The following is a 144,179-nucleotide window of genomic DNA, read 5'->3' as shown; positions in this document are numbered from 1 at the left end:
TATTTCCCTAGTGCATGCCAAAATCCAATTCTCATATGATAAGGCAACAAAATGCATCTTATTCTTACCATCATGCATTGCATAAAGGTAGAGAGCTTTGTATTGAGGTTATTCCTTCCATTACGTTAAAGATCATACATCCCTGTCACTGTCACTGTTTCCTCAATCCATAGCTGTCCAACCTCTGATAAAAAATGTTGTGGGCTTTTTGCTGGATGAACCTTGTATTACTGACATATTCCCACGTTTTGATCCATCACTAGGGGGGCTGCTAAAGCAGTTCCTTGCTAAAGAACATGAGTAATCTTCAGTCTATCTGATCTCCACTTCACTTGCTTGTTGAAAATCATCATACCTAGCAAGTGCGTGATCAGAACTGAATAGACAAGCATGACAAACATTGTCTGAGATGCTACCCCAAAATAAGTAACAAACTGAAAGAAATACATTTAGGTAATTGTGGATTATAATTAGCTTTTTCATGTAAAGTGTGGGCTGCATCAAAATAAAGAAATTGTGTTTTTAGCTAGACAGAGTTTAAAGGGTAGGTATTCTTAGAGCAGCTGACTGGGAACATTTCAGCCGAGATGTACTGTGAACACAGAGACAGGTCTATCATTTACAGTAATGAAAAGTCATAAAAGTCTCTATTAAAGAGTTATTTCCTGCATAATGAGGAATAAGGGACTGAGGAGTCTCATAGGTGAATGCAGAAGGAGTAGATAAGCTATTTTTTCATAAAATTGTTCCAGATCAAACACTGAAGAAGTCAGGTCTGAAATCCCTAACTGACATTGATGCGGATGCTAGCTTGAGGCCATGCTTTGGATAAGTGTAGTATTGCTCTCTGTATGGAGCACAACAGATTCAACTACTGCAGCAACAGCAACAAAATTGAATTAAAAAAATTAAAGGCTGCCTATTGAGATCTTCTGAGGCTGTAAAATCATTTAACTTTGTGCCAAAACCCCCCATTAAAAAAAAAAAACCCAAAACAAAAAAACAGAACTATTTTGTCTTTAAGATTATTTCCTCTGATAAGACTCCAACACATTTAAGAATAGTATCCTAAGGGAAGACAATATTTTATAGATCTAAAAAAATCAATATTCTACAGCAGCACTTGCCACAAGCACCAAGGCTGGTGGCTGATGGACCTGAGGGACGTTTTAGAGTATGACCCGTACCAGGTAACTTCTGCCTCTACATGTAAGACTTCCAGTAAATATATTCACTGCTGAGAGGGCCAACATGAGAGATAAAGATCTCCCTTAAGTTTTAAGGAAATGGAGTCCACAACATTTTTGAATCATGCCCATACTTTTCAGAGATAGATTTAAGTCATCAGCTCACTATTGCCACCTGCCAGGAGATATCTGTGGATCTCTGGGGTCTTCTGAAGGAGAAAATCAGAACTTTTACCTCATAGCAATACTGGTAATCTGCCTTCCCGGCCCTTGAAAATACCTGAAAGAAGTTTTATACAAACTGCAACTGTCAGTGGGTGCTCTTTGCTCTGGGCCATAGTTTACAGCTTTAAGTCATTTAGCTGTGTGCCAAGATGTTATTCCATTTCTTGACATGGCAGTCATACTCACTGCAGAGAAGCTCATCACAGCTGCTTCCTTGTTAGTACATAACTGCCTGCTATTTGCAAGTTCTATACAACAAAGGAGAAAAGTAAAGAATTGATATTTCCATTTCTGTCATTACGTTCAGCTATGTTCCTTTAGTTGCATTAAAACCCCATAGATTTTAAACCTTTTCTGACAATGTTATGTTACAGATTTTTGCTCTTGATCGTTTACAAAAGAAACACACATGGCTTTTCCCCTTGCAGTTAAGGGAGGGAATAATTTATTTACCTAAATAAAAAAGCATGTTTCCTCCCAAGTTTCCAGTGAAACTGGGTAGGTAATTCTATGTTGGATTTTTAAAGGAAACAGATTTTTTTAAAAGAAAGCCAGCAGAGATTCACTTCTAGGTAAGAGAAAGACTTTGATAGTCTAGAAATAACTTTATAAATTAGGAGGATTTATGAGGCTCAACATCAGGGACCCCCAGCAAGGGGCATCCTTAGACCTCAGGCCCAAGGCGGCACTTGTGAGGACCTGAAGTGGGCTCCTTGCCCACCGTGCCTGGGCCAAGTCACCACAGGGCCAGGGCCAGGCAGGCTGGGGGCCAAGTCCCCTCACTGAGGAGGCTGGGGGCAGGCAGGGACCAGTGCTGTGGGGGTGGCAGTGCTGGAAGACCCTGGGCCACAGCAGTTGCTGCTGTTCCATCTGTAGCCATCATTTGCCCAATACAGTCTCTGCACAACCCATTTTCTGCTACCACAGGTCCAAGGACACAGAATGGAAGCTCATCTACAACAGATGTATTTTTGCCCAACACATTTTTAATATCAGACAAGTGTTGGCCTCAGAAAATTCAGTAAAGATTTAATCTGGTAACACATCCATTTCTCATGTCTTTTCTGCATGTTTTTTTAATAGATTAATTTTGATTATGAACCTATAAACAAACTCTGTGTTGACTATGCTATATTCTGATGAAGGTGCTCTTTCCAACCTGGACAATCACAAGTTATTTTTCTCCTTCAAAAAACAGCACAGTCTTGCACACTATGCATACCCAAAAGGATCACACATGCACATTTTTATATGCAGGGATGGACACAGCCCCAAAGTGAAGGAGAAACTGCTGGGAACTCGAAGTTTGTCCCAGGTAATTGGAAATACGGGATCCCTTTTTAGACCCCTGAAGCAAAGCCATGGGACAAAGCAGGGAATATGCAATTTACAGCCCCACCACTGGGAAGGAGACTGAAGGGTTTGCAAAATAACTTGACACCTGCTATGTACGTGTACTTACAAACATACATTGTTGCGTGTCTTTACTAATGAGGGTAGAACCTTTTGGAAGGAGGGTGTGGGGCATGGAGGGAAAGGATATGCAAATATTTATGGCCCTGCTCACATGAAAATGAGTGATTTAAACAAAAAAAAAAAAAAAGCAACTTAGATTAGAACTAGATCTGATGCATTTTAAATAGTTATTCCTACTAGAAATTTCTGAGAAAATAAACTGACATACAGATACTTCTGCAAAAATTCTAAATAGGACATTTTAGGTTTTTCCTGTTAGTAAGCACACTGTACCTTATGTCCATTTATTTTAGAACATATTTAACATAACACAGATCAGGTCTATCACTGACTGCAAACCATGGGTTTCTTCCACTGGATCCAAAAGCTCTTATAGTAATTTGACCATCTTTAGCACTACAGAGCTCCAGCCAGCAGGAGGCTCTGAAACAAATAATTTTAATTAAATCCCTTTCTAAACCACCTTTTATAGTTCATCCATGCCAGGAAAATACTTCACAGTAGGGTAGCCATCAAACTGTTGTGTAAGTAAGGTGAACACACCTCAATATTGGGGACAGGGGGTGTGTGGAGTATTTTTGATTTCCAAAAGTAGGCCTTGATTCTTGCAATAACAACTTTAAGATGTAACCGAGGAAGTAGTAAGGGGAGTTTAGCACTGGGGTTGAGATTCTGACTCTAGGTGACACGATCCCAGATGGAGCTTTGCGCAGGTGACTCACTTGGCCCCATGCTCTTGATCATTCTGAAAAGCACCACACTACAATGACAGTTAAGAGCTGAATGCTCTTTCATTTTAAAGTGTTTGTTAATCTGGATGCCAGAGTAACATTAAAAAAATGTACAACATACATGCTAGCACTGTCAGAGTCAGGCAGCTTCAAGAGTTCTCAGCAAACAAAACCTACCTGCAACTTCCATCCTACTCCCTCTACTGCCTAATTGGTTGGGTAGGCCAGCTTGCTATACCTGAGACTCGTTCAGCTCTCAGACTCTCATTAGCTTAAAAAAAAAAAAAAAATCGTATTATTCACTGTACTATTCTGTTTTGAAGAGATATGCAGCTGTTTTCAGTCTGGCTATTCATAAGGAACTTACTCTTGGCTATAGCAGATGCTGTTTCTGATTCTGTAAATTTACACACCCAAAAAGACTATGTAAACTTCAGTTAGGTCAAGAATTCAGAATAGGGTCACAGAAGAAATATCTAAATATCTAGAAGTACCAAGTTAATTTATGACCAAGCACTGAGATCAGGTAATGGCTACTGGAGCATGAGCAACTGAAACATGAAATCTATCCATTTCAACATTTCCTCTGGAAATGTTCCATAAAGCTAGCGGAGACTGGAACTCAGCCTGACAGGATTTGGATCTCTGTAAAACCAACCTAAATAGCAAAATAAATACTGTGTATGAGGGCATTCTGAGGAGGAGGCCAGTTATCTAAAGATAAAGCTTTGAATTTGAATTGCCATTTAATAGAATAGAATTCTGCACTTATAAAGGCAAGCCTCAGTTGGAGAGAGCACAAGAAAAAGGGACCTTTGTTTGTTAAAATATCTTTGTTTTCTTCACGTCCAATCTTGCAATCTTGAATTCATACTTCAGTCATTTAATACAAGCAAGATTGTTCTATTTCTATGAAAGGTAAACACACGTATAGCTGAACTGCTAAAAATTCCAGGTCTTAAACACTACCAGTAATTCGGGAGTGTAGAACAAGGCTGGAAGCATGATATTGACAGATTTGTTTAATAAACACTTCTGTGCAATGTCAAGACAGCATTGCTTATTCTCTATTCTGCTTCAAGTTTTGTGCTATTTGGGTTCAGCTTCTGACATGAGGCATTGAGAACCTTAGCTTCCACTAAAAACAAAAACCACTGTAATATTCATGACAAAGAAAAAGTGAAGTTTAAAGACAAAAATCTAGAGGTGAACATAAGAAGAAAAACACTTTATTTTCTTTTCTTTTTTTTTTTAATCTCCTAGTTGCTTACACAATCTTGTATACTTAGGCTGGGTTTTTTAATCCTTAAAGTAGATAGTACTGAAATTTGTACTTGGCAATTTTATTGCAGATCCTTTCCAACAGAACTAGTATAAATACGATTCAATTCACTTGTTAGTGTGGATGACTATGTCTCAAAAACTGGAGACATCCCTTCCGCTTCAAGAGTTTCGTTATTTTGCACTGCTCTTCACGTTACAAACCCAGCAAATTCCAGCAGTTACCCAAAGGAAGGTTCATAGAGTAGTTTAACTTGCCAAAAACAACAGCTTGTCACTAAAACCAAACAAAACAAGACTCTACACACAGCCACATATTGGTTATTTTTATCTTGTTGGTCATGAGAATGTTAGCAAACAAACCTTGCTTTCTTTCAACAAATAGCTTGATATGTACAGAGAAATCTGCGTCCTTAAACCTCCCAAAAAGATGGAACGTAACTATATTAATTTTATAATGCCAAAATTCTGGATTATAAGCAAATCAGTAATTAGCAGTAAGCAAATAATTCCTAATAAGCATCTATTTAATTTATTCTAAGGTCTTATTTGTAGTACTGTACCACACAATGTTCTCAATCAGTGCGCAGACCTATGCAGCAAAATGCAAAGTTGTAGAGATTCCCATCAGTAGAGACAATTTCAACAGGAAAAACCAGGGCAGCCTGGGAATAGGTGAAACGGGTTATTCATGCAGTTGAAAAACTTTGGGAAAGCCCGTGAGCTAGATCATAACAGAGGGATATAAATTAAATATTCAGAGCAAGCAACGTTGCTTACAGGTAACATTGTGGGTTACCTGTTATGTGTCTAGCACTATAATGTATAACTGTTATAATGGAAGTATCAGGCAATTTTAGAACTTTATCATATTTCAAGAAATGGAGCTGAAGGTTTCCCGCATTATCTGTCCCTTGCTGACAATTTTTACTGGGGCTTTTTTGGGGACATCATATCAGAATTACTTCAGTCATTTGTAAAAATTAGCATTAGTAGAAATTTCTCTTTTGCCACTATTAACAAAATTCACTACACAGCTTTTTTCTTAAGCAGCTTGTTATATATGAATGTTTCTTGTCGTCATGAACTTATTTTTCACCATTTCTATGAAAAATACGACTTAGCTGTTCCCATGCAGTTCACAAATGCTTAGTCTCCTGGTACCAAGCAGCTCCAGCCTAGGCTGTTGAGGCAATAGGCAGAGAAACACAAGCAGAAACTCTCTCAGTCCTCAGTTTCAATGCTTCTGCTCCTCTCACCCAGGCAATATGGTGAGGAAAGCAGACTGGCAGGTGGGACAAGAGCCAGGATGAGAGGGTGGAAGGAAGCACAGACTGAAACAAGGAAGCTGCAGGTGGAAGACTAAAAGCACAAAGTAACTTTAATTTTTTTGTTTCTACTGTCTTTGCTAAGTTCATAATCTTACTGTCCTCCTACATAGCTTTTGTGTTTTAAAGTCAAGTGTTTTACTAGATTTCTTTTCTTGGTCTATATTTATCTGTTCATTGTCTGACTTAAAGGACAAGATGACCATTTATATAATCATGTGTTCATTTGCCACTGTGAACATGCACAAAACTCCACATATGTAGGAATCTGCATCTGCGGTGTTATTGGTTAAAAAAATCATGTTTGTGTCTATCCTCAATACAACTTTTCAATATAAAGTAACAACATACAAACAATGTTAGTTCAAGAGGAGAACTAGATATCCCTGATAGTATTCCTTTTTAGGTGTAAACATCTTCTATGAGATAGCTGTGATGTTAACAGATGTGCAATGTCTTCCTATTATTTGGGACAACAGATCCTATGAGCATATGAGGAATGAAGAATGAAATGGTACTTCTGCACTGAAATCCTTTTTAGACCTTGGCATCACTAATCCATTGGAAATGCATGTACACCCAAGAAATCTATTTGACTAACATGACTGACAATCATGATGTTGAAGCAGCAGATTGTTAACCTCAGCTATAACTAGATTTAGCCTGCAATATAAACCCATTTTTCCTTCTGCTTACAGGACTTGCTTAAAAGCAGCCTGTGCCAACACAAGTAACTATGATGTAAATATCATGTAAATTTGGTTTTGACACAGCTCTTTATTGCTCCCAAGACCTCTACAGAGCCACTCTTCACTACATCTCACTCACTGTAACTTCTTTTTGGGTGCCACATCATATACCTTCATCTGCTCCATCTTCACGCATTTGGAAGGAAAACTCAGTACATCAAAAACAGTGAGTCAATGCAATTATATAAATGACTAACAGCACTATATATACACTTGATACATCATCCCATCCCCTCACCCCCTAAAAAATAAGAAACCAAAAAAAACCCACAAATATACTTCGTTCTTGACCAGGATTTGCTATCTTTTGCCTCATTCATCCTTCCCTTTGGGTTTGGTATTGGCCTAAATAAAAGGATAATGACTCTGGATATGAAAATCCAGTACCTCCTTGCTGTTACATAAACAAAAATCCAACAAACCCTCTGTATACTCAATTTTTTTTTTCTGACATCTCGATTTACACTAGCAGCAGTAGCTCTTTCTCTGATGGACATCATCATCACAGGCACCAGGCCATCTTTAAGCACCTGGGAACTGCTGCTAAGGACTTGCCCGGTACCCTTGCACATCACCTACTGCTTCTAGGAAGCAGCACTTTTACATTAACCCTTAGCGCTTCCATTTTCAAAATCACAGGATCATGGTTCTTTTACAAGTTATATATTTGCATTTCTGCAGCTTGTATAGTGACTGTGATGTAATAAACGACTCTTCAAATTCATAGTCAGTAGCCTGGGAAGCCAGTGGAGTAAAATTAGGAGAGAGTTATTTAATTGTTATTTAATCACTTGGGTCCCAGCTCTGCACAAACACATGCATTTCAAATGGTTGTTCTGACTTCAATGAAGTTGGGTTTGACAAAGCTAATTAGCACTAAAATGTACCAAATCAGGGCCTCTGCTACATCACCAGTGAAGGTCTGATCGACAGAGCAATTAAAATGCTTGTAGCCGTCTTATGCTAAAACTAGTCATGTGAACACAATAGCTGCTGCATGCTTTGTGCTGCAATTGTGTTACAATTAGGGCAGCAGCTACACATCTGTCAAGTATTAGGTATTTTTCACATAGACTCTCTGCAGCAAAATCACTGGATAAAATCCTTTGGGAGATGCCTGTTCGGTCTGACCACAAGATAAAGCAAGATATGTGACTGTAACTGAACTGTGAAGTCACTGTGCTCATCTCTCATGCCCATCGCCAAAAGATGCAAACAGGCAGTTTGCCTGCCCGAAGCAACGCCACGCTCCTGCAAGAACAGTCTCCGCAGCTTTGGTCCCTTCAGTTCTATGGACACTGCAGGCAGCTGACCATTCTAGGTCATCTCTCCTGAATGAAATGTTAATACATTTAAAAAGCTGATTAGTTGAACTGACCCATCTTTTTATCAGCTCTTCAGTCTGGCTTCAGAAATCCTATAATAGGATTTACTCTTCTGCAGCAGTTTGCATAGGAGCCCTGTAAATTCAGTCCAGAGGGCTTTTACTACAGGAAAATAACCTGGTATATCATTTCACTGCAGCACATTTAAAATACAGCAAAACCACAAAGAGTATCCAGGTTCAGCATTGATTTGCATGAGGTCATATGAACATGATTATTATTCCTATAAAAAGCACATGTGTTGTAGCAAATTCAAACTGCATTGCAGGAACATGATGAAAGAGGGAGAGCACAGGAACTGTCTCACTAGCTTCCTCACCCACTGAACAGAAAAGACAGCAGCCAAGAAGTTAGACAAAGTAAGCAGGAGGCCTATATTTGGCAGCTCATCTCTATATGCAGCTCCATTTCAGAGCAGCAAACGAAGCGCCTCTGGTAGCGCATTTCAATCCACAGCCTCCATTTAGGTACACAGAAATTCAGTGGACTGCACACGGCTGAAACTTTCCATTTTCTATTTCAACCATTCCTGAGGTTTTTGCTAAGATGAAATATGTGTAATAGCTATTAAAAAACAAAACAAAAGTACACACACCCCCAAGACAATCCTGGTGACCCTTCCTTTGCCAGTCTTCAGTGCTCCCAGGCTTTATAACAGCAATCTGAAATTTAGAAGAGTAGCACATTTGTGCATATGGTCTATGCTGTTCCAAATTTGCACAAATACTAAACCTTTTAAAAATGTCATATAAATCAACCCTGAAACCTGTTGGACAGGGTAAAGGGGCGAGGGGGACAGTGGGAAGTATTGTGGGCAGTTCTGGTCTCCTCTCCTCTCAAAAAGCAGGGTTACGCAGAATTCACAGAGGGGAAACAAGGTTGTTTAAAACATAGGGAAATGCCTGTCATAAATGTCAAAGACTTAGAAATCTGGAAAAGGAAACAACAGACATATGAGATAGATCTTCAAAATTATGAATGGCATATTGTATGGTGAGATGGCCCAATCACCATCTCTTTCAGTGCAAGAACCATGTGGTCTCAAATGAAGCTAGCGAGAACCAAACTCAAAACAAATAAAAAGGGTTGTTTTATCATAAAAAAGTAGTAGAGCTCTGGATCTCTTTGCCATATGACAGTGAAATTTAAAAAGATTAAAGAGGAACTAGACAAATTCATGGAAGAGATATCCACCAGCAGTTACTGACTACATAGACACCATATTACCTCAGGCTGTTTCTGTATTAAAAATATTTGGAGCTGGGGAAAGGACTAGAAGATGCTGCTCAACTATGTGCGGTCCTCATGCTCTATCGTAGACATTTGCTTTTGAATTCTGTTGGAGGCAGGACCTTGGGCTGGTTTTGTTATTAAAAAAACTAAAAACTTCAAAAAGTATCTTTATACAGTTATTTCCATGCTGTTATCTCTCAGGTGATTGTAAGTTGTAAAGAACAAGTAATATGTCTATTTGTGAAGTCCCAGAGATTTAAAGAAGGCCCAAAGTAGACAGGTCCCAGAGGACATCTAATGGAGTCCTGGTTTGTATCATCTTATATTATTTTATTCTTCCCAAAGGCTGGTCTGTCCTGGCTTTGTTCCTTGCATACATATCCTAGTCCCAAGAACAATAAGGAGGAAAGGAGAAGCATGACATGGAGTTTGTCAGCTTACATCCAGAGGGATCACATTATATCAAGGGGGAAAGTCACTCTGCCTTTCAGGTGTTATGTAAAGGAGTCAACTTGCCCAACAAAACAACGAAAAAGAGGCTTCAGTAAGCTCTCCCAGACAGTGATTCAGAGTTCAACACCTACTCAAAAATCCTCTGAAGGTGTTTCCATCTCTCCTAGGCAGACTAGGAGACAATCTGGCAAGCACAGAAAACCAAGCAAAATGGTTAATTTTAAGCAGATAAATACCCCTTCTTGTGCAGATTGGAAATGAAGACAGACCCTAAAGAGGGAACTATCAAATAAATTGCTGGTGATTGCTTTTAGACTGCCCAGGAATGATGGTATTTTATCATGTCATCACATCTAATAAACAGAAAATGCAATTGAGTCACTCAGTGGGCTATTTGATTTGATTTGATTTTTCATTTCTTTTTGATGCTTATAATTCTGTCTTATGTTAGCAGCAGAGCAGGTTGGGCTGTGGCAGTGATAATAGATAATCTAGTAGTGGGTATTTTTGCCTACAACATCATGAAAGTAGCAAGTCGTGATAACCCCTAGCAGCAACAAGGACTAAAGACGAAACTTTCACATAGAGGCTTTTGCAGCATTACTGATATCATTACGCTGCCACTCTGTAGAAATCAGATGGCATTTTTCAGCACAATAGAGTAACCTTCCTTCAGCAAAACGCTGGTGTTAGCTGAACTACTCTGCAGCTCTAGAAAGCCTGGAGGGGCTCATTTACACAGGGGTTAATGGACTGAATTCTGCACTTGTATTCCCAAAATGCAAGCCTCCATGCAGATATTCTCCCAGTTTTACTATCATTCAGCAACCTTTGCCTTCTGTCTTTCTGAACAAATACAAATTGCATGGATTAGCTGTTTTCACAGCTGTACAAACTACTTCAGCTAATGGTTACCTAACTTTTGCAAGCTTAACAGCACTCGCATCACAATCCAGGCAAATACTTCACACACTTCCACTTGATTCCTCCTCTAAAAGTCCTTGAATTAATGTAGTTTTATAATTATCCAAGTATACACTTAATTGTTTTCAGATCAGTCCTTTTATCATTTTTTTTTTTCAGTCTCTCTCAATTAGGCTCTATTTAAATGTTTCCAGCTGAAACATCCTAAAATAAATACTCTTGTGACTATTATGACAATAGACAATTCAAAGCACAGCATAAATGTAGCAGAATTTACCTGTTTGGGAACACAAAAGTAAGATAGTATCTTAAACTTGATAGTTAGATAAATGAAGTTATGCCTACTTGTCTCCTGCTGGTTTAATTCAGCAAGTACTCTGTGCTTCTGAATTGTGGTACAAAGGCACCTTAAACTGCTTTAATGCTGAATGTGCCTATCCAATGCTCTAAAGCACAGGAATAGATACCTGCAGCAACTATAGAAGAGTCTAGCACTGAGAATTTTTACCAATACATTGGACAAACTGCTTCTGACAGTTACTTAAATATAGTTGACATTACTTTCAGAAAATGGGTTTATCTTTCATGGGTTTTCCCATTTTTGTAGAATTGCATGGCACAGCCACATTTAAACCACAGTACAAACATATAAAACAGCAGCAGTTTGGATACTTTGGGATTTGGTGTGACTATATGGCCTTCTGACATTCCTTCCAGCCTGAATTATCCTCTGATTCCCTGTATAGCTATATGGATTGCTATATATCAAACTGTTCCCCTCTTTACACCACTGTGATTTTAGAGGTCAAAGTGTCAAATATGAAGAACTATAGAGGAGACTGGTAAAATACATGCCTACACATAAACATGGTTCTTCTACTGTACATTTCATACCTTTAATCTTGGTGTGATATACATCCCCCGTCTGTTTCTCTCTATATTGTGGTCTGTTTATACTCCCCCGCCATTCCTCTGTTCTCTTTTCCTCTGAAAAGCACCACATTCTAAGAATTTCAATGGACACTTCTACGTGTTTAGAGTTTGTCCAAAATGTTTTATCATTCTAAAAGATCTTCACATCTAACTGAACTGTGTTTACAGATGAACACTCAGAACAATGGAAAAAATATTTGTTTGAATTTTAATTTGCAGTAAAAGTAACCTGGCTGCTGCAGTAATAAACTTTTATGTAACTAACTTTGTGAGGCAGTAAACACTTTTCCCTATATATAGTGGGTTACGAGTATCTAATACATTGAGTTGACTCTAAAATCTCAGCAGAAAAATAAAGAAAAAAACCACCAAAGAAATTATCACCTTAGAAAAAATGCAACATTGAGTTCAATCTTCAGTGTAACTATCTTAATAATCTGACTAGTATAAATGAGCTTCTGATAAATGGTGTAATTTACATGTACTTATATGTTATAAACCCACACAATAATTTTATTTCTTTCTCCAGAATTTGCTTCTTAACAAGTGTTTTCTGACAAGAAAAACAGCTTCATGACTCCGAAGAACAAGAACATTTGGAGATTGCTTCTGGTGACAGTCAAAATTTAGCTATGCCCAAAGCACCATCATAACTGTAAAGCTACTCTATTTTTTTCCTAAAACTTAAGGACTACGTAGCTGATATCCCAAAGAGAAAATAAATTTAATTTTATTATTTCCTCATTATTATTATTTCTGGTGGTTTACTCCTTAGGTTAAGAAGGATTTGGAGATGCTGAGAACTGAATTGAGATGTAATAGCCATGCAAAACACCATACTTCATACAGAACTCAGTCAAGTTTAAGATGTTCATGTGACCTGCCCTTATTCTTACAAGCCAAGGCGGAGAGGAGGAGTTCCCTCTAAATACATGACATCAGTAGCCTTTGTATTCCAATCACAAATCAACCAAGTCTGAACAGTATAAACCTTAGTTCAGTCTAACATTATTTCCTGCTGTTTTCCTTTAAATCAACCAGAAATTAAGAGTGAAAGCAGAGCTTGCCTTTGAATTTGTTAAATAAAAAATAAAATTAAAAAAAAATACAACAAAAAAAATCACAAGAAAAAAAACGCAACCATTACACACCACAAACACACAATCAAAACTTACAAGCCAAAATTCCAGTATTGCACACATAGCTGAGCCCTCAGCTGAGCTCTCTCCTGATCCCACTGGCATGGATGACATGTACGTCAACACTAATTTTTTTGTTCACTGAAAGGAGGATCTAGGCAACTATGTAATTACATGCATTTAAATTATTCAAAACTGAAACCAAATTTACTGAATGAAAGTATTTTTAATGCTATTGCTGCTTTCCCGTATATTATGATTTTAAAGAAATATGCCAAAACAATTATTTTGTGAGTCCATCTACAAGAATGAATAAAAATCACTTGATAAAGACTTTAAAGTCTTTTAATGTGGGTGTCTTGACAAGCTTTAAATGACTTTAGTAAGGCAGAACAGCACAGTTTTTCAGGGTTATTTCATAAAAGGAAAATAATTCTCAGTTTAAACTCATGGCCACATTTGAAAGGAAAAAGAGCTGAATTTTTCGGTGAAAACAGCAAAAAGAATTTTTAAGAACCAACTGAATTAGAAACACAAATAGTGAAACTGCTGGTTCCGCTGCTTTTATAAGTGACTTAGAGGTTTCATCCATTTCTAGATAATTCCACGTGTAGAGATATACTAATTCTTCAGAAAACCTTTCCTGACACCAGGATAACCACACTGACCAGACTTGCAGACATCCTTCCCAAATGCTAGTCACTGGGAAAGTCAATCTAACCTGACAGGACTAAGAAGTATGATGTTATCACTTGAGTCTTTAAAAGCATTTATACAACATGTTGAAAGAATAAAAATTAAGGTTGTTCCTAGAAAAAACATAAGTATAAATGTTCATATTCCACCATGAGGAACATGGTTTAAAAACTGTGTTATGACAGCACAGTTCCTGATGAAACACTGATTAAAGCCATCGAGTTACACCTAGAATATAAGGGGAACTTTTTTTTCCCCTGTGGTTTTCCTTTTGACAAAAATAACCAAACATGTTCTGGCCAATATCTCATCTTTTAACATGATATCAAAGGCAAAGATCAAGCCCTTGTGTGCATAAATACATAGCGAGAGCCCTTCATCACAAGGATTTCCAAACTTTTGATACCTAACATCTCACAGAGAAGAGTTTAGGCAACACACAAAACATTTTTTTGTTCCACTAAGAAACAAGACCAATAAACTACAACCAAACTGAAAATATTTGCTCCAACAAGCATGATAAAGTCATTGCATAAATGTTATATTTGAAGATAATTATACAAGATATCAGATAGTATATATGCAGGTATACTTTCAAATACTTATACTTTATGCAGGAACTTACATATATAGTAATGTATGACCTTCAAATTTAGGCACCACATATTAATGTGCATTTTTAATGGTGTTTGAAGGAACTGGAATGACCCTTATTTCCCATCTTTCCCTCCCCTGCTCGGCCTTTAAGGTGTTTAAATGCAACCTCTAAAGTATAAACAGTATGGCTGACCCAAAGATTTCATAAAGCAGTCTCATACAGACTCAGATTGTGCTAGGAAAATTCAAGACAGTTCTGCCAGTGATGTTGGAGACAGCAAGACTGGTATTAAAGTAGATTCAACAACAGAAAAATAATACTAATAAGCACAGGGTCTGATAACATTACCTAGTGTTCAGCTTTATATAACGAGTAGGGGAATGGTTGCATGGATTTTGGCTTGGAAGACTGACATTAAAGAAATCTGAGTATGTACCATGGAGCAGTGTGTAAATGCATACTCCTGAGGTCTACACCAAATATTTTATAGTTTGTATACATAAAACTCAACCAAAAAGATATATATTCAGTGTGATGTAAAATAAGAAAGTAAGTCATTCAGAGAAGCAAGATATGCTATAATTACCATTAGCTTAGCCTTTCCCTAAGGTTTAAGAACCTGTAATTGAGAGCCATGGGAAAAAACCATCAAAGTAGGTCTAATTTTATCAAGCTTTAATTAATTTACTGAACTACCAACTCAGTATAACAAAGCTGGTTTTGTATGCTTCTACTGTTATTCCATTTTGACTTTTTTTGTAATTAAAGTAAAATGCAAGGCCTACATTCAGAAAATTATTTAAACATACCTTAGTTGTAACAATGGACTGCCCTTAATAAGACCTATACATGCTTTATGGTATCTTATTGAAGGCTGATTGAATAGATGTTTAAAAAAATTAAAAATTTTTAAAAAGAAAAAGAAAAAAGCACTAAATCTTGAAGCCCAAATACCAATCTGAGCCTACTCCCACCTGGACAATCACACAAATTGCTCCACTGCTGCTGGGCTAGAGGTTTTTGCTGCTGGCTCAATATTCAGGTTGTCTGAATTACATCCAGAAATATGCCGCACTATTAACATGGCAGATGTCAGAGAGTTGCATGAGTGGAATCTCTGGTGTGTTTGGCAGGAAATGTTAAGTTTAAAATTGGCTATAAGTTTTAGGAATCTGAAAGCAGGTGGTACACTCTGATTTCAACAGAAACTGAAGAAACTGCCATTGACTTCACTGAGATGAAGAACTTCAATCTGAGAAACAGGGCATCAGAACAGGCTCAGCCTTCCAGCTTGCATTCAGATCACTAGTCACGCTGTATTTATTACAATCCTATGTAGGCTTCTTGCATTTCCCTCTCTAACCAGTAATCAATATTGAATTGAAGTTTGGGTCCCTGGAAAGGTGCAGTGAAACAATCTGCTCATTTCTAAAGAGTAAGTGTTTTGGCAAGCCAAAAAGCTGCAAAAGTCAAGTAGAAGCTCTGTCCTATTGTATATTCCAGCTCTCTGGCAGGAGTTATGAATGGTACTGAAAATTAGAAGAAAGGAACAGGCATTGTATTAGTGCTCCGTCCCTACTCAGCCACCCCCAGAAACAGATGCATTTGGAAAGACTGTACAGATGTCTCTGAGAGCTGAAAGTTGAGATGTTAGTGCAAAATTTTCAGACAACACCATTGCAATTTAAAACTCAAAAATTACATATGATAATTAATGTCGGGACCTATACAAGGAACTTTGACCAAAACATCCCTAGCAGGTGGCATAGTCACCAAGCACAAAAAGTCCAAAATCAGTGTTAGCAAGTCTATGTACACACACCCAAACCCACAACATAGCTGCTGTATGGATGGGTTTAAAGTACAATGAGAAGTCAATGCAAAAGGAGTCTGATTGCTATCTGTTCTCTTTTCAGAGGACATCTCAAGAGCACTCGGGGAGAAAGATGTAGACTGGATTAATTACATTGGTAACATCTGTCTACTCCAAAAAGAAACCCCTCTTTCCTAGGGCAAATGCAGAGTGCAAAAGGATTTGCTGGCACGCAAGTGTAGCAGAGCACATAAGGAATAAATTCAAGATCTGGAAAGAGCTACATTTCTCATGCATGCACTGTACTCTTGTACAGATACAGAGCATGTACACATACACAGAGCAGTTTTATGGTGCAGGAGGTGCAATTAGAAGAGAGAAGAGGTGCAATTTATGAAGAAGAAGAAGAAAAATGTTAATCCTGCACAGAACCGAAATCAGTCTGCTGTGCATTATGAAATGGCTTGCATAAAATGAAGCATTTTTCATATTCCAAACAAATTGGCAGTTCCAATTCCCGAGGTTATAATTAAAGTCCAGCTTTGCTCTGCAAAAAGTAGTGGAGCTGGCATAGTATTTTTCATGTTTTTAGATGATCAGGAGAACAAATATGACAGAATGGCAAAGAAATCTATGGGGAAAGAGAAAGATGAGACAGGTTTTAAGATTACTGAAGTATCAATTACTGACTGGCAGCTGAACTAAAAATCCCACTGGGGCAGTATGACAGTCACTATGGAGAGTTTGGATAATGCTGACTGCTTTTGAAAAATCTTGCCCAGTGAAAATGTAATACAGGAAATGTAGGAAAAGTCATCAGGCATGTCTGTAAAAGCCAAAGCTACACATGGTAAATACTCAGTGCAAAATGTGAGTGTGATAGAATTCTGTGGGTTTGTATAGGATCTTTACACAACTCTTGTGAGCCATTAAATAATCTGGACTTTTGCAGTGATTTTTAAATTTTGAATTGTCATCATTTTCGAATAAATTATGCAGTAACTCATTCCAAACTTCAGTAAGTAGCAACACTGCAACATTTTACTTTTAAACTAATTCTTAAAGAATAACAAAACCCTCTTCCTGATCTTAAAGACTTAACATGAGATGTGCATGACAGATATTTTTACAAATTTATTCTATTATCATTTTTGGTCTTAATTTCTGTTAATTCTGCAAAATACATTTTTCTAAATACAGTATTTTCATTTACAAAACACATACCTACTAATCAATTTCTTTTTTTTTTTTTTTAAGCAATCTAACTCTAATCCTTCCTATTCCAAAATAAAACAACTAACTAGCCATTGCTCATCCACTTGAAAACAAATACTTCTCAGCTTTGGAAAATGTAAAGGTTAGTGACAGACACCATGAAATCTAATCCTTATAAGTCTTTGTCTGTGTAATAAAACTTTTCCATTTTTATGAGGCCTTTTGCCATATTGTTATGTACTTTCACCATCAGAACATCAACACGCAAGAATAAACTTAATAATGATCTTCATATTATCTGTAGCTCCTTAAACAAAGCCTGTCTCCATTTTTCCAGATTGAACCTTAACACACCTCTTTATTGTCACTGAGTTACAGCAGCCTGACTAAAGTTTAATGACATGGCCACTCTGCTGATGAGTCTCTAGAGACTATCACTTACTGACAGACCCATCTAAGTTTCAAACAGAGCAGAAGTGCTAAAAGTGTATAAAAGCAATAGCTGTACAGTGGTAATTTAGAAGTACTGCCTTCTCTAAAGACATGCAGTGCAGCAAGAGTAGTCTGAGCCTGTGATGATATTCACACTGCTCAGGAGGCTGCCAGCCCCAGAGAGAATAAAAAAAAAAAAACAACAAACCAAAACCACCACCACAAAAAAACCCCACCACCTACTGAAGTTAGATTAAAAATTACGCAGATCTTGATTATCAATAGCTAGAATGTCTTGAGAGGATTTCTAAGAGTTTAGTCTTTCAGAGCTCCATTTCATCAATTTGAATTGCTGTTTTCTCACATAACCAATTTCAATTGTACTACAGAAATCTTCTAAGTGCAATAAAACCCCCCAACATTTACCATGGCTTCCTCCAATTGGCCTTAATCGTGTTTGTTCATACTAGAGCAAACTAGTGACAAACCAGCTTCTCCAAAACTATGACAGATCCCCTTCTACAGCAACTGAAAACACTAACCAGGATGTGCTAAAGCAGACTCACCAAATTTTTACACGTGCATCAGAGAGAATAGCAATTGTATTAGCATTACCATATTCTTAAAACTCTAGAAAAGAAAGTGGATTCTTGAATATACATGTAAATTAGAGTAATCTAAATTAATAGTTTATAAATATGAGTTAAACCTCAGAAATAAATTTTCTATTGGAGGTCTTGGATATTAAACATTATGTTCATTTTCAAAAGATTCTGTACTAAAGATGAAAATTCATTCTGGACAGCAACCAAAAAGCATTAGCTCTTAAAAAAAAAATTAAAAATCACACAAAGCATATTTTCTCACCATTAAGCAACAGTCATTTTGCCAATTCTGTGTTTCCTCATGGCTAGGGTCAAAGATGCTATTACCTGGTCATAGCACTAGAAATGCATTGGTGCAACGGTGAGCAGAATCTAATCCAGTGTATTAAGATAGTTTTAGAGAAGCTTCCAAGATGCAATAATTCCTTTGCATGGACAACCAATAAACAGCTAATAGTAGGCAGTACATAACTGGTATCAGTATCTTCAGCAATTATAAAGGCTTTACCCATAAGCCAAAAGATGTATTCTGTTTTGTTGGTGTTTTTCTTTAACATTAACACTTCACTTCAAATACAAAAATAAGGCTAAATATTAGCCATAAATCCTACAAGTGTCTTTCCTGAAGTAGGAGGGCCTACGTTAATATGTTCTCTCTTGGTAACCTGTGGGAACTGAGGGCTAGATGGGGCTTGTCATGCTTCCAACTGGTATTTCTTTTTGCATGCAGTAGAACTGCAACCCTTCCAGAGAGAACCAGATATATTGTGCATGTGCCACATGTATAGTCTGGGCATACACTGTAAATCTGACATTGTCACATATTGAACATACTCTGCATGTAGTGAGCAACTGTGTAGTAGATTTTTGATAAAGTAAATGTTTCTGCACACTGTGTGGTTTCTCAGCATGTGCACTGTAGGAATACCTGGGGCTTCCAGCAAGCAGCAGCCCAGGGGAAGCTCAGTACAGCAGTTTGTTGGACTGACCAACATACAGAAATATTAGACAAATGGTGAATCCTCCCAGGCAAAAATCATCAGCCTGGGGAGAGTCCAAGGCAAAAATCAATGTGCATACATCTAGAAGCAAGACTGAAAGCCCTCACAATTCTCTGAAGGAATCACTCATTAGACTAGCTTCAATGTTCACCTCCTGCCCTAATCTATTTATGCACTTTCCATGCTTCTTTGACAAAGGATTCAGAAGAAGCTGTTCACTCAGCTACATACCTAGTGGATGAAGCTCATCAAATGAGTGTGTTCCTTAAATATATTATAGCCTGCTAATTAGAACAGTAATCCAAAAATAAAAGACCTCAGTCTAATATCCTTCAGAAGGTTCACAGTCATATCAGCAATCTGTCAGGGGGATACTCTAGTCATCCCAGACGGCCAGAGATGGCAAAAACCATCTTCCCTGCTGAAGCTTTCCATTTTTCCATTGTATGGAAAAGATTTTGAGATTCAATGGGGTACAAAAATAGCAGAAAAGGAGCAAAACTCACCTGGGAAGGTACAGCATTGACTCTATTCTTTATTCCAAGATAATTATGCGTTTTATTCAGAGAATGTCTGTCTTTATAGGTTGTCTTGTTGAGCCTACAGTCATGAGTCCGTGAGGCCAAGTAATGAATTTTCAATTCAATTTCATTTCATTTCAATTTTCAAGATATAATTGAGTGCTACAAAAATATACACACCCCAAAGCCAAAACAACCTGTAAATGCTTTCGATCTTTGCAGAGTAGTTTTCTGTATCAAATCATATACCTTGCCGATGACATTCTACAATACCACAAAAAGGTGAACTATAGTTTACAACAGAAAATGTTACATTTACCTCCATCATTTGATTTTTGCATCAGAATATCATAATATTACATTTTAAAATAGTCTCAGTATTATATTTGTAGACTTTTATAGTTTAGTTACAGAGATCTTTTTACCAGAATGAAAACTTAATGACATTATATATGTATATGTACCAATTTTTAATATAACACCTACACAGTAATGGCCTGATCATTCTTTCATATTAGTTTACCATATATTAACTCAATGTCAGAGCCATACTCATCATTTATAGCAGCATGAGAGGAAAATCTCATAGGAGAGGTCATTAAAGGGTGACTCCTTCTCTTATTATGCTAATATAGGTGGGGGTTTTTTTTCAAAAAACAAAATCCATTACCAGTTTTCTCACTTTTCATATAGAAAATGGGACTGAAGAAAAACTAAGTCATCCAGTCCATATTGTAACATCAGTGTAATGACAACCCCATTCCTTACTGATGGCTTCCCAGTCACTCCCAAGAACATCCTGTGATAGAAAAATTGCAGATCCCACGATAATTTATTCCAGTGACTGACTGTCCTTATACTTCCAGTCCTTCACCTAAATCAAATTTCTTAAGACTCTGAGAATCCCTAAGTACTGTCATCTGCCAGGACAACAGAACTTGATAATGTCTTAAACGTAACCACAAATAAAGAGAAAAATCAGGGAAAAACAAAAGAAAAAAAAAAATCTGAAAAAAAATGAAACTATCACCAAACTAGGACTCATTAAATATTGACTGCAGATTTGCTAATTTCTGCGAATGCCTAGCCATGCCAGAAATCTTCTGATTTTGTTCTGTTGTACCTCTTATTCCTTTGTTCCCCACAAATTCACAACATACAACATGATCAAGACTTCTGTCGGACAATTACAACTAGCATTCTAAAAGCACTCTGAATTTACGGCAGTCCAAAACTTTATGCAGACAAAAAATATGATTTACCATTTCCCTTTGTATCCCTCTCTTCCTCTACCAAAAAGCAGGGGAAAAAATGATACGGTTTTTCAAAATTTTTCATGAAAAAACAAACTTTTTTATTTCACCCATTCCTCCTTCCAATCATAAACAGTTCATCCAATTCAAGCAAAGTTGTGTTGAGCATCCACATGAATCACTCACTTATTTCTCAAATATACCATTCCCTAGATGAGTCTTCAATTATATTTTTCAATGAATCAACTCTCTGGGTCCAGCTAATTGTGCGTTTAGCAATAAGAAGTCAGGCACATAGCAGAAGTGCATGAGCCTTACTTCATTTTTATTACCGTTTCCTATATCAAAATGTAACTAACTTAAACACTGAAGTGCAAATTCACTGACAGAAGTCAAAAAACATATATTCAAAAGCAGAGATTTGTGAAATGAAGTGCTTGCCTTCACATGCAGTTATGAGATCCTAATTTTGATTTTTCCTCATAAAACAGAAAATTATTTCAGGACCTCATCAAGCTCTAAACAATTGCCCCCTCTCCCCAAATATAGATAAACTCTTTCTGTGCTCCTTCAGAGCTATAAATTAAATTGCTTTTGCTGTCTTGAAACGTTCCCAAAGTGTGTCTTATTGTTGTTATACATCTGTCTTATTCCTAGATTGCCCTACAAGCAAATGTTCATTCAAAAGTGTTTAAGCTCTTGCAAGTTTAGGCTCTGATGCAATCCTGGTTCTCATGGATACCTCAAAAAGTTATCCTGTAACTAGAAATTTTACAGGCTTCCTGAGAAAATACAGAGGATTACTGATGCAGGAACTGTTATTTAAGTTTCCTCAGAAAATAGAATGGGTCTGAACTACATTAAAGGGGCTGTGCAGAGAGATTTTCATGCCTGTGTCTCAACTGTACCTGTTACAGTGGAAATACACATTTCAGTTTAACAACTGGTATTTATGATTCTGGAAATACCATTAGCTACTATGGTGATGCAAATTGATTTAATAGTAATTTTGAAACAAACTTTTAACTCCATAGGATTTTGTACATTACTGTAGGCATCTATTTACAATCTCCCCTCCTGCAGCTATTTAAACAACTGTACGCTGTAATTTACCAGCAGAAAGTATCAAAACCAAGAAAGGTCATTGTTTTCATGTTTATTTAAGTCCTTCTGGCTTGCACAAAGGTTGCTAGCTTTTTGTTATTCTCTTGAGAGTTCATCCAGAGATGTCCAAAATGAGACTGAAGGACAGTGTACAGTCAAGAAGAATTTACTTTTTTTTATACTGGTAGTAGCTGCCCTGCTCTTTTCATACACCTGCATTTCATTGTCAGTATATCCTGTCATTTATTCAAATATATTGCATGAGCAATTTCTCACATTGCATCTCATGAATATATAATCTACTCAGAAAATTAACACACAGCAGAAAAATCTACCAAAAAAGTGAACCATTTTCCTTCACACTGTATGTTCTCACCACCCGTGCAATTTTAATGCTTCAGCAGCCATCTTAGAAAGCACAGAACACTATAGCTACAAAGAATCTTATCAAATCAGATTTTCTGCATTATCATTTGCATTGGTCTTTGAATTTCTTTTTTCAGCCTCTTTTTCTGACCTCTTCCAATTTTTCTTGTTTTCTGCTTACCCGTCCACGTGAGGAAAAATGGATAGTTCTTATTCATAGCTGCTATGAGACCTTCTGATGTATCTTTTGACCTGACCTCTTCTTCTAGGGATAAACAAAATATAATTCTTGTTTAAAAACTAACTGCTCCCAGCACTTGAAAATTTCACCCAGAAGAACAGCTAAAAATATGAAGCCTGAAGGAAATACTACATTGGAGGATTGCAGCTAGAATTAAGATAAAACTTCTAAAAATAGTTTAGTAACGAAAGACTCCAGTGATTTTCAGGAAAACTCAGAATTTCAGATCCCATTTTCATTAATTATTCAGAAGAATTTAAAAATTCTATATGTATTCTCAAAACAAAGCTGACCCATATATTAACAGTCTTTTGAGTAAGTACCAGCACTCTGAACGACCTCTGGAGTTGTAGGAAGGGGCAAGAGTGAGCACACAGCAGTTGTACAATATATTCTCACAGTTCATGCGACATTAAGGTTGGATGCTCAGAGAACAGGGGGATGCTAAAAGCACTTTTTTCATCTTTATCTGAAAACCCAGGACATCACAGATGAACTCAAAGAGTGTATTTGTGAATGTGTCTCCTTCCGTCTACCCTATATGCAACATCACCTTTAGATGCCTAAAAGATTTCAGTTACTGCTACAGATGATGGCTCATTGCCTAACAGCTGGTTATTACTATCAGCTTCTAGTCCAATTTGGAAGAAAAGTGAGTGTATTAGTTTTGACCTAAGAGGAACTAAATGGCTCAGTTTGAGTTTATTGCAAACACCAGCTCCTTCCCCTGTGGAATAATACGGTTGCAATCAGCTGAAACACTCCATTATAAGAGCTGTCTAGTCTCCTGGAATGAGACTGACAACAAACTATTAAGAATTTCAAAAATCTGGGAACAACTTAACATTCTTGATTTATTTTCCAGAATTTAAGTGCAATCTCCTATTCCTTTCTCTTCCCCAACTTTTCTCGGGATGCAGGTAGGCTGAAAATAGAGTGTAGGTTTGGGAGTTAAGAGAGACAGGCAGACTGAATAAGTAAGTTTAATATTTAAACTTGTAAATTACAAGTTTTGCGGTTATGTTAGAAAAAATTCTCTTTGTAGTTATAGATATGCATATAGATGAAAAATAAATAGATCTACCACACATGTTCTATGTTAATGATCTGCATTTATTAAACGGGGACACATGTCATGCAGTCTGGAGCTATGTGACAAATGACACTGATCATTCTTTTTCGACAGACCATCTTCCTCTCAAGCTTCTGGGCATTGCCAGTGGGAACCTTGTGAGCTAGATCTGTTCTAATACAAATTAAAATAAGTCATGCTACTTATTTGTTGCAACACGTTATGACACCTCTTCGACACTGGTTTCTTAACTGGGGGGGCTTTAGTCACAGCCCAAATGCTCATCTCAAAGGGAAAAGGACTTTGACTGACAGAACAAGATTGTGTAATTAGATCACCAAAACTGTTAAAAAAAAGAGGTATCAGACAAGTAGCTCTTTGTCCAAAACATATTAACATATTAAAGCTAGCTACATAATCTTCAACGCAAACAGTGTAACCAGTGTAACTCTACAAGCAAAATCCACCTGATATTTTGGGTAAAAGATACATGTCTGTCTACCGTGTCAGAACTCAGCCAGTGTATTGAACAACTACATAAAGAGAATTATGCAACCTCACCAATAACCTGATAATACATGAGGTAATAAATTATGTATGATAATCAACTGGACAGTAATACAGTAAACTATAATGTCCATTTCAGTAAACAAACATCTAGTAGACAAACATAACCATGCTGTATGATCTCTATTTTAAAAAACTTGTCAAAATAACTCACAAAACCATGTAGCACCCCTTTTACATTCATCGGGAAAAGGAGATACATTAGTTCTAAGGGAATAACTACACATCTATCAAGACAGTAATCTGTGTGCACACACCAACTGCACAGCAAACATGGACAAGGAGGATAAATAGAGGTGTACCAAAAATGTTGTTTGATTAACACTAGTACCCAAAGGCCTCCATTAGGATTAGACCTGATCATCCTAACTGGATGAAATTTTTTATTATGTAAGAGATTGGTGACCTGACAATATCATACTTATTCTGGAAATATTATGCCTCTGCCCAGAAAATGCTAAGATGCTGAGAGCTTGTTTGATCCTGCTTTTGTAAACAAGCACCACATGCTAAGCTTTCCACCTCTGTATTTCTAATTAGGAGAGTTTTGTAAAAAGCAGCTCATAGGACAAGCAAAGGCCAGTGAAAAGCAGAACACTGTTTTTTTCCCAGTCCCCTACAACATTGATCTACTCCTGAAAATACCATCCACTTATAGAATCAGTATAGACTGGATAGATTTCCTGGGACAAACCAAGTCATGTATAAGCAGTGTTTGAGGACAGGTTTTTTTACTGCAAGTAAACAAAACTTCAAAGCCACAGAAGCACAGAATCACTTAGGTTGAAAGAGATCTCTTGAGATCACTTACAACCCACCTGCTCAGCAGGGCCAGCTAGAGCAAGTTGTCCAGGACCATGTCCAGAGGGATTTTCAGTATCTCCAAGAATGGCTGGAGCCAAATCAAAGTCTCAGTGTAAGTTTGGCTCCCTTTGACTTTTAAGGAATGATTGACATATTTTCTCATGTGACAGTCAGCTCTGTTTGGTGCTATTGTTTCAGTTTCTGTCAGCTCAAACTAACAACTCTGCAGCAATTTACTCTATTCTGCCTATCTTCCCAACAGAACGGCTGATTAATTATTTTTAAGTAGCCCCTTGGATTTTTGTAAAAGTCTAAACCAGCAAAATCTTAAGGCAAACAACTGGAATAGTCTGTATCATTAAAATATAAGAATATTATACTATCTGGCTGTGACTTTCTGTTATCCAGTATGGGAACAGTGTCCTAGGCTGACATGTAAAAGACAGACAGCTAACTAAAATGCCACAGTAATCTCTTCCTGTTGCCAATTCGTATCTAAAAGCTGAGAGAAAAATACACTCCCAGTGACAGCTCTGAAATAAGTCAACGTGTGACAGTAATCAGTTCTCTTCCATCAAGTCGGGTTCCAAGAAAAAGAATATTTTTTTAGGCTTTGTACCAACATTGTCAAGAAATAACAATGACACAAAGTAGTAGGCTATTTCCCTCAGAAATAAAGACTATGGGCTTTCAGCAAAGAGGAGAGCCAGCTACCTGAAACAAGGAAGTTTCTGGTAGATTGTGAAGAGATCAAGTCATAATGGCTGGCTCAAAGAGGGGCTCTGAAACGGTGAGAAGATGTAATAGAAGAGCCTATATCTGTACAAGACAGGTTTGTGGAGTTTTTGCAGGATGATGGAGCCAGACAGTAAAGAGTTATTAATGCAAAAAAGAGAAGATCAAATTAGAAGATGAGAAACAGAGGGCTTCACGACAACTATAAGGGTATGATAAAAATCAAAGCAAGAATCAGTACATGTGTAAACTCAGAGCTACCTGCTGGAGTAAGGGACAGATGAGTAGCAGTGTCTGTGGTGGAAAAACGATGGTTCAGAGTCATATCACATCAGGGAACAAAGACCAAATGTAAGACAAGACTGAGCAATAAATATCCCCACCTCTAATGAGGGAAAAACTTCTCCTTCTTTCTTTTTCTGTCACAGAAATCTTCCCCATGACAACACACAAGAGCAGACAATCTGAAATTAGAGTGGAAAACCTGTTATGAACTTCTGGAGTGCAATCATCACCAACAGAAAATGGTGATTCCCTTTCTCTGAACTGTCCCTAACTGAAGGTCTCTCTGTCCTTTTCCTTCACGACAGAAGCAAAGCATCTCAACAATACTGAAGAAGCTGTTCTGATACCCAAAAACAGGAATATGAAACCATATCTATAAAGGACTTGGGGCAGAATAGCTGAGAGGGCACAAGTAAAGGGAGTAAAAGTTAAAAAAAAATAATAGTAAAGGGACTACAAGTAAAAGAAGTAAGGGAGAAAACAGAAAAGATACAGAGAGAAAATAACTGCATGCTGATAGGGAAAGGGAAACTAACAGAGAGTTAAGATGGGAGATGGTGTGAGACAGTCAAATAGAACATCCATAGGCAAGTAACGTCTCAGCCTCTTCTCCAAAATCTATGTAGATGATAAGTAAAATATATCACAGGGATAAGTTGACATTAATTGCCTTACCCTTGGTGGTGACAAGGTTTAAGTAACTACAATACATAACACCATGAAACTAAACAAAGGATAGACAGAATGGAAAGAGGCTGCAATGCTCAGGGTGTGCCCAAGGGGAGGCATCAGAGAAGTCAGATAAGAAATCTGAGCATATTAATGTCTGAAACAGCCACGTTACATGACTGGTACTGTCTGTGTGTGCTATGTCTATGTGTGTGTCAACAGAGTCAGGCACAGCCCCGTGATCGGTTGTACTTTTTAATTGTTAGTGGTTTCTGTTCAGAAAAAACCCCAACAGTCTGGATGATGTCACACTGCTTTAAAAACTAAGGGAGCATAGACATGAGCCTTGCCCTGCTCTGTGTCCACGGCGATGGCGAACAGGCCTTAACCAGCTTTAATTAGTAGCCTAAATTCAATTTAAGAGACATCTAGGTAGAGTCATGCGTGGGCTCAATCTGAGGTAACAGTAAATATCTGGGGCAGAAGAAATGCTTGAACATTGACAGTGACAGAAAAAGAATAAGATAATGACAGCAAAGGAGAAGCAAACAAGCTACTAAACAAGGAAGAGGTTGTGAAAGGTTAGAAGGTCAGTGGCAACAGGATTGAATTTATTAGAAAGAGAATGCCATGACAAGGAAGAGAAAATAGGGCACTTAAAATACAAAACTGGAGATCTGATGCAAAGTCATGTAAAAATGGCTTAAAGAAGATAAATTAAAGTAGCTGGTCAAGTGGAATCTGATAGAAAATATTAAGCACTACATGGGTAAGGCAGTGGTGTCTACTAGAGAAGAGCTGATAATAACCAGAGTCAACAGAGTTGAGGAACACAATAGACTGGGAGTCTGAGTGACCCCAAAAAATGGAACGTGCGTGGTGAGATCTGAGGAGGAAGAAAGGATATTACAGCCTGTTTCCAGGAATGAAGAGGTGCAAAGAGCATTGAAAGAGCAAGCTACAGCACAGTGCTGAGGGAGTCACGTCAGAGGGGCTGACACTCAAGTATTAAACAGAGTGGGTAACAGTTCACGCGGACAACTGGTTTCAAAACTAACCTGGGCTTGCATTTAAGCAGGTAAAGTCTCTGGTCTGTCTGGCTCTGGATTTCAGGACTTTGCACTCACTCAGAGCCTGGATAGATTCCTCAGGTCTCTATGCTGTTAGATGGGCTGGCTTTAGGCCAGCATATTTCAAGTGCTCCCCTAAGAGATTGCTGTGTCTCTTAGTTCTCTCAACTTCTCCACTTTCCATTTAAAACCCAACACTTCCCATTGCTTTGATTCCCATTTACCCTTAACCACCACGATGTAGCTATCAGCCTTGCTACCTTTCATTTGTCACTTCACAAGTTGACAGATGACTGCTACAACAGCAGGCATAATCTATATCGTTAGCACAAAGTCTTAAGAGGTATTTAAAAATTAACATGGAACTTTCTCCTCTTGGTTATGCAAAAGTCACAAAGAACAAAACCTTCAGGTACTCTTTCCTAACAATGAGAAATGTTGGTTCAGTAGTTAAATGATACCATGCCTCTGGCTGCAAAGTTGGTTTAAGAAATTTCTGCACTTTAAATCAGAACAGAGAACAAATTTAATATATAATTCCCTCCACATGCCCCAGGCCCTTTCAAAACTCACTAAACTTCATGATTTCATAATGTTGTGCCAACTAAAGGGAATAACAAAGGGTAGAAAAGACAGAGGAATGACGCATTTAAATGAGAGAAACACTGAATCTTTATTGCAGAAGAGAAAGATGGTTGTCAAAGCATGGATTTAGTTGCCCTTGCCACCTGTCCTTTCTGTCTGTCTTTGAATTCACTCAGCAAATCTCTGGACACAGCAATGACTAGAGAACAGGGCTCACTGTGTATCAGCCAACCTTCCAGCAGCATTTGTGGATACACGTAAGTTCTTGCCATGGTTTTACTGCTGAATTCCTCTGTTGAGTGCAGTCTTTGCTACGTAACTAACAGAAGTAAAATACTTATCACCTAACTGGGCAGAGCAGACCTTGGGCTCTGACCTAGATCATAAACATCTTGAAAACAAATCTCAGCAAAAGGGGGATCTTGCCAGCAACGACAAGGTGATGACAGTTGTCTTCCAGCCCTGTAAATTTCACACCTGAGCCAAAGGACTCCTACTGAACCCAGGAGGCTCTGCGTACACTCTAGCTCAGGCTTCACAAATAACTTATGTTTGCACCGTGCATCACCCATGACTCAGATACTTTTAATCTCACCTCTCCATGATTAGAGACCATTTCTAATAACTTGTACTGCACAGATTTTCAGACGTGGGTGCGCAAACATGACAAAGCCAAGCCACAAGACATTTAGTATTTTCTTGAAAAGAAAGAAAAAAAGAAAATGCTGCATGTAATCAAAGGAGCTCAAGGAACTAGAAGAGCTCAAAACAAGATGTAAGTTGCAGTTGTCGAAGTAGGCTGCTTTTCTAAATTCCCGAGTCTTGCACTGAAGACAGAAAAAAAGAACCCCCTGTCATTTAAATCACATGGTTAACGGGGCTGGGGCTCTAAGAACATCACGACATTCATAACGAGGAGTCAGCAACGATTGCCTCGTTCTTGCTGGAGTCACCCAGCACCCCGCTGTCACGTCCCAGTTCCCACACCACAAACTGAGCACAACACCAGCAACTTCTTCAGGCGTCCTGGACTCGGTGCAGCCTCAGCGCAGCCTCTACAGCGCTTCAGCGAGACAGAATTAACCCCGACCAGCCGCCTCCCGGCCCCTGCCTGCCGTCGCCTTCCGCTGCCAGACGGCGGTTCGCAGGTGTGAAGATTCCCCGGGACGGCCCCGCCGCGGGTGACCGCCGCTCGCCCGGCCAACCCGGGACCGAGGTGCCGCTTTCGGACCCGTCGCAGCCCCGCACCGCCCCGGGCGGGGGCGGGGAGCCACGCTGACCGCTGCCCCGGGGAGCGGCAGCCCCCAGCCCGCCGCCGCCACCGCGGGGCCCGGCCGCCAGGGAGGGACGGGGGAGGTGGCCGGGGCGGGTAGGGGAGGAGTGAGGCAGAGGGCAGGGCCGGGAGGCGCCGCGCCGCAGCCGCGCTCCTGCTGCCCCGACGCCGCCGGAGCGGAGGGGCCCGCCGCCACCCGCCCGCCATGGCCGGCCGCCCCGCGCCCGCCGCCGCCGCCGCGCCCGGCCGCCCCCCGCCCGCCGCTCCCAGGTAGGGCCCGCGCCCCCGCCCCTCCCCGCCCGCCGCCGCCTGCGCGCGTGGGGCTGCGCCGCGCCGCGTCGCGAGGGGCCGCCGCCGCCTGTGGTGAGCACGGCTGCGGGTGCCGCCTGTCCCTGCCCGCTGAGGAGCGGCTCTGGGCGCCCGCGGGTCCCCGCTGCCTGCCCGGTGAGTAACGCCTCCGGACGCCCACCGGCGCCCCCCTCGCCCGGTGAGGAGCCGCGCTGGGTGCCGAGGACCCCCCGCCCGGGTTTACCGCGGCACTGGAGCCCGCAAGGAAGGGATGGCCCCCCCCACTCCCCGCCTGAGGGCGGTCACGGAGGAGCGGGGACACGGCGGCGGCGGAGACGCCGCGCTTCGCGTCCGCGGCACCCGAGGGGGAGCGCGGCCGGGTGGCCGCGGGGGAGACGGGTGGCGGCCGGTCGTGCGGGGCTGCGGCCGGAGGGAGCGGCCGGGCCGGGCTCGGGAGCGGAGGGAGCCGCCGGAGCGGGCACCGGCAAGTCGTGCTCAGCTGCAGAGGGGCTGGGGGGGTGCTGCTACCTGCCCGAAGGTGGTCAACCGCCGTGGCTATACTCCTACTTGAAATGCAGCAGTTGAAGGGCTTTTCTTAAAATAGGAGGAAAAAAAAAAAAACCCAGTAATCTAATTTTGCTATGACAGCTGGTTTTCATACCGTAGCATCTTAAGAAAGTCGGTAAGTTAATTAGTGCCTAATAAAATACCTTTAGGATATTGTGCTTAAATCACTTCAACACATGTATGCTACCTAGTAAATCAGATTCTTTCACAATGAAAGGAAAACCTAAAAATCACTGTGCTTTTATTATCCTAGCTCCACCAAACATGTATTTATAGCACTTATGAACAAGAGATTCGAGCAAAACTTCCTTCAAGACGGAAATTGATACACAGATAGGAGTAGCTTACCGGAGATGCAAGATGTGGTTAAGCATAATTTTCAACAATCACAAGTAAATTGCATTTTGATGATAGCAGCAAACAAAAGTATTATAGAAATTGTACCATTTAAGTATGATACAGGCTATCAGAGATAAAAAGCATATGCTGCAAATTATTACAATTTGTTTTGTTTTAGTTGCTTCCAGTGCAGTGTCCTGATGAGAGACGAGTGGTAAAAATGCTAGAAATCATGTCCAGAGAAAGCACAGCCTTTTTTAAAAGGAAGGTAGCAAAACTATATACCTGAATACTCAAGAGGAACTGACTGGACTGAGGAAGGGAGGGACAACAACGCTTAAGTGGGTGATAATTACTTGCAGGAAAAATTGCTTTTATTTACTTGAAGGAAATATAAAGCTTTAAAGCAACCCCTCAAAGAGAGTGACTGAATAGCTTTCACATCAATAAACATTTACTGACCAAAGCTTGACAAAGTTTTTGCACTTTGATCTGAATTGCCCGATCTAGAAATAGCCCTTCCTGGTTTTTCCCTTTGCATTTCAGGGTGAAATGAGAATGATTTCACTTGTTTGTTTGTTTTGTTAATTATGACAACTCTTACATGCTGAATACCAAGGTGATTATACAAACTTTAGTATTTTATGGGAAGTCACAATCTGAAAGCAAGAGGGACTCGGAGATTAAGGCCAGAGAGACTTTTAGGTTATCTGATCTGACATCCTGTATTTCACACTCTACAAGAAAAATGGGGTAGAATGAAATCTTGACCTCAGTAACCTGGATCAGGATAAAACAGATATTCCAAAGAGACAGTCTTAAAGATTAGACAAGCTGCTGCTTTCCTTGTTTATGAGCTTGCTTTCATTGTTACACATTTATCTCCTCATAGGCATACAACCGCCTCCCAACTCCACACAACTGTTGCTAGGCTTTTCATCACCGTTTAGAACTGAGCAAACCAGTCCTACTCCACTCCAGAGCTCTGCCATCTGGTCATCTCTTCACCCCAGCTAGGCCCATTACCCAGAAAACACCGGCTATTTCTGTAGCAAGGCCAAGGCCTATCTTGCTCCTGTGAGCCACACACCTCTTTCTTCTTCCTGAAGAATGAGAGATTTTTCTTCCTGTAGCTTAAGCAAGTCAGACTTCCTTGCACTAACTACAGTTCTCCTTTTCATCTCCTGCAGCTGGTATGTTAACAGCTGGTATGCTGTTATTTGTTAATCAAGGTAACCCTTTCTTTGCTGAACAGCTCTGTAAGCTTCATAATTTCTGTCTGTGAATGAGGGTCAGAGGACTCCAGGAAAGAAGGTGACCAGAACAGCGAGTAATTTCTTCAGCCATTCCTGTCCTCACTGGGAAACCTTGGGGAAAAAAGCACACCTGGGAAGCCATGGGACAGATAACTTGTCCTTGTACACCTTCAGCTCATCATGCCCACCATACAATATGGGCAACTTTAATTGGGAACTAGTTACAGCAGCTGTTGAGAAATACAAACAATGAATGTTAGCATTCAAGAGTTTACAGAACTTACCAAAGAAAGTTTTCACTGCTGAACTGTTATAAATCAAATAGTATTTTGCATTTTCCCTACAAAATCACTTCAGGCATTGGCCTGTTTCTGTGGTATTCACACCTGATCTTACTCACCTACACCCAACTTACTAAACCAAGGCTACAGCTCTGCCCACCTTCCTGACTCCTATCACACACTACGATCACTACCTGAGTTCAGCGTAAACTCAGGGTGCACGTTAATTCCTGCTCAATACCTTCCCTTGCTTTGGCTTCCAGATCTGAAGGCAAAAACATAAGCCCTGGGTCTGGATGCCCGCAGCCACTGCGGAGCACAGCAGAGCAGGCTAGTGGCCTTTGGGCATCCACAGATAAATTAACATTTCTGGCAGTAGCTTCTTGCAGTGAACGCTTACCCTGGGGATCAGATGAGCAGCTGCAGTGAACTGCACAGAACTGGTAGCTGTCATATTTTCTTCAAGCAGCTAAAAGACATTTTTGGTGCACATCACAGTTAGGAAGCTGGAACTGTGGTCTATAACAATTTATTGGTATTTTATGGTGGAGAAACAAAACCACATTAAGACCTTAAACATCCCAACTTGTCCTTTGCCTCTTCAGGGGAGAGGCAGGAAGAAAAATATTTGAATTTTTTACATATGATCCAGAAACTTCTGTGCTTCTGTTCCCTGTGTAAGCCACTGACTATTTGGGATGCTGTTGCACAGCTGCTTAAGGAGATAAACCCCCCCCTTTCAGTAAAACTGCAGTTCCTCTGCTCAAGCTTATGAAACTAAACCTATACACATGCGCAATTTTTGGCCAGGCCTGTATATCTGAACGCAGTCTTAGCTGACAAGCAAGAGTCTTCAAACACATCTTTTGGACTAGCACATGCTTTTAATACACCTTTTCTGTGAATACTAGAAAGAAAAGGGGGGATAATAAGTGTTCATCAATTCAGAATTAGAAGTAGCACTGGGGCTTAGAAGCAACATTAGACTGAACAGTAATTCAAAACAATTAAAATGCATGTCCACCCAACAGAGATGAGATGTAGCAGGTTTTATATTTTGAACAGTGAAAAGACAATCTCAAAGAATGTCTGTTTCTGAGACACTTACTCTCCATGTTGTATCACCAAGATGAAATGAAATATCTTTGCTACATCTCAGTAATACCTGGCATGGCAGAAAACTTGGGCACATATTGCACAGAGAATGGCCTTTCTGGTTTTATATGGTCCTGCTGGAAATCAAGCATTTTTTACATGTGATGAATACACTAGAGCTGACCACAGGTGCAAAGAGGTAAGTTAAGATATTCAAAGCTAAGGAGATCCAAAAGCTGCGGCTGTATCAGACCTTTCTTACAGACAGTAGGCATGTGGCATGCACTCATTGCCGTTGGTAACTTACACAGTAACACTAATGTCACAGACTTCAGCTGACAGCTGCTCGTGTGGTCCAGCAAAGCAGCCCAGATCTTGTATAACACAGAAAGCAGATTTGGTGGCTTTGTACTAAGATGCTTTTAGGAATGAGTGAAATAAAACTTTGATCCTTGAAGGAGACAAAATTGCAGGCAAAGACTCAAATTATGAAGTTCAACAGTCATGGGACTAAGCTGGAGATAACAGTTTCTTTGAAGAAATCATTAAAAAAAATAGAACTCCAACAAAAAAACCCCAACCAACCCAAAAACCAGCAGCACATAAACCAACAGGAATCAGCACTAAGAATTTATTTTGAACAGTTGTCAGTGGTGAGCGGAATGAAATTAAGACAACTACTCAGGGGGTGGTGGGTGGTATTTGGTGAGACTGACCACATAGCTTGCAGGTCTGTTTTCCATATTTTTCCACCTCTGTGAGTAAAAGAGAAACAAATGCATTACAAAACTTATTTAAATAAAAGAGGGCAAATGAAACCCCCTGAACAAGAGTGTAATGTCAGAACTTTCATTATCAAGACAACTGCATGCATTAGAACAGTAGCTGGTGTCACATATATGGATGAAATTTGCTTTTTTGCACTTGTGCAGAACCAGTACTGCAGCCCAACCAGAGGAATCAGTTTAATACTTGCTGGGTATGCTTTTCATTTGCAAATGAGCAGATGAATTTACCAGATGTTTTGAGTGGAGTGGCCAGAAATTTTATCTAATGCAATGTTATCATTTTGGATATTCACTACCTTCTTACAATGTCAGTTTGATTGTCAGTGGTGGGAATTCTTGCAATGACATGCTGCATCCTGTTTTCATGGGAAATTGCATTAAACAGTTCATTATCCTGGCTAACCTATGTTGTCAAACATAGGCAGCAATTATCAGATATGTTTTCCTTCAGTGAGGTCAGGGGAGAAAAAATTCAGCTAAAATCAGAAGGAACTTAAATTGTCAAAGGCTGTAAGTCTGTGGATGAGGAATCTGATCCCTTGGGGAGTGTGACTGTGGGTGACAGGAGGAGGGAGACTTGCAGAAGCAGTAAAGAAATGAACTATACTAATTTCCATGCTTTGTTTTACCAGTATGCACTATAGTGACAAAAAACAATTGCTTATTTCCAGACTTGCATCTCCACTTCTTCATTTATTTAACCAATCTCATTTGTTTTGATTTCTTTAATCTGGGCTACCCTAGTCTCCCGCATGAACTCCATACTTCTTTTCCTGCAAACATCCATTAATCTCCTCTTTTGGTTCCTGCTTTACTCCTCTACATCACTTCTCCCCGTTCTGACTGCAGCACCTGTAACAGTGTCAGTCACTGTTCACAGTTCTGCCTGTATGTACCAACCCTTCTTCTTCATAATTCAATCCTTTCCTTCAAATGTCCTTCCCCCAGGATTGACCTGAAAAACCCTAGCAGGTATCAGTGACAGTTAATATGTCCATAAGTTGGTGCCATGCTGTTCATTTTATATATAATTTAGGTGATGACCTCCTTCCAGTCATCATTGTGAGCACACTTACTAGGTGAGCAGGGTTTTGCCATCTCCTTCCTCAGCCCTATGTTAATTACTTTACTCTTTCTTGTTACATGTTGTTTGTTAAACCATACCCCAAGTAGGAGGGAGGGAGGCATGGTTAGGTGGGAGCCTTTATCTGCACTGTGGATGATGAAACCTAGCACTAAAACCTGCTTCAGGTTACTTGCTCATGCAGCTGTTGTTCCCTTAGGACTTGGGTCTACAAAATTGTAAATTAGAGCACCCTCTAAAGAACAGTATATTAAGCCATGGTTGGTGCCTGAAAAGCCAGAAGTGAGAACACTAAGTCCCATACTCAGGCAGCAGAGTTTCTTGTGTGCCAGAGGGGCTGAGGAGCAGGAACAGGCTGATAGGAGAAGCTGAGCGAGCTCACTCCAGTGAGGATACCAACCTGGGATTGCAGGGATGCCGGCAGCGGTCCCTCCAGGTACACTGCTCTAAATTACTTTCATTCAAACTCAGCTGGAATGCTCCAGCTGCCACTCAGAGACAGTATTTGGTTAGTTAACAATGGGGAGACAGCTTCAACGTGAAGGACCAGGAACCCAAGCACTAATAGCCAAGTAGTTTTGAGCATTCACCCAGAAGTGGAAAAGGCACTTTTAGATTTTTCTCAGAAGAAAAAATTAAACTTCTACATCAGAACAATAGCTTTAATTACCAACACACTGGACAAAATGCAGCAGCAGCATCTCGCCCTCTCCCTGCCTGTTATGCAGGCTTCTGGCCAGTGCTGGCCGTGCTCTCTGGGGAGGAGCAGGGAGGGAAAGCCTGCCCAGCACCCATAGGGACTGCGCTTTGAAACACATTACATACATCAGGAGCTCAGTATCAGAAACTTGTGGGGGTTTTTTCCCAATTTTTTAACCACCTCTTTGCTTATCAGTGGATTAGATAGTACTTCAGTAGACCTTCCATTCCTCCTGCTTCAGTTAAAGGGAAAAAATTATACTGGATATTTCTGTTTTTCTTTTAATTACAAGTACAAATTTAGTACATGCAGATTAATACTATGACTGCTAGGATTTACTTCGTGCCCAGTATGAATTTTAAACCTTCTTTTTTAGTCTAGTCAACCTTGGATTATTTTCATTAATCTCTTTATTTTCCCTCATTAATTTTCTTCACTTCAAGACTTGCCTGAATATTATTAAATATCTGGCTGCTGCCAATGCCGTGACACATATAGGTAGTCAGTGGTTTTTTATCAAAGCTATGTTTTCTCTTGGCTGTGGCATCACAGTTTATTATATATCTATATTATTCTTGACTGCTACATAAGAAAGTTTCCTTTCTAAATCTTGTTTAAATTTAATTTATAGCTGAAAGAAAAAGGACTTTTAAAAAACTTCTAACACAGAACCTGATGCTGCAGTGCACATTTCCCACCTAGTGAAATTCAAAACTGGTCAACAAGTCCTGTATAACCCTAAGTGATCATTTTAAGACTGGAACCTAGCCTCTACACTCTATACTGAGTTGGCTCCATGCACTTGCAATAAGCAGCTTCCAAGTATTACAGGAGTTTTTTGTTTTCTGGAAAAGTTTTGATTTATTATGTGAATCGCTGAAAAAAACGTAATTCATTGAACTAAGACATCTTTGTGTTACAGTTCAAACTTTTTAAACAGAAAGATGCACAGAGTTTAAAAGGGTGCCTAGACTTGGATAATAGTTCAACTTGAATGATTGGCTTTCCCAAACATACACCAGAGACACATGTGGTGGGATATTGTATACAATTAGTTACTTAGTGGCAACTATGTAACTGGTTAGATTTGTAGGTTTTTTTTCTTGCATGAACGTGAATTTTCTTGTTGGAGTGACAGCACAGCGTGTATAGGCTAGGTAAGTCCAAAAAGCCTGAGTGTAACCGTTCAGCCCACTGAGAGAGCTGTTGTAAAAGTAAGAGCATTCAGCAGGCCAAGGGCAACTGCAGTTCTTGTCTGTGCAGTAATCTTAAGTTACTTGAGTACTGTAGTTTCACTTCAGTGAAGGCTCAGTTTACTTAGAACGTCCCATAGGACTGGACTTTTATTTTCTTTCAGCAATGAAAAACTTAGGTGGTCTTCATGTAGTCCTTGTGAGATTGCATTATCAGAATTTCATAATACCAGGCAGTGCACCCCCACCAGCAGTGGAGCTGTTCATTACATGCAGTGGCTCTACAGAATATTGAAAGGAGAAAGAAAAGGTATTTCTTAGTTTTCAGAACTGTGTTTAAATTAGGTCCAAATCCTTTTCCCCCAAGGTTAATTTGTAACTATCTATGCTATTTCGGTTTGAAAAGGAAAGAGATCAAATCAGCAGGGTAATAGTTCAACAATGTACTTATAGATTGTTCCCCTTCCATGTTGTCAAGGCAATGTCTTCCTTCTCAGTGAAAAATGTGTATTACCATTGTAGGCATCCAATAAAATGAACAGTTCATTTATTTTTAAAAGGAAAAGATTTGCACACTGTGATATTGAAAGGAAAACCTGTCATCCTCACACAAACTCTGGAACAAGACCCTCCCCTTAACTCAAAAAATCCCAATTGTTTCTTGAATATGTAAAAATACAGAAGTAATAGCATGGCTATTAAGGAGCTTAGCTAAATGCACCTGCCAATAAATTCAATCCTAAATGTAATATATGCTATAAATTTAGTGAAATCCAATGGTGACATTATTAATAATCTTAAAAGTAGCATATATGAACTGTATCAGTGGTTTGCATGATGTGATTTAAATGTTAGCATAGTTACCAAATACTAAGTTTTGATACTTTTAAAAGTACAGCCATATTCATAAGATTATGGAAATTATGTACATTATGGAAAAACACATCTGAGTATAAGAAAGAGGTGTCTTTGGGTACTACCATCACTAGCATTTTTTTACTTCATACAAGTAAAATTTATTCATAGGTAAGGCTTTTGAGGTATCATGTATTAGAAAAATGAGTAACTACCGAAAAAAGACAAAACATAAACAAACAATGCAAATACAAATAATAAACCAAATCCAGTAATTAAAACCAACAACAACAGAAGAGTCCATAGGACTAGTTTACTTTGACATGGATTGCTTTTGGATACATACAACTAGACCTCTCTATTATACTGCCTCTTTCTCCAGCTGAACATGTTACAGTGATCCCCTGGTAATAAAACAATAGTAGTTTTGCAAAACCTGGATTTAAGTGCATACCTCTCTTTTTTTTTTTCCTTTGAATCAAAAGAATTTAGACTTTGCTGTGCTGATCAGAGTAAAACTCAAACACACCCAACGACATGAAACAAGAGGCAACTTCTGCTTTTGAGTTAATAGAAAGAGCATAGCTGCTGCTGGGCTCTGCTGAAGCAGGGTAACATCCCTGCCCCAGAGACAGTGAGCACCTTCAGCTTCCTTTGTACTGTGAGTTACGGTCATTTGGCACTTTTGGATGCATTACAAAACACAACAATTTCATGCTGCCATATTATTTTTATTTTTAAAAAAGACGCCTGGACAAGCTAATGGTTGTGATACAGATGGTCGATATATATAACCTTTTTGTTCATCATGTATAATCCAACTACATGGTCAGCTTCACTGAAGTTATTGTAGGATCATTCCTAGACTGTGGTGCAAGTGAACTTGTCTGTATCTAAACTAACACCTAATAGAAACACTTCCATCTGCAAGGACCAAGCATGAAAAAGAGCAAGTGGCATCAAAGAGCAATTTAGTATCTCTCAGATTCTCTGCAACCAAATCTCTCTCCTCTTGATTTCTGAGTGAATACCTGAAAATCCACGTCTACGCATAGTCTGGTCTATATTTTTGTATTAGGTGTAAATGCAAGAATACTAAGTTAAGGTACTCATGTAATCACACTGCAGGTAATGATAAGGTTATCTGAGAGCTTAACCCAAGCTCAATCAATGGTGCAGATGGTCTTGCTGGACCTTGTGCATCCCAGCAAGAACAAGTCAAACATTTCAAGCCTAGTTATAACAACAGTTTCATAGTTACTCTGGACTTCATTGCAAAGCAGGGGCTGAAAAAGCTCTGCAGTTTATCTACATCATGCCACCAAGGAAAAAAGTTAGATTAATGAAATCAATAATTAATTGATCTGATTCACCTTTAGACTCTCAGAGATAATGCCCTATGTTCTTTATATAGAGTTAGAAATGCAGTAGATTTTAGGGGGTAGGAAGAAGAAGGATTAATCTTGCCAAAAAAACCTCAATCATAATTTCTTGGACTGAAATCTCATGCTTTCCTTATGCTGGTATAAGATAAGAAAAAATTGAGAATGTTGCCTTTATACCTACCACTCAATCCTGTTAATCACATTACAGTCCATGGAAAAAAGTTTCACGACTTCAAGGAAGCTAAACCAAAGACAATATTTTCAGTATCTTGATAGAATTATACAAAAGTATGTTTTATCATATTAGAAGCCAAGATAATTAGAGGCAGCTTCATTTTGTTCACGTCTGACAATGTTATTATGTTTTTTAAAAAAATCCCATACTTTTAACGAAGTGGGTTTTGAGGCCTTGTTTTCTGTAAGTTATTATAGATTGCTATTTATTGACACATTAATTTAGCATCAAAATTGATAAGATCTGTGTTCCTTTGGATATTAGCAAATCAGAATTGTTCAGGAATATTTCAGGCATGTAAATTATGTTAAAATAAGATTTGTTGTGAATAAGCAATGACAGAATGTATTCTTTGGCATCAAAATAACTTCAGAATATACCCTGACATTTTAACTAGATAGTTCACAAATATAACTGCAGGTGTCATAGAAACAATACTGGATTAAAGAGAATAGGAAATTTCTGTGAATATTTTAGATTAACACACTTATTTTTAGACTATTATTTTTCTGGTAAAAACATATTTGTTTCTGAACACTATTAAAATCCTAAACAACATTTTGAAAGATTTAGCAGGAATCTACATCAATTTGGCTTTCTTTCAAATAAAAAGAGCTGGAAACCAGAATAGCATTGAAGAAATAATATATTTACTAGATAAGTACTTTTGAATGTACTTTAGATATTGTTAAAGTAAAATATTTACCATAATCGAATTGAGTTTAGTAGGGACCAACATCACAACTACACAGAGTGGTTTTAACCAATTGGTTTTTGAGTATATAGATGTGTCAGTGAAGCTGCCTGTCTAAGGAAAGGAATGACAATGGACTATGAATTGCCTTCATTTTCACAGCTGTAGAAATGATTTTACAATTGGGTAATGTTATTTCTGAGAACTGAGGAAGAAGGGTAGACTTTGCCACAGAAGAATATCTACCAAAGTTTCCGGCTATGCTCACAGCAGCAAAGTCTTGGTTCTCTTGGGGATGGGTGGAAGGGAAGAATTCAAGCAGGTGAGTTCAAAATACCTGCTTAGATCTTCTGTTCTGCCAAATAGAAAATCAAGAGGTCTTTGGTGGCTTGCCAAAATATCTGCAAGCCACCATTATGTTGAGGATGAGGGTAATCTGACCATTCCACTTAACACGCTAACTCCTTCGTGAATTTCAACAACCACACAGGCTAGCATGGTTATTTGGTGGTAGGAGGGATGATTCTGCAGTAGCAGAGTCCCTGTGGTATAGAAGGCATGGCATAACACCAGTTCAGCTAATCGTATGCCACATAGACTCCTGATAATACTTCAGATAATTCCTGACCCTATTCTTTCTCCCTCTACTCTGATTGATTTGTATCTCAGAAATGCCCCCTCAAAATAAAAAAAAAAAAAAAAAAAAAAAAGACAAGAGAAGTTGTCATGCTTTACTGATTAGTTCTGTGACTTACTGGTGGCTAGGGAGTCTTCAGGCATTTGGAATAAATATTTTATTATAATTTCCTTTAGTATTCAGAAACATTAACTTCTGTGACATGGAAAACTGCATCTTCAACTACACTATGCTGAAGTCAATTCTAGGATTTGTAATAAGGAACGGTGTACAGCATGATATTATGGCCTCTCAGCTGGTCATACACCAGCCTCAAGATGTTCCATAATTCAGATTCTGTGTTTAAAAATTTGGTTTTCTAGTATCACCAGTCCCTTTTCACTAGCAGCTTTGCCCTTTACCTTCTATTAAAGTAGCTGAAAGTGATTCTACAACAGTAGAAAATTTCCAAGTTTTCCCTTAAATATCTGGGGACAAGTAAGCCCTTTGTTAATGTCAGATTTCCAAAGCTAGATTTATTATTTCTGAGGAGAGCTGGTACAAAGAATTTCAGAAAGTCTGACAAACAGAAACACGCCATTCAAAACATGAAAGCGATGTTCACCTTCCTATCGTGCACATAATCCTGAGTACCTACGACATTTCAATTACACTTTTACAATCTATTTGATTTGTAATCAATCTAAAAAGGAAAACACTGGAACAGCTAGCAAGTTTTGATTAGCTACGTGCATTTTCTATTCAAATAAAATCAAGACATATGCATTTACTTTTAAGTTACAAACATCTTTGTCACATTTCTCTTCCTTTCAGAAATACTTTGTATCTGTCTTGAATTTAATTAATGAAAAGATTTTACAGGGAAGATTTGAGATCTTTAAAAGGTAACCTGTAAGAAAAGTTGTCAGATAGTGAAATACTTGATTGCATGTGCTGCACTTTGAGGCCTGTTTTGTCAGTATTTGACATAATGCTCAGAATCAGAAATGCACTGCATGAGTCAATAGCAAAAGCTGGTTGAGAGGCTTGACTCTAAAGTTTGGCTATATGATACAAACAAGATGCCAAAAAATATTGAACAAACTAGTTAAGCCAAGGTTAACATCCTCCACATGAAATCACAGGTTTCTTCCTATGTTGTGTTCCACTGGTTCTCCTGAAATGCCCACCTGGCAGTTTGGGCATAGCAAAAGGATGAGAGGAGCAGTCAGAGAACACAAGTTGCTTGTTAGATATTAGAAGCATTTACAACAGACTTTTAAAAATTACTCAGTGGTTTATGGCATTAAAGCCTAATTTGCAACGTCTTTGACTGCATCTTGAAAAATGCTGAGAATTTCCATTTCTAGTTGAAATCTGTGGGAGCTACTTGCACATTTGTTATGTATTTAATTTGGACCAAATTTCACCAGATTCCAGCTGTGTCACAATGTTTTTTCATCATCTTTAAAAGAAGGAAGATCAGATAACATCACATGCTTGGAATATTACACTGTGCTGCACTAACAACATAATCTATATGAGGAATAGGCATTGCCATCAAAAGTGCAGTAATAATATAAGTTGCTTAGTAAGTACACAGTCATGAACATTCTTGTTTGAGAGGAAAAACAACTTTGTGGAAGAGGACAACTCTTTGTCCTCCTTTCTACAGCACAAGGACAAGTGCTATTGTACAGTACACCTACATACGCTAGATGAATAAGGAATACTTTTGTGGGACATCTTTTTAAGAATATTTCTGATTTTGTATTGCTTCTTGCTGACTTAGTAGGCTTAAATAGGAGCAAGCCTATTGCTTTGCTGTAGAGGAAATGAAACTGGTTTATTCTGTTGTTTCTGTAATACCTGTACCTGGATATAGTGAATTCAGTCTGTATCTCTCTAAAATTATCTCCCTGATCACCACTGCCCACTTAAGTTATATACATACAGACTGATTAGTTTGCAGTATCCTTCCTTTAACAAGATTTCCTGTCTTTCCTGCAGTCAAACCCTCAACAGTGCCTTAGTTTCCCACCTAGCTGGCACTCCAGAGCTGAGTCCCAGACTCCTTGCTTTTACGGCAGAAAAGCAGTCTTGGCTATCTTTCAGTCCATCTTCGTAAGGTGCAGTCCTTTAGTCCCCCATGAATTTAAGGGTCTGTTCCTTAATCTTTTCCAGGTTCAGTCATTCTTCCTCATCAGACCTTATCTGCTCCCTAGTTGTCGATCCAGGGCTTCTTTTTATACCTTCTAAAACTCCTCCAAATCAGGAACTCTTAAAAAATTATTATTACCAGTGCATCCTACATATCATTCTAGGCATTTTCTTTCATTGCCTTATGCACCCTGCCAGGAGGAGACCTCATGGTTCCTCATGTGCTTTTCCTGTAGTCTCTTCTGACCAAGGTCCAAGCCTGTCCTTTCTAGAAGGTTTCCTTAGTAAGTAGCCATTCTACCAGCATAACAAAGGTCCCCCTGGAATTGTCCTAAAGTCATGTCAGATCCAGGGATAGGTGGGAAAAAAGACAGAATGCCTATCAGCTGTATGTAAAAGCCCAGTTTATGTTGGGTTGATTCTCTGTCAGTAAACTACTGAAATATAGTTAACCATCAAAAAAACCCGCAACACAATCATCTGTCATTCAGCTCCTGATTGCCAACACTTTGATTTAATTGTCAACTCTCATCTGAGTATACCCTGCCATAACCATTGAATGTGGAGAAGTTTGTCAGACTTGTACATAAAACCTTGTTATTTTTCCTTTAAAAATTCAATTAGTAAATAAAGGAAGGAAGGAATATTTCTAAGTAGATCATATAAAATTTAGTTAGTTTGGTTTACATTTATGCTTCAGTAAAACTTGTCTGTTCTTTTATAATATTTTAAAAACATGATTTGAAAGAAGGCTGATCATTGCTAACGCTTGCAGAGGCTTCTAGATTTGTTTGCTTTTTTGAATTTGGAGCAGAATGAAGGGCATCCAGGGCTCCGTGAACATGGAAGGAAAAAGCTTTTTTATTGTGTGGTGTACCATAGTATGGGTTGTTTTTTCTCTGCTCCTATTTTTCATTAGCATGTAGCTAAAGACCTGGACTTTTTGGAGCTGTATCACTAATAAAAATTAAATGTAAATCAAGAGTATACAATAGACATTATGAAATGAGCAATCTGAATATAAAGCACTTAAACTTCTACTCTTTTCAGTGCACTGATCTGTAAAACTAGCAACCCAATCCTGTACCTGTTAGACTGCATAGACACTCAGGTCTGATAATGATGGGAAGTATTCAGTATTTTCAGTTCCCAGTGAAGTCAATAACAGCCAAGGGAGACAGAAACAAGTCTGTGAATACCTTACAAGACCAGACCCTGATATTGCCAAAGACTATATTCTGCACATGGGTTCCAAATCCATAACAAAATCAGAAAGACATTTGTTTGAGATATTTATAGAGCATCTGTTTGACTAACCATCTGTGCTCCAACTGAAGTATACACATGGTCCAGACTGAATAAAAAACAATTCTATGGATTAAAATAGTAACTTTGACACTGTTACATCTAAAGATTTTACTGCTAGTGGCTTTGTTGACCTGTTTACATGTAAAGGTAAATTTTAAAACTGTAAAATCTGAAAGGCAGCATGAGGAAAGATTGTGACTGTCCACTTCAAAAAGGCTTTGAAGTTAAGGGATGCTGTTTGAATGCTGCATGCCTTTCAAAACTGCTGCTTGCTTAGGGTGTGGATTAAGCTAGCTGTCTTCCTCAGTTTCTGAGTAGTTTTCAGGTTTCTTTGCAAGTGTAAAGGTAAGAACATGCTGAAGTATTTTGCCATGTTTTCACTTGTCTCATATTTCTCTTTCAAAATGAGATTCATTCCTTTTTTTGTGGTTCATGGTGTTCAGTACAAATATTAGCAAAACATTAGAAAAGTAGTCGACTATAGCTTGGAGTTAATTGTACTGAGAAACGTCAGTGTATTCATTCAAGTTTGTTTCATTCATCAAGATTATCTTTTTCATGGATCAGTATGTTTCAGATGTTCAAAATGCTGAGATTAGGAATCACAATGAAAAGATGAAAAGCCCTAGTCTATAGTAGGGTTGATTCAATATATATATAAAATGATCACTTACTATTTATTGAAATTGCTCCTTAAGAATGATTATTGAACAGCAAGTTTTTGGAAGCTGGTTATGCTTGTTCAAGATAGTAGGAAGTTGAAGTTTCTGATATTGTTTCACAAGATTAATTTTCTTTAGTGATAACCTGGGGAATTCTTTAAATTACCTCTTCTTAGTTGATGTAGCACCATCTGCCACATCTGCAAAGAAGATAATTATTTTTAGGAGCAGCTGTGGTTTTTTGATTAAGTCTTGAGTCATCAAGGTCAGTATTTTTGAATTATTCATTGTAGGGAAATAGAAACAATTCGTTTGCATTTTGGCCAATAATAAAGGATGTACTGTTATTACAGTTAGGGCCATAAACCTCATAGCTATTTACTACAGTCCTCTAATTTCCAAGAAATTTGTTTGCATAGTTTGTGAGATCATTTAGCTTTGTAGGAAAAAAGTATCAGTCATAATTTATGAATCAGAAAGACAGCACCTGGTGACAAATAAGTGACTGTGGAGACTCTTCTGTTAATGGAAATATTAAAGTGAAAATGGTGTACTTCTTAACACTGGGTAATGGGTCCAGGTTTCCAGCTTCAGTTTCAAAAGCTGAATTGTAAATCGGGATCTCTCACACCAAAGGAAGAATCCACAGATGAACAATCGTTTAACAGAGATTCCTTGTTATGCCTGTGGCCTTCCATGATAGCTCTAAATCAGATGAGCACATCTCAGTCAGATGAGCATTGTCCATCACATAATAAATAAGGGGAGACAAGCAAAGGTGAGAATTGGGACCTGAAATCTTCAACAGCTTGCTTTATCTTGTAGCAAAAAGGCTCCAATCTGTGCCAGATGCCTTGAAAAACTAGTGCTTTATGTAAAGTCTTAATGTGAAGTAACGAGCTATCATTTGATGATAAGATAGCTACATCTCTGCAGCAGTTTCTTTCAGCTTCCTGCTGTTGAGGAACTAATGAGAACAGGCAGCTTCTCAAAGACAGAATAGTTTTTTCCCTGGGGAGTTAATGAAAAGTACATTTATCTTACTGGCTTTGCTACAGAGCAAAGGTGGCAGAGCTGTATGGCCTGAGGAGGGTCTCTTAAGAAATCACATATGTGTTGAAAATTAAAGCTTAGAAAGAGGGCCCACAGGATAAAGAAAGAGAAGAGGAAACTGGTCTGTGAGATAAGATAATTGAAAAAGAGATGTTGAAAAGCCAAACCTATGTTCCATGTTGAAAGAAATACCTGTGAATCTGAAGGTATATAGACAGAACCTCGTACACTGCACCTCCTTGAGTTATGGCAGACTCAGGTTTGTGACATTGGATGCTCAACCTGAAGAAGCTCAACTAGATGCTCATTTTTGCGTCAGTTAGTATGCACCGCTACATATCTACTTTGCTTGATACCTGGAGGTGTTCATGTAGCTGACCATCAATAATGGCCAAGGTGTGCAGGTATGTGTTTCTCTGTACTTTTTAGAAATTGTGTATCCATAAACTCACTGAAAAAAAGCCTGTGGAGTCTAAAACTGTTTCCAAATGTAGCTCTCACAATTTAGCATTTCTTTGTTAAAATTATTCCATTTTTCAGTGACTGTGAACCCTGACTGCACAAACAGTGGGAACCTGGAGTTCATATCACTAGCACAATGCTAGACTTGAACTGCAATGCAGCATGAGAATAAGGCTTCTGCTCTACTGTTACAGCGCAGGAAATATCAACACAAAGACAAAAAAGAAGAACTGAAAGTGTAACAGATACTTGTAAATGTGTTGTCCCTTGTCCTTTGAAGCACAGTTGTTGATTTTACCTGTGTTTTGAGTAATCAGCTGGATATGAAATACAGCTCTGAGGAGTGAGATAGCTGACAAGAGAATTTAGATTTACCAGATTTCAGTAACAGCAAACGCAGTTGTTGTTGCCTGCCTGAACCTCAGTCCAAGATGGACCCTTTTCTCATTCAAAACATTTAATGGCATTCTACATTTATTTCACTCATCACATACTTTTAACAAGCTTTTCTATACTTACAAATGAAAAGTGGGTTTATTTTGGAAAGAACAAAAATTTTAAATGATTAAGAAGATTTTACAAGTCTTCTTGCTTTCCACGTGACTAGGAAGACAGCTTTACTTCTGTATGAAATACCTAATGTGCTACCCCTTACTGGAGTATCCTCCAGAGATAGCACAGATTTGTTAATATTCAAGAACATGACCCCTCAACTATATTTTCCAACTATGCTTTAATGTACTATTCTATTTGTACTGTTTAATTAAGGTCCAAAAAGGCCTTCAGTTAGTGGCCACACTATCATCTTTGTTGCTTTTAGACTCAGCAGTGCTTTATGCACCAGAAATTCAGTTCCCTGCACACACAGTAACAGAGCAAATAGTCATTATCAGCATATCGACTCCCTGTATGGCAAAGCAGTGGCAAAGGTCAGTCTTCCTCTCAGTGAAGAACAGGAGAAAACAATGGGCCTTGTACTTCAACCTGCAGGTCAGACTTGATTTGTAATTTACTGTTAGATTGCAGAAGTGATGCATCTTATAAAAAGAGGCAGTGCACAGCTTCTACTGGGAGTAGTGACTTGTACCTAGTACAGAGGTTGCATCTAAATGTGGACTTTTTGAGGAGGGTACTTAACTTATACAATATTTGACCCTCTGAATATGAGGTTTTTATTTTTAATGAAGATATAAAACCAGAATGACTTTATATGTTTAATGTCCCTCATTCTGTTAAAGAACTTGGTATAAGCCTATAAAATGCTATTTTGCTCTGTCAAATGCCACAGAAATTACTGCTCAGAAATGTTACTGTTTGTCTATATAATCTGAGTAAAGGAGCAGAATTTTGTAAACAGCCAAAAGTCTCCCTTCTAGATGCAAATGATGCTGGTATCCTAGCAAATACTAATTGGTATCATACTTTTCAAGTGAAGTCAATTAAACTACCAGGCTCACTTGTGCATCTGTATCCAATCCTCCCATGCAATTCATAAAGCTTCCCCCCACTTAGCAAGTGCTAAGTTAATTTTATATTTTTCATTCACTCTTCTAATTCCAGCACATATACTTTTTTTTTTTAATAATTATGGAATATCATCACACACATCAGCAAAATTCTTATTGACAAAATTACTTATCTATGGGAGTGGATATATTCATAACTGCTCCTAAGCAGTATCAAGTGCAATATACATACACGAATTTTTGAGAGAAAGGTAGCCTTATTGATGTTTGACCGTGAATTTGGGCAAAAAGTGAAAGTAGTCTCCTATTAACATATTGGCTTAAGATCCAGTGAAGGTGACTTATGAAAATTCATTTTAGTTTTCAATTGAGCATACCAGAAAATTGCACATGGTCTGTTATCCCGTCGGAACTGATGAAAGGTTATTAGTTAAGCTGTGGTAACCTGGTAGCTTGTTACAGTCTATCACAACATGTTCCACATCTTCTCACAGAATGACTTGCAATAAATTAAAAGCACTCTAGAGACTCAGTTTGAGAAGCAGAACTTGATTGTGTAGTATACTCTTTCCCTAGTACATTTCTGGAGAAATATCCCTTTAGCACTGTGTGGTCTTTAATTGCAATCACATCACGTCTGGAGAGAGAAGCTTCACTAAGCTTGGAACAATTTGATTATCATATGGAGGGAGATCTTACCAGACTGACCTGAACTATTCCAAAAGAAAAGGGTGAGGGGGTGGTACCAGCTGTGCATGCAAATAACTTGGCTGGGGGAGCTTGTTTTTATCATTTTGTATTTCACATCTGCACAGTCCCAAAGTAAATATAGTTCTGTTGTGTACAACTGACTCGCAACAGAGCATGTACATGACTTACCTTTGCTCTAAGCCATCAAGCTATTCCATGTAGATCATGGAATTCAACCACTCCTGTTGTGCTTTCTACGTTTTAATCACTACCCCTGCAGGTAAAAATGCAGCAAACATTCCTTTGTCTACCAACCTGAAATAATGCAGCAATTATTTCATTTGATGCTCCACACTGCCTGCTTATGGAAACAAGCTATTACCACTTTTCACAGTGTCATTCAAGACAGGCGGATATGATTATAGGCAGCTATATGCTATCCTCTAGTCATCAAAAGACATCAGTCTGCTATTTTATATCCAAAGTATGTAGCTCAGGAAACTCTTCCTAAAAGGGAAAATTAAGGTAATAAATAGACTAGTAACATCAGTAAGGAGAGTATAGATAGCTTCTTGTAATCTAAGTTAAGTTACATCTTTTTACTGAACTGTATTTTGGTATCATTTGAGCTATCTATGTAGCTGAGTCACTGGAAAGGTTTTTGGGGGTTTGTTTCTTATTTGTTCTTCAGCAACTTTGAATCTCCACTGATGCATGAAGTCCCAGAGCACCAAGGCAGCAGCACAGACAGTTCGGCAAGCAGTTTGGGAAGCTCTATCACAGCATGTAAGAAGGTAAATTCTAAGTTTATGTTATATTTAAAGGCAGATATAGCCCAGGTTATAGCTTTGCCTTTTAACTTTTGTCTTTATCGGGGAATAAAAAATTCAACTGATACATAAAAAAGAAAAGGACTGATACAGAAAAATAAATTGTGGGTGCTGTTATGGTATCTTGAAATTTTGTCTGCCTGGTCTATACTTGTCTGGTCCCAGAGTATATTTATTATACATATATGGGAGATAAACTCCTCCTGAACATTTCTATTTTTCCGCATTATCTGACAATATGAAATAAAAGCAGTGTATAGCGTGAATACCTTCAGGACTGCTCTTCAATAGGTGGTAAGTTTCTCGAACCCAGCCTGAAAGTCCAGAGCTTTTCTCTCAGGTCAATACAGTGGAGGGTCCTTCATGAAACAGCTTTTCTGCCTTTCCTAGTATCTGACTGAACAGGTTTCAGCAACCCAGCAGGTAGATTTGACCATTGCTGGTTTTGTTGCCTCAAAATGAATTTATGTGTAGTTATTTAATTTAGAGGATGTGCAGGGGAAAAAAAGCGGTGCCTCTGTGTCTATGTCATTAGGAAAAGTCAGGTGTGACTGAGATTATTTTATGCATGTAGGTGATTTCAGTACAACTGAGAATACACAGGTGAAGACCATGGATGCTTCCTTTTATTCCTCCTCCCCAGGGCCAGATTATGGCAGTACAGTCTGAGGGAAGGGGGCACTACCAAAGACCTATTGAGGAGGGCAGGCCATCTTTCATCTCTCATTTTGCAATAACCCTCAGAGCTCTGCTGTCTCCCACAGGCATAATTCTAGAGCTGATAAGAAAGCATTTGTTCTAACACAGAAATGTTATAAAACTTCACAGTTCATTTAGTTTTCCCATAATTCTTACTTTTTTTTCTTTTCCTTCCACTACTAATAATAATGCTTTCCTTCTGTGGTTTGGGGTTTTTTTCAAATTAACAACAATATATATTTATATATGTAAGCAGAGAGAAAGATAAAACATGTAGAAGATAAAGATCTATTTTCCACATCCTGAAAACCACACTGTAGGTGTGTGGGTGAGCATTGTCTGTCTACAGAAATTTTGTTAAAGGTAAAATCATTGATATAAAAAAGAACTCAACAGACTGATGTGTATGCTCAGACTGGTCTTCTCCAGCCCACCCCAACATGGCTAAAAGACAAAGTGTCAGTATTTCATTTGATCAAAGGGTTTGTTTATTTGTAAAATACCTGATTTTTAAAAAAAAGCTGCTGACTGTAACTGAAATCTTCATCGAGGTAGAAACAGGCAGAAAATCCCTTGTGTGGGAGAACATCTTCGATTTTCATTTAATCTCAGAGTTGTCTATTTTATGTAAGACTGAAGGACGGTGGCACAGCACTGAGAAGTGCCACCACTGTGTTTACAAATGCTCCCATCTTGGGCACCTTCAGAAGCGCCACTCTCTTTTTAAGGCTAGCCTTTATCACATGATTTAGAGCTGCTTCACCTGCCTGATCCCTTACATTTGAACTTTTCATTGTAACACAAGTCGATTTTATGATTGTCAGCACACTAAAAGAAGTGATTCACTTCTGCCAACACCTCTGACAAACAACAGGATATTTTGGGCTTCTTTACAGCATTGTCATAGAATCTGTTACATTCTTTTTTTGTGTGGAAAAGGATAAAAAATTACACAATCTAGGCCATTGCCTTCTCTTTTAGCCTCTGTTAGTTACAGTGGTTTTTATGTTAGATGTGTAATTGGTGGTGGAGCGAAACACTATGGGTTCCTGCTGCAAGAGAACAGTTTAAACAGTTGACAAGCATGTTTGAATAATTGTATTTGGCATGAATGGCTCCTGTCAGGAACCATATGAGATGTGGCCTCTTACTACACAGATCACTCTGAACAAATGCAGAAGATGTGGCCCTTGATATCTCATCTTATTCTGTATGTCCCACTTTCATATCTTTTTTGATGAGTAGTAATTAACCAAAGCAATTAAGATGATCAGCCACGAAGACGCAGATGTTTCATTTGTGGAGCAGAGCCTTTTTAATGTTGTCTCGGTTATAGATATTTACTGTATTTTAATCTCTTATGATCTAAATCAGGGAGCAGGAAGCTGTTACACTAAACTCGTATGCAATATTTTCCTCTGGGAAAGAGTGACTTTTCTAATCTACACTCTGCTAGAGGCTGATTTAGTTCATTGATTCACAACAGACTGAGTAATGCTGATGGCTGAGTCTCTAGATGAGAGTGGAAAACTTTTTTTTTAGAACCATGAATTACTGCTGATTTCACATTTAGTGCATGATGCAAATTCATCCTGAATTATTTTCTGAGTGTGATGATCCTGCTCTGAACCAGATATACAGCAGTATAGTGTGTGCAGCTGTTACACATAAGTATGGTCAATGAATCAAGATCTGCTTTCAATTGTACCTCTGCAAATCAGAAGCAACCTCATTGAATTCAGCAAAATTGCTAACTATGTATGTCAGTGGGATTGGCCCAGAACTTGTCTCAATTAGATAAGAATGAGGAGAAGTACAAGATAGGAGGAGGAAATTTTGGCAAATGATACCATTTGCCTTAAAAGTGCAGGCTATATAAAAGAAGGATGCTGACTGACAGCTGAAGTAGTATAGGTTTAGGTTTCTTATCCTTGGTACAGACCAGCTCAGTATATTTTGAAAATATGCCTAAATGCAAAAATGGAAATCAGAATGTACTGGTAGAGTTCCATCTCTGAGGAATACTGGTTCTCACATTGCATTTGATTAATCAGCAATTAATTAGCCCTGTTAATTTAGGCCAGCTTCTTCAAGCTTATACTCTTTTGATAATCTCAGTCATACATTATTTTACTATAAGGACTTCAGTATATTCCTTTAAAAACATGAATATCCCAGCAAGTTTTAATACATATGCAAAGTCCCACTTTATATAAACACCTAGTTAACAGGGAGAATTACCACAATAGCGAGATGCTGTAAGAAGTATTACATTCACTTTTACTGTATGTTTGTCTTTGACCATGATAATATTGCTGTCTCTTACCAAAGAAATATGCCCAGAAGTTCACATGGCTTCTTTATAAGCATTGTTGCATAGAAGATGTGTGTAACCCTACTGTGATCAGCATTGCAGGGTGGCCAAAATTATCCTTCCTCCAAAGAAGTACTAATGGGAGGGTTCTGAGCAATAACATGTCTGTAGTGGTCCTAACGCAGAAACTTGTGTGTCATAAGGTAGAGTTTAAACTCATCCAAAGTTTACCCCTTCATTCCTGCCACCACTTACTCAAATGTCACCTTCCGTCTCCTGAACACCATTCAGATATGTGTAAAACCGGACCATACGCAAGGAGACCTCTCCCACGTGTTCCCATGTGCCTCCCTTTCTCACAGCATTGTCTTTTTGGAGTAGTTTCCACAGGCTTTCCAGACAACTTTGGGCCAACCTGTATTCCTTAGATTGCTGACCTCTGCCAGCTTCTGCTGTGTGGACTCAAGTATACCTGTTTTTTTCTCACCTGTCGTCTTCAAATCAAAGTTGTTGCAAATTATTTTCTCCAACCTCCAGCAGTAAAAAAGTTATATCTATTGCACCCTTCTTCACATTTCTGGCTGCATTCTCAAGTGTATGTGGAGAACTACTTATGCACACATGAAAGCAGAATCTGGCTCAGGGAAAACATCATCCTACTAATATTGTTCATCTCCTTGAAGTTACTTAAAAACCACATACTGTCCAAAACTTCCATGTAATAATTTCTACCCTTGACTTCAAAGTCTATTATGAAAAGCTGCATACAAAAATTAAATGTACTATAAAGCCTTGCAACTTATAAACCAGTGACCCAAGCCTGGCAACTATGACCTGGCCTGACTGAAACATTTGTTCAGGAGAGTTATTTCTTCTGTTGATGCTTTACCAGTATTTACTTCCTGATAAAAACATGTTCTGAAAGAAAGATAGAACTACCAAGGGTCATTTAACATCCCACAGGATGAAGTTTGGACTGTCCAGCTCATTTCATGGGTTTATCATCTACACTATACATCTGCTATGATCTAGCTGTTCTGAAGTGTTGGGTGTGCACTCCAAGCCCTTAGGAGACAAAGAAGAGTAGTACCAAGGATTTCTGAAGATTGTTTCTGTATGATAGTTTCTGCCTATTCCAGTTTCTAAGAAACCGTCTGAGATTTAAGGAAAAAAGATCTAAAGTGATTAAGGCTGAAGACAAATTCACTGTGATTTTTAAGGAAATGAAACAAGACTGCTTGTTACAGCAAAAGCTATTTGAGCTAAAAAGAATCATTTCCTATGTATGCAAAATTATGTCTTAACAGATAATTAGAACTTCAACACTTGAGGATGAGAAGTTCTAGAATCAGATGAAATCTGAAATCTTATATATGTAGATATATACATGTGTGTGCATGTATGTATATGTTCAATTCTCTAGGTCTTCATAAAAGCCTCAGAGGATGGTAATTTTTGAAAAGAGGAAAAAAACTTCTTGATTCTAGATTTCACCAACCAGTTTATAATAGTTCAGTATTTCCACATTTGAAAATACTTCTAAAAAGAGTTTATAACACTAACAGGAAATTGTTTCTTTGGGATATGAAATATATTATTTTCCCCATCTAGTCTCAGAGTTAGTTATGGTGGCAGAAATCTTTTTGCACTGACACAGGAGGTTATAAAATTTATTGAGTGCAGAGTCATTCAACTGGTAAACAAGATTAGCTAGCAGCCCCCGAGAAGAGGCTAGTGTGATGTGAAGCATTCATGAGCCTTTGTCATTCTCAGAACAAAGTCTCTGGACACAGTGCTTTTACTGAGTATTTTGTGAACCCTAAATTTGTATTCAGAAGCTCTTTGGAAAAAATCCCAAATCAGGGCTGGAGTACTGAGAAACAACCACCAGAGAGGTGCAAAGCCTTTGTGGAAGGCACTGAAGAAGGGCACTGAAGCAGGCCAAGCTTATGGACTGTGGTGTTCCCCATTACCTCCTCATCCATCTTCTGCTGACTTTTATTCAGAAATCAATGTAGAATAATACAGGGACTGCAGTATTAACTATCTAACTGGCTTTCTGCCAGAAAGATAAACATTAGAGTGGGTGTTAGTCTGTGGGTGGTAATAAGCTTAATTCTGGATTGCCCCTGAGTATTAGAAAATTGTGTCAACTGGTCAGATTAGCTTTCCACTGTCATTCATCTTGCCTGAAAAATGAAGAGGCCTCACAAGTTCTTCTCATTTTTCTTCCTAAGAAAAGGATCTAGGCTTATGGATCAAGTGTTCCTGAAGTATGACAAAGGTCTGTCAATGCAAAATATGCAATAAGGTAAAGGAAAGTACTGTGGATAGATTTTTTTTCCAAGTAAAGCAACAGATTTATATTTAAAAATATCATTATTAAAATAAAAGGTTAAAAGTCTATTTCCACGTAATGCAAAAATTGTAAGAAATACAGAAGAGATATACATCCATTTCAGAAACGTACTTCTTAACATTGCTGCCTAGGGGAAGACAATAAGCCATATAAAATGTTCTATAAGTGGCATCATTGTTGCAGCTATTCTTTTCCTGCTGTTACCTAGTTTTAAAAATACTAAGGGTCTCTCTTTTTCGTGGAAGAATATTAGTACAGAGGCAGCAAGTAAGGAATTCAGTTCAATCTAAGCATCAGACTTGCAAATCTGGCTTTGCAATTTTGGTTTTGTTTGAGCAAAGCTTGTGGCATAAACTGTAGGACTGAGTCAACACAGAGATTAAACACAAAGTTTTGGTCTCAGGGTACTGACTGAGCTCAGTACTCATTACAGCAGGTCTTAAATACTTTAGCTTCTCAGAAAGCAGAAAAATGTGTTTAAGAAGAAAGAGTTTCTAGCCTAGGCATTCCCAGAAATGAGGCTGCTGGCAGAATGAATAGCACTGATCTATTGTGGAGAGAGATACAGTAAATCATAAAGGCTGCAAGTTTGTGCACTTTGTATAATTAAATAATTAGTTTTCCCAACATCTATGTTTATCACTTTAACACAGAACAAAACCCCTAGCAATATTTTCCAATAAAAATGCTGGGTTTAGGCATCGCCTTCAAGTATCTCCAAGGGCTTTCAGTTCTGAAAGAAAACAGGCTGATATTTTAGGGTTTATATAAATTACTTGATTTAAGGTATATTAACTGGACAGATCCAAAAGGAACAGTCTTTCCCCTCCTAAAATTTTGTAGGCAAGATTTCCTTTGTTTACGATAGAGTTCAGGCCCCCAAAGCACAGTAGGACTGAGTAAATTTTTTAATTATTTTAACTATTTTTAACTATTTTAACAGATTCTCTGCAGTAACAGTCTGCTAGAATCAACAGACTACTGGCTGCAGAATCAGAGGACACCATGCCAAATTGGCTTTCTGGAAGACAAGTCAGAAAGCAACTGTGCCTCAGTAAGTACTCACTGTAATCTCCTCTGGGGACAGGTCCCTTGAGAGTTATTTGGGTAGGGTGTGGGGCCAGCTTCAGTACATGTTTTAAAAAAGCCAATGACTAACTGAAATTATAGCAATCTATGTACAGTTTCTGTAATTTCCAGCTTTCTGTTAAAAGCAACCATACAAACCAAAAATGCATACAGATTTCTATACAGAGGACATTAGTAAAGATTACTGCAGAGGTTTCCCCACATTTGGCTTTCAGACTTTGTGGCCCTCCGTATTTTTTTATGCTCATCATCTGCAACTGACAAGAAAGAAAAATAAGCCAAAGAGAAAATTATTCCAAACCGTAACTTGTTAAGTGGCAGGTTGGAAAGAGCAGATGTTTAAAAGGCTGCTCAACGTTCTTGAAGGCATAGATACACAATTAAGGAGAAAACTCTTTCCATATTAGATGAGGAGAAGCTGCCAAAGAACTCAAACAGAATTATTTTACATTTGAAATGAAATTTAAATCTCACTATTGTGGATTATAATGTAATTAAGAACAGCTTTTGGTTAAGAGCGTACATGAAAAAATAAAGTTGTAACGTTGCTTTACACACAATCTGCATGAAACTGGATAGAAGTACACTGCTATGACTGTAATAATTTTTCATTTGGTGAAGGACTCAGGAGTGCAGATCCTTGCTTGGAATCCCATTTGATTGTTACTCCCTGGCTCCAGTGAGCAAGCAAGGGCTTTAGAAAAGAGCAGTTTATCTCAGGTGAAAGGTTTCCAGCACTTCTTGTGCTGCACACAACTTAAAGACCAGCTGAAGGCTCTCATGGAGTCTCCTGGGATTCCCTCAAGGACATGGACATTTCAGCTTTAGCTGATGAACCCAGACACCTGCTGTCAAGACACTGAATCTCCATCCCATGGTGGTGATGACTGGAGGCTTTGTGTCTTGCCTGGGGGTGATGCAGCATGCTTGAGAACAGCAGGAGTGATACACAGTGCAATTACAGCAGTCAACGTTAGGAATATGCTCAAAGGTTATAGGGCTCAATTCACTGTCATGCTGTCCACTGAACTACCAGTTTCCATGAGACAGAGTGAGAAAAATACACAACCTAAACAGAGTGTGCTAGTAAGCAACCATACAAGGTATAAGGTGAGAAACTAAAGACTCCCGTGTCTATTTTAGATGATGATGGGTGAAACAAGGAAGGGGACTTTACAGAGTAATGCTCACTGGTAGTAATTTCCTGGACTCCCAAAATTAGACAGACAGCAGTTTCCTGTTCTTTGAGCATTCTGCATGTATTCTCCTAAGCAAAAAGACCCAGTATAGCTGCTTGATACACACTTTTCCTCTTGAAAGCACAGCTCTGGTTTTATCTAGCCCCAGTCAGTCACCTTGTAAGGAAAATAAGCATTACTCTTACCAGAAATACTGAAATGACTTTTCATTACAATCCCAAAAGGAGATTCTTAGATAAGGGGTTTCAACAACTCACAGACTCAAATCTCACATGTGCTGAATACCCACAGTTTTCCCTGGCACAGTCATGCAAGGTGGTAATTTTCTTTTGATCCCCTCTTTGTCAAAGAAAAGACAAACAAGACAAAGCTCTTTCCTAAAGAAAACAGCTTGTGTTGCTACAGTGTGATGGCATAGTTCTGCTTGTAGGCAGAGGGTGGGCAAAGATGCTCTGGTGAAGCTTCCAGGATACAGAACTGCCCCACAGTTCCTAATGCCAACCTAAACTACAAGACCCTGACTGACCCCCTTTTTACATGGGAGGAATATTAGGATATGCTTTGAAACAAGGTCTGCCAAGTCCTCCCAATGCCTACTCCCTGCATAGTGTGCATATAGGACAGTCAGCCTTCCCTCTACAGCCTTCTGAACACAGTGTCAACTCTACACACACAGAAATTTTCACAATTTTCAAAGCAAAATGTTAGTACCTTGATGGTTCTGCAATTTACAGTTATCACTATAGAAGAAAACATTACATTGAAAGAATTTTGTATTAATGAGATTGAAGTGGAATGTACAATAACATATTGAGTGAAATTCAAATATCATATGCAGCATTAATTTAAAAGCTAAGTTAAATATTATTTTGGAATAGCGCTGTTCACATCAAGAGAAAAGCTATTTGGTGGCCTGGAAGCTTAGTTCTTGATCTGTCCCTGGAAGTTATGCTTTTGAGTTACTGTTAAAATACTCATAAACTGTTATGAGCTGAACTGAAGTTTTGTTCATATTCCTGGTTAATTTATTCTGAGTGGTAGTACAGTACAGAATTTTAATTTGGGTGCCTAAAAACTTACACAACTAATGTAAGTACATGCAGTAAACTAGAAAACTTTGATGATAATCATCAAACCTGATATGTGGATCAGAGTGTAAGCACATAGATTTTTTTTTTTTTTTTCTCAGAATTTCTCTCCCCACCTTAGATACATGGGTGGTTCATTTGGCTGTGCACAGTCCCAGGGAACAGGGAATACTTAACCACTGTGCAAGGATTAAGCATTAGTTCAGTATCATACTCGGAACCTGCAAAGCATTTCATTCCAAGTCCTTTCCACTGACTGACACTAAATGAGCAGAAGCTGCAGGAATGAGGGAGGAAGAAGGATATGAACATAGAATAGCTTCCCCAGCTTCTCAATTAGCAAGCAAATCAGACTGCCCTTAGCAGAAAATATGTTTTATCTTCTCTTTCATGCGGAAGATTTTATAAATTGCTGTTGCCAATGGTGCCAGAGATGTTTGAATCAAACTCCCTCTGAAAGTTGTCATTTTGTTTGCAGAAGGAAAAAGAAATCTCAAATGTTCTGTATCAGTAACGGTTGCTTTTCCCAAAGATAGCTGGTAATAATTTTAGCTATAGTGTTCAGTTTTCATTTACAAGAGTTCATGTTTAGTTGTAAGGGGTCTAATCTTACTGTAACTATAAATGCAACAAGACCATATGAACATCGTTTTCATAAATGTTATATTCATTATTTCCCATTACAGATTAGCACAGTTAGTACTGTAAAAGTAAAAGTAAAAATAGACTCACGGCTGTCCTACATATGCTCACCAAGTATACTAACATTGATTTATTAAAACACTAAACATTTAACTCTGTTATAGCAGACTACTTTTTAACAAGATAATTTTTTTAAACAGAACAGGCATTTTGGTACATGTAATAATCCATTCAGTTCTGAAAATGTAGCCATTATGATATGAAAATAATAAATTATGTTAGAACAGTATTTCATATTTGCTTAAGGTGGAAATCTTCTCCTGAGCTCTGAAAATTGTTATTTCAAATTCTGGTACCCCACCATAAATAGAAGAAATGCTCGTGTGTCCATATTTAATCTGATGTTTCTGGTCATCAGCAAGGATGAACAATAGAAATCACAGGGAGAAGTAACAGCGAGATGTGGTGTCTGTTCTCCATTTTTATGCCAATTTAGCGGCATGTTGGTCAATTGTCTATGAAAAAAAAGTGTTATATGTGTAATGAGTATGATGTGAACAGAGTTCAAAAGATGTCTTGTTCTAACTTTCCTTTTCTACTTTCTGTACAAACTATTTTTGTCCAATTCTCTGTGTTTATGTTTAGGAAATCAGACTAGATACACTGGGATTGAGTCCAGGGCATGGGGCTAACTGTCTTAGGTTATTAGGGCTTTCTAGGGAGACTTCCCACAGAGGCTAGTCAGGAGGGGGCAGCTGAGATTTCTGTGTGCTTGAAGTGAAGGCACAGTGGGAGATAGTGAAGGTAAATCCTAGGTAGTAGCACTGTTTGTTTTCATTTCTATATTGGAATAAAACATCCTACCAGCTCTCTTTAAAACATCCCTGTATTGAAGTGTGCTACCCTCCTTATTTCAGATGACCCTATCTGATTTTGCCATGCTGTCTCCTTAAAAAGATTAAACTCACTCAAAGAACTTCTTCTACACTGATATTATGAGTGACTTTTTCCTCTTCAGAGAATATTTGAGTAATTGCTAAACATTAAATTTAGTTCAATTAACAATGATACTGTTTAGCAGGAGTTTACTGCTGCTGATTAGAATACATAGTTTCATGCTAATATCATAATTAGGTAGTATAAATTTTAAAGGTAGTTTAATTATGGAAGTTTTGTTTTATTTATTTCGACTGAATGAGAACTTAATCAAAATCCACCTAAGAATAAAATGTATGGATTCATGAGACATAATCATTCATAAGCTGCACATATTGACTTATAAATACAATTAAAATATTTTATTTGTCGCATAAATGTAGTTTCAAATAAATATATATAACTTTGTCCACTCCGTTATTGCCAACTATCTTTCTCTGGACCTACATCAAATGTTCCCTGCTTTGGACATGCTTTTAAGCAAACCTTATTTGAAAAGAAAAATCTGATAGATACTTTGTCCCTAATTTCCCTCCAAAGATCTAGATTATTTAATTACCAGTGCTGAACATTTGTGGTTGGCTTATGTTAGTACAAGTTAAGAAATTTAAATTCTTCCTTAATTAGATTTATAGTTTCTTCTAGCATTGGACTCCTAAAGTGCAAAGTCTTAATCTTGCACACAGAAAAGTCGCTTATGATTCTCTTAGCAGTTCCTAAGATTTGACCTTTTTCTTTTCAATGCCTGTGCAGTAAGCATCAGCATGATGAAGGCGGTATTGCCATGCTGCTAGAGATGTATCTTAATTGTCTTTTAGGAATTCTTAATGAAAAGAGTTATTTAGAAAAAAGTAGGATACAAAACAAAATATGGTATTATAGTCCTGCAAGACATTTGGCATTCATTTACCTCAAGATGCATAAATCATAGCAGTGAATTTTCCAGAAATTCTCTGGACTTTCAAACTCTAGACCAGTAACAGATACAAAAGTCGTTAGAAATTACATTTACACTGAAAAAAAGATTTTCTCTCAAAATGTATCCAGACTCCAATGGTCTCCCCACAAAATGTGACATCATGCCCTCTCCATCCTCACAGGAACATCTCGTCCCAACATATAGGCTGGGAAGCAGGCCTTCCCACCCCACACAGCCTAACAAGGAATTGCACTTGAGAACCACTGTCTAGGAAAATACACCCTTCCTTTGCCAAGCAGTGTGCCTCCATATGAGAGGTAATGGGATTTCCAGACTTTGGCAGAAATTCTGCAAACTTTTTGTCAAGTATCCTGTAGAAGTAGGAACACAAGCTTTACCCCATTAAATGGCAGCGATAGATATGAAAGATGGAAAATCTCTGCTTTTCAATTAAAACACAGCAATAAAAACCAGTACTCATTTCTTAATTTAGCATAACAAGATACCACTTCTTAAAGAATTAGGATGTGTCAAGGCCTCTAAAGTTTATTTTAAAATCATTTTATGCCTTCTTATATCAGAAAAAAAAAATCTGGCTTTGCAGGCAGATGGGCGGGAGAACAGTTTCAATAAAGGGTTTAAAGATTTGAAACATTCTTGAAATAGTCCAGCAACTTTTCTGCTTGCAAGTAAGTACTCCTACTCTGTAACAACATAAATGCTCACACCAGAATACTCCATACAAGTATGCATATAATGTAGGCTATATGCATAGACATACACAGTTGTATATTGGGTAGACTCAGCCCAAGGGAGCAGCAGGAACACATGGCCAGAGTGAAGGGAAAGGGGAGGGATGGCAACCCAAACTTTGGTCAAATTCAGTCTTGTTAAAGTACCCTCTCATTTAATCGTTGGCTGCTTTTGTCTGAGCCTATGCCATTTGCATATGCTATGCCATTTCTCCAACTGGTCTGATGAGTGCTGGTGGTAGCACAAAGGAGAGTTGGAGGACAACATGACTAGGGAAGTGGGGATGGTGGAGACAGTAACGAGCAACTGGGTGGGCTTATGACACATGGAAGAACCCTAATCCATCTGCAGCACAGGAGGAGGAAGCATTTCAGCTTGGGGTTGTTAGCTGGTTTAGTTGAGTACAGGAGAACATACCCTGTCTAGGAGACTGACATTAGCATCTCAAGGAAAGGAAGCAATGCTTCTGTTAGTGAAGGGTGGCATGGCTGTTGCCCTGGTGAAAAACAGATTGTTAAGAAAGCAGACAGGTGATATAATTATGGATCATGTTGTCTATGATCTCTCTGTTTACTAAGATAATGAAGAATGTCATTTTGCCATCATAACAGCTGGATTTTCAGAATTGGCTACTTACCTTGCTACTGCATATCTTCACTGTCCAAAGCAGGTACCTAAGCATTGTTGATTTCATTGCAGTCTAGCCATCAAGCTTTTAAACAGATTCAGGAGGAGATTAAGGATGCCATTACGCACTAATTTGAGCTGGTCAGACCAGGACTTCTATGGTCTCACCTCCTCCCCCAGCCCCTACTTAATCTTTGATACTGCCCTGGCATTTGTACAAACATACAGCAAGTTGGTTCAGAGAGAAAAGTAACTATGAAATCAAGAAATCAGTTTTTCTGGCCAATTCTTCCTTGAATCATCTCACCGTATTGTCAGACAAATGCCAATGCTCACTCAAATGATGGAACAAAAACATCCAGGAAACAGCTCCCACAACTTAATTCAAACTGAATGATAACATATGCAGAAAGGGAAAATCCTTGGCATTTGGTATTTTGAGGGAAAAAAAGAGAGCAGCTTTCAGTTGAATTAAAGTAGATTATGAGTGGTTTTCATTCATTTCTTCACCCGAGTCTTTTTAAAGATTTGATACTACATATCTTTAGATGTTTAGGTACAATTATACAGATTTATATTTTACATCAGTCTTTGATACTAGAATTACTTCCAGGTAATTTGCTAACAATAGTGTGGTCTCTGGGTCAGGGTGTTGAAATCTAAGCACTAGAACATTTTGTATCTCTTAATCAGGGCCCCTACTTCCAGTATATTTTCCAGAGTCTCCAAAGAATGAAAGCATGCCCTTACTGAAGGACTGAAGGGTGGAGATCTAGTCTTACAGGAGTTCAGAAAGGAGGATGTTTCTTCCCAGGATTGGTAGTAGTCAACAAGACTCTTTATACAGCCAAGTATGGAATTGCAATCTTGAATCCCAAATGAGGGGGTTTTTTGGGTTTTTTTAATCAAAACCATATGTGTGTTCCTGAATAGTGACCATATATAGCCGAAACAACTGTTTTACGTGATTTACGTTTCCTAGTAAACATAGCAAAGCCCTATTTGCTGCATAAAATAGACAGACCTACACACGAAGATGTTTGCCCTCATGAAGTTGCATGCACACACTCAGCAGTATGTCATATAGCAGGGGATTACAAGAGTGTTTATTTTACCTTTTGCTCAGTAATTACTCAACCATCTTCAAGAACAGCATTGTCTCTTTCAGAAATCAAAATCCATCCATTGCTTACCAGATCTAAGCCATAATTACTAGAGGTATTTTTAGTTTTAAGTCCCATCTTCCTATTCAGCCTGAAGATACCTTAATTATATCCTGACAAGGAGCAGGAATCAACAGCTGCAGACTGAATTGTGGCATTGAGTCTTAGTCCTTTCTCAGGCATGTGTGGGTGTTCACACTGCTGTGGTAAGGAATTGTAGTTTCCAGAGAGCCCCTCTCTTGCTTGTGCAGAGAAATAAGAAAACCTCCTCTTCACCAATTACCCTCTGCCTTATAGAGCCCAGTGCAGGAAGACTGAGCACTAGTTTAAAAGACTACTGAAAGGATTACTTGTATAATCTGTAAAATATGTTTCTCTTTTTTTTCTTACACATATTTGGCTCTGAAAAATAGATCTTCACATATGAGTTAAGGCAGAAGTTATATATGCCCTTAAAGGGTTGTATTTCCACATTTTCAGTACCAGACATGTATTTTATAGAGCAACCAAAAGCTGCCTCATGAATTTTGGGGCAGGGAAGACTGACAATAAATTCTTCTTTTCTTTCCTTGTAACTTCAGACTTGGACACTCTTTTATCTTCTGTCTAGATCTGCCATCTTCTTTCCTGTCCCTCTGGGATAGTCTCATACAGCAGTGTTTTCCCATCTGTATTTAAGAGAACCAGATGCTTAGCCCTACTCTGACAAAGCTATAAACAACACTGGGAGTATCAAGCATGGTATTGCAGCTATATCCCCTTCAGCATTTCACACTGGCATATTCTCAGTGCCTCCATGGTCTGCTTTATCAAGAAATGGGATTCTTGTGTTACCTCCAGAGTGGACATCTGTATCTGCTTGCTGCTGTTGTAACCACAGGCTTCCTCTAACAGGCATTGCAGTGTGAGGCTTATAGAAATTTGTTAAACATTAAGTATACAGGGCACCAGAGAGAGCAGATGGTGCATGTGGCATAAATATTTATTGGCATATTTTAAGTCATAAGTGATAATTAATTACATCAAACCCAAAGGAACAAGCCTTAATGGGAAGAAAATATTCACAGATGTTTTTGAAGCAATGGATTATGAAGAGATGACTCGAGATGATTCATTAATGCAGTCCAGCCATTAAAAAAAGGATAGTCTCTAAAATATCAAAACCCATAAATCCAAGTCATTTGAGATATGCACTTTCTGAAGAGTAATTGGGACTAAATTTCAGGTACATTACTGCTAAAAATACTGGAGGAAGAGCAGTATAATACATCCTTCTGACAACACACAATGGGCATCTAAAAAAGAATTGTTTCTGGGCTGGGGAGACACAGGAAAGTCACGTCAGGACCTTATTTAGGTGAACCTGAGTGACTCACAGAAGATAGTATATACCGGGTTGTCTGCTTTTGGAAACACTCCATTAGAGCTTGCAAGGATATGGGCTGGAAACCTCATTTGAATGTTAGACAGCAGTTGGGCAGCTCACAGAAGAGATTTTTACATAGAATCTGAAAGGAGTAATGTGATTTTTGTGGCTGTCCTAATGAAAATACAGGGCAAGAAGGGGAAAAAACAACTTTTTCCACTCACAGCTGGAGAGGGAAATTGTCACTCTAATCATGTGAAGGACTGTACAACAGAAGAAAGGCCCAGACTTGGCTTCAAGTTGATGTTTCTCCAACCTGCCCTGCATCCTGTTGTTCTCTGGGCAGAGAAACTGTCAGTAGAGTGCCAAGGTCCTACTTTGACAAGGACATAATTTTTGGTAGTTTGCAGTAACCTGATCTCACTTTGGTGAGATAAGGAAGGTACCACTGTATAGCTGTGGTATACCCGTCATGAAGCCTTTTGAGTTATTTAGATTACAGCGCAGAAGGTGTGCCTGAGCTGCTTCATACTCTGGGGTTATCACTTACAAACTGTCCCACCTGTGTAATAGAGCTGCCTCACACTTCCATTCATGTACATCCTTTTGCAAGCAGCTACGTGGCATATCTAGTACTTCCAAACTAATATTTTTATTTCTACATTTCACAGCTGGTTCCTCCGAGAGAATCATTTTGGCAAGCATGGAAATTAATGTGAGACAAGCATTGCATCCAAATGTTAATGGATAATTAGCTCTGTCTTCCAGAAGATGCTTTTTTATTCTGAGTCACTATCAGGCTGTTCCAAACACTACATATAAGACATATTCCAACACAAGATCCTCTTTAACCATTTAAATATAGAGGATCAAATTCTACCATGTGTGGTGAGCGCTACATCTCTTATACCATTCCCAGTCTCCTATCTACCAACAAGTTTAGCTATGCATATTATTATAACTTTTTTTAATGACTCCAAAAAGAAGGGGTGAGAGCCAATGGCAGGGGAAATAAGTCACCAAAATTTAGTCAGTGGGGAAAGGAAATTGTAATCTAAAAGCAAATAACTGCAACATAAAAGCAACAACTGGTAATTTTCAGTTTCCTTATTTCTTATGAAAGATCTCAGATCTCCACAAAAGGAGATGTCAGTCCTTATAATACATCCATCTTCAGTAGGCATTTATCTCTATGCTCAGGGAAGTGAAACACTTGGGAATTACCCAATTGCGTTCTTTCATCCCATGACAGCACACCAATTCAATAGCAAGGCAGGAAACAAAATCCTGCCAGCTTCCCAAAGCTACTCCGAGGTGGAGCAACAGGAGGCTAAATAATAGTAATGACAAAAAAAAGAAGGAAGGTCGGAGAACACTCTATAGAATATTACCTGACACTCAACAAATTTAAACTGGCAGTTTGAGAACAGTTGGGATCTCTCTCCCACAAACCATAGAAAGGTGTTTTTTCCTTTACAAGCATTTTAAAGAAGCACAGTATAAAACCAGAAGAAAGCTGAATGAAGATCACACGTTAGGTATTATAAAACAGTATGCACAAGAAAGCCACACAGGCACACTCCTACTTCAGATAATCCTTATTTCCTCTCATTAGGGTGTGTGTGACTGCACAGTTACATCTTTAAATAGCTGAGAAATTTGTGAGTGGGCCTGAGTGAGAACAAAGACCGTCTGCCCCAGGCAGTTTGTCTAATTGCCTCTGTTCCAGTTCAGTCTGCTGCTGGCTGCAGCAGTAGAGCTTCTCTTAAGTAAAATGAGCAGTTGTTTATTACAGAGATAAACACACACGCCCAGAGACAGTGTGAGAACTTGAAGAACTGCTAGGGCTGGAAGTTCTTTTCCGTAGTTCTGTGCTCTTAGCATTCAGAGCATGAAATCTAACTTTCACTGTAAGTTGCACCTAATTGCAGTCAAGTGTTTTGCCATAGGTGTTTTCTTCTCCAGAACTCAGGACCTTGTACAGACAAAGTGTATTGGCATGTGCCCTTTGAACTGAAAGATCTCCTACAGCTGTCCATACAATATCCATTTTACCATCATAGTCTTAGCATACAGCTTTTTTTTTTTTTTCCTAGCTACACTAAATTACCAGGGGTAAGCAAAAGCAGGGGTAGGAGTTTCCATTTTGTAGATATATTTACCTTGTCAGAGAACAATCAGGAACCACACCACACAGTGTTACTGAAATTACCTAAAACACCACTCCTGATAGTATTGTAGGAAACTGGCTCAAGCTGAGCTTTCTAGCTCCTTTTCCAAAAAGATCCAATCCAATCCTCAACTGGATGCCAGGATTTCTCATCTCTTTGCTCTTCTGCAAAAAAAAAGGAGGGAGCTACAAAAGCCCTGACCTCGATCATCACTGTAGGAGCGTCCAGACCCCTTTCTGTAATATGAGCCCTATTTAGGGACGATGCCACAGAAAGCGTGTCAGGGAGCCTCACGGTCCCATTTGCACCACTGCTCTGGACCTACAGGTTAAGACGACCATGAAGAAAGCAGATGTTGTCCTGGTAAAAGAAGCTTGTCTAGAGGAAGAAGAAAGTTCAGACCAGAAAACCTTTTTTAATTTCCAGCTTCGTCATTTCAGATATGAGAAATTGAAAGCTAGGAGATTCTTGCTTTATTTAAGGGCTTTCTTCTAAACTTCTCAAAAGTGTTATTCAGGTGTGGTTTTTTTTCTCCAACCACATATATGAATAAGTATGTGGAATGAACAACTCATTTTTTTTTATAAACTGCAGAGCTTAAAAATGGTAATGATAAAGCTAATAATCCCATGGACTCATGGACAGAAAGATCTTTATTTCTGCCTGCTGCTATTTAACTTAGTAGAAAAACATCCATGATTTAGCAGCTGTGTGGTCTGGCTCTGGGAATACAGAGCTTGTGAGAACAGGTGAGTACACAGAAGTACAGGTACTTCTGGCTGACACACAGGGATTAGGGATGGTTTTGATAATTCTGATGCAGTGACCCCCTCCTTCAGATTCCAGCAGAAGATGTTTAACTGAGATATCCCATGTTCTTTTTAACTGATGGTATGCAAATATAGGTAGAGTAATATTTTTGTAAGTAATTTTTCTAAGCATTTGGGAAGAATCCATATCAAATCCACCAAAATTAGGTTTCCTAGTTAAAAATCACATTACATATTATAAACAGTTAAAAAAATTTCCCAGCTTGTTTCTTAAACCATGTATTTGGGTAAGATTAATCCTTCCAGATCTGCACCTCCCCCACACCCCTTTTTTTTTTTCCCCTGAAAGGTGCTTAAAGAACTCTGTGAGAGGAAATTAGTTATCTTTACTATTTCATACTGGATTCTGGAAACCAATAGATCATACTTCATCTGGAGCGAGTTGTAAATCTGTCAAAAGCTATATGTAATTAGGCAAAACATTGTCCCAGAGCAACTGTTGATTTGTGTGCATAAAAATAATTTGACAAACTAGTTGAATTATATTTAAATTAGTTTGATTAAATATTTTTTTAAGAATCAAGACAATACCTAGGATTACAGCCTCAGTAAAGAAGAATAATTACAGTTTCTGGTGCCTGTTTACCAACAGAAATTATTTCAGGCTCAACTGAGAGCAGTGAAAGAACAAATTCAAGTGGAGGGGAGAGCAAATAAAGGAGAAGTGGGGGAAAAAGGAAATTTAGAAGTTCAGTTAAGGCTTTCTTTCTAATTATGCAGTGGCATTTGGGGTTTTGAGAACATATATTTAAGATGTCAAATTAACTGACTTGAAGAATCTTTTTAATGTGACTGAACAACACATTCTGCAAGCATGGTAGGCATGGTGATTCATGATTTCATTTTCAAAAAATTTGTGGAATCCAAGACAGTGGTATCGTAGAAGACACTTTTTATTTTATGGATGCTAACACAAAGCAGTCCTCTAAAAATAGGCAGGCAGAAAGAGAGGGCAGCACCAAAGTAAACCCCTACTTATGCAAAAGCAGACAGACCTACAGGCCCACTCCTTTCAGGGACACATTTGGCAACAGAGCCTTCCCTGATGGCTCTGAGAGGCTTAAATAGAAAGACAGAGGAGTCCTGTGTCTTGACGGAGCCATGTCAACCTCCCACAGCAACAGACTCTATCAGCAGAAGTTGAGCATTGGGCTTCAGCTTTTTTCAAGCCAATTTTAATCCCTGATGGTCTGTGGGAGGCAGGTGAGAAGAACAAAGAGGGTGGGTAGCTTTGATAAGGAGACAGACTGTGCTGCCACCAGTGCTGACAGTGGGAGAAGGAGGAACTGGTGCTTCTGCCCCACTAGTGTTCTTGTGACTCCTCTGCAGTTTGCAGGATCTGGCATCTGATGTGCTTGACATGCCACACAAAGCTACCATTCTGCATGATAGAGATTAGATCTCCATTTCCAATCAAGACATAGTTTATGAGTACACATGGTCACTTTTGAACTTGCTGGATGTCTAATTTGACAATCACACACAGGTCCTAGAGGTAAAGGTTCCTCCAAGTTTCACGAATATAGAAGAAACTGGGAGACTGTAAGTGCACCAGCTGTCTGTGAACTCTAGCCTTGCTTATACAACAGAGAAACTAGACAAAGCCACACCTTCATAAACACTCTACTGAAGGGAAAGTGGCTTATACCACTTATACCTCAAGATGCTGGAAAGTTAACCTTGAAATGTTAATACATAGATAAGCAGGCTTTTCTAATCCCATCACTCACATAGCTAATCAGAAAAATCAGCTGTTTTCCAGACCACTTCATAAGCACAAGAACATGCCATATTTCTTCTTTTTCAAGTAATCTTGCTTCTTCAGAGCTCTACCTATTTATAACCTGTCTAACAGCTAGGGCAGAGCTGCCCTGGAATTTGTAAAGCATGTGTGAGCAGACAGATGCTACACAAGTCTCCTTCAGCGGAAGCAGAGGTCAGTCCCTAAAGGTTTAGTTTAAAATGACTGAAGCTGTTGGTAACCATATGTTATCTGTATTATAGAACTTTATTCAGAAATTATGAAAAGAGAGATTGGTGAGCCACAGCAGGAACAAAGTCCACAGTGAAAGACTGAGCTGGTGAAGTTGGGCAATTAGCCTTTTGTTTGAAGCATACTCTTAAAAGGGGATACACAATGCAGAGGGTATCACTGCTGTTCTGGGTTAATCCTTGACTCTGACAAGCCTGGCACTGACATTTCTGTTTTCCTGCTTTTTCATGTTACTGTTTTCCTAGTAGTTTGTGTCTTATCTTCATTGGTCTTTGTGCAACTGAACTAATGTGTGTCAGTAGACTTAAAGCTGTATTTAGAGACTGTGAATTGCTGAATTTAGAGGCTACGCAAGGTGTTGTGAATTCAGTGCTTAGAACAGGGTATGTTATCTTCTGAATTGCAATGGAAACCATAAGCTAGTTGCTAAGAGTTTGGTTTATGTGGAAAAAGTCTCTAAAAAATTAACTAGGTCAGTCACAGAATAAGTGGATTTTTTCTATTTGTACTTTAACTTAATCTAGAGATTTCTACAGGGTGACTCTGTTAGACATTGACAATAAAGTGCATGAAGCTAAAAACATTGTCACCAAACTGCATCTGTTATAAAGCTCTAATTTCTGTTGCTTGTAACATTGATCAGCTGTAGCTGGATCTTTTGTGTGCTGAATGCAAATACTGTTAAGGGAAGGATGAAGCATTCCTTTTCAGAGGGGAGAAACATGATGGTTTTGGTTTAAAAATTTAATTTTAATCTTATGATCCAGGAAGCAAGAAGCAGCACTGGGGCCAGGATGGGTTTGATGGGGAGAAGAAAGAGTTTAGGGCATTATCCTGATCACTTAGATTTTACAAACCCAATTTTTGTTCTTAATGTGTATATTGATCATACAACTGAGCTCAGTCAAAACCCACCATCAGACCTGTGTGTTTCCTTCCTTAGTTCCCACCTCATTTTCTCAAAAGCAGAGAGAATTTACAGAATGGTGTGCTTTTACTACAGAAAGATCTCACTAACTAGTGGAGCAAAGGGGCCTGTTATTAATCTGGATCCAATAGTTTCTGATTCACCAGATCCAGTCCCGAAATCCTTTCCACCGAAGGCTTTGAGTAGAGATTTATCAGGAGGCATGTTTCAAGAGGTATGACAACCATGGAGCTGCTGATTTTGTCTGCTGCCCTGCACAGTAGCATCTCCCATTACTTCTCCCCACACTGTAGTCCAGGATGAAGACACCTAAGCCCAGGTGACAGCAATACATAGCAGACTTGCCCCACTGTGTGAAAGACAGTATGAAAATGAGATACATGGTCTAAACTATTATGCATACTAACATTATCCTACAAAAGGGGGTAAAAAACCATATTTGGTATCATAGAAGTGATAAACATTATTGAGTAGTAGGTCCAAGTAAGAAAGAACTAGCTCATTCAGTTAAAAAAAAAAAAAAAAAAAAAGATTTCCAGATATTGCTGCTTTAGCTTCTGATCTAACAGCTTATATCTAGTTGTATGACACACAATTTACTCTTTCTATGCAGCTGATAGATATACTTATACTTTGGTAATACCTGCTCATTCATACACCCCCGAGACCTGGAGCATGTGGAACTTGAGTCCAATCATTCTCTCAGAGTCACTGCTATGGAATATTTTCACTTGACATCTTTGTTTAGCAAAATCATTTGCATTTTTAAATTAGGCTTAGCAGCATTTACTTCCTCATCTTTCTCAAATACTGAAAATGCCTGTAGAGCACCATAGACTGTTTGACATGCACAGATAAGCAGAATGGATTTAAGTACTTACAACTTTTTAATCTCCTTATTTTGCTTCTACATGGCATATAAATGTCTTGAGGCAAAATAATTGATTTTTATAGTAGTTTAGAGCAACACTATACCAAATGAGACTACCTAGGAGTGTTAAAAAAAATAGTAGGCAAATACACAACTGTCCCAGAAATCTGAACATTCATTTAGTAATTCACCATCAATGTTCTCTTCTCCATATATCAACATCATAATAATTCCCTGCTTCAGTCGCTTATAAGATTAAAGAATGCATCTGTTTGGCTTTGTAGACTACAAGCAGTTACATTTCTTGGCTTACCAAGACTGGCCTGGACAGAGACTGCCAAGACAATTGGAATTTAGGGCTGCAGGGAGTCAGTCTTTCACCTCAGTTTCATTGTTAAATAGCTCATTTTCCCAAACGATTAAATATTTCATATTCTTTGTACAGTTATTTAGCAGAGTCCACCCTATAGTTAACCACAACAGTTAAAACTTCATGGCATTTTGACAACAGAAAGTCTCCACAATTTCTATAAAATCTTTTCCCTGGAAGTGTCTAAAATTTGGTAACACAATTTTGTAAAGTTTTATCTTTGTCTTTCTGGAGCAGTCTGGTCACTGATATATTGTTTCAGACTGTGCTGATATTTGGGTAGCAGGCATCAGCCTGCCCTGCTGAGCAGGAGATCAAAGGATGCAGGAAAAGGGGAAGGAGCAAGACTGGCTTCTGTACAACCCACAAACTAGTCTCAGGTTCATACTTATTATTTTGTTCAAGAACAAATTCTCCTTGAAAATAACATCCCCTGCAATGGTCTGATGGAACCATAATTTTTCCATACCAACAATCTTCAAATACAGGAAATGGAAAAAGACAAGATTAACTTGAACAAAGCTAAATGATGGTATCAATTATGGTTTATTGGTTTATATTTATCATTGTTTTATTTGGACTGGCTTTGAAATCAGATTTTTCAGCTTTATTAACTGTCACAGTTATATTATCTAGTCCTCTGAGATTCTACTGACATTTAAATGGGTACAGAAAGAAAGAAAATAAATTATCATAAGGCCTAGCAAAAAAGTAATTTAAGAAGACTAATGCAGGCACGTAAGATTTTAGAGACATGTACATTAACTTTGTAGTCTTGCACAAGCAGTAATACTTTCTATTCATTCTGTAGCAAGAACTACTTTTGACTCCAGTCTGTAAATTAAAATGGTGACAGATAAACTTTTTAATGGTACAGACAAGCAAAGGGCAGAAATATTAGGCTGGATGTTTCTTTCAGCCTTGATGGATGCAGAGTCATTTCTGTGAAGTATGTTTTACCACCAACGTGTGCGTGAATGTGCCCAAGACCTCAAATTTCTGAAGCTGCAACGTAGGGAGACTTCACCTCTTCAAAGCCTGAGTCGCAGTGGAAACCTGATAGCAGCTTTTCAGCACATGACACAGAACTATATTGTACAATTGTACTGAGAGGTGCAGACAAATTGGCCTTGTGTCAGTTTCTTTTAGTAAATGATTGTGGCGAAATGATCAAAGCCACAAGCTTCCCAAAAAATTTACACAAGCAGCATCCTTTCACACAAGTCCTACCAAGCCTAGATGCTAAAAAAATTCCTAGGATCTCCAAAATTATGAGGTAGTTTAGTTATTAGCTAAAGGGTAATCTCATGTGACATTTTAGAACATTTATTTAGAAATAATCATTTTACAGCTATTTTGTTTCTTTCTAAAAAAATTAAATAAATGGTACTTGAAACTATTGGGATTACAAGACTCAAGAAGCTGCAAGTTTAAAGAACAGAGAGGTCAATAATTAGGGGTTCTTACAGACAGGCTATGTATACACACACACACACATATATATCACAAGAACAAGAGTTTTTATTTAGCCTTCACATTAGCATAAATAATTCAAGTGAAAATAAAAGCAAGGTTCTTTTTGGGAGCTTTGCAGATCAGCATTTTGATAACCATGAAAACAAATGATCTTGTCATACAGACAGAAAAAACAGATGACTGCATTGCTAGAATCTGCTGGGAAAGGCATTTTATGCCATCCCAATATAAGTCAAAAATACGTGAATGTTGCTGCTCAGTTTCAAAGAGACAAAGCTCACAGAAAATTTCTGGACAAAGATGACACATTGCCACTCCTTTGATATTTTCTGGGAGTTACAGTTTGCTTTGTCTCAGATGCATGGAGTAAACCAATATCTTTTTCTAGGGCTTTCGCTGACTTTAGCTCCTAAGGGAGCACGACATGCAGCTGTACATTCTGTGAAATAGACACTTACCATTGCAGCGAGTGATGTCTTGCAGTAGCTATATTTGGTTATTGTGCTGTGGGGAGATTATGATGATCTAAACGATCTAGCTAAAGCCAGGAGACCCTGACTCTGGTCTAATAAAAGTTTAGAGCAACTGTATTGTTTTTCTACTTTTGTACAAATGAAATTAGGATGAGAGTAGGGCTCAGAATTCCAAAACTGCCATCCCATTGCAGAGTTATTGCTGAGAGCAGAATCGAATGAGGTCAGACACTCCATTAAATCCTTAAAAACAACTGTCATAGCAATCATAGTTGCTGTAAAATTTCACAATCCCTCTTCACTAACTGTATCTTCACAGTTCTACATTTAAAAAGGGATAAAGTGTTCAGTAACATAATAGTGTATAAGAAGCAATACACATCCTGAGAACAATACCTGCCCAAAACATAGAAGGGAAAAAACATGGAAATAAAAGCCAAGCCTTTAATTTCTCAAAGGATAATGCTAAATAATCAGAACATCACTGCATTAATGTAAGATGCATGTTACTCACATTGGGCACAAGGAGCAAGTGAAGATACAGACAGATATGTATTAATTTAAAAGTCATATTGTGAGTTTCATACCTGCATCACCCAAACTGGGACAGAGAGGAGACAGCCGAATGCCCTGACATACAGCTACCTTCCTGCTCCCACCACTCCTGTCAGCAACAGATGCTAACATCTAAAGTGAACAAAATAACTACTGAGTGTCATTGGGGAAAGCCTGAAGTGCAAGGAACAGCACAGTTTGAACTTGCCCTTCCTGCTCTGCAGATAGTTATTGCTTCAGTTCTTTGCCCTCAAGGGCTGCATTCTCATCAGCACTTTGGCTGGTTTTATATACAAATCTACTTTCAGTCTTAGGCTCAATGGTCACTCAGCCTTCCTAGGCCACACGGTTGTATCCTGCACATCCTTAGGCTTAGGTATTTAGACTGTGTTTTTCCTTTGCACCCAGGAACTGCCTGCTCAGAATTATTTTCTCCTGCAATCTCTCCAGGGGCTAATTATCTTTTCCACTTCTGTTTGTAGGAAATTAAACATGAGTTTTATGGGCAGATGGCAGTGCAGTCCCAAAACAGTTATTTCCTCTAACTCTCTCTTGGGCTGACTGAATTGGCACCTTGCATGTCTAAGTAGACTTGGTGTTGTGACAGAAGACAGGAGAGAGGATGGAGAAAGCAGAGCGGCAGACTTGGGAAGTCAAGACCCTGTAAACTGTTTCCAGACAGCATTTATACACTGACAAATACACATACAAATCCCCTGCAAATCCAAATACATACACAGAAGTTTAGCTTATACCAAGGTGTATGGCACAAAACCCAGCCTGATACTGAGGCTACAGCTGAGGAGGATCAGCTGTATGGATACAGTGGCAGAATGACAGGGATGAAGCGGTTTGTGCCACCTGAATCTTGTCCTGCCACCGTTCTGGTATTTTGATAGTCTTTAACTGTGTGGTTATAATCCAGCAACTGACATAGATTAGAAACAAAGAAACCATGTTTAAGAATGTCCTTTAGGTTACAAAGTCATAAACTCAGATGTTAGAAAATGGCAGATACACGGTTCTCTGCTTCTTCATAATTCTGCACCTTTTTGAAGTCTTCATGTTCATTGAATCAGGCAGAGATACTGCGTTGCATAAATGTGGGCATATAAATTAGAATTAATGTTGCGCAAGCTGTCTGTATATAGTTCTAATTTTCAGGTCTTGCCTCTTCAGTTTAAATTCCTTTCTTTTAAAACAGATATTGAAATTTATTTGGGAGGATGGTATATAATGTATATGTGTTTGGATTTTATGGGGGAAAAAAATAAACACTTTCTGCAGCACTTTAAACAAGTGTTGATCACAGTCCTCTACAGCGCAGAACACAAGACTATGGCTCTCACTTCACTTACCAGAGTAATTATATCAGTTAGATGCAAGGGACAGCCATTATCCCAGTGAGAGGGAGGAATATAGTGGATTTTCAATTCAACCTCTTCCCTAAGAAGAAGCTGAAAGAAGTCATGATTCATGGGAGAAAAGGGACCAAGCATCTCAAAGCTGTTTCTTTTCTCAAAAGCTGCTAGCAGCTCCTGGCCATTACAGCACTGTGCAGGAAGCTACCACTGTTGTGGCAGGATGAACCCAACCTTCAAACATCTCTGCTGAGCTAGTATTTTGCACAGAAGAGGATTGGAAAACAGATTTTCTTCTTAATTAAAAAAGAAAAAAAATACTAGCTTAATAAAAAACCCACAAGCTACAGCTCATTTTAATCTCGCCAAAAGCTGTAAGATATTTCATAGGACAAAGAAAAAGCCTTTCCTTACTGTCAGGCATTGATACAGACCATAGAAAGAGGCATTAGCACTTCCTAAACCAGAAAAAAAGTAGTTTGGCAATCTGTTATCTGGGGCAAATACTACAGAACTGAAATAGACTTCACCCTAGAACAGACACTTAGGAAAAATACAGTTTGTTGGGTTTTTTTTTTAAATTACTGTTGTTAGTAAGACATTGAGACAGCATTTCTTTCTTACCATCTCACCAATTTTTATCTAGGGAATATTAAAATGCCAGTAATACCGACCTTGGTTAATACAAGCTGAAATGAAAGCAATAAGGAAAATAAGACAATAATATATTTCTTTGCTTGTCATTCAGCTGTTTACCAGCATCAGTACCCTTACAAAAAAATGAAATTGCTTTACTCTTCCAAAGTGAGAACAGTATTACACTTTTAGCGATTCCCTGAGGCCATCTGTCAGTGAGTAAAATATATTGTTTGTATATTACATTATATCCTTAAGTGCTTTATAGACAAGTTTCTTAACATGTAGTTCTTTTAAGAAGTAGTAGTCTTAATTTGCAGACAGTAGATGCTGAGGTGTCTGCATAGTTTCTACACTGACTCAAGAGTAGATTTCAGGACTTGAAATTGTTGATCTAGAGAATTTACTCCATACACCTCTTACCAGTCACAGAAATTATCATGCAAAATAAGGAAGAAAAAAAAGAAAAAAGTTTCTCTCTTTTTTATAGGATCCTGGAAAGTAAAGGCTTCTTCAGGATCAAAGTTCAGCAAATTAGTGATGATAATCTGCCTGGTACTGTCACAGTAGAAATGCTTGGAGAGTTTTATGAAGAAGAGGCTTGGGGGTCAGACACCGATTCGTGTTATTCATGTACAGGAATCTGCATAGTAAAAGGGTTGTTATTTACAACGTGATTGACGTGTTAAATGGTTTCTGGATATATAGCATACTGCTTTCTGACAGTACTGAACTCTAGATTTGAGTGCAGTGGTACATGTTCACCAAAAGAAAAGTTTTGTTCTCACTTGAGCAAACAGGATTTCTACACGGAAACACTACTGAACCATTAGCATCTAGCAGGGAAGTTGTGGGTGACTACCTCACTATGTAAAGCCAGAATTTGGGTGGGTTTTTTTCCTTCTTGTATTATGTAACACCATTTAAACTTTGTTGTTTCCTCACCCCCAAAATAAATATTACCTAAGTCAGAAAAAAAGGCAATATCTTGAAATTTCTGCATGGTTTCCAGACAGTAGGTCAGTATGAGTGGAGAGCAGACACATTTTAAAGTGAAAATATGTTTGTGGAAAGACAAGGATGTGAGGTGTAAGGGAGAAGTGTATGGGAAAGGATTGACATTTAAAGATACTATGATTAGGACAAGGTTAGGTTCTAGTTAAACTAAGCTAAAATACATTAACCTGGATCTGATCCAAAGGAAAAAGTCAGAATTAGATCAAGGTTACATGCTGCCCTGACCTTGGCTCTTTCTTCATAATCTATGCAGTATTTTGCTCCTATAGATTATGAATTATTCTTTAATGTTGTTTTGCCTTGTTTTGATGGAGGTGTGCCTCATAATTAACTGAAAGTTCATCAAGCAATGCAAGCTAGTGAGAGCTTAAGTTTTGTATTACGTAAGCAGAAAACAGTGAGAGATTTTTCAGATGGATCTTTTTCTCTTTGAGAAACTCTAGTGAAGTATCTCCAAGGAAACTATCCTCACAGTGAACTTTCTAGAAGGTAGCAGTAGTGCAGAGCCTGCCAGGACAGAGCTGTAGAGTTAATTTATGATTACAGTAGCCATCTAGTCCCAGCTCCTGCTCAAGGCAGGGCTAATCTCAGAGCAAACAGCAAAACGGAACAAGCGAGTTCTTCAGTGTCTTTCACCAGTGCAAAACTAGTTTTGTGCAAAAATTACGTATAATTAAAACTCCAAAATCCACAGAACAGGAAAAAGCTAAAGAGACTGCATTGACAGTGTAATAAATCAATGTCAATGGAATCTGACAAGTGTATTTGGAAACTGGATTCACTACTCCTGTATGTTTTATAAGTTCATTGGGTTCTGAAAATAAAATTTTAAAAAAGATGACAGAAAGAGCATATGACTTTAAATAATAGATATTCCTGCTTATACTGTTATTTCTTCTACTGAGGCATTAGAGAGTTATATGCCATCATGCCACATGAAATAGAGATGATTTTTTGGCTGCTCGGAAAGGATGTACCTTTAGGATGGTAGTCGTGCCAGCGTTTAACACAGCAAAGACACATACCATTGTACCAACATGTAGGTAGCAAACAACAAAACAAGGTTTGCTAGAGAGTTGAGTGTTTGTCTGGAATGTACATGCAGAAATGACTGCTCCTACACAGCTTACCACTCTGGCATACGGGCTTGGAAACAAAGCTCCGAAGTAACAGCCCTACCTTCAGCACAGTCGTGAACACGCCTGAGCGGACTAGAAACTGGACTCATACCTTCCATCACTCCTACCCTGCTTGCCAAATTAATGGTTGCCTAAGCAAATGGACCTCCATGCACCTGTGGACTCATATCTGCGCATCACTGTGGGCACTGGGCAAGTACACGTGCGAATCAAGAGCATAATTTTCTAATGTTTTGTAATAACTACCTATTGCTGATATGTAAAATGCCTACGTGTAAAATCCCAGTGGAAAGTAAGAAAAAATATTGTCTTTACAATTAACTGTAACACATTTAGGACATTATATAACTACCACATTATATTGCTAGAGGTATTTTTAATACTTTATAGCTTAGAAATTTTTATAACTATTTCTTAAAAGTTAGCCAGCCATAAAATGCAGATGACAGTGGCATATCCTGATTGTTGACATTATAAGGCAGAGAAATATTTTTCCTAAAATTCTAAAAATGTCCAAAAATATGTTTTTAAGTTCATATAAAGATACCATTAAACTATGTAAAAGGCAAAAAGCTTTCTTTTTCAGTGGGGTTTTCTTGGTTTACAATGGGAGGTCTGGCTGGATCTTTCCATCTGCTGTGCTGGCTGTTACTGCAGATGGTCATAATCTGTACATATGGTATGTGCATATATAAACTGAAATCAATGTTGTCTTGGGGTAAAAGCAGGCACACAACAGGAGCTCGGATGTCTAACACAAGAATATGGGTGAAGGGGATAATTTAGAGCATTTTATTTTTCTAGGGAAAATTTACATAGAATTAGAGAAAGAAGAATTTACTGTTTGCTGGAAAAGGAGAAAAAAAAATAAATCACTCATCTCATAGAAGGTAAATTCCAGATCTGCAATTTATTTGAAATCAGGTGTTGGCTTTAGCTCAGCCCTGAATCTGTGCCATGTTTTGGTTTAAATCAAAACACCAAACTCTCACAAACTTCTAAAGAGATATTCACAGTGCTCAGAAGTAGGACAGTCAGCCTAGCTTTGGAGTTCCTCTTTCTAACTTGGAAATAAAGCTGGAGGAAGTATTTTCTTATTTCTGAAAACTAGTAAAAGGTCTTCCAGTCATGTAAAAAAAATAAGTCTTCAGAAAATGAAATGGTCTTTAGATCTGAAGTTTCTGTTTAAGTCAATCTCACTACCATTAAACTGTTGCTGATGCATAATGATTAAAGAAGGGGCAAAAGACTTTGTCATTAAAAGTAGTACTTTCCAGTGAATCACATGTAAACTCACTAGATAGTAAGTTGTTCTGCCATCTATTGTAGTGCCTGGTTAGCACTGCTGAAAACTTCTACTTGCATATTGGCTCATGAACCAAGGTTAAAAAAAATTATTTCCATAAAGTCTTAAACTTCTACTTAGGAAGTTTGGAAAGTTAGAAGAAAGTACTACAGTATTTATGTAATGTGGAGAAAACTATAAAAGCAGCTCACAATTTGTGCATATATCAATACTTGCACTTATGAAACATTTAGCAACAAGTGCCTGAAAAGAAGAAATCATTGGAAAAGCAAGACATGAAGAGTTTATCTGATATACAGTCAAATGCATTTTTAACATTTCCTCTATCTTTTCTAATATCCTCTGTATTACAGTTTATTGGCAACATTTGTCCATTCATCAGACAACCTAATTTTCAGAGCAGATAGTCATGACTCAGTTTTGTTCTTTTTCTCCTTTCTTAATATCTACTCTGCTATTCTCTTTGCTAACCTTTCAACCTTTCTTGTACTAGGAAAGGCTTCATATTTTCAGCTACAAGGCTAGAAAAGGAACATATATTGACTTTTAAAGGATTGCTGCCATTAATATGACTTTATACTCTACTGTTTCTTTTTCTCTCTTATTACAGGTTTGTTTCGTGAATTTAGATGCAAACAGAGATGATTGCAGTGATGAGCAAGTGAAACAGGTAACAGTTTAGGACTTAATAACATGCACAGTGCATCTAGTCAGGTACACCAGGACTGTCCAGTACAAATCCAGATCAAAATTCTATGGACGAATCAAAGTCAGCCCTAGATTTTTAAACCTTACAGAGAGCAATGCATCAGGAATCTGAAATTATCTCAACAACAGGCCATATTTTATAGCTTTTCTTACTGCTATCCCAGAAAGATCTAATGGATTGTTGGCAGCCTGTGAATTCACAGCAGTTATCATGTGAGTGGACTTCTTGCTCAGCCTTCGTTTTATCAGAGAAGTGAACATGGATATGTCATACATCCAATTTTTTAATTTGACATAATACTATATGAAAATAATTTCTGAAGTCTCTCTTTCCTACTGCCAAAAAGACTTTGAGAATCTTCTACTCATTTATGTCTTGTTCAGCTGACAAGTCTTACTTAGTCAAACTCCAGACAGTTTGACTATGTGATCTTGAGGAGAAGTCTAGATAAAACAGAACTAAAGGTATGTTTTACCTGTTTAACTGAAAAAAAGGAGCTTGGTTATTTTACAAACACTAAAACAAACTACATCATGATATGCTATTTAAAATACATACCACACCAAAAAACCCTCAAATCTGAGGAAGTCACATTTTAAAGATATGGCCTGGTGTCAGTTTTGAGTCTATATCTTCCTTTATCAGTTCATCATCCTGGCTTGGTGCCTATGATCAACACAGCAATAGGGCAACAATGCATAGTAAGTGAACAAAGGTAGGATCTCCTGACAACGTCCAGGGAGTTCCTCAGTAAAGCATTACAGGTAATTTGCTGAAACCACTTTTAGCTCATGGGAGGACAACCAGCTGGGACCCAGTTGACTCCTGCAAGTCATGCATTAGCAGGAAATGTTCTCCTATGCTGTTTTCTGCATCTGTTTTCTGGATCTGTGAAAATTCAGATGTCAAAAATAAATACAGCTTCTTGCAGTGAAATTATTTTTCTTTTGAATCAACAGGTTAACTGTGCAGAACAGCTTGAGAGTTTTAACTTTACTGAATCCACAAAAGCACTGGTAGTTTTCTAATAAGCAATGGTTTTATTGTTGTTTACAATGTTTATTAAGGAATAAAAGCTATAGCAAGTCATAAGGAAATACCAAAAGTTTCTCTCTCAATTTTAAAGCTAGATATCTGTAAAAGCCAACTTAAATTAGCTTTATGCAGCTACCCTTTACAATGCCTGGAGATCAGATTGCTCCCTCACAAGCACAGATCACCTTTGAAAGCAGCTACCTGATTTTTACCTATCAGCCCTACAGCAGTGGTGCATTCACCACCCCTGCACTTCACGCAGCCTGAAGCTCTTCCTTCACAGCAGAGCCCAGCCAGCTCCCCGAAGTGCTGCACCCCAACATGTTCACAGCTAGCACTACCCATCTGGCACGGGACGGGGACTGGTAGCGGAGAGATCACAACATCTGGCCACATTTTAGAAAGGTATTTTCTGGTGCAGAGTCAACACGCTTATTAGCCATGACTGGAAGATGATACTTTTCTTTTAGTTTTCAGTGTAAGTAATAAAAATTCACTGCTAGCACAGGTACTGTGCATTCTTCTCTAAGAGGAAACTCATCAAGATTTTTGTGTACAATATGCAGTTTGTGTAAATTAGCTTTGAGTGGGGTGGATTTTTATACAGGATGCTGGTGTGGTGAAAGAATTTCATAGAAGAATTTTAAAGATGTTAGCATAGCTGTTGATCATATGAAATATGTAGCTATTTACTAATAGATACTATTAGGATTTTGCCTTACCCATTGAACCTTGGAATGGGTTACATTGGGTTTTTTTGGTGTAAAATAATAATTTTTCGAGACTTTTCCTTTTCTATTCTGAACAAAAGGTAAGGAACTGAAGTAAAAGATATACAAAATGCCATGATTTCCTACCTAAGAAATCTAATAAATGTGGCAATTTAGGCAGTAGAAAAATAGAGATACATAGAGAAATGTGTGTGATAACAGAAAGGTTATAATTTGAAAAAAGAAAAGAATGAGAACTTTTTGTACTACACTGAAATGTCAAACTGAATTGAAGCACTCAATTTAGTTATGTCAAATATAAATACTTAGCCTCATCTGAAGATCAGTCTACTGAAAAGTGAATTGTTCCCCAAAATTGAATTAAATTTGCTAAGCCAGAAAGTTTTATTATATCTAATTCACTCTGAGGAAAAATAACAGTACTGCAAGCTTATTATTTTGAAGATTAAAAGGAAAAAGTGAAGTATCATTGAATTGCATACTAACTATAGCATATGACTGGGTGCCCGAGAGCTGCGTTCCCTTAATGGCTTTGCCATTTGATGGTCCATGTTAGTGCATAAAATAGAGGTGGTATTTACTCCCTCTATAAGGGGTCATCCTTGATTCCCTATTCATAATGCAAGCACACTGAGATCCTTGGCAGAAAAGCACTCTTGGAGTAGGGATTGTCCTTTTGGTCTGGCCTTTGTACATGAATGAGCACTGATGTCTCCTGCACACCCTGGGGACTCCCAGCAGTATCACATTACAAATCTCCTATGTTACGTAGCATCACTGATGTTGTGACTATTACTACTTTTGGCTCTAGCAAATACGTAACCCATAGAAAATGATTGTGTCATTACAAAGGAAAGGTCATGAAGGTGTCCAGTGGAACAGCAAAGAAATTCATGTTTCATCTGTGTATTAAATACTTCCATTATTTCAGGTTTAGTATCGCATCAATTTCATCAGCAATTTCCAGCTAACTTTCGCTTTGGTTTCTTGTTTGTCATGTGCCTGGAGGAAAACTGGATTTGCCTGTTCTCATTATCACACTTACTGAATCTTTGCTGGTTTAGACAATAACAAACACAGTGTTCTCAGTCTCTTAGGAACTCGTAAGAGGAAGGCAAAGCATTTAGGTGCACAAATACAATCAAGCTTCTTTAGCACATGACAATGTAAGGGATAACAGATTCTCCTGCTGGACAGTTGTGCAGAAGTTTGTGCTGTTACCGTTGTCTTTCCTGGTGGCTCAAAAGAAAGAATGTGCATTTTAATGCTGCCAGTTCTATTTTTAATTGACTCAAAGTAGTAGGTTCAAGTAAGCTTTCCAAAGGGATGCCTAAAAGTCATATTTCATTTTGATATTTATGAATATAACTGTGCAACTCAGACTTTGTTACCTGAGAGCAAATCTATCTTTCATACTACAGAGGTTGATCAGCGTCTCTCCAAATCTCCCCAAACTCATCAGTTCGATGAATGTACAGCCACCAAAGGAAAATGAAATAGTCCTACTGAGTGGATTAGCATCAGGAAACCTTCAGGCTGATTATGAAGTTCCCCAGGTAAGAATCAAACTCATCTTTAAGATCACATCACACCTCTGAAAGATAGAATTTGGAAAATGGAAAAAAAGGAAGCTGAAAGCAAAGACCTTGCACCAGTTTAAGAGACGGGTGGGAATTTGCAAATGTAAGAAATAAATCTGTCTGACAAAAGTCTGTTAAGTGAGTGTGGTGGGGGGGTGACACAAAGATAGAAGAGAGATCCTGCTATTCCCTCTAGATCCTATGGATGTCTGGACTGCAGCTGATAACACTTTAAGCCCTATTAGCAGTTGATCCTTCAGGGAACGCAGGCATTGGTGGCAGAGATGATTCATAAACCCAGATTTCAAGAGCAGCAGGAGTCAGAAGGGCAACACAAAGGGGGGAAAGGGAAGATGTAACACTTTTCCTGTGCACATAGCTAGATCGGGGCACCGCTCCTACAGACTCCCTTTCAAGTGAAGTCTTGCTACTTCCCACTTTCATTCCCCATCCATCTTCTCCCACGCACGCACCTCAGGAAAAGAGCTGACGATAGGACTTGAAGATCCCAGAGGTTACTGTAAGCCTGAATGTGACAATGGAAAATACCAAGCTACATTAACCATACCAGAGCTGATACCTCATTTAGCTTCTGTCAACTTAGAAAGTAATTAATGCATTAATTAAAACTTAACATTTAAAGGACCTAAAGGCAAAGGTCTCATACTAACTCCTTCACTCCCATTATTGCCAATGAAATGTTCCCTATCTCTGATCAGGAGGCCAAGAATTCCTCTTACTGGCACCACACAGAGCAAGGAAGCAAATAATAACATTTGCTTAAAGACATTTTAATACACAACTTCCAGAAGCATAACTCATTGTAATAAAAAGCTTTTTCTTGCTTCCCATTTTTATCATTCTTTATGCCTGTTCATGTTTGCCTCAAGAATGAAAAATACTTAATTATTTTTTGGCCTGATTCTGATCTCATTTGGACAAGCATGAATTAGGAACAACTTCATTAAAACTGCACAGTTACCCTGGAGTACAAAGCTGTCTCAGCAAACTCAAAAGTGAACAGGTATCTCCAGTTTTATCTGTTGCAGAAAAAAAAAAAATAGCAGAGAACTTTTTTTCACTGAAATTAACTTGTGTATAAAAGTCTTCATGAAGCAGGCCCTGTAACAGCTATATTGCAGAGATCACTGAATTTTATGTTATACCAATAAGTTCATCTTTAAAGAGGGAAATTGCCTGGTTATTGAGCTTTCTTGCCGCTTGTGACTAGTGGCTGAATTTAGAAAGATTTAAAAAAAATAAGATCACAAGCCTGTGGTGGGAGCAGTGGAGCTCCAAACCCCACTTCCCTGGAGGCGGGGAAGCCGCTGCAATACATACAAGGGTGTTTTGAGGCCTGAAAAAGATGACTCAAGCACCCAAGTCATCCCCATCTCCGAAAGACTGTGGCCATTAAGACTGCCAGCCTTCTCGGAGAGAGTGCAGGCAAGAAACAAATGAGAAGTAACCTGAATTTCTGTCTTGTAAGATGAGTAAAAGCTTTGCATTGAGCCTGGGTGAGATTTATTGGCCAGATAAGCACATATTATGTTCATCCTTACATTTGTTTGGCTTTCTAGAGAATTTAATCTGTGAGGAGACTCACATAGTTTTCATACAAGGATTTTTATTCTGCTCCCCCCTCAGCCCTTTTCACAAGTACAACCCTGCAAACCACGGACTGAAGAAACAGCAGGGGACTGCTTGATCTAAGGCTGTGTAACATTTTTTACAATACAGTGTCTGCTCAAGTCTGATGCAGCAACAATTTCTTAGCAGCTAGTTCAAAAAAAATCTCTTCTGGTTTACTTTTAACACACTAAGTTATCTGGTTTTCTGTTCGGACACATTTTTTAGGTGGAAAGTAAGAGCAGACTAATAAAACATGCTATTCTAACATAATACTCATCCCACTCCCTTTATTACTAGATTTTTGCTTTGCATTCACACTCAAAAGATCTAGGATGGGGTTACATTATGCTAGATACTGTGCAAACGCACAGGGGGTCCAGGACATCTTTTGCACAGCTTAAAATCTACCACCTCAATCCAGAGTTGGTTCCACTCAAGGGGACTCTTTCCTGGGGGCCTGGAGTTAAAGCACAAGATCACAAGCTGCAAAAGCTTGGCTTTGCTTTGCTTCAGAGCACATCCATACCACAAACATAGTTCCATGCAGAGATAACAACTTAGCTCTGTGGTTGTATAAATATCCAACAGTTTTAATATCAATAAAATGAGGATAACAAGAGTTCCTTTCTCTCAGTTTCTGTCCAACTTTCAACTTAATTGTACAGCTTCTCTGGGTAAGACAACTTTATATAAAAGCTCAGCACAGTGCACAATGGAGCCCCATTTCCAGTGGAAGGTTATACTGGTCTGAGATAATGGAGCTTTGGGCAAATAAGGAATGAAGGAAGAAGAGCAAAGAAACAAAATAAAACACTATTTTAAAACAGTCTGTAGGAATATCTAAAGGTGACCTGCTCTTAATCTCACCAGCCAGTATTTACAGGCTGTCTTCAAACAAGCGTTGCAACAGAAGTTATGTCGAAAAGGAATTCATGCCCACAAACAATTCCCTCAAGAGACAGGTAATACTGGGTGGTGTGAGGCCATTAATAACACTATGTCAGATGGCTAACTCTGACATGGCTAAAAGCAAGTAAGGCTCTGCCATTAAAACAAGAATTTGATTGAAAATGAACAACTTGATAATTTCAATAAAATAAAAATGCCCCTGTTATGCAGCTGGGTTCTCTGCTAAAAGACTTGTATAACAAAAGCTCTCAGTCCAAGCAGTCTTATTGGGCATACATGTAACTGTACACTGTGTTACAAACATCTAAATGACAAATTGTATTGCATCTTTGCAACAGAACATTCCTGAGATATTTATAGAGAGGGAAGCTTAAAATAAGTTTTATTTTTTAATTGAATAACTATTTGAGATTCTTTTCCCCTCTAGTGTCCTTGGCTGGCAGATGTCTGTTTGGTTCAGTGTGCGAGAGGGGACAGGAAAAACAGCGCAAGCTGCATCATTTTTGAAATAAACAAATTTCTGATTGGGCTTGAGCTCGTTCAGGAGAGACAGCTGCAGATAGAAGCTCATGTCTTAAAACCTGAGGATGACACAAACTGCTCAGTGTCCTCAATAGAAGAAGATTTCCTCACAGCATCTGAGCACCTCGAGGATGACAACGAGGCTGATGAATACAAAACTGGTAAAAGCAACCGGACTAAGCATAATTCTGCTCTTGTTCATACTGCAAAACAGCCATGGCAATGTTCACAGAAATTGCATTTGATGTTAATTCATGCATATATCTATTTGTAATTTAGAAAATGTATAGCCACTCATATTTTTAAATTGTTGTTCAAAGATAAGGATACATGGATGAGCAGTAGTTTTTACATGCCAGTAATGTGACACAGCTGTGCAGCCATTTTCTTTTTAAAGTTACAGGGTACTCCACAAAAACTAATTTCTTATTTTTCTTTTAATAGGTCATGAAAAATTAAGTGTTTCAGAAGCATCTTCAGATGTCAAAAAAAATAAAGGAAAGGGATTTGAAAATCTCCACTACAGAAAAGCCAGGTTGCCATTCATTCTTGAAGGGAACCGCATTAATAAAGATAATGCAGCTACTAGAATCTCTGAAGCTGTCAATGCTGTGGCTGAAGACAGCAACTTACAACCTGAAGATAAGTCAAGCCAGGAAATACTGTGGCAGAAGGAATTAGATGAAAGAGCTACTTCATCTTTTAGTACTACTAATTTGACTAGTGAGGTTGAAAATTCCTGCTCAGCACATGTATTAGATGACATATCTTTAACCAAAATGGCTAAAGAGGAGGTGGGGCCTCTGTATGACCCAACAGCAAAAGACAACAGTAAGACAGATGGAGAGGATTGTGCAGGTATTGGGAAAACTGATCCTCCCTCGCAAAATGAGCAGGCAACTACAGGTCAGTATGCTACAAATTTAGCAGAATCTGTTCTGCAAGATGCGTTCATTAGACTGTCACAGTCTCAACCCACTTTTAGTGAGGAGGCTGCAGTCAGCATCTCTGTAGGAAGCTCCTGTAAGTCAGAAGACGTATCTAATTCCCGATCGTGGAATGAACTTCCAAAGATCGTCGTAGTACAAAGTCCAGACAGTTCTGAGAATACATCTGATTGGCCAGGGTCTGCCTTCCCCAACCTGTGCCATTGGACTGAATCAGAAAGTTCTGCTGAAGTTTTGGATAACTTTGAGGAAGAACATTCAAACAGACATGGCCAGAGTGCGCTGGAAGTAGCTCTGGCTTGTGCAGCCACTGTTATTGGAACCATTTCCAGTCCCCAGGCTGCAGAAAAATTCAAATGGGATCAAGAAGCCACAGACTCTAAAAGTGGAATGCTTGGTAATGAAGAGATACACGCAGCATCTTCACAGCTACTTGATGACTGTGCTGGAACAGAATATTCATTTCCATCTGCGCTGTGTGGCATGACTCAAGTAGCAAGTGCTGTAGCTGTCTGTGGTCTAGGGGAAACAAAGGAAGAGAAGTACCCTGCAACCTCGAGTGGACTTCTGTCTGCTGCTCAGACTTCTGCAGCCATTACTCTCCACTGTAGCATAGCTATAGGAAGCAGCATGGAAAAGCTAAATGATAGCATTGCAGAGGCACTTCTTAAAGAGACGTCAATAATTTTGACAAAACCCAACACATACAAAAATGTAGGGCATTTTATGGAATCCATAAATGGAAAAATTATTGAAACGGCAGCAAGGCCACGGATTCCACACACTGATGAAGTAATCAGGGATGAACTTGCACAAAACTTATCCAATATTATTCTACGGCATTCTATTGAAGAGGTTAGGAAGAAGAGACAGCTACATCCCCGTTCAGAAAATGGCTCAAATACGCAAGACATTTTCATGGACACTGCAAACAAGTTGCTTTTTAATGTAATATATTTCACTTGCAAGAAGATGAATGACATAAGACAAGTTGAAGAGTGTTCTCCTCTCTTTTCTGAGGGCACAAAGGCAGAGAAAGTAACAAGAGCAGAAGGATGGTCAACACAGGCAACAGCACGTGAAACTTCACACAGCTCCCTTGATCACTCTGATGTTAAACCATTTGGTACATCCTACAGCACTAGTGCTAGCAAAGATCTTGGAAATGTCACAAACACTAGGAAAAGTAATATGAACGATGTCAATAGCAAGGAAAGTGCCACACTGAATTCAGAACCAACAAGCAGAGCTACAGGGCATAATGCACTTGTTGCAAAAACATCTCCCAAAAAAAGATACCTGAAAAGAATGGCACGAGACTGTTACAAATCCCCAAATCAGAGTAACAATCATCAGAAGAAGAAAGACTACAGATCATTTTCAGACAGAGAAAATACCTTTGCAAACAATGAATGCAGGCATGGCGTTCAAGAACAGCTGTCTTCCAGTGCCACCATGAATGCAGAAAACCAGGCCAAGCATAAGTGTGATGCTGTGCTAAATAATGATGTTCAGGTTAGCTTGTCTTTATTAGGAAATCGTGTCTTGCTTCCTTCTCAGCCTGTGCTACAGGTGAAACATTCAAGGGACAAATATTGTATAACAGATTTTGCAGAAGAATTGGCAGAAACAGTTGTCTCTATGGCAACAGAAATAGCTGCCATTTGTCTTGAAAATTCAAATGGAAAGCAACCCTGGTTCTGTGCGTGGAAGAGAGGCAATGAACATCTGGTGACCCAGAGTTTATCATGCAGAACCATGAAACGGAAAAAGGAAACCCATGCTAATGGCTCAGTTGTTCGGAAGCACAGGGCACCTAGACTTAGTGAGATCAAAAGAAAAACAGATGAGCATCCTGAGCTAAAGGAAAGATTGATGAATCGGGTAGTAGATGAATCTATAAACCTTGAGGACACACCAGATTCAGTCAATATCTTTGCAAATGAAGTGGCTGCCAAGATCATGAACCTCACCGAACTTTCCATGGTGGATAGCATCTGGCAAGGTCCAAACCACACCAGGAACAGGCTGCACTGTGAAAGATGGACCCGAGCCAAGGCCTCAAGCTGTGAGAGCATACCAGAGGAGGACTCAGATTCCAAAGCCTCTTTCAATACCCTAGGCCTAATGAACACCTTCGGTCAGCCTGTGAGCCAGACAAGTTCTGTCTCAAAGCAGTCTAGTTGTGAAAGCATTACAGATGAATTTTCAAGATTTATGGTGAACCAGATGGAAAATGAAGGAAGAGGTTTTGATTTATTACTGGATTACTATGCAGGAAAAAATGCAAACAACATCTTAACTTCTGCTTTGCAACAGGTAGCCAAGAAAAATGGTCATCTCAATGTAAGACCAAGTTGCCCATCCAAACAGTCCAGTACAGAAAGCATAACAGAAGAATTTTATAGGTATATGCTAAGAGAAATAGAAAAGGAAAATAAAGATAACATATCTTCTCCTCTGAATTCAAAGGACTGGTGTGGCAGTTTGCTACCACCCTCTCTACGATCACCTTTTTGCTTTAGGCAGTCGTCAATGCCTGACAGCAGATCATCAGGCTCTAGGCTAACAGTTAATGTCCCAGTTAAGGCAAATTCTTTAGATGGATTTGCCCACCATCACCAAGATTCCTTAAGTGTACAGCCAGTCAGTACCGTGGCTTCTTCAGGTCTTTGCAAGTCTGATTCATGCCTGTACCAAAGATGCAAGACTGACCAGATAACAGATATGTTGATTCATGAGACATGGGCAAGTTCTATTGAATCTCTAATGCGCAAGAACAAAATCATAGCAGATGAGGCAGAAGCTGCAGACACAGACCAGTTCCACAGTGATTCCCCACCGCATGTGGAACAATATGCAAACAGACTGGCTGCAAATATTGTTGAAAGTGGCAAAAATTTTATTGTTGTCCAGCAGGATTCCTTTGATTACACAAGTCGAGAACATGTGCTGGAAAGCAAACATCCTCAAAGCCCAACTCAAATTCAATCAAAACCCAAAAGGGATGGAGTAAATTTGGATGAGAAAAAAGAGCATATGAAGAGTCCTGGATGCCTCCCTGGAGGCCAGCACAGGGAAGTGCCTTTAATTCAGATAGAAACTGATCAACGAGATGAGCCAGATAAAGACTCAGAGTCCTCAACTTCATGTGGCCCATCTGGAAATGAGCATCAAAGCAAAGAAAATCCTCCAGAGGCTTTTGATGCGAAACACACAGTTTCCAGTTCCCTACTAAATAGGTGAGTGACAAAACAGCAAATCAGCACATTGCTTTGGTGTTTCTTTTAACTTCCCAGTAAAAATTATGATGATAAAGGAAGAAGATGAGAAGAAGAGAAACACTTTTAAAAGCAATAAACAGGTTAAGTTCTTACTACAGGTTTCTGATGGCATTAAATCACCCAATCATATATGACAGTGCCAGTGTCCGGAGCAAAATTACATGGAATATGACAATACCATGGTTCTGAGATTCAAATCTCGTACTGCACAGACAAGTAAGTTTTCTCCCTACAGATATTTAGTCTTCTATAGTCAGGCCAGGAAAGATGGGCAAAGTTTGAACTTTCATTTAACTCTGGCTGATATCTCAAATAAATAAATAAAGATCAGTGTTAGTATAAAACAGAAGACAGCAGAATTTGACCTGTAGTTCTCTGCTATACTTGTTCATATAACTAATGATTTGTGTACCTCAAAATAAGACCAGACTTCTGAGAACTTGAAGTTGGACTTGGTGTTTACAGTCTGGAGCTACAAGTAACAAAAATTCTTTAGTGGAGGAAATAATAGTAATTAAAAGCACCCCTCACCTCCTTGTTTGTCCTCCAGTACAATTTAGGTAGAGAAAAGAATAAAATTTCATTCTATTTTAATTCCATTTCATGGAGTTTATATCACAGCTTACCACCCTATCCTTACAGCTGTACTCCTTTTATTGGGAAATCTGCAACTTGCATTAGTTAGGGCAAAGTGTAAGCCCAGTATGAGAATACAGAGCAAATGTAGAGGATTGCTGTGGATGCTATGAGGTTAAGAGCAAGGCTTACTCTCAAGGCATTGTCTATTTTTAACTATACTTCTTCATCGTATCCATTACCTTAATGGTATCTAAACTGCCAATCACTTGGAACATTGCAGCACCCCATTATCTCAGAGTGCTAGAAAGAGTGCAGGTGCTAGTGTTAGAAACCCTTTTGTAGCTCATTTTATTCTACACAGTGCTCTGTTTTGGCTCTGCTTGAAGTGAGAAAGCATGTACTTTCCTAGGTATGGCAGCAATTAGGTAGATAATTATCATAGTGTCATTATTCTTTCATACTGACTCTCCCCCACTAACCTTCCTCTTCCTTCAAATGCAACCTGCTTTTAATAAGATACATTTAGAAATCTACCTATACAGAATCTTGACTGTTTGAAACTGTGCGAAAATAATTTTATGAGCCCTTTAATGCCAACTTTTCCTCTGCCTTTGATGCAGAGGTCCCAGAATGGCTATGGGATTGGTAGGGTGGCAGAATTAGTAACCAGAGGCTACACCTACATGAGCATTTTGGTTCAGGGATGCAGTGCAGTTCTGAATCAACTTGTCTCCATTTCCATGCACTGGCTCTGTTTGCAGCATGAAATGCAGATTTCTTTTAAAGGAATCTCAATGAGAAGCTGCACAAGTGTGTACAAGATGTGCTCGTACACCAAGTGGGAAGGCAAAGCCTCCAGTGGTTCTTCACATGAATTTGAACCACTTGTGGTATAGCTGTCTGGACCAAGTCTAGGCTGACGTAAAAACCTAAAATATATATAATGTAGATAGAAAAGCATCAATTGCTTTGATCCACTCCTACCACATGAGATTACTTGCTAGTGTAGATATAGGCAGATAGGACTCCAGGCAAAATATCAAGCAGACAATTAGAAAAATCAAGCAGACAATTAGAAAAATCAGTCAATTAAAAAAGAAAAAAAAAAGGGGGAAAAAAGTGCCACACAGGCCTGGGGAAGAGGTCTTCAGCAAGGAAAAAGAGTTTTTTCTTGTACATAGGCAGTGCAACAGACCCAATCCTTTCACAGTTACACAGAAACAGTTCCAACCAACTGTTCAGAAGTAGAGAACTGTCAGTTCAAAGCATTGCTAGTCTGAGATGTAATTGCATAATGAATCAAACAAAACCTCAAATGCCAAGTAACAACGCCCACAAAAATCTCTCATGTTTTGGACCAAGTATTAGGTGCTACCTGCCCTGTATTAAAAATCTGAATAACCTGGCTGCTCAGCACCTTCAAGGTTACTACAGATGATGAGTTTTGTACCTGAGGGTCAGGATAACAGGTGTATTTATCTGATAAATGTTGACTGCCTGGTAGAGCAGAGGCCCTCAGGCAAACAAGTCCCTTTCTCCCTGTACAGGAGGCTGCCTCTCTCTCTAGCATCCAGCATTAATGAAGCAACTTCTCAGTTGTCCTGATAGTGACAGCATGGCAAAATGAGATATCCACAGTGATACTGTCTCGGTATATTCTTAATCAAGTTAATTACCTGGGAGCAATAGAATTTTTGATGTGATCTCTTGCTCTAACTGAAGACAGGGCACCTCAGCCATAACTACAGATAAAAGTCTGAAGGCGAGAACTTCTCTACAGGGATCCTGCAGAGGGTTGCCAATACACGTTATTGTTTTAATCACAACGTTGCAAATGCAGACCATCCCGTAAACTTAACAAAACTACAGTTTTCTTTAATTGTTATTCTGGTGCTGCAGTAATATAATTAATTCTTTCTTATCATCAAAAAAGAGGGGGGGGGGGGTCGATTGTTATATACTTTTCTGCCTGCATATCAAAAGTCCCACAGTAAGTCTTGCAAAGTCCAGTTTGGCTCTGAAAAGCTACCATAAATATAGTTTTTACTTTTTGTTTGTGTGTGCATTTTTGGGAGTGTGTGTGCATATATATATGTGTGTCATAAATATGTGCGTATGTGTGCAACATATGTCAAGTGTGCAGAATTATAAAGCATTTTTCCCTTAACCTTTGTGTTTTCTAAGCTCAGTCTGGGCTATATATTCAGTCTGGTTTCTGACTGCTGCACACCTAGCTAGAAAAAGAATACTTTGTCCTTCCCCAACCTAAGCAGCAAAGATCCTAAGAAACACAGAAGGCTAAGAGTCATTAGTGATTCACAACCCATAATACTTTCCTACTTTTACTCCTAGACCTCTTTTGGATCTACAATGCTAACAGAGTAGAAAACCCTGGCCAGAAACTTATTAGTAGTAGGACAGGGATTTAGTGCCAATATATATTCCTGAGAAATGCTATCATTCTGCACTAACATATACCACATATTTCAATCACTGATTGAGTGAAGTGCACTAAGCAATAGACCTATGCAGTGAGCAGTCCTTTTTGTACAAGTTAAGCCTTTTCTATGTATGTTTCAGTATAAAGCTTGCTTTGGTTTGTGTTTGTTTATAGCAGTCAGAAGTAGATAATTTTTTAAGATCATCTCAGACCATATGTTCAACTGGACTTTGTGTATAAATTATAAGCTTGTCCTGTCTCTTGCGTTTGTATAATTTTGCAGCTTGGTTGACTTTAATCAGCAGCATTGCCTGAAGAGTGGTGGCATTTATATTATTGATATTACAATATCAATGTGCCTTCCTTATCACCCTACCAGCAACAGTCCTCAGAGCAGACCAGATGCTGAAATCATAGGAGAGACAAAAACAGCTGAAGAATTTCCAAACCATCTCAGCAGCAGTGAAGAAAGCACTGGCAGCTGGTCCCAGCTAGCTAACGATGAGGACAATCCTGACGACACGAGTAGCTACTTACAACTCAGCGAGCGATCCCTGAGGTACCTATATTGTCTGTTTCCGGTACACAATACGGTCTAATCAACCAGGCCAATGATTTGACTACCATGCATCAGGAATGAGGGTCAACAGCTCAAGATTTATTCAAAATACTGTAAAGAAAGCCTAATGACAGAGTTCATCATTTTATTTTTAAAAAAGGAAAAAGAGTTAGCCACATTCTGGTTCTCAGCCAGGTCTTTTTATTATTGGTGAGCAGCTAGATTCAGATAAAGAAAAAACTTCTTGGCACCACTCAAGTGCCTCAGTGCTACAGTGAAAGGGCCACTGGACAAGCTAATTGCTACAGTCTTTCCTTTCATTTATTTGCTGCTATTTGCATAATGTTTATTTTAGCATCTCCTTAGCTGAGATTGATGAGACTGCTATTCTCACCAGGTATCTGTGCACTAAGAACAGAGATAGAGCCCTGATCTGCTTAGAATGGCACAGGAGAGCAGACCAAAGAGGATGACGGAGTTCCCCCTGAGTAGGCATAAATTCCAGAGCTCCCAGTGCAATGTGATGCTTTTTATTCCTGTTCAAGACAGCACATGTGTTTAAAAAGGTTATCTAGTCCTTAGAGTTTATATAAAGTGACATTAGCTTGACTTCAGCCCCTTCAAAACTTCAAATTGAGCAAGGTTTTTTCTTCACATGCTCTTAGATTAGGTTTTAAAATATTGTCAAGTAATTGCATCTTTCTCTTGGAGATTAAGACGACAAGGAGGAAGACAGTATGGCAATGAAGCAGGGAAGAGAAAGTGTCTGTCAGAGAGCACTGTTGGCTAGCTGAAAAAATACTGAACAAAAACTTGTCTGTCAGTGTGGGTAAACATTCATTCCATTGTTATAGTATCAACCTTTAACAAAGTCCTTGTTTTGAGAGAGCTGATGTATTGTGCCTTTTGGCTCTGCATTGAAACACAAATTGCTACAGAAAGTCTGAGTGCATGGCATGCTGACACTGACTCAGAAAAACCTGATGGGGAAAGGAACTGTCTAATCAACCCTTCTAATGTAAGGAAAAATAATTTTTACTGGAAAAGCAACTAACTAAGTGGTGCAAGTTGACTCGCCACACAGAACTTGTTCGTGCTAATTGACTTGCAGCCAGCAAATTCACAACCTGTTCATGAGACTATTACAATATCTGTGTAAACATTCACTGTCAAATTTAGAATTATGTCATAAAGTGAACTGGTACTATTTTTTCCAAATATTCTCAGATGTAATACTTCATTCTTATGAAGAAGCCAAAGAGAATACTTCTACATATTACTGGTCCCAAGGAGCACTGTCTTTAATTGAAATCTGTCTTTCAGAATAGTTAGAAACATTAGGGGCCACCACTGTACCTGTGGCTTCCTTTAGATCCCTGATAGTCTTTGGGGTATGATGTAATACGCTGAAACTGCTGCTCCTTACAGGCATGGAGTCACCCAACAGGTAAGTAATATGATGGGCAACCAGATGCCTTGCTATAACTCACCATGTTCAGAGGTATCTGAATCTCTGCAGGTTTTTTCCAGGACATCTCTGTACCTGATAATCCTCCTTTTCAAGGACTCGGACTGTTTTTTTGTTTGAGGCGAAATGTTCATTGCATAAGCCATTCGCAAGAAGATAGTTCACTTTTTTTTCTTCCCTCCAGTTTAGATCATCACTTGATACATGTTCTATTTAGAACTATTTTAATAAAATCCTCATTATTTTAAGCAGATTAGTGTGCTTCATTCTGGGAACCACTTGCTGAGCACAACTGATTTTGTGGAACTCTGCATAACAGGGGGCAGCCTCCTCACTTTGTACATAAATAAATTAAAAAAAGATGTATGGAGACATGTTCAGTGCAGCTTGGCACTAATATTTAAACTTTTGCTTTGTCAGCAATGGCAACAGCAGTACAACTAGCAGTCTTGGCATTATGGACCTGGAAATTTATCAGGAGAACGTGCCATCTTCTCCTATGATTAAGTAAGTAGTCACTGAAGTGAGACTTGATGTTTAGTCTAATTTTAACTGCAAATCGTTTACACCATCTAAAATGTGCCAAGCTCTGCTTTGCACCTGCTGCTGAGACTGCCATTAGTTTCAGAAAAAAAGCACATGAAGGTGTCTGTGCAGAGTGATAGCACTAGATAATGAAAGATTACAGGAAAGCCCAGGAAAGGATCTCTCAGGAGAATATGGATCCACCAACTGCTCTTCCTAAAAGACAGTTTTCTGCAGTATTGGTTTTCCATTGTGTGAACTGTCTTCTCTAGACAACTTCAAATATTATCAAAACTCTACTGTAATAGCAAGTAAGGTCAAGCAAATAAGGATCAATTAAAGTCAAAGGAAAAAAAATGATAGCATTCTTTCCAAGAATAATAATAATTTGGCCCAAAGCACATCTTACCTATTGTTTCAGGACATGTTTCTACTGAGCATGCAATTAAATTATCAGGAGATGTGCAAGTACCTGCCTAAAGATTCTGGTACCCTGAAACCTGCCAGCTGGTGAATGTCACGATGCAGTCAGGGCATGGCCACTGCAGAAGTATACATCACGCATTGAACATGGGAACTTTGTGAAGTCGGTGACAGCAGAAAACCTTCACAGCTCGTTACCAGACTATACTACAACAAGTCCTGATTTCTTATTAAAAAAAAAAAAAAAAAAAAAAGCCTCTCAAAAGCTAGGCATTCATATTTCTGTAGAGTTACATGCATTCTCTCTCAGCTGCCAATTTGGAGACTAACATTGTTAAAACATCCCAATCTTCACAGTAGGCAGTGATACCTCCTATACCCACTCCTAAAGATGACCCCTCTCCCTTATATCTCTGAGGACCAAAGGGAGAAATTTCTGATTCCCCTTGCTAGCTTTCAGGGGCTATTCTCAAGCGTTAGCCAATAAGCATGACAAGTTTGTATTTCCACAAATCAAAGTCACTGCACAGAATACACCTGTTGTTCAGACAGAAAACTAGGAAAAAATCTGATGGAAAGGAAGTTATTAAGCGTGATTCTAAGTCATGACAAACCATACGTTGCATGCTTCTATTTCATTCTTTCCTTTCACGTCTTGCAGTAACCACTACATGAGTATATATAATCTTGATTCTGTGAAGTCTTAGGGGAAATTCTGAAATCCTGTGAATTAGGGTGGTAAAGAGTAGCATACTCCCATGCTAGAAACAAAATCTTACACTTGCAGCGTTCCCCCTGATTGAGGGCAGAATGGGACAGGAGCAATGAAACAAATGCAATAGCTGTGACATCAACAGTGAATTTGCAGTCTCCTGCAAATGTACATGCACATGGATGCTGTGTTCAGAAATGGAAGCTGAAGCACTGACCACATGCCTGAAGTTTGTTTCTTGTCATTTAAGAAAGACATGATACATAAGAAATTAAGATCTTTGGAAATTTTTGCAAGGCGCAATCAGAATTTGTTTGTCCAAACAACTAATATATTTAAAACCAGCAGTCGTTGAAGTCATTGATCGTTTTGATTGTATTTAACTATGAAAGATAAAACTAGAAAGCAAGACTGGAAAAGATTCAGCCAGGGAGTATAGTACTGCAAAATGCAGGCATTGGAAGTTCGGTGTTTCTGCCCAGGTTATGAGACTTGCTGGGTCTTACCATAATGTCATTTGCTTGTCATGATGTAAAATGTAAAGATACACAGATGCTGGTGAAATGTAATACACAGCGCAACCAGTACAAGTACTTCATCCCATTACAGGAATAATGCTGCAATTCCCACAGCTTTTCCTGATTTACAGATTAAATAAATTAAATATATTCAGCATTTTATTATTTCATCCTACGTAACTTTTTTCTTGCAGTTTTCTAGGTCTTGCATTGAGGGAGAAGTTTATCCATCATGAAGCAATGTTGTAGACTGTTCCTAAATATCACTAATAAGCTTTGTTGTTGTTTGTTTCTAAGTGAATTAGTAGAAGAAAAGGTTTTCCTTAAAGAACAGACAGAAAATACAGAAGGTAAGTTGAACCATATCAGTTCAAGTATACAATTTGAAGTTAACACAAGTAATTGCACAGTAACTGCTGCAATTATTTTTCCAGAAAGTACTTCTGGGCTTTCGGTGGGAACAGCTAATTGTCAAAAGGACCTACTGGTAATAAACTTTGATCTGGAACCAGAGTGCCCTGATGCAGAGCTGCGAGCCACCCTGCAGTGGATAGCTGCTTCTGAACTTGGAATTCCAACCATCTATTTTAAGAAATCTCAGGAAAACAGAATTGAAAAGGTAGTATTTACAGAATTGGCGATACTGTTAGTTCACTTTAATCAAGTAGCAGTTACTATTTATTGAAAGTACTGAGCTTAGAAGTAGATGCAAAAACATCTTCATTACAGCAAGATGACAATGTTACTTTTTATTCTAGAAAGGGAGGAGAGGATTAAATTATCATAATTTAAGGTATGTGGAATACTTAGATTGTTTATGACACAAGGAACAGTATCACCACGAGACCTTCTCCAAAGCCTCTATAACATCTTTGATGAATCTGTTCACTTTTTCACACCAGTGATGCGTTAAGTATCAACGCCCAAGGCAGAATTAACAGAGAGTCCTTTATGTGTCTGCACTTGAAAGGTTGAAGATGGCTTACATGGAGTTTAAGCATGTAACTTAAAAAATAAAAATCACTTGTGTGTGGACATCACGCACACAAAGTTCTGCTACTTGGTGACAGTAAGAGCTGACTATGATGCGAGACATAAGTTGAACTTGAGATTTCCAGCTTTGAAATTCCTTAGTCCTTATGCAGGTCCTACCTTGCCTGCAACACTGATTAGGGCAGCCTCAGGCAGGTCTGAACTTGTGCCTGGCTGTTCATAAATTGCTATAGCTAGGGATACAGCAGGGCCTTGACAGTTCCTCCTACATTCATGTCAGATCTAGCATGGCCAAATGCATTGGCTTTATAGTCACTTTATGCTGGCAGAAAAGGATTGCTGCTCACCAAAGAATGGGCCCACTGCTCAAACATATAGAAAAGACTAACTGCAAAATAAAGAATACCTATATTAGCTCAGGTTCACTGTCTGACATAACAAGACTACACGGCTTCTGCCCCAGAGCTGATGGAAAGTTCAGAGGTTAGGCAGGATGGACCTAGCTGTGTAAGCATATCTTTATACGATTACTACACCGAGAGACAGTTTTTGCCCAGGCAGTGACCAACCAGTGTTTCTATTGGAGTCATATTTGCAATCACACATATGTTACTTGGAAAATTAGATGACTGATTGAACTAGTTTGCATCATTGTATGGAAATTATAAAGCACCACCTCCCCTAGCTTAGCAATAGAAAATTGCTCTGTGTGCCACTACTCTTTTCCTCCTGCTCAGGTGTAGCTTAGCCTCTGCCAACCACCATTTTGAAAGCAGAAGTCTATTTTCAGAGAGGGGCAGACAGACACAGACTACCAGAACTGAGAAACCTTTGGAGGTACTAGTCCAAGCCAGAGCACCAAGAGCAACACTGAAGTCCAAAATGGCAACAAGTACAGACTGTTTCTATTCCTGAATGATTTTAATGCACCATTATAGATACCACCAAATGCCACCCACAGCATTTCAGGAATGATCAAACCAGCCCCATTTCCAAGGTCAGCAAGATTGTCTCAAACCTTAAGGCTTACAAAAAGTGTCACAGTGTTCAAATCAATTAATGAAAAAAGTATTATAAATCAGTATTTTGCTCTTTTATGGGAAGATCATTTTGAGTAGCAGAGATATTGTTTGATTTTCTTGAGTACATGCATTTGGGAATCATAAACATAATTTAAAATGCATTCAGCAGCAACAGTCCAAATTGCATCTAATTAAAGAAACAGCTGTCAGCTTTCCCCATGTGCTTTGGCAAACAGTTAATTCAATTGCAAAAATACACTAGAGAATAATGAAGCACATCCTGCCTACAACAGTGCTCTTGGAAATCGCGTGCCTATTAAATATCATTAAAATACATATTAAAAGTTTAGGCTTCAGTATGTAAATAGCAAACAGCTACACTAACTAGAGACACACAATATTTTCTTGTGTGGTTTAAAACTGGAAATATAGAAGGAGCAAGCTAATTAGATATTGATTGTGAAATTAAAAAAAATTAAGCGCTTTGATTTTCATTTATGTGCTTCAGAAAAAAATGGGACCAGATGTATGACACTGAAGGCCATTATTAAGTACAAAGTGGACAAATTCAGGACTTTTTACAGCTGCTTAAGAACATATATTTAACCTCTGGTTTATCTGGAAGTTAAAAAAGAAATTAAATACAGATATTCTCTGTAATTCATACACAACTGTGGCAAACGTCTTCATGCGATAAGAGTTTATCCAGAATTCCCTCACCAGTACTATGTGAATATTTAAAATATTATGGGATGTTTACGTAGAAATAGAGAAAATTAGATATAAATTAACATATAGGTAATGGTAATGAAGAGGGATTTTTTTTTCTTTAAAAGGGATAGTCACACTTCCATCATTTTGAAAGGAAAGTTGTGATCCTTTATTGAGCTCACTTTCACTGTTCTTACTTTCATTGCAATAAATAAGAAATAATTGATGAGAGCAGCTAATTTAGAAAGTGTTGTGAGATCCAACCATTCTTTGAGGAGCTATGGAACTTCAGAAATGAAGTTTTATGAATAGAAAGAACCTTTATGTTGCTGTGTGGTGAATTGTGTCCACTCCCTCATAGATCAGTGCATTTGCAAAGGATGGTCTTACAGAAATTTGTGTGTATTCATTTAACAAAACCTTAGCAAAACATTAACCAAGTCCTAAGTGTGTTTTGTTTTGCTTTTTTGTTTAGTTTTTAGATGTTGTGCAATTAGTTCAACGGAAGTCCTGGAAAGTGGGCGATATCTTTCATGCCGTGGTGCAGTACTGCAAGCTCAGTGAGGAACGCAGAGAGATGACACCAAGCCTGTTTGATTGGCTTCTTGAATTGGGTTAAGAAAGTTCACCAGTTCAGCATTTTTGTTTTATTCCAGTTTAAATAAGCAGTGGTTTGTGTAATGCTCCAATATCCAAACATCACTGAATAAAATGAGCAAAGATATACAAATACAGAAACACCACATGTCCGTTCCACAACTGAACAAGGAACAAAGTGAAACCAAGGTGTATTGTATCTTTCTGTATCATGAGGGACTCTTGACATATTGTGCTATAGGATGTACTGTGTTAGGAGGGGATAGATTTTTAGCCTTCGGAATTAGTGGACTACACAGTGAAGGCTTAATTATCTAATATGTTCCATTTTCATCAATTTGATTAAGTCAATCAGCTAAAATGGCATAGTACATTAACATTCAGTTTTAAAATGCCAATATTATACAGTTTAACCAGAGTGTGTTCCAGGATGCCTAGAGACACCTGTGTCCCTACATAATTTTTTTTTTTTTTTTTTTTTAAATCCCCATAGTCTGCTAAGGGGTAAAAACTTTTGAACACTTAACACCTTTGCAGTTAGACAACACAATAAAAAGCTGCTGAAAACACATTTTAGTTTCTTTCCATGTGATTATTTCTCTTCCATAGCTATTCCTGATTCCCGTCTTCTTCTAAAGGAAATAAAATCTAGACTCTCAATTACTACCCTTAAAAAACTCATTCCTTTTCACTTGGAGGCAGTGCAGATCAGTACAGCTACACCTGGTATATCCCTGAACACATCCCTGCGAGTCAGGGCAGCAGGTTTCTAAGACCTGTCCCACCACAGACCTGCCACATGACCTTGGGCGAGTCATTTCACCTCTGTGCCTCAGTGTCCCTACCTGGTAAGAGGGAGTAATGATAGTACAATCGTTACGTAAAGTGCTTCTATTTAAAGCACTATGTAACATGCTACATATCAGTTCAAATCAGTGAAAAAAAAATACTATTTTAATTTTAGTTTAATCAAATAAATTGTTAATAAGGTGAAGAAACGTGTATCTGAAAAGAGTACCATCTCATAAAAATCTTAATGTTAACTTTTGTAACTTACAAGATAGCAAAATGATTGTTAAAATTTCAGCAGACATACTTGTTCATTTTGGATATAAGTGTTTGGACTATATGTGATAGTTTACATTACTATAACATTTATATAACTGTTTGATAAAATATACTATGTTACCGTCTTGTTGAGATGATCTGTTAGTATCATGCACTTAATGATACATTCCCTTGACTCTGCCAAAGAGATTGGTTTGGAATTTAAAGGTAATTATAAAATTTATCACATCACAGCGCTTCTGCAATTTGTTTATTTGAAAATACTTATCTTTCATTTCTCCTTACCCAAATAGCATAATAGAAAACCTGCCTGCTTTTCCCAATAAAATATTTAAGAGATGTTTTATTTTCCATATAACAGTATATGCTTCTGTAATATTTCTTGGAAGAAAACCTATCCTTTTGCACTAAATATTTTTGAAAATTTTAAAGTAGTTTTAAATAATTTATGAAAAGAGCCATAATCTCAATTTTATCTTTAAAACCATTCCTAAACTTGCATGATTGCGTCACTCATTTGTTACCAAATACAAACTTAGTGAATCAAAATCTAACATGGAACATAAACAACATGAGTAATTCTACATTTACTCTGCAGTATGTACAGAACAGTGAAGGTTGCTTTACTGTCAAGATAAAGGTTAATTTATTGCATTCACTGAACATAACTGTGCAGTTGCTGGGCCTGCTCCTAAGAATTGCTGAACATTCATAACTCCCACTAACATGAGTGGCAACTCTGAATGCTCAGCATTTCTGAGGCTGAAAGTTAATTAAAAGCACCAAGCATTACACACTTAAAGTGATTTAAGTTAATAAATGGGAAAGTGTATTTATTTTTAAATCAAATACAGTTAGTTGTCGGTATACAATTTTTTGCTGTGATAGAATAAATGTTTACTTATCCTACAAAGCACAAATATCATGACAGAGTTGTAACAGTGTGATGCAGTTTTTCTGTACAGTAGTTCTTAATGTTGCAATTTATTCAGAAATAAATTTATGTTATAATGTGCGTCCTCTTTGCCTTCCTAAAAAGTTCATGAACGTGCTATTGGTTTTTTGACCTATTAAATAATATTTGCCTGCCATCCCTGTAGTTTCTCAAAGCTCTGCTTCTGAGTGAAAAATCTGACCCATGGCCCTGACCAAAACAAGTCAGAGCAATGTCTTACCTCAGTACCAAAGCTACAGCTTTACTCAGGTTCCACAACTGATTCAAGTGATACAAGGCTAATCATAACATTCTTAGACCACAGTAAAATAAAGAGAAATTGTATGTTCATTGCTGAGAATTAACCCCAGAATAACTCCAAACATACCAAATCTCTATTCATGTTCACTCTAGCTGCTTTCAGTACCTGCAAAGGTAGGCAGCGGCATGGGGACGCAGAAGTTCAGGAGCTTCTTCTGCTTAAGTTTGCACAGATATTTACTGCCCTACTGCCTAGGTGTAGAGGTATTTCTACTGATAAACAGAAAAGGAAACCAACACTTGAGTAAATCAGAACAGGACTTGTCCGCCATTAAGAGAAGCTGAAAAAAATTAAAGTCAACGTTGAATACACATAAATGAGAACTTCATACTACATACAGTTTTAGGTAAAAATCTCAGAGTAAATTATATGTAGTTCAACCTCTCTGTATATATGAGCATGATGCAGGTTGTTAACATCATGAGGGCATGGAGGAGGTGGCTGCTCTCTATCTTTCCCAATACAAACTAGGACCCAACAAAAGAAACTTAAATGAGCCAGATTCAAAGCAAACAAAAAGCGGTGACACATTATCAAATGAGAGAATGCAAAACTTGTACATAGTTTCAAGCGGGAGCTGGATAAGTACTTGAAAGAGATGAACCATAATTTACGAAATAAGACAAACCCTGTGAGCCTCAGGAGATGCCCTGGCCATCAGAGGCCACCCATGGGAGCAGCACACATATCTGCCTCAGCACTGGCCTGCTCACCACCTTACACCACCAGAAGGCTTCAGGGAAAGGTGCTTTCCACCCTGATGTTGACTCTACCACCCACCTAATGAAGAGCAGAATTTATCTAGCTACATTAATTCAAACACAGGAAAATTACCTCTTGAAAAATATAAGTATTTAAAACTTCATTTTTAGTTTGGTTTTGTTTAGGGTGCTTTTGGGATCATTAGAAGTTGAAAAACTATACCTCAATTTTGTCATAACACTGAAGATTTTCATAGCGTCTTCAAGTAAATTAAACATTTTATTGTGGTCTATGATAAAAATGGTCACCTACGGTTATCCTATTAACTTTTCTGGAAAGGCCAATTTTACTGTTTCTCTTGTCCAGTTTCATGAAGAACTGCATGACAGACAAGCACAGGAATGTCACCATGAATCCTGCACTCTGACTTTCAAAACGTCAGGGGAAAAAAACCAATTGGAATAAAGAGCCCATTGGAGCTACTTTAAAAAACCAAATTCAGCTGAGAAGGAAAGCACATCCGTACTAGCCGATTTAAGAATTTTAATTTAAGACAGAGCCATTCCTAAGCCTTTGCTAAGTATGAGCAAACTCATAATGCCACTACTTCAATTTTTCAAACCCCCTCTAAAGCCAGTCATCAGGAGGAACAGGCCCTCAGAAAGCAACTTGCAGCTGTACAGCACTTAACAGGACAGACAGTTAAATTAGACAGCTGGACGTTCAAACTAAAACAATTTACAGTGAAGACAGGTCTGGCTGATGGATACTGTGCCCTCCTCCCAGCTTCGGCTGAAAATTAGATGGTAAAGTGCAGCAAACTGGAAAATATAACCAAGCAGGATATACTTCACATCCTTTCACTAACTACCCAGGAAATGCAAGTTATCACACAGGAGGAGCTGAAAAAGAAATTCTCACAAAATGCCACTTTTAAAACATGAGTGGGTATGAGTATTATTATCCACACCTCTTCAGAAAAGAATCTGAATCTCAAGAGATACAAAAAGCATACATCAAAAGTGCAAGTACCCATTGTACGCTTACATGGAAATCCTCATCCTTGTCTTGTAAAATATAGGTTCTGTCCTGGAGAAGTTACATGATACAAGCTAAGGGCTTCTTTCCCACAAAACCAAGCTTGTATATTCAGAGAGGTATATACTAAAAGGATTCAGAGGTCTAAAGGACAGAAACAATACAGCAAATATGATTTCCACTGTGACAGCCCTTGCTAAAGCACACTTCATGAGTCTCCTGAAGCAATCCTTTTCAAGAAGGTCAAGTGAATCAAGTTTGCCAGCACTTCAGGGTAACGTTGAAAGCCACATCCCACTCCAACCACCCAGTGATTAAAGTAGTAGCTTGGAGAGTGTAAGGTATGTAGAAGCCAAATGTTTTCATAAGATTAAAAAGGCACCAGACAATAGAGTTAGAGCACACGTGTATGTTATTTCAGTTGCAGGGACTGAAGTGGAATTAGAAAAAGGGATTGAGTTGCTACCAGAGACACAGAATGGTTTCAGGATGATACGTCTATATAATGCACTTCTAACATGTATCTATAATCTGTTAAATCTATATATGGGCAAACCAAGGTGCAGAGAGCCTAACATCAAAGCATTCATATGATGTTACCTAGAGTACTATTGAAGTTCTTACGAGGTGCCAGGTCAGCACACTTCTCCGCAGTGCTGTGAATCAGACTAGATGTGAAAGTATTTTACATTTGAGCAGGAAACCTGCATAACTTAGCCTTAAAAGCAATTCTACTCACCCACTGAATCTAGGAAGACCCAAAAATAGAGCCCAGATGGCCTCCCAGTCCAATGCTTAGTCTATGAAACCTCAACTCACTCACAATTTCACATAAAAGTAGGACAAGAGCTCAAAGCCAAAAACTACTACAGATGTTTGAGTCACTGAATCATTAGCGTAGTATAAGAGAAAAATCATAAAGGAGAAGGCAACAGAAAATAACCTAATTTGAAAGATTAAGCCAAAACCTCCTAATCACAGTCTGAAGAATTTTTTTACTTTGTGATGGTTACACAGCAAGTCAAATTTGTTTTTAACTATGTAGCAGTATTTGTACACGTTGCATTACACTAGTTTTTCTCCATTTTTGTCAGCCAGAGATCCCTCATGTTCCACCTGTAAGTACAGGTGCAAACTGGCCTAGAGACATTGGGCAGTTCTAAAGTAACACAGAACTGCATTGCCCTTCTTGCCCCTTTCAATTCCGGGTTACTGAGATACACCTTTGATATCATAAGTCTTTGCACAAGACAACAGGAAACACCACACACATTACAGTAACATTAATGTCAGCCACTCTGCCTATTGGTAAAGGTTTAATTTTAAATGACTTACAGCACACTGCTTCGTTCTCCCATAACATGACCCTAGTTGAAACTACCAGGATATTTGCCAAGTCACGACAGGCACTCTTGCTTCTTCATTTACACCCAAGAATGCTGGCAAGCACTCAGAGATAGTCATAACACATCAGCATTACTAACTTCCTATTAAATTTAACAATTAGAAGTCAAGGCTGTAACCACCCAGAGATATACAATATAAACAAAATACCTCCAAGTTCATTCTCTGTTGCACGCTTCATTTCTTCCTTTTTTCTCAGTCATGAACATGCTTTGTTCAATCCTACCCTCTTTGCCTCTTCATCCTTCTTCCAAAGCTGCTAGATAAGACCACTCAGCTCTGCTCCTTAGCCACTTCCCTGTGAAGAGCAACTGCCATTTCAGGTGCTCTGCTAGGAAGTGGGGAGAGCTCTGCCCAGGTGAAACCTGTTGGCAATTGCTGATGAGAGGTAAGCCTGGGTGAGAGCTCATCCTACAGTCATAAATAACTTGCAGGAATTCCTCATCCACTTCTCAGTTTACATCATGATCCTTGGCTCCAAATCGTTGGTGTGTAGGGTTTCTTCAGGCTGGCCATAATCTCTGGGTCAGGATTCAGAGTTGGAGCCACCACCCTTATTTTTTTTTACCTCAGGTGAAAATGGGAGAATGAGGGCTGAGCAGAAATGAATGGAATGAATGGAAAGATGTGGGCAAGTATGAGAGGGTCATGACTGGGAGTTTAATTACAGCATGCATGCAATAGTTAATAGCAATGCAGTTCACAAACAGTTGCTGGGTTTCTCCAGAAATTCCAAGGGGACATTCTATTACAAGTAGGGAAACTGGAATTTTGAATCAATATTTTATTATACAACAAAAAAATTAAAACAAGTACTCAGAGCAAGTGCATAACACCACCCCTTTCACACCTGAGCTGAGACTGTTATAATGCTGTATTTTTTTTATTAAAAGGGTTAGAAGTTAAAAGTAACACAAATAAATAGGGCCATCCTACTGAATTCATTCACACTAATGATGATTTCTCTCAGGTGAGTGAGGTAACAGAGACAGACTCTTCTTGGAGGTACCCAGTGAAGAGGCAACATGCATAAATTGAAATACAAGAAAACATTCTGTTTAAACATAAGGGGGAAAAAAATCACAACTTTTGTACTGTAAGAGTGATCAAACACTAAGCAGGTTGCTCAGAGAAACTATGGAGTCTCTGTCCTTGGAGATATTCAAAACCACGTCAGTCCTGGGCAGCCCACTTGGTTGACAGTGCTTTCAGCAGGGGTGTTGTACTACATGATCTCCAGAGGTCCCTTCCAACTTCTAGTATTCTGCAATTCCATATCTACCAGACAACAGAAAAGTCAAACATACCAGAATCCAGGTAACTTTTCTACTTCCGCATAGCTGAAGGCGAACAAAAGGTAAAAGAGAACAGATCTGAAACACTGCGTTTATTGACTATGAAACTCACAAAGTAAGCATATACCAAACTGGATTTTTCCTCCTCTTCAGTCAGTGCCATATTCTACAGGTGTTATCCTTGCTTCCTAGTAATACACATTGTGAAGAAATAATTTAGCTGTATCACACAATTTATCCATTTTTGTTAACATCTACATCAACAATCTACCCAGAAAGCTGAGGAGCCACAGAAATTTTTTTTCTGTGCATGACTAGCAAGAGACAGCAGAACTACAGCAATATTTTTATCTCAGATCATCCTGCATCCCATATTTTGGTAGTTCAATCAAAAGATCAAAGTAATCACAAATATTCTGTTCATGTCTTTTCCCACTCCCATGACTTTTTGTCTGAAATGAAGGAAACCTGAACAGAGGCCAGTGCCAAATACACAAAAGGTGTGCTCCCATTTAAAAAGCTTTGCCTTTTGCTCATCCAGGCCTCCCTCACTGCAATGCATTGTGAGAAAATGGCTTAGTCACTGGTCTGGTACTAGTATATGCCCATAGGAGAGATGGTGGGGTATGCCCATGACTTTATACAGATTTGTTCATGGCCATATTCACTTAAACCTCAATTCAAAAGGGAGTTTCTAGCTTTTCTTGACTATATTTTAAGTCACTGAATTTGGGATATGGCCCCAGGAAACTTCTCAGACTCTTTTTATTTTACCGTAACAAGATTTCAAATGTCTCTCAAAAGAAAAAAAAATTGGAATATATTAGTTACCTGTAATGATTATATCACCTTTGTAATTAAAAGCACAGGAGAATATCTCGTCAGTATGACCCTCTAATATCTGAAGGCAGTGTCCAGTAGCAGCATCCCAGAGTCGAGCTGTTTTATCGGAGCTGGCTGTTAGTATACAATTGCCCTTAGGGTTAAAACAAACCTTTAAAAAAAATTTAGAAAAAAGTAGCAAGTCAATACACCTAGAAAAGGAAGTACATCTAGTGATTTAAAAATGAAAACAGAAACCAGCAACTCTTGCATTCAGCTTTTCAGCTAAAATTAAGTATAGTATTCCACTAGAGTCATCCTGGCAAACTTCCACGGCTGAAAAGTTTGTGTGTATGCACAAAGTTCTATATACAGTGACCTTACTATAGGATCAAGATTCAGAATATTATCCCCCCAAATCACAATTGCTCTACAACTGTAACTTTATTTAAATGTTATCATTATTCCAATGTAAAATTTATACATATTTTTTAGATTTCTCCATCAAACATATGTTTCTGTAATATCAAAACTTCTACTGAAGACAACTCATTTTGTAGTATGTCTTCATATTTGTTAAACATTCATTGCAAAAATTACATACATTTCCAGATAATCAGATATATTTTTATAGCAGTAACCGGACAATACCAGGTTTATTATATAATGTAAAATTGCTTAATAACTGAGGGCAAAATGCCTGTTCCCCAGAAATCTGATTTCTAAGTAATAACCTTCCCAAGTGATCACAGCTACACAGAACATCCGCAAAAATATTCTGACTTTTCAACATGCTCCCAGATGAGCAGATTCTTACTTCCAGCAAAGAAATCATGCCACCACTAAGGACCCTGATAGAAGCTGTCCCTAAGCCACCCACATGTCAGTATGTATTCAGACTGAATTCCTCACTGCATCAACACTGACTGTGAAACATTGCAGTGACTATATTAAGGGAGGAAAGACTAGCCCTTGTGAACTTCTTTCTCTGAGCGGAGTGATTATAATAGTCAAATCAGTACAATGAAAGCATGTGAGCCTTGTTCACTAAGAACCATGCTAGTTTCAAAATATTAATATTTCAGTTACAAAATACATCAAACAAAAGCAGCACAGACTAAACATACTAGTCTGGAAGCTAGTGAAAACTATGCATTTGAAAGAATAATGAAAAGTTGCATAGCAAAGTTTGAAAACAATTTACAGTTTTGGAAGTAACTAAATGTATTTGGAACTGAATTCAAAATCGAGCCAGACAAGCCTTCCAGCAAAGTACACGAGCACACTCCTCATGAACAAGTCATTTTTGAAACAGGCTTTATACTTCCAAGTCCCTTATGCACTTTTGAAAACAAGAGTCTCCATGTGTTTTGCCACAGAAATACGTTTTTTCTCTTCCATTCCATAAATTAGGTGTGCAGAGAAATGAAAAAGAGTAAAGAGGAGCAGATCTGATAGAAGCAAGGAATAAGGGTGATGGTAAAAGCCTCACATCAGCCACATCATCAAGAAACTAAAAAACTGGTGTTTATTCTGTCAGAGGATCTGGGGACTACAAGGACGTAATTTAGGATAGGTCAGGCAGAAGCTCTGTTAACTATGATTGTTGTAAAAGAACATTTGGACAGCATCTCCCTCTCTGCTCCCCTGTCCTCTGCCAAGTGATTGTGGAGACCCAACCTATGTACTGTTTCAGAAAAAGGAAAGAGGTAAGAAAAACCAATTATTTCAATGTTAACAAAGCCAGTTATCCATCCCTGGGAGGGACAGACTTCTTAAGTAGCTTGTTAACTACCACAATTCTAAAGAATCAAATAGTAAATAACATGAAAATATGGAGAGATGGCTCCTGGTGGAGCCTGTAGGAGTAGCACGCCCTGGGTTATTTTAGCTCAGAAGGGGGGAGTTGGAAACAATCATTGACTGATAACTTTTAGTCAAAAGGAATGTTCTTTTAGTAAAGACAACTTCTTAACCAGAACTATCAATCTTAAATATTCATGATTTTACCACCGCATTCTTTAACAGTATTCCTGTGTCATGGAATAACTGGTGGATTTGATGTCACAAGTAATCAAATAAGAAAGGTGCAAAGCACAAACAACTTACCTTTGAAATTTCACCTCCATGACCTTCTAGCTTTGCAATGCACTTTCTTGTTTCTGCATTATAGACTCTTGCTGATCCTGTAGTAGTAGATTAGGAGCCATTTTTGATTGTTATGCTTAAGCATGCATTTCAATAAGAACACTTTAATACAGTTGGAAGGACCTCATGCTCAGGTTTGTTTTCAAAATAGAAGACAATCTTAACACAGTTTCCCCCAAGGAAAAAGTATGTTAAAAAGGGTCTGTAACCTGACTGGAAAAGGTTGACTTCTTAATGGTTTCTGCTGGAAAACTTGTAAAATGTGAATACAAATGTCCACATAGAACATTGACTGCTGAAGTCTATAATTTCAGAATGTATATACAATATATTCAAAAAGCTTTCATTATATTTCAGATACTAATTCTATTTACTAAGCTGTTAATTATATTTAATAAGCTATTAATATATTTCAGGAAACTTTTTACATTGTCTTATGTCTTAATTCATCAACTACAGCAAAACAGATCCAAACAGTGCCCCCCATCCAGTCTGGTATCCTGCTTCTGAAAGTGCAAATCTAAACACTCAGGCATGTAAAAAATAATATGGTATTGTCATTATGCGCTATAACACAACACTGTGCAGGTGAATACAAAAAACTACTTATTGCGACTCCTAAAAAAATAAGCATGCAAAACTGCAGCATGCCAATAACAAACCAAAATTGCTTCTTTCACTACCTCTTTGTTGTGTATTCTCTTGCTGTGCATTCGGAAAACCTCGTAGCAAATCCACCATTAAAATTCCAACGACCTTTTTCATTTAAGCCTAAATTTGAGCACCCAAATCAAACTTCACTCAAAAGCTACTTACCTAAACATTTAAAATCCATTTCAGCCACAAGTGAAATATTTACATGCAAGTTTGAAGTTAAAGGGGAAATACATGTTGATTGATTAAAGTGTGAAAAAGAAGAAGATTTTCACTGGGGAAAACTTCTTAAGTTTAATGCCAAACTTTCTATAATGGAACAAACATTGATTGATCTATACTTTTGAGCCATGATACTCCTCCTTTCATCAAGCTACATTCAAAGCAAAACCAAAGGAAAAGGACAAAGGTGTTTCATGCTACTATTGCAATTCTTATAGCAGTCCCAGTCACTTCCCTTACCATCAGCAGAGGCAGTTGCAATACGCTGGCCAGCATAATCAAAGCAGACATCCAATATTTCATCACTGTGACCTATTAAAGTTGCTATATGTGTCCCAGTCATAGCATTCCAAAGCTGCATAGATAAATAAGGGTAATTTTTTTGCTTATTTTGACTAATTTACTTGATAGATATCTAGTTGATCCACAAAGCAACATGTATAGGCCATTTCTGATGCCTGATAATGCATTAACATGAAACCTGGGTATAAACCAATAAAGAGTCACTGTTTAGTCAGTTTAATGAAGTCCTATATTTTTTTCTCTTCAGTGTATTGACTAAATGAGCCTTAAAATATATATTGTTATTTAACTGGACTTCACTGAAATGAATAAGCTTAGAGGTTTTACACTTAGTTCTAAATTCTTTAATGAATTACATGTACTTGTTTAAAACAATGCTCTTCCATTTACAAACGATATCTTTTTATATATCAAGTAGCTGTATTTGGTACATACTCCACTTTATTACCATGCATGTTTTGTCCATTGATCCAGTGACAATGAGAGAACAGTCCCAGTTGAACTGTGCACTGCTAATCTCTCCTCGGTGACCCATTAAAGTATGTAACATCCTACAAAAAGAAGAATTTACATTTTTAGTGTGTATTTTGATATACATATATAAATTATAAGTAAGTTTATAAAAGGGTATAGTTAAGGTGTCAAGTCTTCACCATTTTATCCATTAAAGCAATTAAAGGGAGCAGTACAGCTCATTTAAGATTCTAGTACTACATCAATTCCATTTTTCATCTTTGGGAAAGAGAGACAGTAAAGAATAGAATGGAAAAGTCCTCCCTTCTCTTTCAAAAATATTTTAGTGCAGGTATTTCCAGTGAAATGTGATGACTTTCCAGTGCCAGAGACAGATTTCTGTATTCATCTACATACAAAACACATACAGCAAGTTTCTCCACATTACCCTCCCATTATCCTACTTCAACGAACTGTAAACAGTACATTTTTAAAACTCCATATAATCTAAACCTTTTATAAAATCCACTGAAGATCAAATGGAACTTAATCAGGTACTTAATGTGAGCATGTTCTCAAGAAACAAGCAAATGACAGCCAAACTGAAATATGATTTCTAATCCTCATTAATCCTAAACTTCTTGCTGCACAAGATTGGCAATACTACCTCCATTAAATTCTTCAGCTTTAGCTGAATAGAGAAGGTACAATTAGCCATTATTGCTTCCTATGAATTAATGGCCTATAAGGTAATGAACCCTAAAAAAGATTGTTTTATATATATAAAAGGATTAGTAAGTTATGTTATTATCACAATGCTAATATCACTGTATCATTAATAGAAAAGTGCTTTAACTAATGGATAAACCAACAACTAGAAAAACAACTAAATGAGTTTAAGTGACTGAAATGTTTTTATTCATTGCATAAGATATATAAGGGTAACTAAATTAACGTATATACTAAATGAACAGCAAAGCAAATCTCCTAAGCAATTGACTTTTCTTTTTCTTTATGGTAACAAAAACTTGATTATACTCATGTCATTTTACAGAATTACTCCTTTTACTTTCTAACACTGTGAGGTCTGCACTGTGAAGACCTTTTTACAGTAAAAACAAAAATCAACAAGCAGAAAACAACAGTGGAAAACTTCTTAATTTTGTGAACATATTATCTGGCCATTAAGACTGCTGTTATTGTAATACCTAATACCCAAAATACCTAATAATGAAAAAAGTTTTATTTTAAAATTTAAAAGCTTTAATGTCCAAATTTCAAAAAGGCAGTCCAGGCTTCAAGCTTCAACATAAATATCCAATCAATAAGCAAAATAAATAACAACGTGTGCAACATCTCACAGAAACCACTACCAGATACACAATTAGAAAGAACTCAGAAAACGGGCTTGTGAAATGCCATGAAAATTTTCCATTTAAATTATTTAAAAAAAAAAAAAAAATCAGCTTCAGTCATGATGATACTTCTTTAGCCTTCAGTTTCCAGTGAAATTTAATACATGGATGCTCTAATATTTGCACCATAATTGCAGATAAGAAGAAACTGTCTCTCTTTCAGCATCCTGGTGTCCAGCACTCCTGACCCCAGTTACAAGCTGTGGATTTGTCAAATGAAGCTCTGCAGACACCTTCAATGGAACTATAGCTGACTGTATCTGCCATGGAGAAATTATTGATGAAACACAGACCTGTATTACAAAAGCACGTCCCACTCCTCCCCCCTCTTTTTTTTTTTCTTTTAATTTTAACTTTAACATTTTATGAAGAAAATCTTGAAGCTTTCTGAGATTTCTTGTTCCTACATCAACTTCCCTCAGGACAATTCTGGATACCTATCCAGAATAAAACTGAAGAAAAAAGAAACATCAAGTTCAAACTCAAATTTGGAAAGCAGCATTTCTCATATATTTCATATGGCAAAAGACAGGCACACACAACCTCACATACAAGCTTTTTGCAAATCTACCTGAACCTGTAAAGCAAAGCATGATTTGCTCATAGTCTTTGTGACTACAATTTTTCATTATTACTAAATGTAGACATGCCCAACTGCCATCTAAAAGGCTGAATGCTGGCCCTGGCACAATTATATTGCCCACTAGCTAATTACCAGAGCTGCCAGTGTTTAAATGAGAATTTTCTCCTTCATATTCCACTTCCTGGTATTGATGCTGATGTGAAGTCCACATTAATTTCTTAGAAAAAAAGGAATGCAACATGAAAATCCCAAGACTTTGCTTCACTGCAGGCTCAGACAAGAAGCTCAAAGTAGCAGCTCTTTTCAAACAAAAATATTTTTAAGAACACCAGGCTGAATGAAGTTGAATCCAAAGGTCCAAGTTGCTGAATGAGTGCCTCCTAAATATTTACATGCCAAACGTTAAACTGCTGGTGTTGAATAAGCTGAAAACTTACAGGATCAAGCCTTAAATGATGTACTATGTGTACATTATTTTTTAAATCACATGATTATTCTCATTTTGAAGTGATAGACATTGTTTATTACCCCAAGACACCACTATACACACACTTTCCTTTTATATATAAATTTCAGAGATATTCCCCTTGCTCTCAGAAAAAGAAAAAAGGCATGACCTCTGAAAACATAATAGAATCATTATCTTCATAAATTACTTTGTCAGTAATCAGGGCAATCATTTTATTATTCTACTTATACTGAGTTTCCAGTTGAAAAACCAAGTGGATTTGTGAGGATAATACAACAAGTTCATATTTAGCTACTACATTATTATTTGTTGGCATCATAATCAAGACATTTTGTTCTCTGCAGTCAGATGGGCCAAATTTTCTCCTCTTTATAAATTTATACTGACATAAAGGATTGTGAGACAGGAAACAGACCCTCTATAGTTTTAAAGACAACGTGACCAGACTGATTTTCTATGACATAAACGATACTGTCTTTCTAGTTAAACAGTCTGTTCAGTCTAGACACCTTCCAAATCATGAATTTCCACGTTGATAAAATATCTTCTTATTTGGAGACTTCATCATCAACAAACACAAGATCTGTCCATTCTGTCTGCATCCTCAGTGCTCATAAGATGGAAATTTTGAACAAAAAGCATATAAAAAAGCATTTCATGAGCAGCATTTCTTTTCAGAAGAATCAAGGGAACAGGAGCAACAAATGATAAGATGAAGGAAAGCATACTCTAAATGAAGGAAAAATACAAGGTCTGTAATTTGTAGCTCAACATTGTCTCTCTGATTTGTCATTAAAACATGCAATGTAAAATGGTATTTATTAGTACTTTGGTACCTGCCAGTGTCAACATCCCACACTGCCACTCTATGGTCAAAGGAGCCAGTGATAATCCTATCTCCCGTGGTGTTGAAAGACAATGCAATAATTTCTGCTGAGTGCCCCTAAGAGAATATTTTAAAAGGAGTATGAGAATGCAAATTATGACTTTTCCATTAATGTAGTTTAACAAGCAGCTTTTTTTCAGCAGCATAATCCTTCTATAACCCTTCAATACATTATTTACTGTCTTGTCCAGTATATCACAATTCTGACAGGAAGATCTACTGGACTGCAGAATAGTCAATATTCAAACTGCAAAAAATCAGGCACATCACTTAAGCAGTGAGCACTTATGCACTGATGACATCACTGGACATTTCCTATATTTGCTTTAAACAGAGTCACATTTGTTCACCAATACATACTGAAATCAGATGATTTATTTACAGTAAACTACTGTCATTGGTGTTGGTGGAGAGGGTTGAAAAAATGAATGTAAGCATATTTTTAGAAGCTAAAGGTTCACACATTCCACTGCTCTTTGCTCTGATCAGGGCTCTGAGGAAGAGAAAGTCAAGGCAGAGAAAATGCCTTCCTCACTCTATAGGCCATACACACCAATATAGGCCAATCTGAACCCGTGGAATCCCAGCAAGCCACATAGAGCAAAGAGACATCACAAGAGATAATTGGATGGCTGTTCTCTGCTTATGTTTACAGGAAGAAGAGCCACACAGATAAGGTGTCTGACATTAATGTTCTTAGAGTTACTTTATGTTAATGCAGAAGAGGTCATAATTTACAGTATAGCAGCATGTTTTAATGAGTGATGGAAGGCGTTCTAATCTATACAAGTAGTGTCACTGAAGTAAGAAAATCTGTCTCTTGATAAGTAGGACTTCTTATAAAATACCATAGTTTTATCATTCCCTTCAAGTTTTCTTAATCTGTTTTATAACTGCAGTCACTGTGGGACCACCTGGTAAAAGAAACTGCAACTGCTTTGAAACAGAAAGCAAGGAACACCTTTAAAAACATAAGGAAGGCAAACATACACTTAAAGTGACTATTTCTTCTCCTTTCTCTATATCCCATAATTTGGCAGTGGTATCCATGCTTCCAGTTGCCAGCAATGTGCTCTGAAGATTAAATGATAAACATACCTGTAGCAAGAAATGTTGGATGGAAAGAGTGAGAAAGGAGAGCATTTATAAATATTTTCTCAATAATTAATAATTTAAACATGACAAGTATGTCTTGTTTTTAAATAAGACAGTATTAAGTCTGACTTAATATTTTATGGCATACAGAAAAATTGCAGAGTTCTTCCAACAGCTCACTAGAAGAGCAACAAATCCTTATCACATATCTCTGGATGACTACTCAAATCAAATGGACTAATTGGCTGCTTTGCAATGGCAATGCATTAACAAGACTTACTGGAAGATTTCCTCTATTGTTTTCTGAGCCTGGATTAAAATTCACTATTTAGGTGCTTCATTTTTTGTCACAGGGAGAAATTACTTAGTTCACAAAGTTTTAATGAAAATCAAGACTGAAGCAGTTTGTTAATTTATTAACAGTGCATAGTTAACTGGCAGTGAACTACATATTCAGTATCAGTACCTGTAATACAATAGATAAACTTATGCAATCTTAATAAACATCTACAAATTTCTAAACCTCTTCCTCTAACCCCAAGAAGTCTCAGTCATACATACACTTTCACATTCTTGCATGCACACTCTGCGAGAGGACGAGTGGGTTACAGGTGCACCCCCCCTTCCTAGGAGTATGTGTTCCCCTAATTGCACACCTCTCCTAGGAGACATGAGTACTCTAGCTTTAGTTGAACCCATGCCACTTCCTACAATCTGCTGATCCACATGCCAGAGAGAAGGCATCCAAATTCACCTATGCACATCTTATGGGGGGACACAACTGCACCTTTTTGTTGAACTCCATACTGAGCAATCCACTAGCCAGATACAGACTCCTCATGGTATCTCCAAAAGGAAGGCTGTGCTCTCTGCTCTAGGCACAGATTGTGATGCCCAGGGTGACTTCTGGAAGCACCAGAGAAGATTTTGACAACTGCTGCTTCCCATACTAATGTGTCCACCACCCTGTTATAAATTGTCTTGATTCTTTTATCTTCTTCTACTTCTTTCTCTTCCTTTATTTCAAAATTCTACTTCTTTATTTCAAAATTTTCTTTGAGATTCTCAAATATTTTTTTTTTCACATTAAAAAAAACATGCAGTCATCTTCCCATTCTCTCTAGTTATTCAATATGATTGTTCTGCTAATAAAGAATAGGAGGTGCCATGTAAAAAGGAAAACAGTAGTTGAGGTCACTGGTGCATTTTCACTATGTCCATTTCTTTTTTTTATACTGAATAACTATGGACATGCCCTTGCCAGCAATGTATCATGCACAATAATGGCCTTTCAGAAACAGGTCTCGTTCAGAGAAACACATCATTTTCTCCTGGCTATTATCTTCTACTAATTACTTGCTACCACAACTCATAACACTTTGGGTCTAATCTAACCCCTACAGAAGTCAGAAGAAATTGGGAGGCCTTTAAAAACTTAACTAACTGATTAGTGGAAGCAAAATCACTGCAGCCTGTCTCAATAAGCAAACAGGTTCTCCATTGCAAGAGGTAACTGTTTCAAAATATCCAGAGAATCAATAACCCACTGAAACCAACCTCACCTTCTACCAAGGCAAAACACCATTTTCTTACGCTCATTATAGGCCTTGCAATCTACAAATTAAAATCCAATTGTTTCCAGAAACAATTTCCAGAAATGCTTTATTGAATAATGATTGTATAGCTATTTTTGTTAAAAAATATATTCTGCATTGAAATTAAGAGTTTCAGTGGATTTGCCCTGATCTTTTAAATCTGAATGCTGTGCATCAAGATACTTGCTATTGCTAATAGTGCTCCTAGTGCATCGAAAAGGAAACAAACCATTTTTAAGCTTAAACTGTTTTCATTTCATACATCTTTGACATTTCAGCATCCCACATATTCCCAGTCAACACACTTAAAATTTCAGAAATTCATTCTTCTATGGCTCTAACTGCTCCTGTACACGAAGTACAGATCTCAGTGTGAAAGACAGTGATACAAGCAATGACGTTCTTGTGTATTTAGTTCTGCAAACATGAGAGGCAATGCAAGATATCCAGAAAAAAATGAGATATGTAAACAAATCAAGACATAAATATGTGCAATAAATTGAAAATTCTGATTATGTCATTTTTCAAAAATGTTTTAACATTTAGCAAACAAGGGAAATTGAAACAAACTAAAAATATCATTTCAAACTGTATATAATATTTTATTCTTATTTCTTAAGAACCACCAGACTATCTTTTCTTGCAATGCAGAAATGTTCACAATATCTGAATGTGTGCACAGATGCAGCAGAATAGCTGCCCCTTCCAGTGTCAGCTCACTGGGACTTGGAACCCACAACCATCCATGATGGTGTGAGGAAACATAAAGGAATAAGAAACATCCATCAGTACTCACTATTTCTGCACTATGTCCTCTGAAAGTATGATAACATTTGCCTGTTTCTGTACTCCACAGTTTGCAGGTTTTATCAAAAGATCCAGTGGCAATCTTGTCACTAAATGGAAAAATTATGTCATTTTTATTTAGAAAAAAACCCCTCTGATTTCAAAGACAGTAGAACTCACAGAAACAATACCCAGCTGTCGAAGCTTGCATGCATTTTGGTGCATTCTGCCTCACTACAAGATCCTGGAGCAGGATTTCAAACAGAAGTTATGTTAAGGGAAAACATTAGCAGACGTAATCAGTTTCTAAAAGAGCCACTGTGGCTATCTATTAGCACAGAAATGTTCACAACTGACCTATGTTAGGAATGAGGTTATCCACTGTACTTCCAGATGTATTTAAAAATTATGCCATTTCATCGGATAGCATCTGTTTATCAACAGTTGTAAACTCTTTTTATAAGTAGTTTACCCAAATTTCAGGGGTCGAACTCCACTCCCACTGAAATCAGTTTAAGTGTTGCGACCAACTGCAGTTAGAGCAAGACTGGAGTGAGGTACCCAGAAAATGTAGCATGGGACACTGTATCGAAACCTGAAGATTAGCAGAAAAAAAAGTTCTTCTTTTGCTGAACTTTTAATTTAAAAGTAGCTCAAGGTTCTCATAAGGTTTTTGCTTGCTATGTATCACTTCTCCACTTTCATGTTACAGTTAGTGATCTTTGCACAGATTTTTGTCATACAATAGTTTCTTCAAAGTATATAAAAGAATTTCATTAATTGCTTTTTTAAAATAAAGAATAATATCAGAAGACATTGACATAGCAGGTTCTAGGTTAGATAAAGTCTTTTCATTTAGAAGGAAATTATGATGCTCCAAATAACATCAAATCTTCAGGAGAAGAAATCTTTAAGATTTATTTCTTGATGTTAACTGTATATTGCTTAACTGATAAATAGGACATCTGACAGTGAAAGAAGTAATATGATTTAATATAAAAATAGGAATTAATTTCTCTTATTTTGCAGTGAAGCAAAATGGCTTACTTACACACTACAGCTTCCTCAGGAAGCAAATGATAATGAAACTTCAGTAGCTAACACGTAAATCCCTTCACCTAACAGGTGGCAATTCTAACCTAGGGCAAACAGTTGTTGCAGAGAACAAAAGATACACAGATTCATATTTGACATTCATACGGCGGCACCCTGTGGACTTTCTAAAAATTACTCAACAGCTGTGACACTTCTAAATCATGTCCTAAATAATAATGAATGTGTAATAGCAAATGGAAAAATCCACTTTTGTTATGACAGAAATGTTATTTCTCCTGAACTAAAACAACACAAGCTGTCACAAGTACGCATCGTATACAGTTACATGGAGGCAGTAAAGAATGATTAACATTCGGAACACAATCTGATCACAAAGATATTATTGAAATAAATCTGTGTTTCAATACATTAAACAGACCCATATAGGTATTTTTCAAGACACTGAATATCTAACGGAATTTATGCTTTCAATTTCTAAATTTGATTTTAAAAATTATAGCAGAAAACATGCTTGAATGTATCTCTTATACAAACAATATGCAGTGTCATCCCATGGCGATTAGCTATAGGTGAACTTTACAAATTCAGATTTTGAGACAATTTCTGAGCTCTTTCAATTTGAGATAGTCTATTTTATGTTAAAGCTTGAGTAACAGTTCCGTATTTGCAAAACAGAATGATCAGCAATTATGATGTAACTAGGAGAAAATAGATTTACCCATAGGGATTATTGAAAGCTATTGCATAGACAACATTCCTGTGTCCCTCCAGTGTACGTAGCTCTTCTCCTGATGCAGTATCCCATACTTTGCAGGTTCTGTCATAGCTGCCAGTGATAAAGCTAAAGTAAAGAGAAATTAATATCTGAATACAGTAAGTATTTCACTGGTCATGGTGCATAGTCAAATGAGTTATTTCCACAGATTTCAGTTATCACTGTCTCAGACCCTAAATCTCTTCTTTCTCTCAAAATATAGATTAATGACTCTAGAGGTTCCTTTTTTTAAAAAAAAATATTACTCATAAAAAAACCTTCTTTCTAATCTTTAATGCTTTTCAACTAGAAAGCAAGCTACTGCTTTCAAAACATGAAGGAAAAAATTACTAGGCATATGCCCACAGTGATTTCAATTAACATGAAATTCCACTACAGTGAAAGTCCCAAATGAATTTATGTCAAAGACTCATTTAGCTTTTAGTAATATTCACTTTATTGCCATAAAGATGCTTCTTTCTGAAATATGGTAATTGTCAACAAATTATCACCTTGGAAGAAAAAAACTACACAAATTGAATCTCACCTGCTACCTTTTTGCATCTCCCATTGCTTCTCCCACAGAGGCCTGAAATCTAATCCCCAGTCATGCTTGAAGCTGCTTATAAGCAGCACTGCTGAATTCGTTTTGCAGCAAGATAAGAGCACTGAAATTTCCTTAAAATTGAGTTTAAAAATGCAAAACTTCAATTAGTGATTATGTATTTTGACTTTGAAAACAACTTACCGGGAACCAGATTTGTTAAATGCTACATTAGTCAGTGGCAATATATGTGTTCTAAGTACCTGAAATAGAAGCAGGGGGAGGGAGAAGAAAACAACATTTGATGCAAATAAAAAACCCAAAACAATTGCTCAAAATATTCATTAGGTTAATATTTTCTCCTCCTTCTGTCAGATGTAATACATTAATCCCTAACTAAAAAAATCCCCCATGCCTCAGCAGGTTTCAGAGTATCGATTTCAAATTTATATTTTACTTGAATGAACTGTCTTTTCCCCCATGTTTGATTTTTCTCTACCCTCTCTGAGACCAGCAAAGTAACCCTTGACCAGAGCTGAAAGGGCAAAATCAAATGAATGAGGAGACCATGCCTGGTGAGATCACTGATGAAAGAAATCCCAATACTAAGCCTTATATAGTGAATCAAGAGCTCCAGCTGAATTGAGTATTTTAAGTCTTCTAAGTTATGGGATGCTTTCAGCTAGTATATGATTTTGTTTTACAAAACAGGAAAAACAGAAATAAACTACATCTACATCCTATGAGGTCATGACAAAAAAGCAATGCACAACCATAACAAAGGTACTTATCAGGACAAAATTCAAAAAGGGAATTTAAAATATGATGTGTGCCTGTATTTTGTAGATTATGGAGCTCACTGTTTTTCTAACATTGCTCTTAAGGTCCTTTAATCAGACAGTGTATATGTTTCATGTAAATTGTCTCATAGCCATAATAATACACATTGACATTTATTAAACATAGGTGAAAATGGTGTCAGATACTGCCAATGAAAGCATGCCATGTTACTTTGAAAATCACCCAAAAAGATATAACCTGGTTTGTGTTTTAATAAACTGGCTACTGCATAACAGGGTTTGCATTTGAACAACTTTCACCTATTACAAGCTGGCTTCTGCTCAAGTCTAAAGCATAACAAAATCATAACCTGGGAAATCACAGCAACTGCTGACAGTGAAGTAAAGGGATGTTAAAAATACAGCAGTGGTCCACTAGGTCTTCTCTGTAGTGTAAGAATGAGGAAAAAGTAATTTATGAGCAATGCCATTTAATCACTGACATATTACAAGAGCTTCAACTTTTTGTTCTTATCTCTAGCTTTCTCAGCTGCCTGACTACAAAAGAAAAACGAAAGGAGCTCAGAGATCTTCTACTCAGAAGAGTGGGGACCAATCAAAATACAAATAACAATGATCAAGTGAAGGACACAGAGAGAGAGAGAAACAGAAAACTTATTTTATGTTAGAGAAACAGCAATTTCTGTTCTCTAGAGGAAGTAAGACACGTTGTACTTTGAGCTACAGCAGTGGGAATGGGCAATCAAGATGTGGAAATGACAAAAACATTTTGGTTTTTTTTGAAGTCAGCCACAGTATACAAATATCTGCATATGAGAATGGATAATTATGGAAATTTATGGAAATTTGATCCATGACATCTCTAGGGCTCCATGCAGGCAACTCTGAACAACAAACATATTTAACAATTAGGAAAAAAAGGGAGGAAAACAAGATGGGTTTACAGTCAATTTCAGATCATGGGACTAATTCTGTTCTTTCAATGCCCCCCAGTGCTGCAGTTGCTTCATCCACAGAACTCTAAGCCAGCAAGAATTGCTTGTGCAAATGATACAATAATCAAACCCTAAGGCAATATTTAAAAAAAATGTACCTTGGTTCTGCAAAATTTGCTACAGCAGTCCCTAAAATAAAAATCTGCAAATCACTACAGCATACCATTGCTATGTAATAGTTTAAAACCTGAGAAATTGTTACAAAAGCTTGTTTCTCTGCAGGGTGCCTAACACACCACGATCACCACAATTACTGGAAATCACAAAAAGATGGGTTTATACACTCATTTAAGATTGTGCTCCAGTGCAACAGGAAAAAATATGAATTTCCAAAAAATGCGAACACACGGAACATTTTTTGGTAAAAAAAAACCCAAAACTCACTCCCACCCACCTCTTATATTTTAGTATCTCAGAAGCACCTGATATTCATGTTTCATTTACAAGCCTTAAATGGAACTGAAACATAAACTTTTCACACACTTCTAACTACTCTTGAATGAAGGAAATAAGCCAGCACTGACTGGATTTGCCTGCCTCTAATAATTCCAAATGTAGAAGATCAAACATGGCACTATACCCAACAAAGAACAAATGCATTATTTACACTGAAATTTGAACAAACATTTAATGATTTGTCAGTCTTTGTGAGGAACAATTTTAAAATCTTGCGAAAGGCATTATCTCAGTTAAGAGCATACCTTAGAACAGAAACTTTTAAAATTTAATATGCCTTATTTACATAGCTCTGTTTCCAAGGTTAAATACACAGATCTTTGCAGAATTCTCCCAGATGTGTACCGTTGGTCAAAAGAACCCAAGTTATATCTAGCAACATGTAAAGGGTTTCTTTTAGTCAAACAAACCAAAACTTCGCCCTTTTCTCTCTAAATTTAAGGTAACAATCAATAACATAGCACTGACTAGCAATTTTTAGCAGCTACACACTGCCATCTGCTGACACAATAAAGACACAGCACTTAATTATTTCAGATCGCAACATGCAATCTCTGGAAGCAATTTTATTTTTATTTCCACAGTTAAACACAATTAAACCTATTCTCTTCTGACAGGCTGAATCCTGGATTTGAAGTCCTGAAAGGTTACTCTAATAATTGTTCTTAAAAGGCTTATTAATTTAAAACAAATTTGTAAAGCGCTGTCTGTACTGAAGATCAGACTATCAATATTCAAACATAATAGTAATGGCAGAAAGTAATGACAACCAGTATTACTCTATGTAGCAGAACACATTAAAAAAACCCCACATAATTTTCACAAAATGAAGAACAAGTAGACAAGACAATATTTGGGGTCTTTCCCAACAGCTAATTTACTTGGGGTCTATGTACAGGTTTTGTTGAAACTCAACTATGGGTGTTGCTGGTCCACAGAATCTTATTTGACAAATAAGAGAATTATTTCTCTCCATCCAAAACACACCCTTGTACATAAGCCTGTGTAAACAGTGTCTAGGAACAGTTACACCTCCCAGCCTTTTGGGGGAATTCCTGGCAGACATAACCAGGCCAAACTCAGTCACTCTAAACGGCGCAGAGGTGATTGAAAAGAGCCAATAAATTGGTCATAAAGTCCACATTTTGCTCTCAGGCACAATACGCAGCAGTAAAAACATACTCACAACATCAAACTGAAACCCCCAAAAATGCCCAAAATTATTTTTAAAGATGCCACTGACCTTAAAAAGATAGAACTTGTGATCCTTTTTTTCCCCTAGTTTCTCTTGCAATCTTCGTACTAAATGTATGACGTGTTCCTTGCACGAAACTGTGATGAGAGGTTCTCGTTTTTGAATTTCTTCTACTAAGGCTATGACATCTGTGCTAATTATCAGGGGGGAAAAAAAAAAAAAAAAAAAGCAAAAAAAACCCAAAACACAAAAAACCAAAAAGCCAAACCTGCCAGATTTCATCCTTGGCAATAATTATAAATTTAAAACTGAGAATATTATTTATTTGCTGAGAAACTGAAGTAAGCAATTAAATGATACACATTTACCTCATTCTGTAATAGCTTAAAGAAATATGGATAAATCTTTCTTGGTTTCTATACTTTCTTCCCTCTCTTACTGAAGTTGTTTGGTAAGATTTAACTTTTAAAAATTTTAGCTTGGCATGAAATTTACCTTTTCAAAGGGTTTCAACAGAGGGTCAGACATGGGAGACGTGTATCCAAAATCTGATAGTTTTAGAATAAATATCTAAATTATTAAAGTGGAATTTCAAAAATTCCAAGTGAATTGCCCACGAAGTAGCAATAAGATAAATTATATATGGAAATTGTTAAAATTACCAGTCTGTGGCTTCACAAATCTATGCCTGTTCTTATATATACTCTTAGTTATGATAACAACTTCCACAAACATGGTCTGCAGTCTATTGGTGTCCATAGAGCTCCCAGGAAGTGATTCACAGCTAGTCTGTGGAATTGGATCATCTCTTCATATCATCAGATAAACTTCTGATTCCTGTCCATCCATGAGAAAGTGAGCGTTGACAATACCCAGCAGTCAAAGCACCAACAAACACTTAAAACTAGTCCTAACAAGAAAGCTTAGCATTTCTGTTAGTATGTAAATTATTGCAGTCTAAAGGGGATTTTCTGTATCAGTACTCTGAATGGGAGCTACTAACAATCCCATAAATTAGTATCCTCTTAGTGGTTATACTCCTGTTAAGTAATACCAGACAACTTATTTCTTTCACAAAGTGACTCATTAGGTTTTATCCAGAGTATTAAGCTGGACAGTTTGAGGTAGACAGAAATCAATAATTTTAAAATTTGGATTTTTCATCTTACATGTGCAGCCTACATTGTCTACTAACTTTGGCCCACATGCAAGGACACTTCCATATCAGTGTTGGTATTGAGACAATCATATTACTTCATGCCCTTCCACCAAATAAACTCCATGGATTTTGGCAACTTTATTTAATGGTGGCATTTTTTTATCTGTCTGAAGCTCTTCCTACCAGAGCTGGCCGAGTAGAGCATGTAAGCTGACTACTATAACCAAAACCATACTAAGGCTCTCAGATTTCTTTTCTTTTTTTCTTTTGGGTGCCTAGAAGAAGCCATTAGCTGGAGAAAAGGAAAAGAAATAGTTTGAGCACTGAATAAAACTTGATAATCGTTGCATGGTGTTCGATGCCAGCCAAAAGGTTCTGTGAAAAAATCCACTAGATATGACATGCAAATTAGTGAAGTGTTCTATAGTTTTTACGTGTACAAATAGCTGATGGGTGGGAATGAAGCAGAGGGAGTCAGAATTTTCTCAGTACTTCCCACTGAGAGGACAAGAGCCAATAAGCACAAGTGATAAAAAAAAAAACTAACCCAGGAAATTCAATCTGAACACAAAAATATACTTTTTTTGCTGTGACAGTGGTCAAACACCAGAATAGGTTTCACAGAGAGGTTATGGAGTCTCCATCCAGGAGATATTCAGAACCCAACTACACATGGTCCTGGTCAACCTACTCTAGCTGCCCCTGCTTTAGATGGTCTCAAGAAGTCCCTTCCAACATAAATGATTCTCTGATTCTGTGACATGCTGTTATATTCTGGCACCAAAAGCACAAAATAGCCAGTCAAATAACCTCTCAAGTACTGGTGCATAAATTACACATTCAGCATAGTAACTTGTTAAGTCAGCTTTTTCATTACAACACATTCATCCTACTTCTCACAAGGACTACAGATGAGAGTTTCAGACTGGCACCTTCCAACTGTCTGAAAGCCAGAGGCAAATGTGACTGAGTATCATCCTCCACATATCAGGTCTCACTTGCTTCCTCGTGAAGTGACCTCTGCCTTCTATCTTATCTAAAGACATCCTATCAAATCTAAACTTGATTTTGAAATACATTGTATTTTTTAATCTTCAATTAGGCCAGTCCCTGATTTTTAGATATATCAAACTCCTGCAATTTCTTTCATCATCTGTAGACTAGAAAATCACATTATGCACTCTTTACTTGTTCCTTCAAAGAAGCCAACTGCAATTAGGTTCACAAAAAACCCCATAAAACTTCCATTACTTGCAACAGAAGCAGATACTTAAGTTTCTCCACACAAATATATGAGAGGGAATCACTTGCCTATCTTACACCACCTTACCTATGGTTGTTATGAGGCTTAATTAATTAACAGGAGAGAGCTGAACTGATGTGTAGTTGTTACTTCCAGTAATTTCAACAGAGATCATTTAAACCACTGTAACTGTGGGCTGAGTTAGACCCACTTTTTGAAAACCTTCTGAAGACCAGAAAGACTATTACAGAACCTAAGAACTAACTGTCATTCACCACAATTCAATGTTAAGCGCTAGATTTTTCTGCTGGCTTTGTACAGGCATATTGATAATCGTAATTCTATAAGCAGAAAGAGATTTCCCCTCCTAACAGAAAAGCATGATGGTAATAATCAGCCGGGATGCAAGATTCTGCATTTAAAATAGTAGGAGAATGATTTATGTTATTTTCTTTTCTGTGTGTGTGTTTTAGTGAACAAAGACATAGCTGACCTCAGTTATGTTTAAAACAATCAAATAGAGTTGTATATAAGCATGCTATGAAACAGCAGAGAGTGCTGTTTTCTGAAATAATATCATACTTACTCAGGTCTAAGATCAAGTAGATCTATAGATCTGGTCTTTGGGTCACCACCTTGTATATAATCCAGAATAATTCCTTTAAAAAACAAAAAAAATGATAAAAAGGTATGAATTAGATGTCTGGGATTTTGTAACATGCACTGTAGACAGCAGTGCTTCAACTTTTATTGCTCCACTGACTGCAGCAGACCTACTTCCAGTTCTTGGAACTAGAAGGAGGTTGGCTGTTCTTCCTGAGTGTTACAAGGGTGATGAACAACTCTGATGTGTTTATATAAAAGATATTAAACATTATTATTTATGAGCCCTTTTCTACTCTGGAAATGAACAAGCTCTTTTCTCCCCAACAACTTTTTGAATTATTTCATCAGTTCTATTTTCAGAGCAGCTGTCCTGAAGGTACTTGCTGTAGTTTGGTATTCCAAGAAGCCTGGAAAACACGTTTTACAAAACCTGTTATATTTATTTCAGTGTTCACAAAGGCCTGTGTGCAGTAACGTATAGAAAATCATAACACACTTTCCATTTCTAGGTATGCTCTGGCACCTCTGCACCTTCTACTTGAGCTGAAGTATTAAAATGTTTAACCACATTGCTTCCTGTTTTGATAAAGTTGTTAAGGAGTTCAGATGCTCCTTGGTTTTCTGTGTGAAATGATAATTTTTATGTCATTTTGCATTTTACCAAGTCCATGTGAAAAGTATTCAAATTGAAAGAAAGAGTCATTATTACAATACACTTCCTGAGCTGGCCATCTCTATCTTATTTCACTTCTGAAAATTCATTTAAGTCTCCTGATTGAGCTCATGATAAATGATGAAGACAACTTAGCAGCACAGCTTTTGAAAGCGGGGCTCTGCTCAGAAAATTCACTAAACAAAGAAAAGTTAGATATGTGGCAACTTTTTCCTAAACGGCCCTTTTGACCACGCATACACATTTTTTGGTGCCAGCTACTGTCACTTTTGAACTCCCTACTGCGACGCGAATGAGACTGCCTTGATTTTGCAATGCTAAACCATCAGTTACAGCCCCGATGGGCCGCGAGCTGCTCCCAGCTGGAAGGCTCCCAACCCCCCGCCGTGCCAAAACACCCGCGCCTGAAGCCAGTTCAGCTGCAGGTGCGCGATCTCCCCGCTTACTCCCACCCTCGCCCATGAGAGGGCCGAGGAAAACCTCCATCCCAGGAGCTCCCCCCACCCCGCGCCTCCCTGGCAGGAGCGCCGGCCACACGCCCAGCGGCACTCCCCAGCGCACGGCCCCGGCCCCGGCCCCGCCATGCCGGCACAGCTGCTGACAGGGCAGGGAACCGGTCCGGCCTCCCCGCGCCCCGCTCCGCACCCGGCGGGTAGTAGCGCAGCAGCAGCCGCCTCAGCCTCATCCTCCTCCTCCGCCGGCCCCGGGCGCCAGCCCGCTACCATGACAACGCCCAAACAGCGCCTGCGCGCATGCGCGCTCCCCGGAGGGAAGGGCCGCCGGCTCCTCTCGGGGCTAAACAGCGGGCCGAGGTCAGACGTGGCGGGGCCTCTTCAAGCCCCTCTGCCTGGGTTTTGGCACCCCCATGGCTGGTGCGGCGGCGCAGCCGGGCCGGGATGAGGACGTGGCTGTGTACCTGAGGCCTACGCCTCGGCTGTGTGGCCATGTCCTCGTCCTGCCCCAACTGTACAGCCCAAGGCCTCCAGTGAGGGAGCAGGTTGCTGTGAGCTTATATGGCAGCATGGCACTATTTTATTTCCTATTCTCAATTCTTTTCTATTCATTCATAATGTTCATGGATTTTTACTGTTACTTTACTTCAGCAGAACTATCCATTATAACTGCAAGATGTTACCAGAGTAGTAATAGCCAGCTAGAAGCCCATCACTATTTAAACAGGTTTGCTTTCTCCCAGGTGCATATATTTTTAATTATCCCCACTGAATTTTATCTACCTTTTATTGTCCTTTGACTTAGTATTGCAAGGCTTTTCTGCAGTTTTCACAGTCGGCTCATCTTGACTACCCTGAATGCCACCAGCTAGAACTGCTTGCACTATGTAATTCATACAGAGCTGCAAAAGCTTCTGATTTATGCCATAGAAAGTACCAGATCTTCAAAGGCTACAGTGCACTAAAAAATTACAAAATTCAGAGTGCTAAAGAGCCACAAGTAATGGCATAACAAAGGTATGAAAACTATTTGAAAAGCAAATAGTCACTTAATTGCTAAGGAAAGCAGGCAAAGAGTAATAAAAAAACCCTAATCAGCTTAATTTTTTTAAAGAGAAACTCAGGACAGATACATGCGTATGAAAATACTGTTTCATCAAAGATAGAAGAAAAATATATTTGAAGAGAGATAACCAACATTGAATTAAAAGATAATTTATTAATAGACCTAAAAAACTTGAGTCAAGCTTTATGCAGAAATGACTGCAGAGCATCAATAGGGGGAAGCAGTGAACACATTTTTATTTCGCAAATCTCCTCATAGTCCACATTGTTGACAATGGGTCAACAGAAGACGGTCCCAGTCAGTGTTTAACAATACGTGACTTTTCCAAACCCACCCATATGGCTCCCTACAGCTTCACTTTGAAGACAGTTCTTTGGTTTTTGAAAGCCAGGAAGTAAAATACAATGGCCAATTCCAGATTTACTTTGAGACATGACTGGGGGACAAAGTGGTTTCTGGGTTTTTCATTTCCATTTGTTTGTTTAAGTCTTTTTTCTTATTTGTATGGGGAAAGTCTTGAGTCAGATAAGAAAATTTTTTATTGAAAACAAATAATCTGAGCAGCTTTCCAACTGAATTGACTTACTTGGACCAACCCTATTCTAAAATAAATTTTGAACAAGCCCTAGCCTTGGTGGTCTCCCATTTCTTAATAGCTTTTTGTATTTGTTTAGCATAATATGTATCCACCCAGGTTAGCATTTCAGAATATAAATATTTTTCCGTTCTTTTAATTTAAGTGATGTGAACAACGAACATGGCATGGACACTGCTTCCTATGTTAACACTGTTCTTCATAAACACACACTCATGCAGCCTTTCTGGTGCCTTCAGTATTACTTAACACCAACTAGAAGTGCTACATTTAATTTATTTAGTCAGATTTAAAGGCTTGATACTTCTCTACAGCATAAATGTGGAGTATCTGTAGTTCAACTGTAAGTTATGTAGTAAGCATCTCTTCAATTCTGTACTTCAGGGTTGTATTCGCATCATTGAATCAATTACTGCAATATTCTTGAGCAATAATTTTTTTAAGGTATGGCATATCATATGCCAACAAGGTTTTTTTTGTTTGCTTTTCATGAGACACAGAGCAAATGCAGCCCCAGTCTAAACAGGGGAGAGGGAGGTGGAAAGGTTGCAGAGCTCCATGACATCAGTACGCAGTGGTTCAGCAAGTTCTCTCCTCAATTTCTTGCTGTAAAGATTTATATGTGAACATGCACGCCTCACAGCTTGTCATCACCTGGGATTAAGAGGCAATAATGATACCGGAAGATGGTAAATCAAATCAGGCCTTGGCTCTCACTGCCTTTCCTTGCTTCTGTAAGCAGAAGATTCAGGAGCCGTGGAGTCACAACAGAAGTCAATCCCTCTTAGCTCTGTGCCTGCTATCCAGACTGTCCCAAAGAGGCACTGGCAGAATGGCCTTGTTTGCTTTATTCCTATATAGTAACTAGAAAAAATTACTGACCGCCTGAGTGGGAGACAAAGAGCTAACACGATGCTGAGATGAATTTTTTCCCACAGTGCCACCCAGGACAGGCTTGTCTGCTAAATAAATATATAGTAACTAACAGTATGTCTTTCTGACAAAACAGAACCAGACTGGTAGCACAGGTAGGATTACCTAAGGAGACTTCAGGCAGCAAAGGTAAAAACTGTAGCAGGGGAGTGAAGGGAAGGACTTAAACACAGCTAATTACTTGAGGACTAGTCAAGCAGGGACTCTGATGATACAGGAGACTGAGCTGAAGTCCATACAGCTAAACCTTGACTGTTAAGCAGAAATGCAACTCTTTTTCAAGTTCAGGGAAATGGGCAACTAATGCATACTTTCAGAAGGAAAATTTTTAGATGGCTGGGGCAAAATTATTGCCCTAATATTTTATAGCATCTAAAGAGTGCACACAGCCTCTAAGCCATGAAAGGCCAGCTTCAGAGAATCTGCATACACACTGTAGAAAGTTCAAAAATATGTACACTGGAAAGAAAAATGAAATGCTGAGACATTCGTCCAGGATCTGCAGCAATTTTTATCTCTAGATTAGATAATCAGCTTTTATGTACAGAGATCAAAAGTTTTGATGTTATCCGCCTGGAAAGATAACTTATACATCAGTTGCTCCACATGCATTTTTGCTTATGTCAGCAGTTTGCAGGAGTGGCAGAAAGTTAAGATACTATAAACCTCACTATCAGTCAATATTGAAAAGCCTTTGAAAGGCTGCAATATACACTTATCTAGAGTGCCGGAGACAACTGTGTTGGATAGCATGAAGCAAAATGAATACAGTTACAATGAAGAGCTTCCTTTTGAGAACACTGGGTTCTTTCTGCCAACACAGGTTCTGAAAATCTCTCTTTTCTTAAGCCAAAGTACCAACCTAAGAAGGATAACAAGAAGAAAGTGTTTCTGACTCAAAGACACTCTCGCTTGCAGAGAAGAGTGGGTTTTAGGCTTCCTGATTTAAAGTTGTATCATGACCCACTTGTTCTGAAGTAGGTCAGTCTGTGGTATGCTGAACTAAATCAGAAAGGCCAGCCCAGGAGTAGTCTGAGTTAAGGGAAAGATGTAGAAAGCCACTTCCTATTTCTGTTATGTTAGTAATGGGTGCAGTGAATTTTTTCCTAAGGGGAGTTTTTGCATGCTGTCTTTTCTCATGTGCTGTCCTTTCTCATAATTGTCAGGTCTGTCAGATGCAGGATTGTGCTCTGATATTTCCTTGTTTCTGCTTGGTGAATTAAATGGGTTTACGTAATTTTTTTCAAGGTTGTTTTATTCTGGCGTAGACAACCTGCTTCCTCTTGCCTGAACAGACACTGCTATACACAGACACTTCTCTGTGCATTGTTAGAGTTCCTTTCTCACTTCTGCTCTGTTATTTCCAGTGCTAATCATGACACCACGGCCATGAAAAATGTTAAAACTATATTACTTGTATAAGGAACATGTTCTTCTGGGAGTTTGCTGTTTGCTAGGTAAGAGCTATTCTGGGAGAAAGAACTGGCAGTGTGTTGTAGAACCAAAAACCCTCAATGCAAAAAAACCCAATAAAATATATTTATCTTACCCTCTCTGAGAACCCAGAAATGCCTTTAAGCTTTCTTTCAATGGTCCAGACTGTAAGGGACTGAAGACCTTTTGTTTAAGGTGAGCTCTGTATCATCCAGTCAAGATGACAAAGCTGACGGTATCAGGTAATTACACAAGTATTCTGCCGTCAGATTGTCTGAGCTGCAAGATGAAAGCCAATGAGTTATCTGCATGCACCTTGTAAGGAAAATAGAGGAGCACTTCTACATACATCTAACACAATTTGAGTCAGGAGGAAGCAAAAAGCTCCTGACAAATAACAGGATTTCTAGTAATTCTACAGTAGAATTGAAAAAGATAAGTAGTGAAAGCCACTTTGTTTTAGAAAACACAGCTTCATTAATGTGAAAGTGTGTTCATCTCACGATTGTTTTTAATTTAAAAATCAAAATCACTCATTTGGGCTTTTATACTTCATTTTTATAATGCCAGAATTCATCAAGCATTTCACATAAACCATCATGTTTTCTACATATCTATGTGCCTTCACTAAGTGTGGTAGTCCTATTGCATTGTCTCTGTGTTTCTTGTTCTCTAAGATTCTTTGCCATCATTTTGATGTACTTCACATGGATGTGCAAAACAATATTTATGTATATCATCCATTCATTGTAATTAGCATTAATACAGCCCTACCCACTTTCAAATTCATAAAACATTTTTGCCCACTCTCATACCAATTTGAAGGATGCTATAGAGTGAGTGACATTTGCAGTATCTCAGATATCTTTGAGATTTGCTTCATCTCTGAAAGACATTTTGACCATTTATTCCTAGTTGTAACAATATGAAACATTCAGATGCCCGCTGGAATACATAATCGTATTTCAACCAACTCTAGTAAATGTACATTTGAAAAAATAAATCACTGTAGTAAGGCATATAGCTAAAATATTATTATTTTTCAGATATGCATGACAAACTTTTACATGAATATTCTGATTTGTATTCCTTAAGTACAGCTATATAACAAAGCTTATTCATTCATGACATACTGCCACATTTGAGTGAACAGTTGAAGTCACCACATTGACCACTCTACAGCTCTGATTTATCTGCCACATTAAATCTATCATTCTCGAAATCCCATTTGCCTACTTTGTAAGTTTATAACGTTCTCACTAGCTTTGTGGCTGACCAATGATGCTGCAAGGATATTAAACTACTAGTTTAATCTTCACACTGTAGGTGACAATTTCACTGCAAATTGAACCACTTACTTGAACCCATCTCCACTGACACAACTCTAATTAGATGGCTTGACCGGTCAGTGCATACCACCTTGCTATCCGCTCCCCACCAGGTATGAGTCTGTAGCTTCTTAAAGATTTGTAATGTTTCTCTGCCCTTGGTACCTAATGATGCTGTCTACTGTCACCTCAGTATTTGTTACATGAATTCTTGGTACAGAGTTGATCCCCTTGCAAGCCATGTTCCTTCAAGAACAGTCTATATTTTGATTAAATTTTATCATCCTACACATACAATTTTTGCCTACATATAGATGTTCTGCTTTGGCTTATGGGCACATGGCCAGAAGAGAATACAGTTACAGTTTGCATCACAAATATACCTGAAGTTTGACTTTGTGCTCTGTTTTGTACATTTTGGTGCATGCCTTCACTAATCGTGGTACCCCAAATGCACTATCTCAGTGTTTCTTGTTTCTGAGGTTGCTTTATCCTGTAGCTATTAAATGGCTTCTATCATTCAGGCTTTCTCATCAGGGACCTCAAGTGCTGTTCCCATTTCCAGAAGCTGCTTTGTCTCTCTCTCCCTCTTTCTTACCATGAGCATGTCTTACCAAGTGAGGTATTCTTCACAGGCAGAGAAACCCCCAACTAATAAAAAAGCATATCTGAATCTTATTACAACTATCTATGTGTCTCTTCTCATTCACTGTGGCACAGAAAACAGTTAATGTTAGCCCTTGAGCAAGCTAAATCTTCTCTGAAGCTTGTGGGCCATTACATCCATCTCCAGCAGTAAAGTAGTGAAGGAGAATAAAACCCTATAAACCAAATGGAAAGAACATACACATCTTCAGTCTCAGCTAGAACAGAAATTTTTTTTACTGAAAAAGTGGCTCAAGATCATAATTCCTGATAACTGAAAGTAGTGTTCACTGCAGGAAACATGGCAATAATCTTCCCTTTAAATTTCTGTACTACAGCTGCTACTCAAAAACATGAGTCAGATATCAAAACTTTTTATAACTAGCTTAGGTGTGAAAAGCTGTTGAGATGTTTTTCTTCACCTTTTGTTTTTCAAGGCTTTCTCCGTAATTTTGAGGGCTAGAAAAAAGAGTCACTGTGAAGCTTAGATAAATCAAGATACTCCAGGATGTGGCGTATTGTGAAAACCTGGTACTCTGGAATGCATTGGATCCAAAGGTCGTACAAACAGATTTAACCAAGAGGTTAGGTCTGCAAATTAATACATGTAGGAATTAATTATATATTTAATGAACTTTAGTGATTGCATCTCAGATGTTCCTTAGACACCTCTCCAGTAACAAGAATATTAACAATTGGGAAGGAACCAAATTTAACAGAACCTGAGATAGACTTTATATCCACAGAATAAATACCCTTACAAAGTCAACTCCCGCTTACATCAGTCACCTCTTCTGAGAGTCACATAGCTCTTTCTCCTTGGATTTTAATATCCCTCTGCTGGCACTGTTAGTCTAGGAAAATCTGCCATGTGCAATCCCTCTTTTCCTTGCTTTTGTATGTGCGGCTGTGTGGCCACGATGGTAGATAAAATCCCTGTAGTATAGGACAGACACTGTAAGTGTTTCCAGTACAGTACCATACATGGACACTATATAGAGCATATCTGTTTTTTCAGGGGATCTCAACCCAGACTATCGATTGTCTCCTCAATACAAAGAGAGTGTACAAATAATAGAGTTTTCAATTTCAAGTTAGGGAGTAGCAAAATTTCAGGAACACGGAAATGTAGATGCAGATGCTTACAAATAAAATTGTTACTTTATTTTGGGGGTATAACTGAAGTCACATAAGCAAAAGTATAGAAATGCTATTGTAAATTTAATAATAACGATTAACAATAGTATTTTAGTCTCTACTTCTCCTGTGAAACATTCGCTTCTTAAGCATACGTTATTCCAAATTTCATCTGATGCTTTTACATTAAATATGTATTTAGGATTGCATAACCTTTGAATAATGCTATAAGTTCAAGGAAGCTAAAAGACTATTAAACAAGTGCCTGGTTTTATTTACATAGTAACTACCTGAGCAATACACTATGCTTAATATATTAATAGCAGCCACAGCACCATATCTATTGTATATCATATTTCAATGTTCTAACACCAGCAATTCTTGGTGAGCTTTGACTGAAAGTTATCTGCAACTGATAATGCAGAAGCAACAAACACAGCAATTTAAAAACTTTTAACAGTTAGGACTGCAACACTGGACAGTTAAGGCTGACACCGCCCAGAATAGAGCACCCACGAGATCATAGGAACACAGATCATAGTTTTCAATTCACGTACAGTCATATAATAGTAGCTTAGTAAACTTAGCGTAGACAATGCACTGGTTTTAGTCTGAAGACTTAAAACTTCTTTTATGATTCATATTTTAGTAAAGGATGCTGCCTGTAGCCTGATATTTGGAATAAGGCTGCCAGGACATAACACAGCTGAGCTCAGCATACAGAAGGCTTGTTACAATTGATCATCTGTATGGTTTTGATTTTCTTCCAGCTGGGTATATGCCATTAAAATCAAGTGACAGTGTCATAAGCCTAAAGCCTTTCTTGGTTCACAAATTCCCTGATTCATTTCTCAACAAAATTACAGCTGATGATGCATTCCAGTTCATCAGGAGTGAAGTTGAGTTACATGTGGGCTTGTTGGTATTGGTAATTGAAAATAACTGACCAATTATCAACACCCCTATGAAAGAGCCAAAAGTGTCATTGTCACTAAGGACACCCAGTAATGCTTGGTGTTCAGATATACTTGAAAGCATGCATACCACAGGCTAAGAAGGGCCCTTACCCATTTGTCTCTTGGATTTGCGCATGCTTTACAATCCAGTTCTGTGTGGAAGGTGGAAAAAACAAGAGATGAGGAACAAAAAGCAGTCTTCAACTGATAGCTAGGAGCTACCATCAACTGAACAGTAATGCAAGAAGTAACTTGTTAGCACTTGCCCAGCAGATGAACTGTGGCAGGTTTTCTATTTTAACAGCAAAATTAAATCAGCAGAAGGTTTGTTATTCCTTACAAAAATCACTGTCCGTAAGTTATTTTATTGCTTTGTGCTGGAGTGGGAGGAAAAAAATATTAAACACAAATGCAGAACAGCCCCATCACAGTAATCAGGATTCAGGTTTTCCTAGAAATGGTCACGAATTTCAGAGCTGTCAGAACTTTTAACTGGCCACTTAAGGTTACTTACAAAAATGTGCCTCTGATCTGATGACTTTGGACATACAGGACTCACTTTTAATACCTATTTGTATCCTCAGGAATGCGTAGAGGGACCTGCTATTTTTACACGGTATTTCCTACCAGTAACATAACAACCTTATTAATCTATATTATTGAGCATAGAAACCAATTTTCAATTTTTTTTTCTCCTCCAGTGAGGTTGGTTATAAAAAAATACTCAACTAGAATAAAAGGAACTAAAAAAACCCCCACGAGTCATAGCTCTGTGGATGTGGGGGTTTGTGGTGATGGAGCCATGGCTGACAAGAAGAAAGACAAGTTACAGAAGCAATACAAAACTTTTAACAGGCCTGACCTGGGAGTACAAAGAGCCACCCACAGAATTTCACACATTGGTCTTCACTTTCTTATTTTGCTCCCCTGCTTTAAATTTGCTAGCTTGGACAACAGGCTTTTCTGCACCAAGTTCATATACAGCTCTGGTTCCTGACGTCTTCGCCAATGCCTACCTATTCCCAAGGTAGGCTTGAGTAACCTTACCTTCTGACGCTTTAAACGCAAATCCATCCATTGTGTCCGTACCATTTTCTTGGTACCTGATTTAGCTTGAGAGCTCTTTGAGCCCAAACAGGCACCCGCACTAGTGCTAGCAGGTATGAGACAGAGTTCTGCAGTTTTGCCTAGAAGTCAGGGGAATCCACAGGAAACATGTTGGGTAATCATTCCTCCCAATTCTTACATGATATCCTTAATATCAGGGACATGGAATCCACCTGCTGGAAAAGAAAGCAAATTAATCTTGCTTCTTCAGAGCTTCACCCACAGAGAACTGCCAGTTCCCAGATTTGCAGATTAAGTTCCAGCAAGTTTTGAAACCAGAAAATAACAGCCTTACAGTCATGAATACCATTTTAAAAACCCAACACCTCTCAGCTCCTCTCTCAGGGACACCAAAGATTCTTTACATTTAAGTTAAATTTAAATTAATGCTTCTATCTCTATGACTAAAAGGTACCAAAAGTCAAGGTGTAGATTTATCTACAAGACTCAGGTGCTGACAATGAGAGGACTACACCTACACAGCCTACTTGGTCACATCCCTGCAGTCCATTTGGACCATGTACCTAAAAAGCTGAGCAGCCTTCCCCGTTCAACCTGCACCCATGTTCTACCTACTCCATGAAGCCCCATTACTTTTATCAGGCATCATTTGTACTGCAGTACTGTCTGCAGACCTCCATCAAGAGATTCTGCATCAGAAAAACTTCATTATGCTGGAAGTCATAAGATACTACAGGAAATGCATAAAGGAGAGGAAAACACTGCAAATTTCTCCTCTAAGCTAGCCCTTTAAGTTGAGAGCAGACTGTGTCACCATAATCATAATCCTCAGTGGACGAGCTAGAAGCTTACCCTGTAACAATACGTGTAAGGTTTCTCCTGAATAAATAGAGAAACTAGTAAGAGAAATTCTTTCAAGTCTGAATAAGATGAAGTTGAGCTAAGAACAGGTCTTCATGTTAAGCAAAAGCTTCATATATAGCAGTTGTCTGGGGGAGAAGAAGGAATTCTATCCTATGGAGGTCATAGCTACCCATAGGGCAAACAAAGTGAGCAAGGTGGAAAGTGTCTTTAGCAGGTGTGAATACACTTTGTAATTGTTTCAGCTGGAGGCTTATAAGCAAAGGAATTAATTTCAAGAGGAAGACACCTGTTTCAATTAAGAAAATAAACATATCACACAGAGTGCAGATTTTAACATTTATTTTTTAAACTCCAATTTCCATTTTTTCCACAAGCAGACTTTGTTTAACAATAGTTCAAGAAGTATTATAATGCTAACTACAGTTAAAAGGAAACATTTTGGTACAAGACAGTGCCAAGGAAGTAACAGAATAAACAGAATAAATAACCCGCTTTACACATGCTGAACAAAACAAAAATAACTTGCAATAAACTTAATAAAATTCATACTCTGTACAACAGCTTAAGGTAGTCCTTACTAAATAGTACTCATGTCATATTAGTAAAAACAGGAACTTTAACAAAATGCTTAATTCAAGCAAAACAGCGATGCAATATGAATCAACTCAAGAAGTTCAACGGTTCCAAAGAAGCCAGAGGTGGTGGTGAGTAAGCACACAACAGTGTACACGACAACGATCTCAACCGAGAGGTTAAACCTAGTGGTTCTTCAGCCACGTCTGTGTTTAGTTCCCTGCTGGAAACCATATCACATGGACATCTTCTTGAGCTTATGGCTGTTAAAACAATAAGAGAATACACATCAATAATGCCCTCAGCCACAGGTCAATTACAGGTTTCTCTCTCCAGGGTATAGCACCTCCTGAGAGAATAGCTCAGGTAGAAAAAGGGACATGTGACATGACTGTCCCTGAGATGACTCAAAAAGGAGTAGCCATGTCTGACAGGAAATGGAAAGACAAATGTGTTCAGCATTGTCATCAGAAGTGACATTCAGGAGATGTAAGAAACGGGCTTTCATACATGCTTTGTTTTCATAAGCCTAGTAGTATTTAGATTTTTAGATTCCTACCTCAGGAAAAGAAGATGCTTCTTCACCCAGCCTTCCTTAGGATTTACACAGGCATTCAGTCCACTGTGGGTGTGGAAACTGGAAAAGAAATAATGATAAAGAGATCAGTAAATCGTTAGAAATCCCTGCTAGTAAATACTGTGAAGATTCATTTGGTCAAAAACATGCATCATAGTTACTCTGTATAGTAAACAATAACAACTGTTTTTGTAAATGCCAGTTAGATATGGGATGCTCCACAACCCCTCCAATACTATTTGAACAAAAATAAACACCTAATGGAATTTAAATGTAATAGCTGCTTCAGTCTCAGGAATCATTTTTTGCACCATAAAGTTGTGTTCAATTTATTAGAACGATTGAGACAAAGAATGTTGCTGGATGTCAGAAATAATTTGTGAGACAAAGGAGAATAGTTGCTGTCAAGCTAAGGTGACAGATCAACATTTAGGAGGGCTAAAACCTTGTGGAAAAAAAATCCTGATCTCTGTGAATTAAGAAAACTCTTGTCACTTATGTGTCAGCAGCTTTTGGCAAGGCAACATGCCCTGTTGGCTAGAGCAGCTCGCAGCTGGAGACGAAGCATATCTTTGTTTGCACAGCTGATTCCTAAACAGTCAGATTTGTTATTTACATTGTACAGCTGTCCTATGTGTTAGTAGTCCCTATCAGCTAGAGGTTGTGTATTTTGTTTACAGGTATTATATACAATTTATTCAGTTCATTTAACATTCTGAAAAAGCAAGAATAATCATGCTTATAATGTTCAAATCATTGTTTGTGCCCAAACTGACATCCTAAGGTTAATACATGTCAGAAAAAACAGAGGATCTTCTGAAAAGTAACTTACATGATCGCATGGATATCACAGACTTCACTGGAGAGCTGTTCAGTATAACCCTTCAGGGCCCATCGAGGCAGACGCACTTTGGTGTAAGACAGGCAGCAATCCTGGTTGCTTTGTGCTGGAATGAAGGAAAACAACAAAGTAAATAAAACCCATTTGGCTCATGCTGCCATGCTGCCTAGGATACTCGCTGTTCAGCCCCCTGACTATCCAGCTCCCCATCACCAGAAGAGGAGGATTAGGCAGCATTCCTCGCTTCCCTTCCACCCCGCCCTGGTCCTGCTGCCAGCTGTGAGCATGCATACCCGGCGTGGCTGGCACACTGCAGAGCAGCACCCAGAACCGCTGCCTGGGGCCCAACACCCGAGCTCACTCACCTTCCGACGTGCCACACAGGAGCAGCTCCAGGAGCCCCAGCAGGGAAACCAGGACCAAGCTCTTGCTGCTAAAGCCAGCCATTTCCACTCCACACAGCGGCTGTGCTCCAGTGAGTGCTCGGCTGCTGCCTGCTTGTCCTGCCAGCCTTGCTGCACCTCCACCTGCTTATAAAGGGGTGGCAGGAGCCGCGGGAATTCACACGCGGGCGGGTTCCACTGTCATCAGCGGGTTTTCCCACGGCAAATTCCATCGTGCCCGATTTGGCCTCAGCACACCTTCCTGGTGCTATAACTGGAGATAACAGCGTGCTGGGGAATTTTTAATTTTTTTTTTTTAAAGTAGGTTAGAAGATTCAGCCAAAAAGAAAAGGAAATAAAAGGCTGTGAGGTAATGGTTCTGTGGGTGAAGCATGTGTGTTTTTAGGGGTAGGAGTGTGGGTTGTGAAATGAAGAAAGTCAAATGTAGGTAACTCTCGGTTACCTACAGAAACTGCTGTGCTCTAGTTTAATAAGCCCAACTTGGGGGAGAGAGAGGTGGGCCTAACCCAGACATTCATTTTAGTATGGCATGCTCACAGGAGCTGGGTAGCTATCTACAATGATACCAAATCACTACATTAGTACTTACTGGTTGGCCAACACAGTAACATCAGACTTTCCAGATTACTGCTTTCTGAGCTTGAGATTGTAGTATCAGTAGTGACATGTGAGCAACATTGAGTATTCATGGAAATAGGTTTCTTTAGAGTTTCTTTTACCATATATTCACTATAATAACTTTCTGTCAGTTTGTTACACAGCTGAACTATTTCATCTGAATCAGAATTAGCTTAAAAGCAACTTGAAATGGGATCTATATTTTCTACTGAATCTGTACTGTCCAGAATGCATCAATGCTGCTTCATAAGCAATAGCTGTAGCTTTTTACTTTCCCATGCCAAACTGTACCTGAGTATTGCGACTCCTGAACATTCAACTAAAACACACACAGTCTTAAAACTGCTTTGCATAGCTCGAGAGAAACCCCCAGAGAGAAGCTCTTGTCATCTCTGCAAGTACAGTTTGAGCTGCTACTGAAGACTGTTACTTCTCAATGCCATTTAGTGATCTGTGTGAAATGAATGTGACGGCTGCAGGCCATGTCCTTGTTAGCTGGTGTACACAGGAGCTGCTACCAGCTCCAGGTGGTTATAGAGTAACCTGCACTTTAAGTAGCTTCTCTTAAGGTAAAGCTCAGGGACACAGTCATAGTCAGTTCATAATTACATACCTTCTATTCTTCACAGACTGCCAGTACCTCTCACAAAGGGTGTGTTCCTATTATTTCTTCCTAGAAATGTAAAAAAAATTGAACTTTAGAACAGATTGTTATTCAGAGAAGTTAATTTCTCTATATAATAGCCAGAATTTAGGGAAGCTCATATGACTGGGGTACATATAAGCAGCCTTGCAGTGTGCATGGCGTCACCTATGTTGGAGATGCTTCTCCTCAGAGCCACTGCCATTGGCCAGAAGCAAAAAAAATCCCATGCCCTGCT

The 144,179-nt window shown here is 38.2% G+C and overlaps 3 protein-coding genes across 7 annotated transcripts; 1 reads left to right on the top strand and 2 right to left on the bottom strand.

Annotated features, from left to right (window-relative positions):
* The first annotated feature begins 29,641 nt into the window (after positions 1-29,641).
* Positions 29,642-104,215, top strand: SPHKAP (SPHK1 interactor, AKAP domain containing). Of its 3 annotated transcripts, none has more exons than XM_074833758.1 (12): positions 29,642-29,824; positions 49,818-49,920; positions 56,272-56,382; positions 80,847-80,906; positions 84,133-84,267; positions 87,260-87,515; positions 87,799-91,543; positions 94,984-95,163; positions 97,052-97,138; positions 99,107-99,159; positions 99,244-99,428; positions 102,011-104,215. In XM_074833758.1, the coding sequence occupies exons 2-12, from the start codon at positions 49,837-49,839 to the stop codon at positions 102,152-102,154; spliced, it is 5,040 nt and encodes a 1,679-aa protein (XP_074689859.1). In that variant the 5' UTR covers positions 29,642-29,824; positions 49,818-49,836; the 3' UTR covers positions 102,155-104,215. The 3 variants fall into 3 exon arrangements, with proteins under 3 accessions (XP_074689859.1, XP_074689858.1, XP_074689861.1); XM_074833757.1 differs by lacking the exon at positions 29,642-29,824 and adding an exon at positions 30,313-30,393; XM_074833760.1 differs by lacking the exons at positions 29,642-29,824; positions 97,052-97,138 and adding an exon at positions 30,313-30,393.
* A 4,525-nt stretch (positions 104,216-108,740) lies between these two features.
* On the bottom strand, positions 108,741-129,443 carry DAW1 (dynein assembly factor with WD repeats 1). Of its 3 annotated transcripts, XM_074834539.1 has the most exons (13): positions 129,115-129,443; positions 126,175-126,319; positions 122,885-122,943; positions 122,101-122,223; positions 120,337-120,436; positions 117,841-117,948; positions 116,801-116,907; positions 113,493-113,595; positions 112,982-113,096; positions 111,827-111,903; positions 109,727-109,889; positions 109,008-109,083; positions 108,741-108,878 (listed from the first exon to the last, which is right to left on the bottom strand). In XM_074834539.1, exons 1-12 carry the CDS (start codon positions 129,246-129,248, stop codon positions 109,049-109,051), a joined length of 1,269 nt encoding a protein of 422 aa, XP_074690640.1. In that variant the 5' UTR covers positions 129,249-129,443; the 3' UTR covers positions 108,741-108,878; positions 109,008-109,048. The 3 variants fall into 3 exon arrangements, with proteins under 3 accessions (XP_074690640.1, XP_074690643.1, XP_074690641.1); XM_074834542.1 differs by lacking the exon at positions 129,115-129,443 and having other exon boundaries at positions 126,175-126,546; XM_074834540.1 differs by lacking the exon at positions 108,741-108,878 and having other exon boundaries at positions 108,973-109,083.
* An 11,164-nt stretch (positions 129,444-140,607) lies between these two features.
* Positions 140,608-142,767, bottom strand: CCL20 (C-C motif chemokine ligand 20). Its single transcript, XM_074834538.1, has 4 exons — positions 142,642-142,767; positions 142,268-142,382; positions 141,418-141,495; positions 140,608-141,121 (listed from the first exon to the last, which is right to left on the bottom strand). The coding sequence occupies exons 1-4, from the start codon at positions 142,721-142,723 to the stop codon at positions 141,094-141,096; spliced, it is 303 nt and encodes a 100-aa protein (XP_074690639.1). The 5' UTR covers positions 142,724-142,767; the 3' UTR covers positions 140,608-141,093.
* Between the last annotated feature and the right edge of the window lie 1,412 nt (positions 142,768-144,179).

The sequence above is a fragment of the Strix aluco genome, chromosome 9 (assembly GCF_031877795.1).
Source record: "Strix aluco isolate bStrAlu1 chromosome 9, bStrAlu1.hap1, whole genome shotgun sequence".
In the NCBI taxonomy this organism is placed as follows: Eukaryota; Metazoa; Chordata; class Aves; order Strigiformes; family Strigidae; genus Strix; species Strix aluco.
Note: the sequence above shows the minus strand (reverse complement) of the source record. Positions and strands in the feature narration are given on the sequence as shown.

Excerpts from the sequence above, each read along its gene's own strand:
- CCL20 (XM_074834538.1), bottom strand. The coding sequence starts at position 142,723 with ATGGCTGGCTTTAGCAGCAAGAGCTTGGTCCTGGTTTCCCTGCTGGGG. Across the intron at positions 142,383-142,641 it reads CCTGTGTGGCACGTCGGAAG|CACAAAGCAACCAGGATTGC; the intron begins GTGAGTGAGCTC and ends CCTTCATTCCAG. Across the intron at positions 141,496-142,267 it reads TGTGATATCCATGCGATCAT|TTTCCACACCCACAGTGGAC; the intron begins GTAAGTTACTTT and ends TTTCTTTTCCAG.
- SPHKAP (XM_074833758.1), top strand. The coding sequence starts at position 49,837 with ATGCATGAAGTCCCAGAGCACCAAGGCAGCAGCACAGACAGTTCGGCA. Across the intron at positions 56,383-80,846 it reads CAGAAAGCAACTGTGCCTCA|GTTTGTTTCGTGAATTTAGA; the intron begins GTAAGTACTCAC and ends CTCTTATTACAG. Across the intron at positions 87,516-87,798 it reads GGCTGATGAATACAAAACTG|GTCATGAAAAATTAAGTGTT; the intron begins GTAAAAGCAACC and ends TTCTTTTAATAG.
- DAW1 (XM_074834539.1), bottom strand. The coding sequence starts at position 129,248 with ATGTTACAAAATCCCAGACATCTAATTCATACCTTTTTATCATTTTTT. Across the intron at positions 122,944-126,174 it reads ACAAGTTCTATCTTTTTAAG|GTACTTAGAACACATATATT; the intron begins GTCAGTGGCATC and ends CTTCTATTTCAG. Across the intron at positions 120,437-122,100 it reads GCTTTCAATAATCCCTATGG|TGACAAGATTGCCACTGGAT; the intron begins GTAAATCTATTT and ends TTTTCCATTTAG.